The 144,179-nt window shown below is 30.6% G+C and overlaps 2 protein-coding genes and 3 long non-coding RNA genes across 6 annotated transcripts; 2 read left to right on the plus strand and 3 right to left on the minus strand.

Annotated features, from left to right (window-relative positions):
• Positions 1 to 10,051: 10,051 nt before the first annotated feature.
• LOC139427239 (uncharacterized) lies at positions 10,052 to 42,294 on the minus strand. The gene is made up of 3 exons (XR_011638379.2): positions 42,163 to 42,294; positions 26,139 to 26,245; positions 10,052 to 10,303 (listed from the first exon to the last, which is right to left on the minus strand). It is a non-coding gene; the product is annotated as an uncharacterized LOC139427239 (long non-coding RNA).
• On the minus strand, positions 12,980 to 13,770 carry LOC147800868 (uncharacterized). The gene has a single exon (XM_087155899.1). The coding sequence runs from the start codon at positions 13,753 to 13,755 to the stop codon at positions 13,189 to 13,191; it is 567 nt and encodes a 188-aa protein (XP_087012025.1). The 5' UTR covers positions 13,756 to 13,770; the 3' UTR covers positions 12,980 to 13,188.
• Positions 42,295 to 48,298: 6,004 nt separating the features above from the next.
• On the minus strand, positions 48,299 to 48,952 carry LOC107451907 (general transcription factor II-I repeat domain-containing protein 2A). Its single transcript, XM_016068140.3, has one exon. It carries the CDS (start codon positions 48,950 to 48,952, stop codon positions 48,299 to 48,301), a length of 654 nt encoding a protein of 217 aa, XP_015923626.3.
• Positions 48,953 to 78,053: 29,101 nt separating this feature from the next.
• LOC147800869 (uncharacterized) lies at positions 78,054 to 83,634 on the plus strand. Of its 2 annotated transcripts, XR_015430707.1 has the most exons (4): positions 78,054 to 78,321; positions 80,144 to 80,195; positions 81,108 to 81,172; positions 83,503 to 83,634. It is a non-coding gene; the product is annotated as an uncharacterized LOC147800869 (long non-coding RNA). The 2 variants fall into 2 exon arrangements; XR_015430706.1 differs by lacking the exon at positions 83,503 to 83,634 and having other exon boundaries at positions 81,108 to 81,710.
• A 5,785-nt stretch (positions 83,635 to 89,419) lies between these two features.
• Positions 89,420 to 95,066, plus strand: LOC147800870 (uncharacterized). Its single transcript, XR_015430752.1, has 3 exons — positions 89,420 to 91,876; positions 92,533 to 92,605; positions 94,955 to 95,066. It is a non-coding gene; the product is annotated as an uncharacterized LOC147800870 (long non-coding RNA).
• The last annotated feature ends 49,113 nt before the right edge of the window (positions 95,067 to 144,179 follow it).

The following is a 144,179-nucleotide window of genomic DNA, read 5'->3' on the forward strand; positions in this document are numbered from 1 at the left end:
TTTTCAACCTTAGCGACGTATTTAAATGACAACCTCCTTTATACCTTTAAAATGTACCTCATTTATACCTCGATTTTTTCATAAGGGAGTGAACTGTGGTTTAAAGGACCAGGCCTTTCGAAATTAAACTTACCTGATCTTCAGAGTGTGCAAATCACTAGTGGCTCAACCGACAAACTTTATATTAATGAGTTGAAGCCAGTTTCCAAAATAACTTTGACTTTAAATAATGACTCTAAATGTTTAGATGATTTTTTAGTTATCAATGACTTTCACAAATTAATCAGAATTCTAGCATTTATTTTTAGGTTTGGCCAAAATTGCGAGTTTCCTGAAAGGGTAAAAGGATTCCTCAAACAGGAACATGAACGCAGAAAAGGAGCTCTTAAAAGTTGTACAGGTGAAGTATTTTTCTTCTGAGATCTCCGCTTTAGAAAAACGATCGGCTCCATCTACTAGTAAGCTAAAATTTCTCAATCCCTTCATAGATCCATCCGATGGGCTAATCAGGGTAGGTGGCAGACTTGCTCATTCTAATTTAAATTTCAATCAGAAATAGTTATTCTTCCGGTTCGAAATAAATTAGTTAAGCTCATATTTCAGTACTATCATAAACGAGATTTCCATGTAGGCCCTCAAGCCCTTCTAAATACTGCACGTTTAAAATATTGGCCCATTGGTGGCAGGAATGCAGCACGCAAAGTCGTTCACGAGTGTGTAGAATGCTTCAGAAACAAGTCAGTTGCTGCAAATCAAATTATGGGAGACCATCCTGCAGAAAGAGTTACACATAGTTCAACATTTTTTAATGCAGGAATTGATTTATGCGGACCGTTCGAAATAAAATATAAGGGTCAGAGAAAGGGTACTTTTCAGAAAATATGTGTTGCTTTATTTATATGCATGGCAACCAAAGCTGCACACTTAGAGTTTGTCTCGGATTTAACGTCCGAAGCTCTAATCGCAACCTTAAAAAGATTTTTTGCCCTTCGTGGCAAAAACTCCATGAATTTTAGCGACAATGCGACTAATTTTACAGGAGCTTCCGCAGAACTTAAACGCTTATACAAGCTAATGTTAAGCAGCGAAGACGTTTCGAATATGCTTTCCTCCGAAAGTATCAGATAGAAACTTTTGCCTCCTAGGGCTCCCAACTTTGGCGGTCTTTGGGAGGCAGGCGTGAAATCTTTTAAATATCATTTTAAGAGAGTGGTAGGCTCCGCAAGAGTAACGCTTGAAGAGTTTTTACCAGTAATCACTCAGATAGAGGGCATCCTCAATTCTCGACCTCTCACTTCCCTACCCACTGATACTGACGAATTTCAAATTTTAACTCTGGGCCATTTCTTTGAAGGAAAACCTATAAATTCGATACCAGAAACTAACTTCATCGACAAAAGAGACTATCTTCTTAATAGATGGCAAAGGGTTCAAAAATTAGTGCAAACTATTTGGAGACATTGGCAAAGCAGTTATTTGAGCCATTTACAACAGCGCTCAAAGTGGCTGCTCAAAAAATAAAATTTATGTCCTGGCATGCTAGTTCTTGTGAAGGACATCCAACTTCCAACTTATCAGTGGTCTTTAGGTCGGGTCATTAGAGTAATTTCAGGTTCAGATGGCAACGTGAGAGTAGCAGATATTCGCACAGCGAAAGGAAATTTTCGAACACCTATTTAAAAAAATTGCATTTTGCTTATTGTAGATAATTTTGAGTTGAATTGAAATGTTAATTTGTATTTGTTTAATTATTACACTGATTGTATTCACTTACTGATTGTATTATTATTTAGTCCGGTTTTAGTTTTATTTCTTTTACTTTCATATGTAAAAATAGTGATGTAACTTTATATAAATTTTTCCTTATTGAAACATATGCATATTTCCAAGCCAGGCGGGATGTTCCTTTTTGTAAATTACGCTCTTGGCGTTGTAGCATCTCCCTTGGCGCACTGCAAATACGCCAACTAAGCAAGCAGTCTATGTTTTTGTACGCCATTACAGTCCTTTCATCTGCACCCGAAAGAGAAAGCGCAACAAACTTATTTTAATTCAAAACGCTACCTCCGCACAATGAGCTTTCATGGATATAATCCATTCTTCACTCTGGATTCCTATGAGTTGACTGATTTAGCATTGTAACCTTTGGTGTAAAATAAACTCCAAAGAAGATACTGTTTCCAAAGAAGATACTAACGCTTTTGAGCACCTGCCTTCTTCATGGACTGCGACCGGACATATTCCATTCTTAAAGCTTTCGGTCTTTTTATTTTTTTTATTTCCAATGAGCTGTACAATTGGTCTTGCCGATGAGCAGACCTAGTGCGTTCTCCAGAGGTGGTATCCACTCTTTCAGTGACCACCACAATGGGTGAGATACCGTTGGTCATGTTAATTTGGACGTCTAGTTTCTGCCACACTAGATGGCAGCACCGAGACTCTATTTGGATGCTAAAGTGCACTAGGAATTTAATTTTTGCCGGAAATGCCAAGAGCCAATAAGGCACTCCAGGGATCTTTTACATGCCGCATAATCATACGACATGGCCGCTGAGGATTTTTTGCATCCCGAAAATCCGGTGTCTGGGCCGGGGATCGAACCCGCACACTTGGGCTCAGAAGGCCGACGACAAACCAACTGTGCCACCAAGCCACAGCTTTCGGTCTAGTTTGCGGGTAATGGAATCTCCCGTTATGACTTTTTTTTCACTATGGGTGGTTGACCGTGTAAAGCTAAACAAAGTTGGCACTAGGGGTTAAAATTCGTCGCAAGATTTACGGGTTAATAGTTCCGATTGATTTTTACGCCTAAGCTTGAAAAAGTGCATTATCTATTGTTACTATGCTCGTAGTGTTTACCGTTTAGTACGTTCTTTCAATTTAACTTTAAACGAAACAAATGAATTCGGAAGACTCAACAAATATTTAAGCTTGGCGGGCCCTAAGCTACTGAAAATGATGGGGGGCTTATAGGTTAAATTCCATTTTCTATACACCTAAAGTAAACTGTCATTGTTAAGCATTATTATTAAGTATTAACATTAATTAATAAAATTTGATAATATTTCTTGATTGTTAAATATATTGATTTTTATGAAACTATAATGTAGAACCTTTCTTTTATTACATCTGTTTTTTGTAGGAGGAAATACATTTTCAGAACATTTATTTCACGTGTGTGAGAACACTGAATAATCACACAAACATGCAAAAATGAATAAAAGAATAACTTTTTTTTATATTTTGTAATACATAAATAGATAACATTTATTAATCTTTTACGCTCATACACAAACAAAGACATACATTTATAAAAACAATTCAAAATTATTTCAATTAAAGATTTATAACACCTTAATAAGAGAATTCGTACTTTTTAAAAGGAGTACAGAAAAAAGAATTTAAAGGAAAATTTTAATGAATTTTAATTAAAGAAAAACTGAAAATAAAGTAATTATGTTGTAACAGTTTACCTTTAAAATAAAACCAAATAATTCTATATATATATATATATATATATATATACAAAAAACACGAAGAAAATTAAGATAAACAATAAGTTTCATTTATTGCGCATAAGCTGCAAATAAACAGACCTCATTAGATAAGTTCAAAATAAAGATAAAAAAAAAAGGGAAATTACAGACATGTGAAAAAAGGGGGGAAACGAAAAATAATAATAAAAAAATAAAAAACAACTGAAAAGAGAAAAAGAAAAAAGGGATAAATTTTTTTAAAAAACCCGGAAAAGCGAGTAGCGAATTCAAAGTACATTTGAATTCGCTACTCGCTTTATAGTTTATGTTTTATTATGTTTTTTACTTTTTATTTTTATTTTTATCTTATTTTATTTTCTGTTTTTACGTGTTACATTTTTACTTATTGTGTTCTATTTTACTTGTTGTATTTTTTGCAAAAATTTTTTTTTGAGTGCTCCTCACACTATTGTATTAATATATTCTGCTTTGGCTGTATTGATACAATATCAGAAAGCACTCTTTTTTGCGCATATAATCGTGTGGGCAGATAAAATGATTATATCTCTCATTTTTCGGATTTTTCAAAAAAATTATCCTTTTTTTTTCAGTTGTTTGTTATTTTTTTATTATTATTTTTCTTTCCCCCCCTTTTTTCATATGTCCGTAATTTTCGGCTGTTTTATCTTCATTTTGAACAATATATATATGCATATGTATATATATGCATATGTATATATATGCATATGTATATATATATATATATATATATATATATATATATATATATATATATATATATGTGTGTGTGTGTGTGTGTGTGTGTGTGTGTGTGTGTGTGTGTGTGTGTGTGTGTGCATAATTAAAAGGTTAGGAGAAGCAGGTATTATAGACATATGAAAAAAAAGGGGGGGAAATAATATTGAAAAAAAATAACAAACAACTAATTAAAAAAAAAGGATGAAATTTAAAAAAAAAAAAAAAACGGAAAATAAAAGATATAATCTTTTCATCAGCCCACTCGATTATATCCGCAAAAAAGAGTGCTTTCTGTTATTGTATCAATATAGCCAAAGCAAAATATATTAATACAATAGTGTGAAGAGCACTCAAAATATTTTTTTACAAAAATTATAACAAATAGAATAGAACACAAGTAAAAATAACACGTAAAAACAAAAAATAAAATAAAATAAGAGAAAAAACAAATAAAACAAAATCTATAAAGCGAGTAGCGAAATCAAATGTATTTACATGAACGGGAAAGTTTTCAAGAATGATTTAAAAATATTTTCGCAACGAGATTGCCAGATTACAAAATATGAAAACAAAAGCACAGATTGAGTTTAACTAGAGGAATTTAAAGTGCCGTTCTTACTGCATTGCTGAAGTGATTTGTTATGCTGTGCATTGATTTGTTAATTACCAAAATTGGGCCCGTAATGGATGTGCGCAAGGTAATATTATACTGGATAATTTAGAAGGTTGACCATAAATAATTTTAGAAAATATATAAATATTTATTTAAGAAAAAATATAAAATAGAAAAGAGAAACAAAAATTGCCTGTTTTGCAAATAATTTTGACCACGAATTTGCCCGAAATGTATTTGCACATGGAAAAATTATATATATTATCAAAGGAAAAAATTTTAGTAGATAATTTTAACACCGATTTGCCCGAAATGGATTTGCACATGGAAAAATTAATGAAGAAATTTTTAGTAAATAATTTTACCCACGGACTTGACCGAAATGGAGTTGCACATAGAAAAATTATACAAATTAACAAAGAAATTATTTAGCAAATAATTTTGGCAACGGATTTACCCGAAATGGATTTGCATATGGGAAAATTATATAAATTAACAAAGAAAATGTTTAGTAAATATATCCACAAAAATATAAGATTAATTCAATGATTTTATATAAAATTTTATTACTTTTGTTGGGTATCCATTGTTTTTTATCAAGTTCTGAAAGAGTTTATCGATTTGTTTTTTGGATTAATAAATATTACTACATATTCTTGACTATTACTACATATATTTGAACCCAATCCAGAAGACAAGGGAACTCCTGGATCAAGTATTGGGAGAAATTTGCCATCGTGGAGGACTTTTTGATGGAACTAGCCCGCATCTGCGTCACGTGGGGAGGAAACCAAACCACGAAAACCTCCCACGGTTAGCCTGACGGCTTGGGGACTCTAGCCCGTGATCCGTCTACTACTTCCTCACTAACTATTTAGACATAAATGCTAAAAAGTGGACCTTAGCAGTGAATGTCAAATCCAATGTTGGAAATAAGGCTATTTTCTTACACTTTACCTCTACACCTATTTTAAATATTAATATTGCAGATAAATTATTTTTAAAAATAATGCAATTAAACTAAGTACATCAAATTCATTTAATTTTCTACTGTATATCAAAATAAATATTTCGGTACTATGAATTTAGAATTAGTAAACAATTAGAAACTAATACCTTACATTTTATTTGCATAAAAAGTGTGTATTTTTTGAAAAAAAGTTTCTTATATATTCATGATTTTGGTACAATTTCTCTTTCTCTCTTTTTCTAATGCATTCGTTAATTAATATCCCCTGTTAATTAATATTCTATCGTTAATTAATATCCCCACGTTTATAATCGAAGCAAATTTTTCAATCTTATGAAATGTACAAATGTTTTTTTATTATTCTTCTAGGCTCTACACCCTGGAGCAGGTGAGGGCCGTTAGATTAGATTGCAAAAAAAAAATAAAATAAAAAATAATAATAACTTTTCGTTAGCTTATATTATTAAATTGATGTTTATATTAAAAATATTTCTTCACTACTTTTCTTTCTTTTCAATTGTTTTAAGTACATTTGTTACATTTTTGAGAAAGAATAAAATTATCTTTATTTATGTAAATTATTGGCTTATATTTTTAAGATTTATTAAAGGGTCTATTAAATGTCAGAGAGAATAAATGTGAAACGGGTTTGAAGTATCAGCTCTGTTCTTGATGGTGTACACTGGCTAGGATGTGAAAGAGCAACAGCTCCGGACATTCAGCCAAAACGAGCATTCAATACATCAATGGAACATACCAAAGCTTTATATCAATTAACAATTGCAATAATAGAATTATACAGAAATATAATTACAATTATAGAATAATTATTTTTATTGTAGAATGAGATGTTTTAAAAGACAAATATTTGTTAATGTTTAATATTTAATCAATGAAAAAACATTACCCATATTGAAATCTAACGAATTGCTCCTGATAAATTTTTTTTATCTTAATCCTCTTGCTGTGCATTGCGCAGTTTCCAAGGGCAATGTAAAAGTAGCAAAGTTTGTGCAAGCCACGATTTCAGCAAGGATGCATTTTTAACGTCTATTTTACTGTGCAACCCGATTTTTTTTCCGTTTGTGGTTTCATTTCGGCTTTTCGGTGACGTTTAATTATTTATTCAAATTTGAGTAAATGAATAACATTAATTATCCACGTTTACGTTTCTGCAAAATATACCGGCGTGTTTTGCAGCATTTTGCGCTCTCTTTTCGAAGTTTTATAGAACGGATGAAACGTTTCGAGAAACCTTCTAGCAGGAATCGTTTATAGAGAGGGATATAACCTACAATTCTGACAATATTTCCGACACTGATATCAGTTCTAATTCTCATTTCAAATATATTGAAGATAGTTATATCGAAACTGATGAGAATTTCTCGTTGAAAATTAAACATACTAAACTTCATTTCTAATAAATGTTATTTAAGTATTTTGCATGTTTTCATTAGCATATCTGTTTTACCTTTGTATTTCATAAAAGGAACCATAACTTTATCGAGATAGGTTTTCGAAATTTTGCTTTTATATGAGCTTTCTTCAACTTCAAATTTCGGACAACCTTTTTTAATGACTAATTCTATACTGAAAAAAACTTTTTTACAGAATATTTCCGTACATTCCAATTTTAAGAAATATACAGATTTGAAATACATAATGAAAAAATGCGCAGTTTTTGAACCTATTTTGGAAAAAAAGAAAGAAACTTTTTTATGTTAACCTACGGAGAATATGTCAGGAATTTCCTTATTTATTCAGCTATTATATTGTAATTAAAATTTTTGAATAATTTTTGTTTCATTTTAATTATTGAATTGTGTTTTGTTGAACTTAGTTACCGAATTTTAAATTTCAAGGTTATAAGGATTTTTAAACTTTAAACTTTGAAAATCTTAAAACTTTGTAAGTTTTAAAAACGCTAACAAATTTTAAGTTTAATAATTAAGTTCAATAAAACATTATTAATTGTTAAAAATGAAAGAAAAATTATTCAAATATCCTAATTAGTTACTACATATATAATGAAACACCGGATATATGATTTTCCGTAGGTTAACATAAAGGAAATTCTTTTTCCGTGTGAATGGAAATTTCGAACCAAAAACAAGTTTTTTTTGCAAAATTTTAGATTTTTCCAGTTTTTTTTCCTCTTTCTCTAAAAAAAATATTTCCTGGAAAAACTTTTTGTCGCAAAACGCGAATTCGTGTTCAGCACCCCAGAAAAACATAAATATACAAAAATAAAATTGCCGTCAATTTTTTCATGTAAAATGTTGCTTAAACTAAATCGTGGATGAAAATGTTTACTGTGTAAAACCCTGTTACATTTTTCATGAATTACTGAATCGTGACTCAGCACTTTAAGAGGTTCATTTCCTCTCAATCTTTTCAAAAGGGAATAGACGGAAGGGAAAATTCTAAATATACTTTTAATACATATTTAGTTATCAGAAATAAAATGATGTTGTATATTTACTCTTCGGCAATATCTTTCGAAACATGCAAAATACTAAATCGTCAATCCCAATGAAAGTGGGAAAATTATAACAGGCTATATTTTAGGGTTTTAATTGATTTATCAGACTAAATTATATCAATACACTACTGCAGTAGGTAATTTTTGAAAGGTAGTTTAGTATTAGGCATTAACCTATTTTTTTTTTCATTTTTAATAAATATCTTTGTTTTTTGCGCAATTTAGGTTAAATTAATTTTTCAGTATCAATCAAATCAATTCTCGTTAATTTAAATAACAATAAAAGTAAATTTTAAAAATAACTTAAACGCAAAGAATGTATAACATTGAATTTTTTAAAATTACTAATAATGTTATTGCTTTACGCTTTGAGACATTCCATTTGAAGCTCTGAAAATTATCGAACGAAAACGATTATTTATAAGTATTGTGATATCAAATAATATTCCTTCATCAAAGGTTTCTAAAGAACAAAAACATACTTAGAAATCAAAATCAAAAATCCATAAAGGTGAGATAAAAAGGCCTCATCACTTTAGTTTTTGCAGCATGCGTTGTGCTAAGGGAAAATATAATTTTCCGAATTAATTCTTCGTTATGAATTATCAATTAATTTTAATCTGTGATTATCTTTCTGACAATTTATTACAATCTGATTCGGACAATTCTATTACAATCTATTCTATTATATAATCTAATGACTGATCTGTCGAATTAAATATATTTTTAATGAAATATCTTGAAAGAAATTGTAAGTAATTAATATAACCCTGGTGTTGCTTCTACCTTCTATTATGTATTACTGGCTTAGCTATGCATTCACAAAACTCATCCATTTTGGAAAAATTTGTATAAAATTAGAAAACTTAAAAATATCAATAATAATAATTTAAAAAAAAGAAATTAAGGAAGTTAATTTATGATTTATTGTAGTTGGTAGTTTCCTATACCACCTTTAAAAATTCATGTCTGCACGCTTAACTTTAAACTTACACAAAAGTAAAGTCACAATTGAAGAATTTAGTGGATGCACGGGCTAAGTGAAATTTTTAAGAAAATAGAAACTTCTCGGAGAACGTTCTTATTTTAGTCTTATTTAAACATATAACATTCATCTATATTTCTAAATCTATTAATTCCGAAGATACTCAATAGAAGAACCAGCTAAGTTACATTATTTGCGCATTTTTTGGATGGAAGAACCGGCTAAGTGACAAATAGTCTTTAGGTTAAGTGACCCTAGAAAATCACTTGTTTGGCATCGAATCCTAAGGTGCGGGTAGAAAAAAATTGGTGAAGAAGAAAAACGAGAAACAGCAGCCTCCATACATAAAGGAAAAATTTGTGAAAAAGACAAGAAAAAATAACCCTTAAATAGATTCAATATGAAACTTGTTTTGTTTCTAGTTCACATTAGCTACAGACGCACTGCCCTTGTAACAAATTACAAAAGTTTTCTCAGAAAAGTCGCGTTAAAATTATTTTAGATTTATGCCATTTTTTTCAGTTTATTATTATTGTTACTAGCTGAATATTCGTTCTTCTTGTAGGTTGAAATAAAACTAAATAATCTATAAATCGGTAATGATCTACATAATGAAATTACCGGGGAGGTTCAAATTATACTTTGGTAGAGACATATCAGAGCTCCATTGGCATAGGGCTAACTGCGAGAGGATTTCGAGGTTCATACCACCATTTTGAGCAAATGCTGATTAGTTTCGCTTAAAAGAATTCTTCCTGAAGGTGAATGTGATCTTGTTCTTTAAATAGGTGTCTATTGTCTTCTAGATTTAAGGCTAAGGAGTTGAAAATGGAATGAGTTGCATATCCACTGATAAGTTTCGCTTAAAAGAATTCTTCCTGAAGGTGAAGATGATCTTATTCTTTAAATAGTTGTTTTTTGTCTTCTAGATTCAAGGCTAAGAAGTTGAAAATGAAATGAGTTGCATATCCACTGAGTAAATTGGTGTTCAAACGGTGGAAATTCCTGACGTGGTAACCTAAATTATAAAGAAAAATGTGAGTCGTATAACTGATCATGATAGCGTAGTTTACAGCAATAGAAAAAATACCCAAAACTGTTTTATAAACATTTTTATAAATTAAAATGTACCCTTCTTGCATGAGATTGCAAATTTTTAATAAAAAATTTAATATAGTATATGTGTTTCAACTTCTGTACCTAGATATTTTTTGTATTAAAGCTAATAACATTTTTATTTAATTTTAGATCTACTTTAGATGTAACAAGATTAAATTAGATTTTGACCACGATTAGCGTTCTTTAAAATAATACTTTTTTAAAATCAAACATTACCGAATTTTTGCCAATTAAAGTGATACATTCCGGTAAAACAAAAACTCCGCGAAAGTTAAGTTCATTGTTGCTTCTGAATCGTTTTTGATTGGTTTTCGGACTAACAAGGCTAGATAAAATTTGATGCCAGTCAATTCCAAACTAAGGTTGCTAAAATTGTATATCATGAATATAAGCCTAAATAAATGTATATTTATTCTATCTTTTCAAACAAAATTATATTCGATGAAATAGATTAAAAATGGTCAGTGAAGGCAAGCAAATTCTATGCACAAAAATCATTCAAATCTTTCTTTATAAAAGAGTAAGAATCAAATATATAGACTTCCAAAAAGTTTGTGAGTTATGTCTTCATAAACATGCTAAAGACATAGAGATTGAGCGAAAGAGCAAAAAGATGGAATGTATAAAGTTTAACGCTCATTTACTCAAATTCACTAAAATGCCACTTAGCCAGTTTTTCCACTGAGCTCTTCAATTGTAAGAGGTGATATAACTTACAAAAACAAACAACTTCCGTTATAAAATATATGATCTGAAAGCAAAGGGCGAGCCTTGAATGCTGATAATAAAGAATACAATATAGACGAATAATGAAAATAAAAAAAAATCTTTCTTATTGAAAACTTTACAATAAATGCCCATCCATCAGCTGCAATAATTTCTTCATATCTGTGTCAAAATATCTCATAAGCGTTGCAAAGTTCCTTGTTTTTTCCCAATGACTGCAACTGCAAAGGTAATTTTATTTTGCAGCAGAACTATTTGGAAATTGTTCTAAAATGTTTACCGAGCAGTGGTGATTCAGGGGATAGATCGTTCGCCTTCCAGTGAGGTGAACCGGGTTTGAATCCCAACTTTGACTGGTCGATACGTCTTCCGCTTCCGGCTTGCACCGACCACAGGGCTGACGTAAAATATTCTCAGTGGTAGACGGATCATGGGTTAGAGTCCCCTTGCCGTCAGGCTAACCATGGGATGTTTTCATGGTTTTCCTCTCCATGTAACGCAAATGCGAGTTAGTTCCATCAAAAAGTCCTCCACAAGGGCAAATTTCTCCCAATACTTGAACCATGTTTACCACTTCTGAGAGATAACAGTTTGCAGTCCTGAAAAGAATGCATACCCACCTTTAAATATTACTGGCAACGAATTTGCAACTGAATAATGGGCACCCCTTACATGCACACATCACCCCTGAGCATCCTAATGCAAAAGCACAGGAATTCGCCACCTGTATGCCGTTTCATTACCGCTTGCTTCCTTAGACATTGTGATCCCACTGTTCTTGTTTTGGTATATATATCACGTCTGACATATGTGACCATTAGTTTTGTCAATCAATGATCAATAATCTTATACAGGAAAATTCATGGTTAGCTTCTTTGCTAAAGGGAACTGATGAAATATTAGGAAACCTTTATTCATTTTTTTTATTATAAAAACATTGAAAATCTATCTTGCCTAATTCTTATATTATTTTATCAAATTCAGTAAAATGACACTCTTAGCTAAACCTTTTGATTGTTTTAACCATCTTTCTGTTTTGGCCAACTTTCTTATTGAGGCATAAAGATTAAATGACAAAATACAGTTCCTTTGATTTATTGTTTAAGGTATGCTCACTTAATTTTTTAGTTCTCTTTACTCTCTTATCTATCAGTGTTTAGGAAGAAAAAATTAAAATAATTTGGTTAACTCATTTTTTATACAACTATAAATGATTTTAAGAGCTAAACAAATGGTATACATGCTCTTTTTAATTCTTAAAAGGTATGAAAAACATTTAATAAAGTGTTTTGGTTTCCCGTAATACTAACGTTAATACTATTTGAGGTTCACAACTCATGCGCTAAAATTTCCCTGCAAATCACAGTGTTGATAAGGCGTGAGAAAATAAGTTAACATTACGGTTAACATAAAATAAATTCTATGCAAAATATTTTGATTACTTAAGAATATAATGTAACGGAATCACGGGCACAATTTCACACCGGTGAATAAATTTCATTTATTAAATTTTATAAAGACGTGTAAAGGAGTTCAAATTTGATTATTTCATGAAACATAAATCTAGTTTTTTACAGATATTGCCAATAATACTGGAATTTAATAAATTTTACGGTATATATTCTCTCCTTATATTACAACTTTTTAACACTGATGGGACTGATGGTATCTCAACCTTTCAGTCACGTATTTCTAATATTGCTTTCCTCATAGTATGTCGCAGATTCGATATTTAAAATTTTTTTTAATTTAAGAAATAGATCAATGAGAGATAATCCTAACACGTAATTTTGCTTTTTTCAGGTTTAAAAGAGCATTCTCAACCTTGCAAACTGCGATGCTTGGCCTGGATATAAAATCGGTGTACATATAACTTTGCTACGTTACAAGATTTTAAAAAAAATCACTCATTGTGTTGTGATAACTAGTAATTAAACATAAACCTTTGTAAAGGATCAAATACAACTTTATTGTTATTTAATAAGATAACAGCTTGCGTACATGCATGACTGCATGCTTAGAGGAACAAGAACAACCACAACAACAACCCGAACACGGTTACAGTCGTCCAGTCGTAGTGGAAGTAGAAGTTGCCGGATATGACACCTCCTTCCCCACTTTAAGGCAATAGTCCTTAAACTTAGATGGCATTTTTCTCAGTCTGGGAGGACGGGATTGAACAGAGTCCTGACTAGGAGAACATACTATTTCAGAGTCCTCTTCAGAACTTGTTACCGTTGGTGATGGAAAAATATTTTCCACCTCAGTCAGGGGTTGCACTTCATCTGGCACAACAGTCGTACCTTGCTGACTTTGATCAGCAATCGGCACAGCACGAGCCTTCAGCTGGTCTAAATGCCTCTTAGCGTAAATGCCTTTCGAGTCCACTACTCGATACATTTTATTTCCTACTGGTCTCTCTATTGTACCAGGAACCCATTTCTCTCCTAGCCCATAATTACGAAAATATACACCATCACCCCCCTTAAAACTTCTACCGGCTAAAATATTTGATTTAGGAAAATATGAATGCACTAAATCTAGACGGCAGCGAATCTGACTACCCAACAAAATCTCTGCTGAGGAAACACCATGTAACGCCAGTGGTGTTCGTATAAAATTCATCAAAATTCTTGACAACCTGACGCGACTTTACACATTGTCGACTCCCGGGCACCTCCACTCGCCGCGGTTTTATTTGTCAACTGTTTCACCGCCTTATCTAGTAACCCTCACTCAGAGGCAACCCTACGCTCGCCTCAATACAGCACTCGCAAAAGTCATAAATGAATCTTCGCGCTCATGGATATTTTTAAAAGTTGCTTGTTGAATTAAGTTAAAATTTTATCCTCGTTTAAGACCAGAAAAATTCAAATAACGAGAACAAAATACTTCGTCCTTCTTTAAAGAAAGAGGAAGAAAAATTTACATACACACAATTATTTCAGTTAATTACATACATATTTCGATTAAAAAAATTTTCAAATAGAAACAATTCTTGTAAATTAAATAAAAATCTGGAGTAATAAAATAGTCAATTATTCAGAATAATCAATTTCTTCTATATAAATCATCACATTATTAAGTGTACATATTTTTAAAGATAAAAGTATTAAAAAAATTTTTACTCAGTTTGAAAAATAATTATTTTCATTTCCTTCATTTTTACCAGGTTTTATCAATTATTTCTATTTTGGAAAAAATATGTATTCTTAAAAATGCTTACAATATCTTAAAAAAATTGCATATATTTTATACTGAACAACTTTTGATTGACAGTATTTTCTTCATAAGAGAGTCTTTAAAAAAATTTGAAAATATTTTCATTAAATTTGTTCAAATATTTTCTGTAAAATGCGTGCTATTAGGAAAACAAGGAGAAAAAATATTTTTAGTGAAGCCATGACATAAAGAAACAAATCTATGACATATTCACTACTATTTTCGTATAGTTAATTTATTTTTTATAACATCAAATCATATTTATTGAAACTTAAAGCTGTGGCTGCTTAACTTTTTTTAATGTTTCTTAAATTCGTCAGGGAAAATTCCGATATTTTCCATTTTTCTTGCTTATCACTATTATTTGTATATATCTGAAATTACTCACCATCGTTTTAATTGTTTCCTAATTAATTTTATCATATATTTTGCTATATATATTTATCCTTTCATTCTATGCTTCATTAATTTCATAACATATCCATCTTGTAACTTTTTATTCATAATTTTATAACAACTTCAGCTTATTAGATTCTATAACTCAACAATTGGTCTATATATTTTATAATTTTTTTTATTCAATTTTCGGGCTTCTAAATAAGATATGGAAAAATACTATGAAAATTATTACATTTATTATCAATCTAAAATTCGGCCTTTTTTTCCTCCTAAGTGCGAAAACACATTTACTAACTTAAGGTAACGTAATTTAACACGATTCATCTATTTTAATAAGAAAGATTCAGAGAAAAGCAGGATCAGAAAAGTGAGATATGTATTTTAATTTAAATTCTGCTTCAAAAATGAGACAAAAGAGACACGGAAAACTTTTCTGTTATTATTTAATAGTCTTCATTAGTCTTTAAAATTCCAAAAGAATTTTTCAGTTGCTGGAATCATATAATAGTCTCATTTGTAACAACTTGTTTTTTAATTTTTTTTTACACAATAGCTTTTATTGTATGCAATTTGCTTTAAAAGTTCAAATATTTATTCTTGGATTGTCATGCAGTCTGTGTGTCTGAAAACTGAATGACCTATTTTATTTTATTTGTTCCTTGCAGAATGGTAATAATTGTTTCTTATTTGATAATAAAAATCTTACTTTTGCTGAGATAACTGATCGCAGGAGTTTTGTTTTATTATCATAACATCGATTAATTTTTTTGAGAAAAGTGTAAGTCCTCAGCCTTTCAACCCAATTGCTTTAAAACTACTTTCTTTATTTAAAGAAAATTATTAAATTTAAAAATTGTTAAGATTCTCTTATTTGACTCAATATCTTGTCTTTAATGAATCAGAAATAAATAAACAGATTGTCCTTATATTGTTATACAGTTATGATATGAGAATGTTATGATATGTAAAAAGAAAATGCTTAAAACTCATAAATTGTGTAGTTACTTAAATTAAAGGTTCTAAAAACTAAAGAATAAGGTACAAAACCCTGCTGCATTATAGAATATTGTGTCCACATACTTGGTAAAGACACCATAAATTATTTGCAATAATTTTATAAAAATAATTAAAAAGCTATACCCTACTCATATATCCTACACCCACAACAAAACTTTATCCTAAAAAGGAAATAAAAAAGTAAGAAATAAATATGTGTTTCAGGAAGTCCGAATAAAAAGAGAATGATAATACACAAAATTTTTTAAAGCAGCTAAATTTATTCACACCTCATGTTCACTCATGCGTTTTTTAAATCGTATGTCGCAAGTGAAACATGCGCGAACATTCGAAGATTTTCGCGAGAAAATTTGAAACCCGACTTGGCGAATGCAAGATTGGCGAATTTCAAAATACGGTGCCAAAGAAGTGCCCGGGAGTTGACAATGTGTAAAGTCGCCAACCTGACACTCATAGAATCCCCTACTACCTTACGTAATCGGTGTTTAATAAACTAAACTGCTCTTTCTGCCTGACCGTTTGAGGAAGGGTGATAAGGAGCAGAAAACAAATGTCTTATACCATTATGTTTAGAGAAAGCTTCAAACTCATCTGATCGAAACACTGACCCATTGTCACTAACATTCAGGGAATCCAAACCTAGAAAATATCTCATGTAATTTCTCTAATGTTAATTTAGAGGTAGCACTTTTCACCGCTATTGCCTCAATCCATTTAGAATTCCTTGCATCTTGAACAATTAATATCATATGATTTTCAAAAGCGCCTACTAAATAGTCTATGTGTATTCTGGACCAAACATGATTAGCTGAGGGCCAAGGTTGTAAACTTTTAGCAGGAGAATTAGAATTCTGAATGCAGATATTGCAATTTTTGACTATATTCTCAATGTCTACATCTAAATTGGGCCACCAGAGCATTGAACGAACAATGCTCTTCATGCCTGAGATTCCCTGATGTGTACTATGCAGTTCTTGCAAGATACTACTACGTAAAATGTCAGAAACAACCACCCTATTACCCCATAGCAGAACATTGCCCTCGACAGAGAGTTCCAACCGTTTCCTAAAATAAGGCAACGTCTGTTTATAATCTGAACTACTAGAGTCTAAGTTCTCTGGCAATCCCTCTAACACTAATTTTGAAACTTTCCTCAGAGCTTCATTGCTTCTAGTAGCTTTACTAATATCTGTAATTGTCACAAGGCCCAGATCTACTCTCTCAATGCTCAATACCAGTTCCTGCGCACCGGGGGATCTAAAAAAGAACCTGGTAATGGTAATCTACTGCAGGCATCAGCATTTCCATTCTGAACCCCTGAACGATAACGAACAGTACACGTATAAGCTGAAAGAGTAATGGCCCATCTCTGTATCTTCGAATTTGCCATGGCTGGTACATCTTTCTTTTCAGACATTAAGGTGACTAACGGTTTGTGATCGGTGTATAAAACAAAAGCACGACCCAGCAAATAATCGCTGAAACGAACTACACCAAACACTAGTGTTAATGCCTCTTTTTCTAAGTGAGAATAATTTTTTTCTGCAGGAGAAAGGGTCCTCGAGGCAAAAACAATCGGTCTATCTTCACCATCTATGGTATGGGATAACACCTCTCCAACACCATAAGGTGATGCATCACAGGCTAATGTTAATTTCTTCTCGGGATCAAAATGGACCAATAGTCCTGAATTACAAATAGCCTGTTTAGCCTCATTGAATGCGATGTCTTCCTTATTTGTTCATTGCCATGAGGCTGATTGATATAGTAAATTGTACAATGGGGCCAGCTTGGTGCTTATCTGTGGCAAAAACTTGGAATAAAAGGAATAAAAAGTAATTAAATCTAAAAACGACCTAAGTTCCCCTACATTCTTAGGAATAGGGGCCTCCTTGATAGCTTTAACTTTATCCCCCACAGGACGGATCCCCTCTTTGTCAATTACATGGACTAAAAATTTCAAGGAATCGCACAAAAATTTACCTTCTTCTTTCTTTAATTTCAAACCTGCTGCTTCTAGCTTCCTAAACACTTCCCTTACATTAAGAGGATGTTCTGATTTAGTATGCCCAGTAACCAGGATATGATTGAGAAACACTCCTGTACCTGGAATACCTGCAATGTTGTTTCCATTACTTTTTGAAAAATCGCGGGTGCTGGCGCAACACCAAAAGGCAATCTATTGTATTTAAAAAGTCCTAAATGGGCGTTAATTACTGTTAGTAATTTAGAATTCTCATCTACCTCCAACTGGTTGCATGCCTCACGAAGATCCAATTTACTAAATTGTTCCCCACCAGCTAAGCTGACAAAAATATCCTCAGCCTTCGTCAGTGGGTATTTGTCAGGGTCGATAGCTATATTAGCAGTTAACTTAAAATCTCCAGAAATGAGAATAGAAGATTTATCCTCTTTTAACACTGATACAATAGAAGCGGCCCAATCTGAATATCGAACAGGGGTTGATATTTGCAGATTCCAGCCGCTCTAACTCTTCCTTAACCTTAACCCGCATAGTGAAAGATACAGTTCTGGCGTTATAGAAAGCAGGTTTACCATTATTTTTTAACATAAAACTCACTTTGGCCTCTTCGAAAAGGCCAAGCTCGTTAGAAAACACATCTGCATATTCACTTAATATTTGATTCATTACTAAATCCATCATATTTAAGCAATTATGTACAGGTAACATTTTAAATATTTCAATCCAGTTCCTGCCACATAGATTCGGGCCCCCCTCCCCCACAACTTGGAGTGGAATTTTAACTACTTTACCATTATACTCAACATTACATTCTATACTACCCAATACTGAAATTGATTGCCCTGTAAAAGTGGACAATATGGTATCTGCAGGCTGTAGGGCAGGAGCACCTAATTTGCTATATGTTTTAGCATTAATTAAAGACACAGCACAGCTTGTGTCTAACTCCATAATAATATTATAGCCATTTACCTTGAATATAACATTAAGGCTTAGGAACTGGATCGGAATTGTTAATTTTCAAAGCATTATTATTAAAAATATCATATTCATTTAAATCATGAAAAGTTGAATTATTTCCAATGTTATTTAAACACATATCATTTACTACACCAACATCAGAGTTCATAATATTTAAACCAGCAACATTGGTTCTAGGAACATTGTTTACAGCATCACTTTTACCACCTTTACCAAGTGAAGGAATAACCTTCACTTCATTCACTGAAGCAGCGACCATATTACATGGCCTTTTTTCCACACCATTTTTTTAGACTTAAGGCACTTTTTAGACAAATGGCCTATTGTTCCGCACAAAAAAGCACTTTCTGTCCTTTGACGGACACACATTCGGTAAATGATCGGAAGCAAGTAAACTCTGTGCAAGCTTGTAAACAACAGGGCCCACTAGAGTCAGAAAGATTGACTTCTTTTTCTCCTCTTTGATGTTAGTTGCATCGAAAAATATTTCTATCCGCTCAACATATTGCTCCCATGGTTCTGAAGCAGGAGCGAAAGCATTTATGCGCCCGTACGTGGCCATACTGGATTTTTCCTCGCCGCCAATGCTGTGATTACTTGTAATTAAACATAAACCTTTGTAAAGGATCAAATACAACTTTATTGTTACTCAATAAGATAACAGCGTGCGTACATGCATGGCTGCATGCTTATAGGAACAACAACAACCACAACAACAACCCGAACACTGTTACAGTCGTCCAGTCGTAGTGGAAGTAGAAGTTGCCGGATATGACACATTGTCTTACTAGAAACCATGGCACTTAACAGCAAATTAAATCCCAACTCGTAGTAATTGAAACAAACACTTAAACTTATGTGTAAAATATCACTAACGATCAGTTTTTTGAGTAGACAAATTAAAAACGGAACACTTGAACAAGTTTTGATCCAAAATAATCGCATTTTCATGCAAGGATAATTATTTAGTGCTAGCGATATATTAACTTACAAAATCGGATACAAAAACGCACTTCCTCAGAAAAAAACATGCTGTGTTTTCAAGTGGATTTGGATTTTTGACTCTCAAAATACTGGTAGGGAATAACCTACTCATATTTTGCATACATAGAAATGTTATTTTCAATAGTAAAGTAAAAAGTAAAGCATAAAATATAATAAAAAGTAAAACGTACTGTATAGAGTAAAGCGCAAAGTATAAAATAAAGGGAAGCGCAATGTAAGGAAAAGCATAAAACTGTAAAGTAAAAGTAAAGCTTAAAGTAAAGTGAAAAGTAACGTAAAGTAGAATAAGAGGAAAAGCGTAAAGTATAAACCAAAGTAAAGCATAAAGTAAAGTTCAAAGTAAAGCGTAAAGTAAGCAATAAAGTTAAATAAAAGTAAAGTAAACTAAAATGTAAAGTATTGTAAAAAGGCAAGCATAAAGTATTGTAAAGCGCAAAATATAACTTAAAACACAGAGAAAAGAAAAGTAAAGTGTAAAATATAGTAAAAAGTAAAATAGTCAATTATTGTAAAAAGTTAATGATAAAATTAAGGGTAAAGTAAAGTAAAACGTAAAAAATAATGTAAATTAGAAAAAAAGAAAAGTAAATGTCAAGTAAATAGTAAAGTATAGTAAAAAGTAAATTATGATAAAATGTTAAACGCAAAGTAAAGCGTCAAGTATAAAGTAAAGCATAAAGTATAAGGTAATGTAAAGTGTATAATAGAAAATAAAGTTCCAAAGTAAATTGTAAAGTATTGTAAAAATAAAGCATAAAATAAACACAAGCATAAAATGTATAGTCAAAATACGTAAAATGTGTAGCTAAAAAAGTATCAAGTAAAGTTTAACGTATAAAAAAAGCGTCAAATATAAAGTAAATCGTAGAGTATAAAATGAAGTCTCGAGTATAAAGTAAAGTAAAGCGTAAAATAAAAAATAGAAAGTAAATTGAAATGTGAGATATAAAGTAAAGAGGTAAAGTATAAAGTAAAATTTAGTGTAATAAATATAATATAGTATATATAATATAATATAGTATATATAATATAGTATATATAATATAATATAGTATTAGCAATATAAAGTAATTTAAAGTGAAGCAAAGTGCAAAATAAAGTTAATATATTGCAACTGCCCCCAGGCCCTATACACACCGATCTACGATCATAAACTGAAACTTCGACTACGAACTTTACACGAGGCAAGACAGCAGGCGCATGACGTAACAAGAGGATTGAAAACTTAGTTTTTCTCGAGTCAGGGCGGAATTCAGACGCGTAATGATTGGCTTTTTTTTACATGGTTATTTTTGGCCTACTCTTGCAAGTTGGGGCTCGTAACACTAGGAAATATATTTAATAAATACACAGCAAAAACGGGGAATCCTTTTAACTGTACCGGTTTGAATGTTTATGTTTGCCTCATAAGTAAGGTAATCAAGAAAAGAGGTTCAACCAGTTTCAAGTTCGGTAAAAATTAATTTAGCTACGTCACAAAATGAAAATTTGACTAGTTGTCCATTGATCAGAATTTAGGTAATTTACTACTAGCCGCGTGTGCTTTTCATGGGCGATTATTATTTTCTCCTGTTACGTCGTTCGTGCCAGGTTTTAAGTTAACTGGTACAATGAAAGTAATTAGTGGTAAATTTCAAAAGATTCCTATTAATGCTAAATCAACAAAACGCTAAAAAAATTTCCACTTACTTTTATTTATCGATGCATCCAGATCAGATTATCAGAAGTGCAGCACTTGCCACGTTTCGTGCCACATAAGGTTACGTACAGTCCGCAAAAAAAAAAAAAAGATATCACCCTGAATAACTTTCATTCTAATGATTGGATTTTCACGAACTAAATGTCAATCTTAATGGTTCCCGGGGGTGACTTCAAATATGCTAATTAATTAGTGCTAACTATTAAGTTACGAAATCAGACACAAAAACGTACTTTCTCTGAATAAATATATATATATTTTACATTTTTGGATTCTCGACCCTCAAAATAGGATTGTTTCATTTTATTTAATAACCGTCGCTGAGCAGCCGACCCAATTAAATAGGATTGCTGACAAAATTTCGAAAAGATTGGATCATAAATTGGGGAGGGGGCTAATAAGTTACATGTATTAGGCGATAGTCCCAAAAAACAGCCAAGCAAAATCGCCGCTGCAAATGAATATTTTAAGATAACCCATACACTAATTCAAGAGAGGAATACTTAATTTTACTCCGTTGCTAAGCAACCTAGTTCAGACTGTTAGAAAAAAAATTAAAATAATGTTCTGTGATTAACTCAGAGATGTTTATTTGGTAATAAAGGTTGCGTAGCCAAATCTTTTAACGAAAAATAAGCACTTTTTAAGTACTTTTTTAGCACTACATGCGTTAACAAAATGCAAATTACAGGGATAAGAGTAGTCAGAGAGTAAAAAAGAGAAAATCCAAGAATGAATATATATATATATATATATATATATATATGCGAAAATACAAATCATGATGCGTAATCTTTAGATCATGCAAATACGAATAAGGATGCATAATTTTTAAATTGAGTGAATACGAATCCCAATGTCTAATTTTTAAATCATGTATAAATACGAAAATCGATATTTGATATTACAACCGCATAAACGAATCTGAACATTGGATTTTCGAGTGAATACGAATCACTAAATAGGGCTTTGAAAACGCATAAATACTAATTGCGCTATTGAATTCTTGAATCTCGCAAATAAGAATCGCAATGTAATGTACGATATTTAAATCACGTGAATAAGAATAGCAACGGGCAACTTTTCAATCAAGTAAATACGAAAATCGATGTTTGATAATAAAAAATTGCGATATTGGATTTTTAAATTTTGTAAATAAGAATCGCAATGTATGATACTTAAATCGCGTGAATAAGAAGCGCAATGCGCAACTTTCAAATCAGGTAAATACGAAAATCGATATTTGATATTAAAATCGCGTGAATAAGAGTAGAGATATTACCAGATTCTGGGTTTGAGATTTCTAAACGGCCTGTTTGTATTGTTTTTGCTTAGCCATAATAAAAAAAAATTTAGAAGATAAATAGAATGAGCAAATAAATATTTTCACCCCAAATCCACAGCTATTTTTTTAAAATTATTATTTCGTTTGCTTTCGCACCAGCAAACGGGAAGCAGTTACGTCTGAATTACGAAAATACGAGCTATCTGGCGGGCTGGTAAAAATACGGAAAATTTTATTTTCTGCGCGTAAAAGCGGAGAAAATAGCTAAAATAAGTAAATATGCGAAAGGGTTAGCATCTACGTCGTAGTTTGAATTTTTATCTGTGAAAATCGGAAATAAATATAATTATTTTATTTCAACGACTGAATTTTCAGAAAAAGCGGAATATTTATTAAAAAAATATTTAATAAAAAAAGAAACTTTTAGAGAATCGCAGTTTTCGATTAAAGGACTAAAATTCGAGAGACAAAGGAAAAGAAAGCGGAAATCCGTTAAAAAGCGAGAAAATCTCATCCCTGAAAATTAATTTTCAAAGACTTTACGTGATTATGATAAAATAACTACAGGGTGGCCATTCAAATCAGGTTTCAAATTTCCCTGATTTTTCCGGGTAAAATTCTTAAAATTTACAGGTCAGCATGTTTTTTTTTCCTGCTGAAGTGTAGTATAGGTACAAGAAAAGCGTCAATATTAGTGTATTAGTCAATATAATAGTGTAGTATTTCATATAAAATGTTATCTTTTTAATATATCATCTTGAATAGATGTGGAAGAAACAATATGTTTAGCTTGCAGAAAATAACGCTTTTACTGAATAACAGTTTTTTTAAGTGTTAAATAGTTTTTGCACAAAATGTACCAAATAGCAATGACTCAAAACAACCTTGAATAAGTACTGTTTAATATATTTTTATTAAGCAAAAGAAAATAATTCCAGGTGATTAGATACCAACAAGTTTTTATATTTATTTGCATTTCAATATAGAGCCATTTTATACTGTATTTTATCCAAACAGTGCTCTTTATAAAATTCATTGAAATAATTTTATTTAAACCAATATCAAGTCAAATGTTTAAATAATATTGTTTGTTTCAAATAAGCACTATTACTTTAAGACATATCCAGTATTTGTAAAGGAAAAATTGTCAATTTCTTGTTGCATATTCTATAGAAAAAAAAACTAGATAAAATTCTTTAAATTTTATTCTTTTTTTCTTCTTTCTTAATGGAAATTCGAATATATTAAGAATTCCAATCTAACATGGTTTCTTAGTTTAGATGAGTTAATTGGTTTTGTTTTTAGAACTGGGGAATTCCATGGTGTCGAAAAAAAAATTAACATTAATTTCTCAGAAAAACTATATTATAAAACAAAAATTTATAAGCATCAAATTTTTACATTAAATATATGGTATATCATAACCTAACGAAAAACAATCTGTTTCATGAAAACTGATTAGTATAAATTCAAATTAAATGGATTAAATTGTTGCTGTCGGATGTGAATCGCGCGAAAGCAAAAAAATACTGATTTACAAATTGTCTAAACTCTGTGAATTTGTTTGTAATTTAAATGTAAACTTGACTGAATTTGGAAGCTAACATTTCAATAAAAAAATTCTATGCAGTTGTTTGTGAAATATGATACATAATTAATTTGAAATTTTTTACTTCAGTGTCAGACGTAAATTTCTCAAATTGGATAGAAATTAGAAATTTAAGTTAATGATAACCATTATAATGACGGAAATTTTCTTTAATTTTAATCTTAATGATATAAATAATATTTTTTAATTATATAGCTTCTTTAGATTTTAAATTGTCTTCTATTTCCTGTTGGAATGGTCAGATTAATATGTTTTATAACATTTCCCATCTTATAAAAGTTAGTTGAAAAATCACTCATTTTAACTATGCAACGTAAGTTAACAACAATGTATTATATTAACATCAATGTAATATATTAACAACAATATAAGAAAAACTCATATTTAAGCAATATTTTCTTAAATTTAATCATTTTAAAAATCATGGAATAAAAAACTTTTATTTTTTATTTTTTTAAATATGGGAACTGTGAAAAAATTCACGATTTTGATATACAATAAAAAAAATTCTGTTGAAAAAAAAATTCACTGTACATTGAAAGGAAAAAAACAATGTTTTACTGTATTATTAGCCTATAACAAATTTTTCTGGGTAAAATTGATTTTTCTAGGCACAGGAAAAATGATAATAATAGCTTTATTGCGTGCATAAAATTAAATAATCTTTCTGTAGCAGACAATATTTATCGATATGCCTTCTATTTCTATTTAGCGGCATAGCAGTGAGCAAGAAAGAGCATATGTCTGGTTGTAGCATAAAAGATGGGCCAAACTTTTGGAAAAAAATTTAATATGAATTCTAGAATAAATTTTTAAATAAAATTCTCCTTTTAATACCCCCTCTCTAGTTTCATTGACCAATTACAGGCCCAATAAATAACTAATAATTTTTATCACATTTACCTAAAAATTTAACAGGATGTGAGTTATTGTAGTTTGCTATGCAAGTAGGTTTAATATTTCTTTCACAAAATTATTTTTTTTCCTTACTCAAAAAATAAATAACTACAGAATGCTCAGAAGTTATTTTTTCTCTAAAAACATACATTTTTCAAGCTCTAAGCAGAATGATTGATTTGAAATGTTCTAAATGAAATTAAATTGTTACTAAAAAAATTAAAACTGAGATGCTCACCTCAAAAAAAAAAATTAAATAAAATAAGCATATTAAAATTTCATCAATCAATTTTAAGCTACAATATAAATAACTTGAAGCACAGCATAGCTTCAAAAACTTTATTAGGTTACTGAGGTGAAATAGATTATTGCAAATTAACCTTAAGAAATATTTATTTTGCTTCTCTTTATATTTTACTTCATTTCATAAGGAAAAGGTGAAATAAGAGATGAAAATAAATAAAAACAAATGCAATGAAAAGAAAAGCAGTGGTGTTTGACTGAGTGGTGTGTAAAAACAATTAATTATTAATTTAAAATAAAAATATTTATTATCTAATTCTTTCTTTAAACAGAAAAAATAATTTGATTATATTAAATCCTAGTGCTACAGAACAATTAATTATGTATTTTGGTGTTGCACGTAAAACATCAAAAGTGTATCTCGAGTATTTTTTAAAAAAAATGTGTGTTAGTCCCCCTCCCATTTGTTTGCCTTTAAAAATGAACAGAAAACTTAGATGAACTTATTTTACATCTGTGCCCTGTTCTTGCACAAATCTAAATAGATAGTCTAGAGTCAAATATGCAATAAAAAGAAAAAATAGACACACCATATTATTTCGCCAAGCCTCTAAATGATTAACTAAAGAAATAAGCTTAAGAATTAGTAAAAATAATTTAGTCATACCATTCGTAAGAGCTCTGAAATAAAATGACCCAAAAAATCAACTCCTTGAGCACCAATTTTTCTAGAAATATCATATCCTTGATTCCACAGAGAGTCAATATAAGAATCTAGAATTTTCAAATAGCAAAGTTAAATTTAAAAAAATATATATATGTTTTAGTATTTTTATGAAAATGCAGCATTTCAGAAATTTTACAATAAGCAACTGTAAATGCTGCAAAAATTAAAATATATACATTTCTAATATTAACTAAGTAATAAAAATAAATAAAAAAACAAGAAATAACTTTTAAAAACCCAGAGTAAAAAACACTCACGGTTAGTTAGTTTAAAAAAAAATTAGTAGCAACCATAAAAAAATATGAATTCCACAAACAATTTAATTTTAAAGGATGTATAAAATTATTAAACATTAACACTTTTGAAGATATCACAGAATTATTTGCGAAATTGGAAACAGACTAGACATACATAGAATCTATAAAAAAGAACTAGACATACATAGAATCTATAAAAAAGAACTAGACAGAGAGAACTAATAATAATTATTTTATTAGGCAGAACTTTGATCAATCATTTTTTAAGGGACAAACAATAGAAAACTACAAATGCGGGCCAACTTAAAAAATCAAATGATAGAAAATGCACGAAAATTAATAAATTTACAATAAGTAAAAAAAAAATTAATTGAAAAAGTTAAGTACTACCTGCAATATATTTAGAATGCAAAAGGATAAACAAATATATTAATTTATTTAAAATATTTGAAAATCTTGTGCTTCTTTTGTTTTAGCACACACAATAAATTTTCGGCATTATTGCTACAGATTGATGCTCATTTTCTGAAAATTTTGGTGTTCATTTTTTGAAAGTTTGCGCCGAGGCCTTCTGCAAATGTTTGTTCTAATTGATTGAGTTAAGTTTGGTCTTCATCATTTTCACTTTACATCGTTTCTACAAGTTACAGCATTTTTATCAAACATCAAACTTGTTGTTTGAGGCATTTCACCCAAACTGCAACAAATCTATATTTTCTTCATTATTAGTATCAGAAGTTACTGTTTTTAATATCAAAACAAGTAACCTTCAATTTTTTTTTTCACATGTCGGTAGAATTTCTGAACAAAAGAAATGGGAATCTGCTGGTTTCAATAATGATCTAAATGGGTATTAATAATATTATAAGAATCGAATTTGTGACTGACCGTTAAAATAAGGCGATACATACGGAAAATGAAAGATGCGGGAACAATGGATTGGGTTTTGACTGTATTAATTTATGAAATGTCCAAGCAATTTTTAGTACATTGAAGATCCTCTTTCTTTTCCTTCCTCTCAATTTAGACCGGCCTATTTATGTTTCCGACAAGACAAAAATAAAATTATTTTCTCCCTTAATGCTCCAAAAAAACAAACTTTAAATATTTTTATTTTAGTTTTGTGTCTGAAAATTTAAGTAGGAAAGTAGTTGGAATTTTGATTGGCAACAAAAAGTAGATAAAATTTGGTTCTAATCTTTAAAAAACAATTGTAATATGCATTGTCACAGGAGGGTTTTCATCATAATTTACCTTGAAAATAGATGCTTTAGTAGTTTTAGAATATAAAAAATAGTAGCCTAAATAATCTCCTCAAATAAATCATTAAGATGCTTCTTTCTTTTCATAATGAAATATTTAGGAAATATTTACCCCGACCTGCCCCAATTTAGGGCATACGGGTAAATGTTTATTAAAATCAAGAAAAACAGAAAAGTACATAAAATACAAAAAGTGCAAAAATACGAAAACATTACAGAGTCTGATGGCAACGGCAGTAAAACAATTAAAATGCTCCGAGAGTCCCGCCTTATAGTGCCTAAGCCGACGGGAAATCCCTTATAGTGAGCCAAAGACACAAATGAGTAATTTTACAATACATCGCAGGAAAGTGCAGTATGACATATTTACAATGCTGCATCATGTGCAGGCAGTACATAGGATTAAAACGAGTAATAATTCAGAGTAAGTTGGGTCGCTAAACCAAAGCGATCATTAACATTGTAACAGGTTAATAAATGACACAAAGTATAAACTGCTGATGTATTCAAGAACAGTAAAACATAAAGTGAACCATTAAAAAACGTATACCTGAAGTGAACATAAGAAAACATTAAAAGGTCACAGGTAAACGGAGGTCCCAAGTTAATACAGGTCAAAGAACCAATACAGTCGATGACAAATTGACAACAGGTAAGACAGAGCAAGGCGGTAAGAAAATCTCAAATGTAAAACAAAAGGAGGTAAAGATGTAAAGTGGTAAAACAAACAATTATCAAATACAATTAAAAGGCGACGCTAAAATTTGCAAAGCAAGGAAAGGCAATGTAAATAAGTCAATTAAGAGCACAATGTAGTGAATAAATAGATTAAAACAGATTTAAAAAGCGAATAAGATAGATAAAACAACAAAACATTGTTAAAATAACGGGAAGCGTACAGGCGGGCAGCCCAACAACCGGGAATGAGTTTAGTTCGTGTAGAGCGGATCCAAAATGCCGTCAGGGGCGAGTGCGTCCTCCAGGGTGCGTTTAATGATGTCTTTAATAATTTGCCTCTGCTTATTAGTCCTGCACCAAGATCTTATGTCGCCTCTTCTGTCAAAACTATTTCCCCTATTGGTTGCAAATTTTTGACAGTCAAGCATCAGATGTTTAATAGTCTGATAGTAACCGCAATATTTACACGCGGAGGCTTTCTTTTCATAATAAAAATAAATCATTATTAGGATATGCCCATTTGTAAAAAAAATTTCTTCACACACACATATATACAAATATATATGAACACATAAAATAAACGAAATGCAGAAACATTTTCGAAGACTTTACATGATTATGATAAAATAACTAGTTTCTGAAGAAAGAACTCTTTTCTTGATTATCACAGCCACCATAACAATTTCTGCTCAATTTTAAGTGTATTAAGAGTATTGAGTTGATAATTCCATTTTTAAAATTAATAATTACTTGATTTAATTACACAAAAAATATTTTGGTCGTATTTTTTAAATTTAAATAAATGTATATTAAACAAAAACATTAACAAGATTAATATTATTGATCATGCTGCATTTATAAAGATATGCAAAAGCAAACTAGGTAATTCTTAATAAAATTCATTATTAGTAACCATATATGGCAACGTTACTTTTAAAAAATAACGAGTAAAAGTACAAGTATTTTTAAAAAAAGTAATGAGTAAAAAGTAAAAAGTTCTTATTTTAAAAAGTAACGAGTAAAAAGTACAAGTAAAAGTACAAGTACTAAACAAAAAAAGTAACGATTTAAAAGTACATTTCTAGGAAATCGAAAATTCAAAGTAACCTAAAATTTTATTGAATAATATTCTTATGTTCTTCAATGTTTTTGCAAAATTGGTTTTATTTATTTAATTATTTTTAATTTCGAAAGTTATGGACATTAATTTATTTTAAATTCGGAGGTATATTATAATATAATGTTATGTTATAATCGTGTAATATAATTTTAAAATCAAGTATAATTTTAATATGAAACTTTTTATGGATTTGCACGAAAAAGAAATTTTATCTATTGATTTTTATTTTTAGTTTATTATCTTTATTTATTTAAATTACCATTGATTTAAAATTGTTTTACTCTATAGAAACGCGTTTTAAAAGCACAAACATAAACAAAGCAAACACGGGGTTTCAGATAGCTTTGTGATCTTTGAGCTAATAAAAAATAATTGAATGTGCATCAGTATAAGTTGAAACAGAATAGTCTACAGTTTTATTTGTAACAATGGCTAATGCTGAAGTCATGCGAGAAAATCATTTTCCGAACATTTCTGCCAAACGGAATAATTAAAATTTGTAAACGAATTTTAGTATCTGCGGCTAAATTAATACCTTCGAGTGTTCAAGAGTTAAAATAGTAATTATAATAGTTTTCAGTAGCACAAATAGTTCCGAAGTTCTTAGAGATTTGACTGGGCGTTGTTTGACAAGGTCGGGCATAAACATAGTTTTAGTAAAACATGTACTAGGTAAAAATGCATTTAGTAAAAAATGTACTAAGACAAAAATGTATTATTAGTGAGTCCAAAAAGAAAATTGAAAAACGTAATAACAAAATCCAACATTTTTTTTTATTTAAAATGTATTGAACAAATGCATAAAACTCGAAAATGAATAAAAATAACTTCTAAATTAATATTTTTATTCATTTTGCAAAATAATCGCATTTTGACAGCATTTTTTTTCTTCTTTTTTTTTCTTTTAGAAAGCTTACCGAGTTTTAGAAAAAAGTAACGATTTCATTCAACATTTCCGTTACAAATACTTGTACTTTTTCCCAAAAAAAGTAACGAAAGTACAAGTAAAAATACTAAATTTAAAAAGTAACGAAGTACAAGTAAAAGTACGTACTTTTTACTTGTACCGGCGGTACAAGTAACGAAAGTAAAAGTACTGCCATATATGTTAGTAACTGACCATTTTAAAAAACGAAAATTGAAAATAAGAAATAGTTAAAAATGCTGTGCATTTTGTATTATAACAAACCATATATATATACACTCGCATATATAGATACTAAAACTCAGTAAGTGGCTTAACAACTCAAGGAGAGCAAAAGCCTACGGTGCCTATCCCAGTTTCTCATTTTTCTTTTTCTTCTTCTTTTTTTTTTCTTTTCTTTTCTTTTTTTTTGACAAAGCACCGTTTTTTCTATCTTTTATTTGACTGGGGGTCCGAGAGCAGATGTTCCAGTTAGGTGATCATTCGAAGGTGGAACCCCTAGTGCTTAGTTCCCAAACATGCTAGGTACTTATTTTGTCGACCCACCGAAGGGATGAAAGGCTGAGTAAACCTTGTTCCTTGTCCCTGTGGCACAGTACCACAAAGCACTGCCACCAAAGCCTCGTACACAAATCTTATGGTGCAACTTAAAAACAGGATTAGAAAAAAAAATTAGTTAAAAAAATAGAAAACCATGTTTTTCGTTCAAACTAAGTTTACTGAAAACAAAGATTTAAATGATACTTAAAGATCGAAATTAAAATTAATTAAGCTACTATTGAGCACAATCAAAGGAATTTTTCAGCCGTTACTTAATATTATCAATTAATAATTAAAGAATATCAATTTTCCTTCCATGAACATAAAAAAAAAAATTTGACATTTTTGAATATGCTTATTCCTTACTTTATATTTTAATTTAACATGCAAAGAAAAATTAGAAGTCAAATTTTTAAATTAATAATATATGTAAAAGAATGAGTTCCCCTTAGTTTGTGAGCACATATGAAAATATAATACTTAGCCATTTTTTAATATCATTAATTTACAGTATTCAATTTACAACATTTGTTCATTCAAACTTTCAAATTACATTAAAAAAAAGCAGGATATATTTTTTCAAAAAAAAAATTTGAAATTAGTGGAAATGATGAAAAGGACTAAAAATATCAAATGGGCTGTTTACATTGATAAAAAGTGACGAAAAGATGTTTTATTATGAATGATTTAATTAAAAAGAATAAGCAAAGATTTTTTTTAAGATTTATTTTAACACAATGGAGCTTTAAGCAGAACAGTGCTTATAATGCAGCATTAAATAAAATAATTTACATTGATAATATTTTACATGAATTTAAAATATTTTCAAACATTTCTAAATAATGCTCTTTTATGTAAACATTGTATTTTGGAAATATTAGAATCATTAATAAAAATAAACTACATACATACAATAAAAAATTTGGTTACAATAATAACTGAAAAAAAATTCTAAAAATAAACTGAAATTGTGAAAAGCACTTCTCATTTACGCAAATGATTGTAGCAAGTACAATATATTGTTTAACAAGGTTTCTCTCTCTCTCAAAAAAATCAAAAAAAAAAAAAAAAAAAAAAAAAAAAAAAAACAACTTTTGATCTTAACTCATTTAACATTTACATTTTTTAAAATAATTTTAAAAACTATCGGGACATAGAGTTGCAGATAGACCGATTTATTTTAAGAATTTTTAGAGATATTATGACTTAATTTTAAATTTACTCACATAAATTGGCATTAAATAAACTCTTACAGAACAGTAATATTAAGAAAGCATTTAAAAATTGTCACATATGTTTATTTAAGGTAACGCAGACTCATATTGGTAAATTACATTCAAGATTAGAAAGATTTTTATTGGAAAGTTTACTATTTTTTTCATTCAGATATATTTAAAGTAAAAATCTATATATAAACAGAAAATTATTTGATTTAAATGATTTCTCTTTTTTTAAAAAAAGGTTATTATTATTTTTTTTAAATCAAAAAACTTGTTATGAAAGTCATTAAATTGTCTTCTTATCCCTGTTCCAATGACTGCTCCACCCAGTATGAAAAAGCGTAGGAATGACTTTGCAATTCTGGTCAAATTACGCAGTAGCAAAATGATCACCTTTATCACTGAAATGAGTCCTTTACATGCTAAGTTTAGAAAATTAAAAGCACTAGGGTAAATAAAACAAGAATAGAATATATGCCATACGCTATATATGATGGCCAACATTGGATTTGTTGGAAAAAGGTCCAACAAAAAAACACTGTGATGCTTGGCATATTTCTTTGCCCTCTAGCAATACCTCACCATGGATTGCTTTACCAGATGTAGTAATGAAAATTAGCGTGAGTTTTATCTTAAAGGTTACCAACTCCACTGGTAGTATAACATTGTGATCATTATGGATATTTAAAACAATTTCATCGCCTGCAGCTCTTGCAATTAATTTACCATCTTCTGGAACTGTCAATATGGGGTCATTGAAGAGTAAAGTCATGCTATTTTGCGTGAATGACGCGGCTTCATACTCTAATAACTGACGTCGGTGATGGCGCACTGGTACGCTATGTAGACATATATGAACGGATATCAGGGTTGGGTTTGTAAGGAATAGTAAATCCGAGGAATGTTGCAAATCATATTGTAAGTGCTGAACGTTGCATTCACAAGCTGAATTTAAATCACATGTTTTCAACTGGCAGAATTCTTGGCATCCCGTGCAGTTTTGGGCACAATCACATGGTATTGATGTGTCGAAAACGCTTGTTGGAACTGTCATGGCATTGGAAGTTTGAAGCATTCCCAGCACGTGAAGATGGCTTTTCGTGGAATATTGTCAGGACGAAAAGTTGATCCTCTGACCAGATAAAAGTTTTTAGCCCTAGGGCTCATCCATTGCAATTTACAAGGTGGCATGCGTTTTCTGGGAAATCCATTTGGTCTGTAAGATTTTGCGATGCTTCTGTGCATGAATATCCAGCTGAAGTATCTCTCTGGCATATTTTAACAGCTGAAATCTGTTCTCCAAAGTAGGAAAAGAAGGATTATTCCTATAATAAGGGATAGAAAGTGTGGTGTCCTTATTTAATTAAATTATGTTATGTTATGTATTCTTTTTTTTCTTCTTTCATTTACTTATTTATTAAAGGTATGATTCTATAATGGAAAAGTGCGTTGTGTTAAAAAAAAATTTTTTTTTTAAATTTACATTTTATTTTAGAATAAAGAGTATTGATATGTAGTAAAAAGTTAGGGTTTCTTTTAAGTTGTTTCCGTCCGAATGCTGGATAAGGAGAAACTACTGTCTCAATATTTTGGGTGATTTTATATGTGTAACATAACAAGGAAACTATAAAATTTATGAAAATAAAAATTTAGTTCTAATAATCAAGAAAAACAGAGAAGAAATAAAAATTTAAAATTAAAAAAAACTGAGGTATAAAATTATTAAAAAAAATATCTGCTCAATTGATTTCCTTCGTTTTTTTTTTTTTTTTTTGAAAAAAAAATATTAATAATTTGCTTTAAATACCTATGATAATTTCGGGAAATGCTCAAGAAGTTGTTTTACGCCAGCGTAACACATCTCCTTGAACAGTAAAATATCATCATTTTCTTACACGGAGAAAAGTTCTTTCAAGTTACATAGAAAAAAAATTATTATTATTGTTATCCACTATAACTTTAAATTTAATTTTGTGCATTTTATTTAAATATTTTTTTTTTGAGAAATATTTTGAGAGGAAAAAAAAATTTTTTTTTTCATTAAATCAATATGAACGATAATATATTCGTGTTTTCTGAGGTTTGTGAAATAGCGTATTTGTAGTAGTATCATGTTTTGTTTGTAGGTCCATTAGTTTTACAGCGAGTGCATTCCACATCTTGTCAACAATATTCTTGTCCGCTTGATACTTATCTCCGGCGATTGCCCAATTCAGAAATCTATCCGTAATCGAAGTTTTTTGACAAACTGACTTGGTTTCATCAGTCTTAATTGCTCGCTGCCGTAAATCATATCGGCTATGAGTTGGATTATTTGCAGGAGCGGTGTTGTTTCTGATGTCTGCGGCTGCGCAGTTAGGTGTATTATTGTTTGTTATCTACGTTGGTAAAGTCCTTTGTACCTCTGTGGAGGAGGCATTGTTTGCAGGACATTTTTGTGGATGGTGATAAGGGGGAATGTAATCATCAGTTTCACTCTCCTCATAAAACAAATACGAATTAGTATTTAGTAGCTATTTGACTACTTGAATTCTCTATATTTGATGTAGGCTGAGCTTGATGATTAAGAGAAGGTAAAATCAAATCAGCTCGTCTTTCAACAAAGGGAAATAATCTATGAGCATGACATCTTAAAGGTTTTGCACGGGGTTTATTAGTATCGACTATTGAGTAATTTAAATCTGAATGTTTTTCTACTATTCGATAAGGGCCTGAAAACTTCTTTGCAAATGCCCTTCCAGTAGATTGATTAGTACGTGGTGTAAAAAGGTACACTTTTTGTCCTAAATGAAATGATTTTTCTTGCGCAATATTTTCACGAAGTCGAGTCTGTTTTTTGGCAGACATTTCGAGATTCTTATAAACATTACGATAAACAAACTGCATTTCAGATAATTTATCCTCTATGTAATTTTCACATGGAAAATTGTGAATTTGGGGGTTTTTCTTCTAATATATGAAAAGGTAAGTTAAGATCTCGATTAAACATAAGAAATGAAGGTTTTTCGTGAGTAGTATCATGATAAGAATTATTGTAAATGAAGTTATAATAATCTAAATATGTGTCCCAATCAGTTGTCTTTTCCGACAGGCAAGTTAAACTTTATTCAATACTTAAATTCAATCTTTCCGATTGAGAGTTAGTTTGAGGTCTGTAAGGTGTAGTTTTTAATTTATGAATTTGTAATTGGCGTGAAAGTTCATTGAAAAGATTACTTTGAAAATTTATCCCTAGACCTGTTAGTATGGCATTAGGAATGCCAAGAATTATGATAAATTTCTTAAGTTTGTTAGCGATTGTTTGAGCTGTAATATCTTTTAAAGCGTAAAGAATGCTATATTTAGTAAAGTGGTTGATAATTGTCAATACATGTTTATTTCCTGACATGGACATTGGCAATGGTTCTAAAATATCTAAGCTCACGAGTTCCATTGGCTGAGAGGGTGTCACAAAATTTTGAAGAGGTGATTTAGTTATTGGAAAACCTTTTCGTTCAATGCATAATTTATATGAGTTGGAAAATTTTTTAATATCATTGTACAAACCTGCCCAGTAATATTTTTCTTTTAAAGTACGGTAATTTTTTGAAAATGCAAAATGTACTGTTTCGGTCTGCACTTCTAATACATGAGGTACTAAGCTTTTTGGTGTCACAATTTGTTCAAAATATTCATTTCGTGGTGCACGTTTGTTCCTATTGGTAATTCTTTTAAGTAATCTATTGCTCAAAAAATAATTATCGCATTGCGATTTACAATTAACACTTTTACCTTCCAAATAGTCAATGATAGGACTTGAAATTGAGTTTGCTCTTTGTTCATATTTGATTTTGTCTATGTCAGGTACATCAACTTTTACAACATTTATTGTTTCTTCTAAACTCCTGTTTGTGAAAATTGCAACACCATGAAGGAATCGTCATAATTGAATGAAATTTACTACACGGTTGAGTGGTAGTGGTACAAATAAATGATTAAACTTTCAAAGCAAACAAATAATAACAAGAGACGAAAATCAGTATTTTGTGTAGCCACCACGCACCGCAATAAGCGCTGTTACACGACGTGGTTTGGAGTCAAGTAAATTTTGAATGTCTGTCTGAGGAAGAACATTCCATATAGTTTGTATGCGTACCCAAAGTTCGTCTGTAGAAGCAACAGGACGAGGATCACGAGCGAGGCACCGACAAACGAAATGGTACACATGTTCAATCGGTGACGTATCTGGGGAATACGCAGGCCAAGGAAGAAGCTGTACCTGCCGCAATGCAAGGAAGAATTGAACAGTCCTAGCAATATGAGGGCGGGCATTGTCTTGTTGAAATACATCGCCTGGCAAGGCTTGAAGGAAGGGAACAGCTTGGGGCTTCACTGATGTACCGGTTGTTGTTCAGATTACCCACAATTCGTAGCAATTGAGATCGTCCATGATATGCTATGGCACCCCAGACCATAACTCCGGGTGTTTGTCCACTGTGGCGTTCGATAATGCACTCCGGAAGGTGGCGTTCACAGGCATAGCGTCTGACACGAATGCGGCCATTATGGTACCACAAATTAAAGCGGGTATTCGTCAGAAAACACGATATGCAGCCAATCAGCACACCAGTCCTTATGCTGATTGGCCCATTGTAGCCGCAGGCGGCTATGGTTTAGCGTGAGGGTGATCCTGTATAAAGGAGTCCTTGCGCACAGTCCACGCTGCAGTTGACGTCTACGAATTGCTGAAGCACACAATGAAACACCTGTAGCTATGGACCACTGTGCTGCCAGTTGTCTAGAGGGAGCCGTACGGTCTGTCAGCACCATGCGGACCAGGTGTCTATCATCGCGAGCTGACGTGACATTTCGGGGTCCACTCCCGAATTTCCGAGTTGTCTGACACTCGTCCGTCCACTGCTTCCAAACACGCATCACTGTGCTGCTACTACGCTGCACACGAGCAGCTACTGCACGATGAGACAATCCAGCTTTACGAAGGCCGATGATTCTCCCCCCTTTCAAACTCCGTAAGTTGTTGAAATCTCGCTCTCTTTCGTCGAAGAGGCATAAGTAACGCCTGAGCTAACGTTTGCCACTAGCAGATAACCACCGATAACCATACACGCCTCGCTACAGCCGTCTATTTATTCGGATCCGTCCACCGTTCAGAGGGCGCTGCTCAGCATACGCATGAGATACGGGTCTGAAATTCTAATCATTCGCATATTATGCTCTACTTTGCATTTCCTGAAAATTTCAGCTTACTCGCGTAAGTCCTTCATGGTGTTGCAATTTTCACAAACATGAGTTTATATCTCTTGATAGTCCCGCAGTGGACTGATCGTTAAGACACGGTTCCCAGCAGATCACCGAAGTCAAGCATCACTGGCTACGGTCAGTGTGCGGGTGGGTGACCACTTGGATCAGTCTGCGTAGGGACCAAAGGTTTGCGGTATTGGTCCTCGTTAAACTGTGCTACCGTAAAGTGCCCGACTTCGCGCGCAGGTCGTCGGGCTACCGAAGCGGGGGTGCCATCCCCTCCGCAGAGGATCAAAATTGTGATGGCATGCCTTTGGATCATCCTCCGGGATGTTTCCCAGACCGTCGCCAATAGCCCATTGTGAAGCTCCAGTGCGACGTAAATTAACAACAACAACAAAATATCTCTTGATAAGAGATCTGATAAAAAAAATTTGCGAACCTTTTATGCGCTTGAAATCAAAGTCATAATTGGAAAGTTCTAATAACCAACGCGAAAGTTTACTAGCTGGGGAATTTAATTTTAACAAATAGTTTAAAGATTCGCAATCAGATAATATTCTAAATTTTCTACTGTAGAGAAAAATCTTAAAATCTCTAATAGCCAGCAAAGTAGCATAAGCTTCAAGATGCATAGATGGCCATTTTCTCTCATGAAGTTTTAATTTATAGGAAAAATAACTAATTGGACGTAGAATTCCATTTTTATCTTTTTGTAGGATGGCTGCACCTACCGCAATAGATGACGCATCCGTATTTAGGTAAAACATATCATCGAAGTTAGGATGTTTAAGCATGACGTCTGACATCAATTTTGTTTTAATTAGATCAAATGCTTTTTGTGCGAAAGAGTTCCATTGAAACTCATGTCTATTTTTAGTTAACTCCGTTAAAGGTGTTAGAATTTCAGAAAAATTTGAAATAAAATCTCGATAATAATTAGCTAATCCAAGAAAACGCCTCAGTTTGCGTAACGTATTGGGGATTGGAAAAATTTTTATGTTATGAAGGTTATCAGGAGGGGATTTTAAACCTTCCTTATCTACTATATGTCCTAGATATCGGATACTTGTTTGAAGGAATTTACACATTTTTGGATTTAAAGTTAAAACTGGCGAAAATGCTCAAAAACAAGTTGTAGTTTACGGATGGAGTCGGAGATTGAATGTGAGGGTACAATTACGTCATCTATGTAAGCTGATATGTTTTCGGACTGTAGTCCATTAAGGACTTTGTCAGCTGTTTCTTGAAAAATTTGAGCTGAATTTTTCGTTCCAAAACTTAAATATTTATATTGGAAGTTGCCATATGGGCTTGAAAAAGAATCTACTTAATAATACTAATGGCCTTCAAATCTCTTGGATTAAAGCACATAATAACAACGATGGAAACGAACAAGCTGATAATTTAGCTAAAGAGGCAATTAATACGGGTCAATTTTTCAACGTCAAAGTTCCACACTCATTCATTAAGCTTAAAGCTGAAACACAAATTAAAAAGGACTGGCAACACTACTGGCATCATCACAAATCAAAATCAGGAACATTAATCAGAGAAATTTTACCAAATGTCTCATTTAAACCTTTGGAATGGAATGGACAGCTAATCCTCTTCTTTACAGAGCATGGCCCCTTTAAAGCATATCTAAAGCGATTCTGCCTGGCAACTGACAATACGCCTGTGGAGGAGTAGGAACAGTGTGGCATTATGCAATAGAATGTCCGCTTACCACATCCTACAGTTTTAAACAACCAAAGCTAGAATTCCTCATAGCTTGGAAGAGATCCTTGAGACAGAAGGCAACAAACCTCATTAATTTTCTAGAAGAATACGAGGAAATCCTGAAATAATTTTCATGAAAAAATGACAAATTATGCAAAGTTGAGCAGCAACCACAACTAAACTTGGCCAATTAGCTCTGGATACTTTTTAATCAAATGCCCTAACAAATAGAACAATCGTTTTTTTTTCATATTTCTTTTTATTTTCTTCTCTTTTTTGTTTCGATTTGCTATTTTTCCTCTCTTTTTTTTCTATCTGTCTCGTCTTCCAACCTTAACCATTAACCGATAAATGCCCTTTTAGGGGCATAGGCGCGGGGTTAAATGTGTGTGTGTCTGTGGGGGGGGGGGCTTGAAAAAGCAGTTAAATATTTGTCTTACTCGCGCAGTTTAATTTGATGCAAACTAGAATTGGCATCTAAGGTACTAAAATAATTTGCGCCTCGCAAGGAGTTTAAAATATCGGAGATTAAAGGTAACTTATAAGTTGAAGAAATTGTAATTTGATTCAGTTTACGATAATCTATTACTAAACGCCACTGGTTCTCTTCTTTCTTTCGAACTAAAATTAAAGGAAAACTATATCTGCTGTTTGTTTTTTCAATTATGCCTGAATTTTCTAAGTCTGAAATTTGACATTTAAGTGTGTCACACAAGGATACTGTAACCGGGAAAGGTCAACTATTCTATTGGAGGAGCTTCTAATGTGCATTTCCTATTGTTTTTAAGGAAGTGCTAAATATGTCAGCATTTTCGAAAATCAAATTTGATAATTTCTGTTTTGCTTCGTTTGGAGCTCCAGTCATATCAAAATCTTCTAACTTTGATTCTTTTCTCCTAATATCAGCCATAAATTCATTTTTGTTAACTTTAATTTCAGTATTTATGTGAGCAATTTTCATATTTTTATTTAAATGCAAATTTGTTTTTGAGAGGTTATTTATTGCTAACGGGATTTGTCCATTTTTATCAACCATGCACAGAGATTTATGCACTTCAACGTTGCAATTTAGATTAGATGTCAATAACACAGAGCTTCCTGGTTGAATATTATGATTAGATTTAATTTTAATTACGGCTGATTCGTTTGGTTTAAGTTTAATCTTTTTCACAAGTTTACCAGTAGTTTTCATTAATAATACATTCATTTTATGCACTCCAAATTTATGTATTTAAGAGGATGAATCACTAAAAGTTACCATTTTATCGTCAACGTTTATTTTACACTGAAATGATGAAAGAAATTCGAAACCTAAAATTATATCGTAGTCCTGAGCAAAAGATCTGACTTAGTGACTGTAAAATTATGCTGCAAAAACTTTGTCTGTAATTAAGAGTGATTAGGTAACATTACCATTGGACTTTATTTCATTTCCAGTTAAAGTAGTAATTTTGATATTAGAATTAAAGCTATTAAATGTGATTAATTCGGAAGGTATTTTTCAAAATGCTTTATTGCTTATAAGAGATACACTTGCTCCGGAGTCCAAAATAGCATAAAATTTTAAATTTCCTACTTTTAATTGGATTATTGGTAATGCGCAATGTTTTCCTAATTGATAAGTTTGTATCATTGTAACCCCTTAAATTTTGAGAGAACTGTGGGGATTTTATCGTTCCCTCTGAAAGTTTAAATAACGTTGCTTTGGAAAAGTCTGTCTGTTATCTGCAGACGGTGTGGGATGGGTCATTGACCTCGATTGAATGCCGCGAGTGGTGTTAGGTGCATTATTGTATTCGTGTCGCCTGTAATTATTATTATCCCTATGAAAAGAGGTACGTTGATTATCTGAAAATCTGCGCCTAACACCTCGAATGTTTTGATTACGTTGAAACCAACATTGATCGGATGCATGATTTTGACGACCGCAGTGGATACACTTTTGATTTCTTTGTGGCATTTGTTGGTGGAAATCTGGATTTTGTCCTCTTATATTTATTTTCTCAATTTGTTTCTCGAGATTGCTTATCATCGCATTTGAAATTTCGGTCTGCTTATTAAGAAACTCGGTCATTTTTCTTTCGAGTCCCGTTTCTGATTCCGTCGCAACATTATTACAGCTTTCTGAATCACAAGTGAATTTCAAATTCATTTATTTCATCCAATAGCGCACTTTCAACAGCTTCATCGAGCGTATTTGGGTTTCTGCTTAGGGCTAACCGCTTAAGGGGTGTTTGCAAATCCTCCAAAAATTTTGCCAGTTTTGCTTGGTCGACTATAGGACCCGCATCTTCCTTCGATGAATTTTCTATCTCGAAATAATTTATAGTTAAGTTTGATACCCTTGTCGAGAAACTGCGAACGGATTCACCCGGATTTTGTTTACAGTTTGAAAATTGCTGCTGACGATGGGGAAGTGCTGTTTCGCTTTCAAAAAATTTTGTGAATTTTATTTTTATGTTGCCAATTTCTTTTTCATGAATGAGTTCAGGGTCTTCTATGAAAAAGTGTAACGCAGGACCTTTTAATTTACTTTTCATTACGGCAATATGTTCCGCATCCTTCCATTCCACGATTTCACCAACCTCTTAAAAAAATATTTAACATTTGAAAATAACTCTCCATCGAATATATTTTCTAAATTCTGATATCCAGCGATCTTGGGCTTGGGGGATCGGATATTTTTTTAAAAATTCTTATATATGTATATTATTTATTTAAAAAATGAAAGAATCTTAACAGTAAATACCATTTTACATAAAAAACGGAGAACATAAAAGAATTAAATAACACTATTATAACACAAGGATTTGAAAACGAAATAAAAGAATTCACTCAAAAATATTAAAATAGTAAACTCCCTATCCATTAGCAAAGAAAATTTTTTTTCTAAAGGCACCATAATGTGACGGGTAATTATAATTATAATTTATAATTATATTTATTACTTAATCATTATACTATTATATAAGGAGGAGGAGGAGGAGGACCACACTTACCCATAGCTGCTCGTATAGAGAGTTTCGCTTGGAGTCGGACTGAATTCTTTGCATTCTGCCTCTTTCCTCTTTTTATGGAGTTTATTTATACATTTTATTTCAAGGGGTTAAACGTGATCTCATGGTCTTATCATGCACCCGAAGGTCGACGAATCAAACATAATCTTGTGACAAATTTCTAGAAAGTTAAAAGTTCAACTGACCATTATAATTCGATTGCGAGATGAGACGACGGGATCTTAATCAACTGTTTAATTAACAAAAGATTAACAAGTTTGACCGCGAGAATTGTCACGAGGCAACGTCGTGTGCAACTTTTATACATGAACTTTTTATCTGACATTATTTAGATTACATTTCGTGGACAAGTCATTTCGTCGACAGGGTCATTTCATCGACAAGTCATTTCGTCGTCAGGGTTATTTTGTCGACAGGGTCATTCCATCGACAGGATCATGGTGGTGATTACAAAGAATTTAATCCGAAGAACGCTAATCTTTTAGATAGTTACATAGTAAAATTATTTCTTGTTTTATCAAACATTTATATATTCCCTGCGTTTATATATTTATTTTTTCAAGCTCAGTTGATTTTTTTTCATATGCAAGTAATCGTTAATTTTGTTATTATTGACATATTAGCGAAATTTTCTTACACAAAATTTCAATATTTATATATTTTCTCTTTAAAAAAAATCGATATAGGAAAAAACAAACTAAGTTGTATGAGTGGCTATTACGAAGGAATATATTTTCAAGACGAGCACTAAGGAAAGTCCTTTAAAAAGTGTAATCGGAAATGTTTTTTAACATCATGTTTGATAAGTGTACTGAAAAAGAAATGTTAATTTTTTTCACCAAAACGAAAAAAGTGGAATTTTGAATGTTGATAGAAGTTTATTGTGAAATTTTACCGTTGCGGTTTTTGCTATGCGTGAAAATTTTTATAAATTTTTTTCTCATTTTTAGGCTACTTAACAAACTTGATATTTTAAATATGTATAAATTTTTTATTTTCATTTTTTTCTACATTTTAGTTTTGAGTCTCCTGGCTTGTTCAAGCCGAAAATAATCAAAATTTTGATTGGCGATAAGTTCTGCTAATACTGGTCTGAAAGCGTTTGAAAATTGTGTTTTCATCTTGTACAGAAAATCAGTTAAAAATTTCAGCAATTAAACTAATCAAAAATTGGACAAATTTTATTTGTCGATGAAATGACCCTGTCGATGAAATGACCCTGTCGACGAAATGACACTGTCGACGAAATGACTTCTCGAAGAAATGACCCCGTAGACGAAATGACTTGTCGACGAAATGACCCTGTCGACGAAATGGCCTGTCGACGAAACGACCTGTCGAGGAAACGGCCTGTCGACGAAATGATCTAATCGATGAAATGGCCTGTCGATGATATGAACCAGACCCTTCTAATGCACATTCTCAAGGTTTTCTATAATTTACGATATTTCTCTTTTCTATAACTCAAGGAACTGCTGAATGTTCAGTGGCATTTTAAAAACATTGAAATAAACTTATGTTTGTGAAAATTGCAACACCATGAAGCTTAAATAAATAATAAAAGTTAATTTTTTCTCGTTTTGAATTTCAATCAATGATATGTTTCGATGAAACAAATTTCATTCTGGAAATAGCGAAATTATTGAGTAGGTTCCTTGGAGCAATATCATTCTTATCCTCTTTTGACGAAATATAGGAAAAATTGGTTTTCACAGTTTCTGTAAAAAGTATGTTAGCCTTCTTCCCGCGTTTTTGTTTTCTTTATCAAAATAAGTTCGGAAATTGTGTATTTTTTATTCCATTTTTTTAAAATCAGATTATTCTAAAATTGGCACGGCTTCGGAATTTTCTTACAAATTTCAATTTTTAATATTTCTTGCTTTACAAAATAAGGCATTTTCCTGATAACAAATTATACTACAATAATATCTTGGGAATCATGCTAAAGTTAAAAATTAAACAAAATAGTTTAGTATATTATCCGGAAAAAAATCTACATGGTATCATAAAGAAAGAGTAAAAGATATAATGAAATAATTAGTTGGATAGTTCTATGAATCACACGTGGTCAGGTAATTAAAAACTTAATTTCACAACTAAGATGTTAGGACGACATTTAAGATGCTGAGATATTTCGAGACGCTTAAAAATTTTGGCTACGCATACGACGTTAGCTTTTTATGTTCGGTGTCTTTATACACTTTGTAGTGACTTTTAGAACATCAACACTATTTTAGATAATCCGTGTTGAAGTCACAAAGAACAAACGAAAAAGAACAGAAAAAAAGACAATCAATAATTTATATTCTTTTTTCGAAAAAAATAGTATGCTTAGTAAATAATCAGCTGTTTTGCATCAAATAATTTTAAACAGCGGAATGTTTTTAATTTCTTAACAAGGTTTCACACTTAGCTAGCAGACAATAATTATTTTTAAAAAAAAACTTGACAATAATTTAAAAAGGAACTTTACTTTAAAGAAAACCTAAATTAAAGTACTGAAAAATTTGATTAGTATATTAATGAAGAAATAATATACGTAGTAGGGTAAAGAATAAGATTTTTAAAAATGTTAAATTTTAATTAAATTGTTTTTAAAATAGCTCTGCGAAACACACCTGGACAGATGATTGAAAAATTTCTTTTAAGATTAAGACGATATATAAGATGTTGAGAAATTTGCGATGATGTGAGAGATGCTCAAAAATGTTGAATACGTATTTTTATTAATATTTATAAAATATAGATTCAAGAAATTGATAAATATATTATTCCAAATCTATGCATACGTATGCATATTATTGAAATTGTATCAGTTATTGAGAAAAAAAACTAAAAAATAAAAAATAATCACGTTAAATAAGCACAATCTGGTGTATAATCATATTCTATCAGAAGCATGCTTTAATAAAACTAGACATTCGTTTAGAATGTTTTTTATTCAAAATGTTTTATTCAAATTTCTTCACTAAATTGCAAATAAATTATTAAACGACTAAAAAGGAAACATTGTATTTTATAGTTTAAAAGAAATAAAAATAAAAAAATTAGCAATCGGTTATTAGCGAAAAAAATATGAATGAAATTTTACACTACGCGCTTGACGTCAAATTCCTCGTAAGTTTATCACATTTTAATATTAATCGCCCCATTTAATTATTTCTTCATTGTCGCCAAATTATTTTTTTAAAAATAATTCATTTTAATTTTTCTCTGCTTCTAATAAATGAAAACAGTTGAAACTTTAGATTTTTCAATTGAAAAATATGTAGATTAATATGGTATAAAAAATTCATTCCTTATGATTCAAAATTTTTTCATCCTCAATTTAATTAAATAATAAAAAATAATTATTAAAAATTATTTTCTTCAAGAAATCATCTTTGGGTAAATGAGTTTTATGCGTGGATGCAATTTTTTTTGAATTGCTTCATAAATTTTTTAAATATCTCTCCTGACCAAACTATGGGGACCACATTTTCCTGATTGCGGCTACCCCTATATTTTTAAGATTAAGAATCCAAATATGTTAAAAAAAAATTTTATTCAGAGAAAATACGTTTCTGCATCCGATTTCGCAACTTAGTTAATAATTAGTATTAAATAATTAGCATATTTGAGGTCATCCCCAGGAACCATTAAGATTAGCACTTAGTTCGTGAAAATCCGATCATTAGAACGAAAGTTATTCTGGGTGATATCTTTCTTTTTTGGGGACTGTACAATTATCCAATGGTTATCAGTCAAAAAATTTAACATCTTTGAAGAGATAAAAGGAACATAATAGAGAACAATTTAATACAGATAACATATTCCGTAATTAGCAATAGTATGCCTTTTTAGAATATGGCAATCGAATTAATATGTGCAAACCGAGCTTCCTATTCCAGGATATCCAGTAAATAAAGATGGGATTAAGCCATTTCAGACTTTGGAGCACCAAGTACAGAAAATGAACTTAGATCAGAGGTGTCAAACTCAATTTTGCAGAGGGCCATATATTAATTAGAATGTTTGGACGGGCCAGATTCAAATAAAAAAATGTACTGAATTATTATAACATTTTATTTATTTAATTGTATAGTATATAACAGAGGTTTCCAACTGGCGGCCCGGGGGCCGCATCCGGCCCGCGAAGCCTTTTTTTGTGGCCCGCGAACTGAAATATATTAGTTGTCATTATTTTGCGGACAATTTTCGTAAAAAATCTATATGGGTTTAAAATACTTTTCTCGTTAATAAAAACCTAATTTCTTCGTTTCTGTGAAATTTAACATACCAACGGTGCAAAGAAATTTATTTTTCAGGTCTTGCATCCAAGAAAATATTTATTCAAATATAAAAATAATCGTGTGTGTTGCTCTTTTTTATTTCATTTTTTTCGTATTTTGTGAATATAATTTAGCATGTGCGTATTAGAAATTTTCTCGAAGAAATTCTCCGATTTAACTTTTAGAAACCATTCATTTTGTACGAAAATATTTAAACACACATTTGTAAATTTAAAATGTAAATATCTATTCTCTGGTGGTTGCAGTAGATAAACCTCAATTTTCTCGTTGAATATTTTGTGTGCTACTATGTAAGTTTTAATACAATTAGCACATTAATTGTTTAATACATAGGTGCTCACTTGAAAGTTATTGTAGCCCGAATTTTTATTATTTATTTAATATTTTTAAAAGTAGCACACATTTGTAAATACACATAGTAACACACATTTGTAAATTTAAAATGTAAATATCTATTCTCTGGTGGTTGCAGTAGACAAACCTCAATTTTTTCATTGAATATTTTGTGTGCTACTATGTAAGTTTTAATACAATTAGCACATTAATTGTTTAATACATAGGTGCTCACTTGAAAGTTATTGTAGCCCGAATTTTTATTATTTATTTAATATTTTTAAGAATATCATTAATAACAATTAAATATTTTTAAAAATTTACTTATTTTTATTTGTAATTCAATACTTTTGTTTTGTACAACTTGATAAAACTCTGACAGTAATATTTAATGTTCCTTCAAACATAAAAGAGTCCTACAAAGAATTTTGATAAAGTTGTTGCCCGCCATTTGATTTGTGTTCTTAATTGTGGCCCCCGGTCTCATGTAAGTTGGAAACCCCTGGCATATAATATAGGGTTGTTAAAATCATATCAAAGTTATAAAAGAGGGTAATTATTTTGAGCTCGAGGAACCAGATACCTGACTTCTCTTGTTTTTGACAAACTCATTGATGTCCGGTTTCATATTTGTTGTAATTATTCTAAGAATTGATTGGAGATGTTTATTCGTAAGTCTTGTGCGATGTTAGTTCTTATTTATTTTCATGACGGAAAACATCTGCTCACATAAATAGGTGTTACCAAACATGCACAGAATGCGTGCGTGCTGCATGCTTTTTTAATTCCGGGTAGTTATCCAAACTCTTGTATAAAATGTAAGAGCGTTAATCTCTTTAAATTTTTCTTTCAAAATACTGTCCGATTGAAATGCTGTCCGATCAACTCCATTTGCAAATGAACTGGTGCCTGTGAAGCTTCAAAATTGAATGGATTGTTGAAAATTGGGAATTCCATTTCATTCATTTTGTGGAAGTTTTCAAAACGATTGCTGAATTCCGTGATCAGATTTTGCAAAAGTTGAGAATATTGATCAAATTTTTTTGGTTCACTGTGACAAATGATTTTAAATGAGGGAAATGATCCAAAGTTTGATTTTTTACCTGATTTTCCCACAGCCTCAGCTTTGTTTCAAAGGCTTGAATAAATGAATACATTTGAGTGACAATCAGATTTTTACCCTGTAACTTTACATTCAGATTAGTCAAGTGTTTATTCATGTCTACCAAAAAGGCACAATCAATCCACCAGTCATTGTCATAATCAATTGGGTTGCCTTTTTCTAACATGAAAGCTTGAATAGGGTCGCGTAAAGCAAAAAATCTTTCTAAAACTACTCCTCGACTGAGCCAACGAACTTCGGTGAAATAAGGGACATCTAAAAAATTTTCGTTCAAATATTGTAAAAACTGCCTGAACTGTCGGTGATTTAGTCCTGTGCTCTTTATAAAATTTACTATTTTAATTATAGGCTGCATGACATGGTCCATTTTTTAATGTTTGGATGTCAATGATTCCTGATGAATTATACAGCGAAATCCCTCAAAATTCCCTGATTTTTTCTGTTTCAATTTAGTTACAACGCCCGAATGTTTGCCAGCCATTGCAGGAGCACCATCCGTAGTTGTGCTGCTAAGTGTATTCCAGTCGAGTTCATATTCTGCTATCAAATGCTCAATTGCAGAATAAATATCATTTGCTGTTGTAGTACCTGTCAATGGAACGCACTTTAATAGTTCTTCAGTTATTTCAAAGTTACTGTTAATACCTCGTATAAAAACAGCAAGTTGAGCTGTATCAACAGTAGTACTCTCGTCAACAGCCAGTGAAAAGTTTGTAAATTCCTTAATTTTCTCCTTCAGTTGAAGAACCAAATTTTGAGATAAATCATTTATTCTTGAAGCAACAGTGTTTCTTGACAGCGAAGTATTTTGAATTATTGACTTTTGAAATGGAAATGAAACATCGGCAACTTTCAACATACAGTCTTTAATAAAATCACCATCAGTGAAAGGTTTTGATCTCTTCGCGATTTCTAATGCAATAATAAAACTTGACTTCAGGGCATCTTCGCTCTCAGTATTAGCTTTAGTAAACATCGATTGTTGACCTTGAAGTTTAGATTTTAAAGATGACAATGTGTCCATTCTTATTTTTTCAGTGTAACAATCGAATCTTGATTTATGATTCGTATCATAGTATCTCTTCAAGTTAAACTCCTTACAAACGGCAACTGTTTGATTGCAAATCAAACACAGTGGCTTACCTTTCTATTCTATGAAAAAATATGCGATTTCCCATTTAGACTGAAAAACTCTGCACTCACTATCAACTTTACGCTTTTGTGCCATTATGCCAAAATCGTAACAATTATGGAACTCGACACAACAATTATGGATATTGCACGCTCGCGACACTAACAAATGCACAATACCTTCACAATCACTAGTTCGCAGTACAACTAAAATCCTTCTCCGACCGTATCGTTTCGATTACTCAACTCAACTGACTCACGTCGCCCCGACCGCATACCGATAAGGAAGGTTCTAGTCTACACTCGAAGCGCGTGGAAGATTCCGCTTGTTGCTAAGAAATGGCGTTACTGTCTAGCTCTCTCGCTTGTCTAGGCACGCGCTGCCCGTGAAATTACTCATAAATGTAGTGCGCGCATTTTAAAACTTCCGTAGAGGAATCTAGTGAAGTCTAAAAGCTCTAAAAAACATGATTCTTCTTTCTGTGACACATTGCGATCGCGGGCCGTATCTTTGACATGACTGTCTTAGATGATATTTAGGGCTACTAAATTATCATCGACCAAGCGAAGCTCACACACAAGCGTTATTGTGGGAATATCTATTGGTTATAAGAGATCGGACAAAATCGTTATTCAGTGAATGGATGAATTATTTAAAGCTGTCGAATATTCGAAAAATCAGTTGGTAAACACCAACTTTTGTTTCATTCTTCCCTTGAAGCACAATTAGCTTTCCATGTAGACATATCCAACTATTCAATAGGCGCTGTCCTGCATCAAATTCCACCATCTGGTTTACAACCTCTAAGTTTCTTTTTTAAGGGAATTAAATGAAACTGAGAAAAAAAATTCTACACATGACCGAAAACTTTTGGCTGTTATTCTTCAATTAAACATTTTCATTTTATGGTCGAGGGCAGCGTATTTACTTTTTACACAGACCATAAACCTCTAGAATTCCTTTATACAGAAAAGTGAAAAATGTACGCTTGCTGATGCACTCTGCCCGGTGGATTCTCCATCGTAATTAATTTTATGATAACCACGAAATTATTATTTAATTAAATTGCCTCGTATCATGCTAATTTTATCTCTTCAATGAAGTTAAATCTTTTCAAAATAAATATTTGTTCAGTTCAAAGAAACATCTGCTTAATTCAAAGATGGAAAGCCGTCCAATCTAAAGAGAGAGAAAAATATTTGTTCTATCCAATCCAAGAATTTAACTTTTTTAAATCTCATCCCAGAAATTGTATATTTCTTATTCACCTCTTGATTCATAGTGAGAACATAAAAAAACCCATCTGAAATTCATTTCTTATAATGAATAAAAATGAACCATAATTTCTTCTAACAGTGTAAGTATGTCAAAATTTCATAAAAACCTATAAACCGGTTCTTTTTTTTAATTCAAGCGATTCGGTAATTTTGAAATAATTTTTCAATGCACAATCACGCCCATTCTCACCAACACTACACATCCTAACTTTAGGATGAGTGAGCGAATTTTTGGGTTCTTCTACTACTGTTTAGGTTGTTGTGCATCATATATTCTATAATATATTCTATAATATATAGAGATCAGAGAGTATGGCGGATGGTCAAGGAACTTCCTACCAAGAGTCTTGCTTTGCCTTGCTGTCTCCCGGTGTGGTCTCGCCTTGCCATTCAATGACAGTACACCAGATGTGAGCTATTAGGACTGTTTTTTTCCAAATAGCCTCCTTCAATTTTGACAATATTGTGTTGCAGTGATGGTTCTAAACTCCAAAAAGTCCAGTAACAAAATTCTTGCTTTAGACTGAGATGCCTGCTTTCGTTTTGCCCTGGCATTGAGACAGATTAATCTACTTGATTATTGTTGAACGATGCTCAATGGTGTAAAAATGTCTGACACTCAACCGCTACCTTGATTACTCCATTGCAATTCGATTCCCAATTGAACACTAGAGAAGAAGTTTATTTTTGAACCCCCTCGTATTTATAAATAGCAATTTTTCACACTGAATGCATTTTTAATAATTTAAATTTTAAATAATTTAAAACAGCGTGAAGATTGTAGGTAAAAACTGGAGAATAAATAAAATATTAGTATAGTTCATTTTAAATTCTTTGAGAATTCTTGGGCATCTCATTTTTACGCAACATAAAGTAAATACATATGATAAAATTTTCTTTTTATTTTCAACTTAGTAGCATCTTTTTTTTTCTTTTTTGTATAAAATAGTTTAAATCATATTTCAACGCATTGTTGGCATATACCAGGAGTACAAGATTTTGCCATAAGCAGTGTCTTCTTTGATCGATATGTGGTGTCTCATTTTGCTATAAGTCGTGTCTCATTTGAACCCCATCGCCTTATGCATTGATAACAGACTTAGCAGCAAAATAACTTTGTCCCTCATTGGATCAATTTTAAAAACTCTTTTGCTCGATAAGGGTTTAAAGAACCTTTATTGTACCAATATTGGCCCTTTATAGAATTCTCAGACTAATCCGATATTTTATAGACATTATTCAACTAATATAAGCTCTTTATAGAATTGTCCGTTTAATTCAATATTTTATAATCATTATTCAGGCAATATCAGCTCCATATAGAATTGTCCGACTCACGTGATATTTTATAGTCACTATTCTGCCAATATCGACCCTATTTATTATTATCAAACTTACTGAATATTTCAAAGCCACTACACAGCCAATATCGGACCTATATAAATTTGTTCGATTTACCTGATATTATATAGCTATTATTCAGCCAATATAGACCTTTTATAGAACTGTCAAATTCACTCAAAATTTTATAACTATTACTCAGACAACATTATCTCCATATAGAATTGTCCGATTCACCCGATATTTTTCAGCCAATGTCAGCCTTATATATAATTGTCAGACTCACTGAATATTTTATAGCCACTATTCAGCCAATATCGGCCCTATATAGACTTGCCCGATTTACCCGATATTAAATAGCAATTCAGCCAATATCGGCCCTATATAGAATTGTCAAATTCACCCGATACCTTATACCGATTATTTAGTCAATAATGCCCTATATAGAAATATCCGATTACCCCAATAACTTTTATTAACAAATTTATACGTTACGTTATTTAACAAATATAGACCCATAATGGAATTTTCATATTTAAACAACATTTCCCCCCTATTCAGTCCATATAGGCTCTATATCAAATTTTCAGGTTCACCTGGTACTTTACACTTGATTGTTTTTCTGATATTTGGAACAAAAGAGGTATTTAAAAGGTATAAAGAAAATTTACCTCATTTCACCTAAAGAGAATGAGGTACTTATTGAGGTGCATGAAGTCATTTTATTTATACCTAAGCTTATTTTCAGGTTGTTTTAAATTCACTTCTTATCAACCAGACTGATGAGGTGATTTCTAAGGCATACAAGGTTGGTTTTCTGACACTTGTAACAAAAGAGGTACTCATGAGGCATAAAAAAATTACTTTATTTTAACTGAAGAAAGTCAGGTATTTATTGAGGTGTATGAAATTATTTTATTTATACCAAAGCTTAGTTTGAGGATGTTTAAAGTACACTTCATATTAACTAGCTCACTTCCCAGAGTTCCGTGAGAGTCGGAAAATGGCATGTATGTTGATAATCAAAAGTCTATGCGATATTCGGTAAGTGTGATTGACATTTTTTAATTTAGTTTTATCACTTTTAATCAAATATGCTTTAATTGTCAAGCTTACATTTTATTATTTTCGTTGTAAAGACGGATCCTGATCTAACTTAATTAAAGTTGGAGGATATTCTTAGAAGCTACTGCTGTAGGCTTAGCAATCAGAGAGAAAAATTTGAATATTTCTTTTCGCTGCAGGGTAAAGCTACAGGTGAATCGTTAAAGCTGGTTATGCACAGTATATTTTATTGTTTATTATTTGTTCAAATATAACTATTTTTTTTAAATTTTGCTTGAATGTATATGCTTTAACGTAGCAGTATCCAATTAACGAATTTGCTGATTAATTGAATAACATGTTTATAATTCCTCTTATTAATAAATCATTGATAATTGAAAGATTTTAAAACAGAAATTTTGCTTTGAAATTCTTCTACAACTGTATGCAGATCGCTTTCTTGGATATTGTATGTATATGCAAAGTTTATATTGTTGTTTATGAGTGAAAATATGTATAATAACACTGCATTTTAAACCTGATTAACATGCGATTTCCTTTTTGATGATTATATATATATATTTAGTGTTTGGAAGGATGTGGAAGATACCAGACATTTTATAACTATAACTTAGTTTATTTCCTTCATAAACAACTAAAATACTAAAAAAGAGTTGTACAAAATAAAGTCTATCATCAGAGTAAGTGGAAAGACATCAGTAATGCGGGACTAGGTGGCTTAGGTCCAGCACACATCTCCGGGTGAGAGCTGAAGTCGAAGTGGCATACTGATCGTCGGTGAGCTGGTTTTTATCCTTCTTGAGTGCAGGCGCGCGCAGTCCGGGAAAAGCTGATTTGCATCTTGAGAGATCGGTTTCTTCCAACCGCGTTGCATTTTAATGAAGATGACGTTCTGTGTGACGTTCGATGTGATGAGTCTTTGATGACGCCACAGGACTCCCCCACCAGTCCAGAACGCTGAGGTACGGGAATCCGGAAACGGACGTGTCGACCGGACCGAGTTGTTGTGGACGTCTTAAGAGCAGACTTCACGGGATGTATCGGCGGCGGGATGACTGGAGCCTCTTGAATCTGTGAAAAAGAATGGGCAGGCTTAAGTCTATCAGTGGAGATCCATCTCTTCTTAGTTCCGATCTGGACTTGAAAAAACTTCGGCTTGCGTTCGATCACAGGATAAGGACCAAGGTAAGGAGACTGGAATGGACGACGGACAGCATCGTCACGGATGAAAACATGCGAAGTTTCTTTCAGGGAAGCATGGACAAACATCTCCGTTGATCCATGACGTGAGGTAGGTGTTGGTCGAATCTGCCGGAAGTGCTCCTTCAAGGATAGTAGCAGTTGCTGTGGAGATTTCGTACCTGAAATAGAAGAAAAAAATTCGCCAGGCAGGCGAAGATTACAGCCGTATACCAGTTCTGCTGTCGAGGTGTTAAGATCTTCCTTTAAGGCAGTTCGTATTCCCAGGAGGACGATCGGCAATTTTTCCATCCATCTTTCAGTGCCGGCGAGACTACACCTGAGGGCTCCCTTTAACTGCCGGTGAAAGCGTTCGATCAAGCCATTTGCAGAAAGGTGGTAAGCTGTGGTTCTATTACGTTTGGTACCCAGAGACTTCGAAAGAGCTAAAAATAAATTACTTTCAAAGTTACGACCCTGGTCAGTCGTAATAATCTCTGGCACACCGAACCGAGCAACCCATCCTGAAAAGAAAGCGTTAGCAACACTTTCAGCAGACTGATCTTTCAGGGGAATAGCTTCAGGCCATCGAGTGAAGCGATCGATACACGTGAGGATGTAAGTGTATCCTTGCGATGGAGGAAGTGGTCCCACTATGTCCAAGTGGACGTGTCGAAATCTGTCGACCGCAGTTGGAAATTGCCCAAGAGGAGTTTTGGTGTGTCGTGAAATTTTTGATCGCTGACAATCTAAACATTTCTTGCACCATTCCGCACAGTCTTTCTTCAGAGATCGCCAAATGTATCGCTGTTTAACAGCGTGAGTCGTCGGTCTGGGGCCTGAATGAGACAAGCTGTGTATTGACTGGAACACAAGGTGTCTGAAGCTCTCTGGAACATACGGGCGTATGTTACCCGTAGAGGTATCGCAAAATAGTGGTAGATCACTCGAGCTAAAAACGATCGGCTTGATCGTCAAGGAAGGGTTAGATTGCAATTCCTTCAGCTCAGCGTCTTTTGATTGCTCCTCCGCCATTGCTGCGTAATCTATCGTACTAGGTAAATCTATCACCTCTATACGAGAGAATGCATCTGCGACAACGTTATCGCTGCCTGAAATAAATCTAATGTCAGTAGTATATTGACTAATAAAATCTAAGTGTCTGAGTTGACGGGGAGAGATTTTTTCGTGTTTCTGGCTAAAAGCAAAAATTAACGGCTTATGGTCTGTAAAAACTGTGAAGGATCTACCTTCCAGTGTATAATGGAAATTTTTAATAGCACTATAAATCGCAAGCAATTCTCGGTCGTAAGTACTGTATTTACTTTCAGCAGGTGTTAAACGACGAGAAAAAAACGCAAGTGGTTCGGTCCCATCAGCTATATGCTGTTGTAATACAGCTCCTATGCCAAGGTCTGAAGCATCAACTGAAAGAGAGATTTTAGCGTTAGGGTAAGGATGTGCTAAAAGTGCAGCGTTTGCGATTGATTCCTTGCATATATTGAAAGCTTTATTAGATTCATCAGTCCATTGTAAAGGGGTGGAGTCATTCTTCTTCCTTCCCTTAGTTAGATCGTAAAGTGCCATTTGTTGAATTGCAGCTTTGGGAATAAATCTGCGATAGAAATTGACCATTGCTAGAAACCGTCGTAAGGCACGAACTTTGTTTGGTTTTGGATAGTTGCTAAGTACCGCAACTTTGTCGGGATCTGGTTTGATTCCATCTTTTGAAACTAGACAACCCAAAAAAGTAAGTTCTTTTACACCAAATATACATTTATCCAAATTTAAAACCAGTCCTTTAGCATTTAAACGCGTGAAAATAGCCTCCAAGTCCGATAAATGTGTTTCAAAATCCGTTGACGCGATAAGTAAGTCGTCAAGGTATGCGAAACATTTTAAACCTCTTAATGTTTCGTCAATAAACCGTTGAAAGGTTTGGGCTGCATTCCTTAATCCGAAAGTCATGTACTTAAATTCAAACAACCCTATTGGGGTGATTAAAGCAGTTTTTGGAATGTCACTAGGTTCAACAGGTATCTGGTGATACGCGCGTTTTAGATCCAGTTTTGTAAAAATTGTTTTTCCATGTAATTCAGAGGCAAAATCCTGAATGTGTGGTATTGGATATCTGTCCGGCTCCGTGGCGCTGTTGAGCCGGCTGTAATCCCCACAAATACGCCAATTATTCTTCCCCTTTGGTACGAGATGTATGGGGCTGCTCCAAGGACTGCTGGAAGTACGGCAAATTCCCTGGTCGACCATCTCCTGAAATTGCTCTTTAACGGCAGCCAATTTATGAGGCGGCAACCTACGAGCTCGAGAACAGAGAGGAGGACCTCTCGTTATAATACAGTGCGTAGTTCCGTGATCCTTTACTACGACATTAACTGAAGGATTTGTCAAATTCGGAAATTTAAATAAAAGTTCATGATATACCGAATTTTTACCTATTGCGGTAATGCTATTACTCGGCTGAGAGGCGTAAAAACCACGAATGTACTTTGCAGATGTGTTATCGATAAGTTGACGATTTTTAATATCCAGAATGAGTTCGAATCGTTCAAGGAAATCTGCTCCTAAAATCGGCCGTGACACATCAGCCAGAATGAAAGTCCACCGAAAAGTTCGCGGAAATCCTAAGTCTAATGTAAGCACCTTTTTCCCATAAGTGGAAATTTTCGAGCCGTTAGCTGCAAGTAATTGGATATTTTTATCAAGATGCTTCGCTGGACGCTGAACGGGATAAACCGAAACTGTTGATCCGCTATCTACCAGAAATTTCGTACCGGAATTTTGGTCTTTAATAAATAAGCGACTATGATCATAACTCGCAGAAGCCGTCGCCGAAACTTGCGAGCAAGCTAGTTTTCCTGAAAACTGCATGGTTGCTTGCATTTCAGCGCTTTATTTCCGAATTTAAAATGGTACCAGCACGTAGAATACTGTTTTCTTGCTGGAGACTTGCTTCGCAGTCTATTTCTGGGAGATTTTGACCTAAATGATGAAAGTCTCTTTATGGTTTTATTCAGTTCGGCAACAGTTGCTTCTAGTCTACTAATTCTATCAGAGTCATCTTGTATTGCAGAAACGTTAGGGGTTATATTAGTAATTTCAGAGATTTTGTCGGCTATTGTAGCCAAACTTTCTAACTTATCCGAACTGACTGATGAAATTTGTTGAATGTTTAATGGTAAACGTTGAAGCCAGAGCATTTTAAGTACCTCATCTGAAACTTTAGTAGCGGACAATTGAGTCATTTTGTGTAAAAGTTGAGACGGTCTCAGATCACCCAACGACATATCAGTTTATAAAGTCCTAATACGAGCACTTTCAGAATCGGAAAACTGATCGATTAGACGTTTTTTGAGAGCTGCGTAGGAATCTTCAGCCGGAGGATTTTTTATTATGTCAGAGACAAAAGACGAAAGTTCACTGTCCAATGCAGAAACAACGTAGTGAAATTTGGTACCGTCCGCAGTAATGTTCGCAATTTCGAATTGGGACTCAATGTTACTAAACCACAACTCTATATTATCCCTCCAAACGGGAGGTGTTTTAACAGCCACACGCATGACTTCACTATCTGTTGGCATTGTAGAAAATAATGCAAAAAAGGCACAGAATATTCCTTGTACGGCAGAGGGCAATCAAAAAGACCTTTTATGAGCAAAAATAAGGAACTTACGTGCGGGAATTTCTTGATTCTTGCAGGACTCCATTGAATATCGTTCTAGTCCTAGGGTCACCATCTTTAGTGTTTGGAAGGATGTGGAAGATACCTGACATTTTATAACTATAACTTAGTTTATTTCCTTCATAAACAACTAAAATACTAAAAAAGAGTTGTACAAAATAAAGTCTATCATCAGAGTAAGTGGAAAGACATCAGTAATGCGGGACTAGGTGGCTTAGGTCCAGCACACATCTCCGGGTGAGAGCTGAAGTCGAAGTGGCATACTGATCGTCGGTGAGCTGGTTTTTATCCTTCTTGAGTGCAGGCGCGCGCAGTCCGGGAAAAGCTGATTTGCATCTTGAGAGATCGGTTTCTTCCAACCGCGTTGCATTTTAATGAAGATGACGTTCTGTGTGACGTTCGATGTGATGAGTCTTTGATGACGCCACATATATATATATACATGATTATATATATATATATACATATATACATGATTATATATATATATATATATATATATATATATATATATATATATATATATATATATATATATATATATATATATATATATATATATATATATACATGATTATATATATATATATACATATATACATGATTATATATATATATATATATATATATATATATATATTAACTAAACTCAGCGGCGCGACAGCCCTTGAGGGCCAAGGCCTACTGTGCCCATCTCAGTTTTCTTGACCTTGGGCTCTGGGGTGCTGGAGCAGATGTTCCGGTCAGGTGATCAGCCGAACGCGGAACCCCCAGTGTTTAGTTCCCAAGCATACTTGGTACTCATTTATCGACCCACTGAAGGGATGAAAGGCTGAGTCAACCTTGCCCGGCCCGAGGATCGAACCAGGGACCTGTGGCACGACAGCGCGAAGCGCTACCGCTCAGCCACCGGGCGTCTATATATATATATATATATATATATATATATATATATATACATATATATATACATATACATATACATATATATATATATATATATATATATATATATATATATATATATATATATATATATATATATATATATATATATATATATATATATATATATACATATATATACATATATATACATATATATACATATATATATACATATACATATACATATATATATATATATATATATATATATATATATATATATATATATATATATATATATATATATATATAGACATATATATATATACATATACATATATATATATATATATATATATATATATATATATATATATATACCCCAGTAAACACACACCTCACGGCAAACGTAAGGCCGTAAGCTGGCATTCTAGGTAGGGTAACGGCAAAAGGCAAGTACAATAGGGTCCTTTATCGTTTGTTTTGAGGCATTTCAGGAAGAGGCGGAATAACTCTTCACCTATACAGGCCCGAAAAATAAAACCGTTGTTTGGCCTCTTACACTTATTTAGTTACAGGACCTTTATTGCATACCGTTGTTTGGCCTCTTACACTTAATTAGTTACAGGACCTTTATTGTATACCGTTAATTAATTGTAATGTTACAATAGATTAATAATGAATAGATGCAGAGTTGGTAAAAAATGTGCTTTTAACTCAAAAATTTGAAAAAAATCAGGAGAGAAAGGAAAAAATCCTTAAAACGTTAACCGTATTTTTTGAGAAGAAAAAAACAATTTTTATTATTCTTTGAAAACTGCTAATTTTTTACATAGAATATTAAAAACTTGAATTTTATTATTTTACTATAATCTAAATATGCTTTATGTGGCATTACCAATTATATTTTTAAAAAAAATAATTTTATTAAAAAATAATCATTTTAAATTTTATTACAATTTTTAAATAAATATATATAATTATTTATTTTTTCTTTTTGAAATCATTTTCTGAAGTATAATTTTTAACTCGAAATATAATATATTCTTTCTTTCTAGAAAAATTTAGTACATATTCCCTTAAAAATAAGAATAAATATTAATACTTATAACTAGAACAATTCCTTTGTTCATTGAGAAAAAGTCTTTATTTTTTCGATTGTTTATTATAAAATTTTGTTAAATTTATTGTATTAAACATGTACTTAAGAAAGACTTATTGAATTGAATATTTATTGAAGACTTTTTCTTATTGAAGACTTATTATTATTTTTTTATTGAATAAGCGATACATTTATTTTTAACGTTAAAGGATTTAATAAAAAATTTATAATTTTTGTAATTCATGGTAAGAAAAAAAAAATCTATTAGTAATTTTATATGATAGCAGTGAAAGGCTAAAGGTCCGTTATTGTATATTTTTTGGCATTTTAGGAAGAAGCGATATGAAAACTTTTCCCATTGTTTATGTTTTGGTCGCTTGAAAATTATTACTGTAAGCCCCAAATGAAATTAACATAAATTTTTTCCAGACTATGATTCCTCTTTTAAACCTTCTTTAAAACAAAAATGAATAGGTAAGTTTAAAATTCATGTAAATAAAAAAATCTATTTACAGAAAAAAAATATTAAAAAAATATTGTAAATTGCTTAAATCCTCCTTGAAATTATAAATATCTTGAATTTAGAGAAAGGATTTTTAATGAAATGGGCTTTTTTATTACATTAATTTACTAACTTTTATTACAATTTAAGTGTTCTGTAATAATGAATGTATACCATTTATAATAGTAAACGTTTTATTTATATAAACTGTTTTTTATTTTATTTTTATTTTAATGTTCATTTTAAATTTAATATCTTAGTTTAATCACTTACGTCTTAAAAACTGGATTCAAAATAGTTTAAATAGTCTTAAGAATTTTGAATTTTAAAAAAATCGTGTTTAAATTTTCTGACTAGTTTATAGCAAATGTCTAGTCTAATAAAGTAAATAACTTTTTTTTCCCCTAAACTTTTAAGCAATACTTGGAAGTAAGTAATAATTGTTTAGGAAATTTTATTCTTAAATATACGTTTTTAAGTAATAAAAATACATTTGGATATTTTTATTAATTAAACTTCAAAATATTAAGCAAATAATTTTTTTAAAAAAACTTATAATACAGAATATAAATAGAAATAAAAATTATACTTTCAAAATGTTAATTATATTTATTTTTTATTTGCATTACAAAAATATTTTTTCATGCAGCATTATATTTATTTTTAAAATAGTTTATATACATTAAGGAAAAAAAAACTGTTTTGAATGCAATACATAGATGGCGCTGTTTTTTTATTTTTTACTTTAGACGTGTTTTCGAGTCCTGCGGATAGATGGCAGAAAATATAAAGTGTAGAGTCTTGTAGGGTTGCCTTTCTTTTAACTTTGATAGAATTTCGCCAATTTACACAGAAAGACAGTCGATACGGCTTTTGTCCAGGCATAACCAATTGAGGACACTGCGGCGACAATATCCTCCCCCCTCTCCCTTCAGCTTACTATAGTCAAGCAAATCTATCATTCATGTGTGGCAAGGGTCTGCACTATTTATTCTAGCATAAAATGTGACAAAAATAAAAAAAATTTCTACTGCATATTGCTTTAACCAATTAAATAGCGGAGTAGTTATTTAAAACCATAATTGCGTTATTGAGTTTTATTTCAAAACTAAATTCTTTAAATAGCAAATTAGACAAAATTAAACATTAAATTTCTCTGTTTCAATCTTTCTTTACACTACATTCGTCACATACTTCAATTCAAGTGTTAATAAAAATAGCATCGTATTTAAAGCTGGAAAAAATACAAAAGTTACAGCAGGATTAAAAAAAAGTCACCGATTTTTTCTTCTACGAAGTCGATATAAGATTTAACTAAAAATGCATTGTGTGAAAAATTACTCATTTTCCAGTAATGTTCCCTAGTTGCAGAAAAATGAAAGAAACATAACAATACAAAATAATAAGCACACATTTAATCATTTTCAAATGTCATTTGCAAAATGTTTCTTATACATGAATTAAAAACATTGTTTTTTTCTCACAAGGGGTTTTGGGTTAACAAATTTTAAAATTGTGCTATGTTTTAAATCTTAGGAACTAATAACAGAAATATGGCTGAATTATGAAAATAACGGTAAGAGAACCGAAATTTTATCTGTTTGTCCCATAAACTGTTGGTATAGTTTTAAATTTACGGTCAATTTGCAAATCAATATTTTAGAAAAGGCATAACTATTTAGACGAAATTGAATGATTATGTAATTAGAACTAAGTGGAGCTCCTTTAACCATAAACTGGCGAAAAATGAAATAGTATTTCATTCTGCCGAATCGACTTGGCAATTTTCATAGTACAAAACGAATCCAATTTTCATACCTCCTTTTTAAAGAGTGCAGTTCTTTCAGAATTAATTTATTGAAATCTGGTTAAAGTTTGACGTTAATTTAAAAAAAAATCAAAAACAGATCATAGTTCGTAAACATGCAAATATTTAAATATATTAAATGTTTTTCAGATAGTCACGATAATTTATACCTTGACTGCAGCAGATAAATTTTTATCAATTGATCAGCTTCTACAGTCCCTTTTTAGAGACGATTTTAAATATTAATCATACGCTTACTGATAATAGTTGTTCGACACAATTTATTTTTATGTATTCTTGTTTTCTACATGGAGGCACCGTCACCTGTTCGCTACGCTCGATAATCCCTGTAGTTGATTCTCGGTCATCAAGTTTGAATAATTAAAGATCAAGTACAAATCGTTTTCTTCCACTTTTTTAAATAAAAATTACGATTGGATTGCCAGCAGTTGTATTTTAAGGTTTTCTAAGTCTTGACAAATGAAAAACAAGGAAAAACGGTCTCGTCGAGAGTTATTACGCATTGAAGATGTTCTGTGGAAAAAGCAGTTTATGCCCACGCGCAAAATCGTTTTTTTTTCTCTCAGAACTAGAGGCATTGGGTACAAACCTTTCTCAACAATGTTCTTAAAAGTTTTTTTTTTTCCTGAAAAGTCTATTAAAAATTATTTGTTTAATATAAAATTATTATACTTTTATTTAAATTCATTATATTAACTTGTTAATTGCAACAAAATAAAAAGAATAGCTGGATTTGAATAATAAATAACAGTGCTTAAAAATATTACTTTTAGAAAGGCAGAATGCGCGACACAATAAGAAGAATTAATAAATTAGAAGTAATTTTTTCTTGTTAACAGATCATATAGGAAACAATTCTTATTTCTCTTTATTCTACCTATATTTTCAAATGTCGGTATGAAATGTCGAAGTTTTATATTTGGCAACGCCTAATCTTTTTCTATATAATATTTTTTTCTTTATTTTTATTATTTTTAGTATTAAGTCAAGAGGGATATTATGAAAATCACGTAAATGAAAAATTTTCTACTGAAAAATTCACTAATCTTTTTCTATATAATATTTTTTTCTTTATTTTTGTTATTTTTAATATTAAGTCAAGAGGGATATTATGAAAATCGCGTAAATGAAAAATTTTTCCACAACAATCGATAAATATTTATTAGTTAAAGAAAAAATTAAAAAGAACCTTTTAAATTGTAATAACTTTCAAACAAATAAGAGTTTCTAAAAGGAAATAAAGACTATGTTACGGTTATAAACTAAATTTGGCTCTATCAGCATACCAAATTTAACTTCTGCAGCTGAATTCTTGCGGCCATAGAGCGGCCCACGTGTTATTTTTCTAACAAGTTTAAGAGTAAAAATAATCTTGACTTAAATTTAGAATTATTTTTTAATTCCATTGTAATCTCCGTTCAATCTCCTACATATCTTCGTAATGTGAAGTTTCTAAATCTAACAGTGTTTGATAAAATGTAACGTTAAGATGTAAACCCCGAAACAGTGGCGGTGTCAGGGACATTTTCAGTCTTCTGACAAGAGAAGGAAATTTGTTAATTGTATCTGCTCGTTTCACGTTAATTTAGCAATGCAGTTTATTTTTCCAACTTCATTTAAAAAGAAATTTTTAGGAATGGTCAATGTTAATGTCATTATTCTAGGTTCTCATGCGTTCGCACTTTTCGATTAGACCAATTTAATCGAAAACTTCAACACTATTATCTTAAGTAAAGAATTCTTAGAGTCATGAAAAAAATCATGATAGCATCTCGAAAATCAAAAAGATCTCGAAATGATATAATAAAAAATAAAGAAGATAATTTTTGAAATTCTTAGAATTCATTATTAGATCATTCAGAGCGTATTTTTAATAGTGTTACATTAAATTACTTTAAAGCATTTTATAATCTTTTTATAGTTAACTTATACACAACTATTGTTCTCCTTTTTGGCAGCAATTATTATATAAATATTAATACTGAAGAAAGAAAAGAATTTTGTATTGTTCTACGAAACGTATATTGGCTGGAATTAATTATCAATTTGGCCCATTGACTGACAAAAGGATAAAAATTAATTTAGACACCTTTTGTAATTTATGACGACCTTATAAGAATCTATCCAAGAAAAAAAATGATCAATGGGTATCGAGTGATTGGAATAGTGCATTTACAATTCTCTCATGTTATTAAACTAATAGTATTCTTTGACTTTTATTAATCATTTTATTAACAAAATTGTAATTGTATAGTATATTTTTTCTCTCTTAATAACACATACTATTTTTAATTTTTTATTTTAATAATCTTTTTTATTTGGATTAATTCTGTTTTTAGAAAACAGTTTAAACCAATCTTTCAATAAAATTTTATATCAATAATATCTGATATCTAGTAACTTATTCTTAGTTTATTTACAGTTAAATATAATAAATTTCGCAATTATAGTAGGAATAACGAAGTTTAACTAATACGACATAGTTAAATTAAATTTTTACTCTTTATTTTGTAAAAAAAAAAAACATGTTTTGATATTCATATTTTTTGTAGAATATTTATTTTAAACAACTTGTAATTCAACGTTGAGTAATTTACGCTGAGTAATTTTTTTGCCGTATTGACTTATTCATTCTTTATTTGACTTAGCTCAAATAAATTTCCCCATATAATCAATTTCGAACAGTCCGGTAAACATATCTTAATAGAAAATTAAAGGATTTAAGTTTGCTATTCAGAATTTTAGCACTTTAATCTTTACACTACTATAACAAACCTTAAATGAAAATATTGTTTCGAATTATTTTCGTAAAAACAAAAACAAAGTTTACTCACTGTCCCTTCCTTACACAGAGGGGTTGCTCTCCCAGGAGCGACCCATCATAATAATTAATTATCGAATTAGTGCTGTTTTAAATAGTTTCCTATAAAATTATAATAATTTGAATTATTATTAGTAATGATTGCACTAAAATTAGTAGTTTGTAATGCAAGCACTTTTGTACGTTTTTTTTATTTTTACTGCATATATTAAATGTAAATTCAATATCAAAAAGAGAATCATAAGAATTTTAATGATCAATTTTATGCAATAGAATTTCAGGAATAAAAAGGAGTTTGTAAGTGTATTTGTGTGCCCTTCATGATATTAAAATATTTGTTAGTAAAAGAAGTAAAGACCTTTATTTTAGAATTAAGAAGTTAAAGTTTACTTTGAGGGGGACGAGTGGTGGAATGTAGCTGTGGAATGGAATGTAGCTGTTCAAAAAAGGATGGAATGTAGCTGTTTCAAAAAAGGATCCTTTTCCTCTCTTTGTTAGTGCATGGTAACTTGAGAAGTTAACGATGTCCGGTTAGCGACTTTACACATTGTCGACTCCCGGGCACTTCTTTGGCACCGTATTTTGAAATTCGCCAATCTTACATTCGCCAAGTCGGGTTTCAAATTTTCTCGCGAAAATCTTCGAATTCGCGCATGTTTCACTTGCGACATACGATTTAAAAAACGCATGAGTGAACATGAGGTGTGAATAAATTTAGCTGCTTTAAAAAATTTTTGTGTATTATCATTCTCTTTTTATCCGGACTTCCTGAAACACATATTTATTTCTTACTTTTTTATTTCCTTTTTAGGATACAGTTTTGTTGTGGGTGTAGGATATATGAGTAGGGTATAGCTTTTTAATTATTTTTATAAAATTATTGCAAATAATTTATGGTGTCTTTACCAAGTATGTGGACACAATATTCTATAATGCAGCAGGGTTTTGTACCTTATTGTTTAGTTTTTAGAACCTTTAATTTAAGTAACTACACAATTTATGAGTTTTAAGCATTTTCTTTTTATATACGTGTAATGATGAGGAGATTGTTGCTGTCAGCTTTATACATGAATTTATTTTTTTTTTACTTTTCTGACATTGATATCTATGATTAAATTTGATGTAATGATTCCCATTTGCAGTGCCAACAATATTTGCGTCCAAACAATTGTACTTAGATTTGACACTTTTTTGTAAATGTTATGTCCCAAACAATAAATTCCTTCATACGTATTAGCCAACTCCACAGCTTTGGTAGCAAAGACTGAAAAATTTGTAGCTGTTAAAGTATATTTATGAGGTGAACACAATTTTGATTAAAGAAAACTTTTTATGATTTGTAAAATAAAAATATAATGTAAACAGTAAGCATCAACTTTGACATTCTCATATCATAACTGTATAACAATATAAGGACAATCTGTTTATTTATTTCTGATTCATTAAAGACAAGATATTGAGTCAAATAAGAGAATCTTAAAAATTTTTAAACATAATAATTTTCTTTAAATAAAGAAAGTAGTTTTAAAGCAATTGGGTTGAAAGGCTGAGGACTTACACTTTTCTCAAAAAAATTAATCGATGTAATGATAATAAAACAAAACTCCTGCGATCAGTTATCTCAGCAAAAGTAAGATTTTTATTATCAAATAAGAAACAATTATTACCATTTTGCAAGGAACAAATAAAATAAAATAGGTCATACAGTTTTCAGACACACAGACTGCATGGCAATCCAAGAATAAATATTTGAACTTTTAAAGCAAATTGCATACAATAAAAGCTATTGTGTAAAAAAAAATTAAAAAACAAGTTGTTACAAATGAGACTATTATATGATTCCAGCAACTGAAAAATTCTTTTGGAATTTTAAAGACTAATGAACCCAGTAAGCACACACCTCACGGCAAACGTAAGGCCGTAAGCTGGCATTCTAGGTAGGGTAACGGCAAAAGGCAAGTACAATAGGGTCCTTTATCGTTTGTTTTGAGGCATTTCAGGAAGAGGCGGAATAACTCTTCACCTATACAGGCCCGAAAAATAAAACCGTTGTTTGGCCTCTTACACTTAATTAGTTACTGGACCTTTATTGTATACCGTTGTTTGGCCTCTTACACTTAATTAGTTACAGGACCTTTATTGTATACCGTTAATTAAGTGTAATGTTACAATAGATTAATAATGAATAGATGCAGAGTTGGTAAAAAATGTGCTTTTAACTCAAAAATTTGAAAAAAATCAGGAGAGAATGGAAAAAATCCATAAAACGTTAACCGTATTTTTGAGAGGAAAAAAACAACTTTTATTATTCTTTGAAAACTGCTAATTTTTTACATAGAATATTAAAAACTTGAATTTTATTATTTTACTATAATCTAAATATACTTTATGTGGTATTACCTATTATATTTTTAAAAAAAATTATTTTATTAAAAAATAATCATTTTAAATTTTATTAAAATTTTTAAATAAATATATATAATTATTTATTTTTTCTTTTTGAAATCATTTTCTGAAGTATAATTTTTAACTCGAAATATAATATATTCTTTCTTTCTAGAAAAATTTAATACATACTCCCTTAAAAATAAGAATAAATATTAATACTTTTAACTAGAACAATTCCTTTGTTCATTGAGAAAAAGTTTTTATTTTTTCGATTGTTTATTATAAAATTTTGTTAAATTTATTGTATTAAACATGTACTTAAGAAAGACTTATTGAATTGAATACTTATTGAAGACTTTTTCTTATTGAAGACTTATTATTATTTTTTTATTGAATAAGCGATACATTTATTTTTAACGTTAAAGGATTCAATAAAAAATCCATCATTTTTGTAATTCATGGTAAAAAAAAAAAATCTAGTATAATTTATATGATAGCAGTAAAAGGCTAAAGGTCCGTCATTGTCTATTTTTTGTCATTTTAGGAAGAAGTGATATGAAAACTTTTCCCATTGTTTATGTTTTGGTCGCTTGAAAATTATTACTGTAAGCCCCAAATGAAATTAACATAAATTTTTTCCAGACTATGACTCCTTTTTTAAACCTTCTCTAAAACAAAAATGAATAGGTAAGTTTAAAATTCATGTAAATAAAAAAATCTATTTATAGAAAATAAATGAATAAAAAAATATTGTAAATTGCTTAAATCCTCCTAGAAATTATAAATATCTTGAATTTAGAGCAAGGATTTTTAATGAGATGGGCTTTTTTATTACATTAATTTACTGACTTTTATTACAATTTAAGTGTTTTGTAATAATGAATGTATACCATTTATAATAGTAAACGTTTTATTTATATAAATTGTTTTTTATTTTATTTTTATTTTAATGTTCATTTCAAATTTAATATCTTAGTTTAATCACTTACTTCTTAAAAACTGGATTCAAAATAGTTTAAATGGTCTTAAGAATTTTGAATTTTAAAAAAATCGTGTTTAAATTTTCTGACTGTTTATAGCAAATGTCTAGTCTAATAAAGTAAATAACTTTTTTTCCCCTAAACTTTTAAGCAATACTTGAAAATAATAATTGTTTAGGAAATTTTATTCTTAAATATACGTTTTTAAGTAATAAAAATACATTTGGATATTTTTATTAATTAAACTTCAAAATATTAAGCAAATAATTTTTTTTAAAAACTTATAATACAGAATATAAATAAAAATTAAAATTATACTTTCAAAACGTTAATTATATTTATTTTTTATTTGCATTACAAAAATATTTTTTCATGCAGCATTAATTTATTTTTAAAATAGTTTATATACATTAAGGAAAAAAAACTGTTTTGAATGCAATACATAGATGGCGCTGTTTTTTATTTTTTACTTTAGACGTGTTTTCGAGTCCTGCGGATAGATGGCAGAAAATATAAAGTGTAGGGTCTTGTAGGGTTGCCTTTCTTTTAACTTTGATAGAATTTCGCCAATTTACACAGAATCACAGTCGGTACGGCTTTTGTCCAGGCAGAACCAATTGAGGACACTGCGGCGACAATATCCCCCCCCCCTCTCCCTTCTGCTTACTATAGTCAAGCAAATTTATCATTCATGTGTGGCAAGGGTCTGCACTATTTATTCTAGCATAAAATGTGACATAAATAAAAAAATGTTCTACTGCATATTGCCTTAACCAATTAAATAGCGGAGTAGTTATTTAAAACCATAATTGCGTTATTGAGTTTTATTTTGAAACTAAATTCTTTAAATAGCAAATTAGACAAAATTAAACATTAAATTTCTCTGTTTCAATCTTTCTTTACACTACATTCGTCACATACTTCAATTCAAGTGTTAATAAAAATAGCATTGTATTTAAAGCTGGAAAAAATACAAAAGTTACAGCAGGATTGAAAAAAAGTCACCGATTTTTTCTTCTACGAAGTCGATATAAGATTTAAATAAAAATGCATTGTGTGAAAAATTACTCATTTTCCAGTAATGTTCCCTAGTTGTAGAAAAATGAAAGAAACATAACAATACAAAATAATAAACATACATTTAATCATTTTCAAATGTCATTTGCAAAATGTTTCCTATACATGAATTAAAAACATTGTTTTTTTCTCACAAGGGGTTTTGGGTTAACAAATTTTAAAATTGTGCTATGTTTTAAATCTTAGGAACTAATAACAGAAATATGACTGAAATATTAAAATAACGGTAAGAGAACCGAAATTTTATCTGTTTGTCCCATTAAACTGTAGGTATAGTTTTAAATTTATGGTAAATTTGCAAATCAATATTTCAGAAAAGGCATAACTATTTAGACGAAATTGAATGATTATGAAATTAGAACTAAGTGGAGCTCTTTTAACCATAAACTGGTGAAAAATGAAATAGTATTTCATGCTGCCGAATGGACTTGGCAATTTTCATAGTACAAAACGAATCCAATGAATCATTTTCATACCTCCTTTTTAAAGAATGCAGTTCTTTTTGAACTAATTTATTGAAATCCGGTTAAAGTTTGACGTTAATTTAAAAAAAATTCAAAAACAGGTCATAATTCGTAAACATGCTAATATTTAAATATATTAAATGTTTTTCAGATAGTGACGATAATTTATACCTTGACTGCAGCAGATAAATTTTTATCAATTGATCAGCTTCTACAGTCCTTTTTTAGAGACAATTTTAAATATTAATCATACGCTTACTGATAATAGTTGTTCGACACAATTTATTTTTATGTATCCTTGTTTTCTACATGGAGGCACCGTCACCTGTTCGCTACGCTCGATAATCCCTGTAGTTGAATCTCATTCATCAAGTTTGAAATAATTGAAGATCAAGTACAAATTGTTTTCTTCCACTTTTTTAAGTAAAAATTACGATTGGATTGCCAGCAGTTGCATTTTAAGGATTCCTAAGTTTTGACAAATGAAGAAGAAGGAAAAACGGTCTCGCCGAGAGTTATTACGCATTGAAGATGTTCTATGGAAAAAGCAGTTTATGCCCGCGCGCAAATTCGTTTTTTTATTCTCTCAGAACTAGAGGCATTTGGCACAAACTGTTCTTAACAATGTTCTTAAAAGTTTTTTTTTCCTGAAAAGTCGATTAAAAATTATTTGCTTAATGTAAAATTATTATACTTTTATTTAAGTTCATTATATTAACTTGTTAATTTTGACAAAATAAAAAGGATAGCTGGATTTGAATGATAAATAACTGCGCTTAAAAAAATTACATTTTAGAAAGGCAGAGTGTGCGACACAATGAAAAGAATTTATAAATTAGAAGTAATTTTTTCTTGTTAACCGATCATATAAGAAACAATTCTTATTTCTCTTTATTCTACACATATTTTCAAATGTCGGTATAAAATGTCGAAGTTTTATATTTGGCAACACCTAGCCTTTTTCTATATAATATTTTTTTCTTTATTTTCATTATTTTTAATATTAAGTCAAGAGGGATATTATGAAAATCGCGTAAATGAAAACTTTTTCCACAACAATCAATAAATAATTATTAGTTAAAGAAAAAATGAAAAAAAAACTTTTAAATTGTAATAACTTTCAAACAAATAAGAGTTTCTAAAAGGAAATAAAGACTCTATGTTACGGTTAAAAACAAATTTGGCTCTTTCAGCATACCAAATTTAACTTCCGCAGCTGAATTCTTGCGGTCACAGAGCGGCCCGCATGTTATTTTTCTAACAAGTATAAGAGTAAAAATAATCTTGACTTAATTTTAGAATTATTTTTTAATTCCATTGTAATCTCCGTTCAATTTCCTACATATTAACGTAATTTGAAGTTTCTAAATCAAACAGTGTTTGATAAAATGTAACGTTAAGTTGAAAACCCCAAAACAGTGGCGGTATCAGTGACCTTTTCAGTTTTCTGACAGAGAAGGAAATTTATTAATATCTGCTCGTTTCACGTTAATTTAACAATGCAGTTTATTTTTCCAACTTCATATAAAAAGAATTTTCAGGAATGGTCAGTGTTAATGCTATTATTCTAGGTTCTCATGCGTTCGCACTTTTCGATTAGACCAATTTAATCGATTAGATTAACTTCAACACTATTATCTTAAGTAAAGAATTCTAAGAGTCATGAAAAAAATCATGATAGCATCTCGAAAATCAAAAAGCATCTCGAAATGATATAATTAAAAATAAAGAAGATAATTTTTGAAATTCTTGGAATTCATTGTTTTACAGACTGACCTTTTTCTTTTTACTTTCACCAGAGGGTAATTTTAATAGTGTTACATTAAATTACCTTAAAGCAATTTTATATTCGTTTTATAATTAACTTATACACAACTATTGTTCTTCTTTTTGGCAGCAATTATTATATAAATATTAATACTGAAGAAAGAAAAGAATTTTCTGCGAAACGTATATTGGCTGGAATTAAAAATCAATTTAGCCCATTGACTGACAAAAGGACAAAAATTAATTTAGACACCTTCTGTAATTAATGACGACCTTAAAAAAAATCTATCCAAGAAAAAAAAATGATTAATGGGTATCCAGTGATTAGAATAGTGCAATTACAATTCTCTCATGTTATTAAACAAATAGTATTCTGTAACTTCCATTAATCATTTTATTAACGAATAAAATTGTAATTGTATAGTATATTTCTTTCTCTTAATAACACATAATTTTTTTTAATTTTTTATTTTAATAATCTTTTTTTGAATTGATTCTGTTTTTAGAAAACAGTTCAAACCAATCTTTCAATAAAATTTTATATAAATAATATCTGATATCCAGTAACTTATTCTTAGTTTATTTACAGTTAAATATAATAAATTTCGCAATTATAGTAAGAATAAAGAAGTTTAACAAATACGACATAGTTAAGTTAAATTTTTACTCTTTATTTTGTAAAAAAAAAAAAAAAAATTTATTTGATATGCATATTTTTTGTAGAATATTTATTTTGAAGAACTTGTAATTCAACATAACGTTGAGTAATTTACGCTGCGTAATTCTTTTGCCGCGTTAATTTATTTATTCTTTATTTGACTTAGCTCAAATAAATATCCCCATAAAATCAATTTAGAGCAGTTCAGTATACATATCTTAATAGAAAATTAAAGGAGTTTAGTTTCCTACTCAGAATTTTAACACTTTAATCTTTACGCTACTATGACAGATATTAAATGAAAATATTATTTTGAATTATTTTCGTAAAAACAAAGTTTACTCACTGTCCCTTCTTTACACGACCCATCATGATAATTAATTCCTCGAATTAGTGCTGTTTTAAATAGTTTTCGATAAAATTATAATAATTTGTATTATTGGTAATGATTGCACTAAAATTAGTAGTTTGTAATGCAAGCACTTTTGTACATGGTAAGAACTAGCGATTTTTTACTGTATATATTAAATGTAAAGTCTATATCAAAAAGAGAATCATAAGAATTTTAATGGTCAATTAATTTTATGCAATAGAATTTCAGGAATACAAAGGAGTTTGTAAGTGTATTTGTGTGCCCTTCATGATATTAAAATATTTGTTGCAAAAAGAAGTAAAGACCTTTATTTTAGAATTAGTTACAGTTTGCTTTGAGATCGACGAGTAGGTGATGGAATGTAGCTGTTTCAAAATAAGATCCTTTTCCTCTCTTTGTTAGTGTATGGTAAATTGAGAAGTTAACGACGTCCGGTTATGCGCTTCTCGCATACCACCCTGTTGGGGGTCAGAGTTCTTGAGGAACTTTACACTTTTCCAATTTTTTTTTTTTTTTTCTTCACTAAAATTTCAGTTTTTATTTATTTCCTTATATTGCTGATGATTATTATTATTTAACATTTTCATAAAACCAATTTTGTTTTCAATTGTTTGCAATAAGCTTTTAATTGAACTATTTATTTTTTTCTAAAAAAATAAATAAGCAAATGTATAACAGAAAAACGCAAAATTCTCATATTTCATAGATTCCGAAAAGCAATACACAGTAAAAATCTTTTACAGATCAAAATTCTATTTCTTATGCATCTAACAAAAATCTTTCAACCGGATATGGGAAATTGTAAAAGTAAGTAAAAAATAAATACATAAATAAACTCTAACTTTTTAAAAATATTTTTGATTCAATATTAAAGTCTTATTTGATTAGTAATATAACTTGTTAAAAATGGAGAGAGTCTCGCTTTTTATGATTTATGGGTACAACTAAGCATCATAATTTTTTGCACTTTTTTGGATTTTTAAACCCCTTGTATCTGAACAGTCAAGAGTTTGTAAATGATTCAAATAAATCAAATTCATTCTCATTCATGTGTTTTAAAATTATAAGCAGATATATTTGTTTGTAGGAAAAAAAACATTATAAAGCGAGAAATCAGTTTCAACCTTCCTTAATTTTAACAATTGATATAATAAATAGGTAGCTTACTTAATTAGCTATATCTCGTGGTTCGTGCACTAATAAAGAAAGCTAAAATATAAAAAGAAAACTATAAACGAAAAATTAACGGTAACGAAATTGTTAAATCTTCTTATTTCATAAATTAGTAAAATCAAATTTTTCTCTCATCTTGACACAAATGCAATAAAAGTTAGATCTTTTGTAATTCATACATTTTAATTTTTTAATGTCCTAATTTTTATGAGTTAAGGTGGAAACTTCTAACCGTATTTCATTTATTAAATTGGCTAAAATGTTCAGACTACACAACATCATTTTTCGTTCTTTTCTTTATCTTTCATCTCTTTATCTAAGCAGTCGAAAGTTTGTAAATTATTTAAATCATGGTGAACGACTATTTGAGTCTTTCACAACTATTGAGATAATATAGTACGTTTATAGTACGCCATGATACAAATTAATCAAGTTTCTTTAAATGCTTCAAATATAAACACATATATATTTTTGTGCAGGTAAAAAAAGAACATTAAAAAACAAGAAATTAGATTCTTTGAACCCTCAAAAATTTGAGTAATTTATCTGATAAATTTGTAATAAGCTTCGTGTTCATGCATCACTGCGATATTTCTTGAATATCTTGATTTTTTTACAACGTAAGCACATTATATTTCTTAAACAAATGCGCAAACAGAAGTTTAACTGTTATGAAACTCTGAAGAAGCATCATAGTATTTTTTTCCCCATTATAGTAATAACTTTTAAGTAGGATTATTTTAAAATTTCTTGTTAGAATTTGTTTTACTAATTAAAGAAATGTTTAATATTTTTTTTCAAGCACAAGTTAGACACTGTTAATAAATTATTAAAAAAAGGAAGAAAATTAATGGTAATAAAATTGTTAAGTCTTCTTATTTCGCAACTTCAAAAATTAGTACTATTCAACTAGACACAAATGCGTAAAATGTTGGATCTTTTATAATTCATGCACTTAAATGTCTATTTTTTAGTATATTTACTTTGAGGAGTTAACTCAGATACTTCTAAACTGGATTTCATCTTTTTAATTAGAAAAATATTCTGCAAAAAATTATCAATATATTGTATTTTTATTTAATTTTTATATGAAAAAATTCATAAACAGTGGCAGGAAAACTACTAAATTATTGAGCCGAATCCTGAAAGAAATATTTACTATAATACGTTTCCCTCTTAATAAAAAAGTCCTAAGGAGCGAAGTCCCCTCCCTCCGCTATTTTTGGGTGTTTATTTTAACTTTACATTTTGCTTTGCTGTACAAAAAGTATAAGATTTAGAAGTTTCAAATTACGAAGGATAAGCGGTGGAGGCTCAGGGGAAGGAACGCTAGCCAACTAATGAGTTTTGAGGATTTGAATCTTAAGAATTGCTGGTTGATACGAATTTCGTACCCGGCTGACATAAAATATTCCAAGTGATAGACGCATCGTGGATTATTAGAGTCCCATCTTCGTCTTGCTAATCACGGGAGGTTTTCGTGGTTTATCTCACCATGAAAAAGTTCTCCACGAAGGCAATTCGTTCCCGATACTTTTGTACAGGAGTTCTCTTATTTCTTGGTTTAGATTCAAAATTACAAGGATATAAAGTTGAACACTGGTAACCATGAGATCAAATTCGGGTTGGCTGTTCAACAACAGTTATAAAATAAAATTACAAAGGATTACAGAAAAATGAACAGAGAGTGCGATGAAAATGAAAATGACTATTCTATAATTAGTTTAGAAATTGTTATCTGCAAAATCTGGTGTAAAAAAATACTGTACTGGCTGCTTTGTAGAACACAGAAATGCAAATACTAATTAGAAATTTTGCGCGCTGTAAAGGCTAATTTTGATCTTGAAATTAATACCGGTATTCAAATATGTTCGAAAATTAATTGCAATTTTATTATTGCCTTTTACGCACCTTTTTTCTTCTTTTTCTTTTCTCGTGATTGTTCTTATGATGAGTTGTAGAGAAAATTTCGATTTCGATTGTTAGCTTAAAAATCACTAATTGTTAATAAAAAAATACTGCGATTGGTTGATATGTTTGCTAGAAAAGAAAATTTAATCAAAACTACCAAAATATTGTAAAACTTACTTTATTTCCGGCTATAGGGAAAAACCAAAAAGCTCAGTATTTTTTAACGAAGTGGTTTAGTAATGTTTTCGGTAAAGTAATAAAAAATTTAGATTTTATAATATGAGTTGAAATGCGAAAAACGTGGTAAAATTTTATAATTTTACCATGATAGTTTAGAGCACTGTATAAAAACCATTTGTTCAGAAAAATTTACTATTCAGTTTTATATTTTTTACTAAATGTGAGGTTAAAAGAGCTATAATTTTGAAAGCTAGAGTATCCGGTTAACTGCTATCATTTTAACAAAAAAATTACCAAATAAATGGTTTAAATACTTGGTTTTATTAACAGAGCTATGGTTTTGTTTTGAAAAAATGTTATTATCATAGAATGCGGTAATTTAAGAAAAACTTTTTCTTCGCGTAGTTGGCTGAAAGGTAACTTGGTTAAAATTTAATTTGCTGAAAGGGCGGATTTATGTGTAAACTTAACAAGAATTTTGTTTCGAAATTCCAATATGTTTGAAAGCAATTGAAAATTTAAATACTCATTCGTTATATCTTTCTTTAAGTTTTTTTGCTTTAAATATTGACCATTGACTATTTATCCATTGTCATAAAAAATTTATTTTATAAACATGCGCTCAAGTTATTGTCAATAAAAAGTAGCGAAAGACAGCCAGAGAGAGAGAGATTTGTTTGTTGCCTAATATCACTCTTAATAATTATATTGACATTTTTAAAAACAATAAACTTAATAAATAACGCTAAAACCGTTCCCTGTTTAAACTTCAATAAGTCTTGTTAACGAGTAATATTACTTCTCATTTTTTTTTCCAGTTGAGTTACACAATCTAAATTCCTTAAGTTTTTTTTTTCTTTCAAGTACAGATAATTATTTTTCAAATTTATTAAATCCTCTATTTCATTATGCTTAGCAAAATGTTCTTACATAAAGCTGCAATACTTGTATATTTTGAAAATAAAATGTTATGTGTTTTGCGAAAAGTGAAAAATATTGCAGCTTAAGGAAGTATATATAAAGAAAAAAAATCAATGATGAATGAACGATAAGCAATTACGGGAGTGAGCGGAGTAAGAAAAGGGTAAAGCCTGCTATTTTTTATTTTTGTATAAATGGAATGATTTTTAAACAAAAAATAGACAGGTAATTTTTAACTATGCATTTAATGAAATATTTAAAGTTTCAAATGATAAAATAAAAAATAACGTTTTTCATGTGTTATAGCTATGCAAATAATAGCAAAATAAAAACTGATGTTACTTCAAAAAATTTCGATGCATGTTTTGAAATATAAACTGCGTGTATATAAGTGTGTTTCAAAGTATAAATTTAAAATATAAACTAAATAAAACTGTTTGAAAACTAATAATGGATTTCTAAAATCAATGTTGTTGCTTAAACGTAAATAAAATAAAGTTTTAAAGTTAAAGTTACGATTTTTATGTTAAAGAATTTAAAAATCCTGAATTTTAATGCCATAGAAAGTATAAATATGCATAGCTAAATAGAATTTCATCGTATGAATATCATCTGTAAGAAAGTTAAAAGAACATCATTATCCTTATAAAGATAGTTAAAAGAAGTAAGTATTTAGTAGAAAAATAAAGTAACCTCAAATTTTTGCTTTAAGTATCCAAGGTAATGAATTTGTTGCAGTTGGTTATTTAGGATTTTAAATCTTTCTGATCATTAGCTTTCAACCAAAAATAGAATTATTTTTTAGTAATGTAATTGAATGATATAAAAAAAACCAGTCGTCATGCATTCATTCATAAACAAAAACAAAAAAATTCTTAACTCGGGGAGTGATTTATAAAGACTTTTAGACGAAAATATATATATATTTTTTTAAAAATTTATAAATTTGTAGTGCTAATATTATATTTTACACAGCCAGTTTGCTAATGTAAATAAATTTGCCCAATTAAAGTTATTTAATTATTTATAAAAAATATTTCATAAAAGTAGAACGTGTTTTTATGTACTAAAATTGTTAAAAAGCTGATGAAACCTAAAAAATGGTTTATTTACTTAAACGTCCTTAATTATGGAATCTTTACTGTTCATTATAAAGAAACGATATTCTAATTTACTACTCCGCAAATCAAAATATATATGTAAGCATTATTTCCCAGTTTATATGTATTAAAAATTTTTCTTACGAAAAGTACTCAAATGAATTTTGACTTCAATAATTTTTTAATTTGGTAAGCTTGCTTATCGCTAATAGTTAATAAAATATTTTAGTGCAGATTAATTTTTTATTATGAGGACCAGAAATTGTCTTTAAGAATTCAAAATAGATAATCATTACGGTTTGAAATCACCAGATAAGTATGTTTGAAGTCCTTTAACTAAAAAGAATGTGGGGAAGCACATTTTGTCCCCTACCCCCAATTCTAAGAAACATTCCTTTCAAGTACGGAAAAGCTGCTCAGTAGGTGGTCGTTGATTACTTGTATGTAACAAGCTAAAAGATTCATTTGGCGAAAAGGGTGTAAAAAGAAGGAGATAAACGTAGCCCCTAAAGGTAGCCCCTAGTTTTCTTCTTTCTTCGAAAAATAGAAATGGCGCCACTTGAGAGCAAGTAAGTAACAAGTTTTTTCTCTTTAGTTCATGTAATTTAAAATTTTTTTTAACTTATTTATTAAATAGCTTTTTAAAATTAGTTTAATTCGCTTTGATTTTATTTGCTAAGTTTTTAGAAATTATGTTTTATAACTATAATACTTCAGTTGGCTATTTTATCTTATGCTTTCCTGTTGTTTAGTTTAAGCTGCTAGTTTAGTTTTAAAATGAATTAGACGATTTTTTTAATAAATAAAAGTTCAATTAACTCTATCTAATAAAAGAAAAATTTATGATTTCTTATGCATTAATTAAAAATGCTTCTTTCATTTTTCGGAAGCATTGATTAATTTAATAATTTACTTCATTTCGGTAGCCATATTTTTTCTCTGAAGGATTGTTAAAAAACATTATTTGAATTATCTAAACCGCGGGTGTCACTTATTGTTTCAAATAATAATTTTGATTAGATATAAGAAGAAATATTTTTTGAACCACCATAAAATAAATAAATAAATAGTAAGAGTTTAAATTTTCTCATCTCTAATTAGTTACTTTATATTTAAATTATACTTTAATTTTGATATTTTTCTGCTTTGACTTTTTTAAATTAAAAAAAAATAATAATAACGTTGGTAAACATGTAAAAATTGTTCCACTAAACACTTCCACTTTTAAAGTTTTTTTGAGTATTTTCAGAATATATTTTTAAACAATTTAAATATTTGTTTTGATACTCAATATAATATATTCTTTGTTCTAAATAAATAAATAACAAAATGACATATTAAATAGAAGGACAGTATTTCTAATTTTTATTTTGTTGTTTTTATACTTCTTTTGCATTTAATGAATTGCTGTAGAGGTATAAGAACATTTCAAATCTTTATATTAAGTTTAATTTTACGATTAAATTTGTTTTAAGATGAATTAATTCGTTATAAAATTATTATGTTGTAAAACTGAATTTGTTATAAAGCAAATTTAATTTAAAATTACGTTCAATTTTTTTGAATAGAAATTAGAATATTATTTCATGGTTATTATTTTTAAAATTTATTCATAAGTATAATAATATTTTCTGTATAATAATTTTTTTCATGAAATAAAGCTTTTTGTATTAAATATTGTTGGTCCTCAATGCTATAAAGACGATTACTAATTCTTTTTTTCCAGTTATTGTGCAAAATCTATAATTTATCTCATGTAATTTATCTTCTTCTTAATTTACTATTTTGAGTTTTTAAATGGTTGTTAATTCTAAAATATACCTGTTCAGCCTTCACCTTTGACAATTTTGTGTTTAAGAAAGTGTATACATTTTCTACAAAAAAGAATTTTTATTAATTGTTTAATTAAAATTTATGATGATAACTGTGTAGTGGAAATATATAATCTAAAAATTGTTGGAAACTATTCCTCAAAAATTCAGGAAATTTTATTTTTAAAATTGAGAGGGAGCCCTAACTAACAAAAGCTTTATTTAGAATTTGTCTATTTATTTTAATTCTAATTTATCTATTTATTTTAATTCTAATTGGCTAAAAGACTAGTTCTTTTTCTAAATTAGAATCAAAAAAATTTTAAGAGAAAATTTGGTAAGGTAAAATTTGGTAAACATTCAACTTATCGTCAGTTACCAAAAATATAAATATTCGCCGTAATTTTAATATATGATCCTTCTCTTTCCCTTAAATCAAAATTAATTTCATTTAAATCAAAAAATTGTTTTTAACAAAAATTATAAAATATAATTAGTTAGAAACAGTTTTGATTTTGTTGATTTTTAACTGTTTTTATGACGATCATACTCTAATTTATTCCTTTTCTTTTATGGAAAGACAGGGCGAAAGATCCAAGAAATGCTAATCCAGCGATCAACAGCTAAATAAGGTAAGAACATAGTGAAACATTAAATATTAATATTTTTTTCAATTAAATCACATATTTTTGATTTGCAAAAGAATTTTGATTTTTTTAATTAATAATTATTGTGCTTATCAAAATTAAGTTCACTTTATGTATTTCTCTAACACAGTCTTTATTAATAACAAGTGTTTTTATTACTCATATAAGCTTTTATATTTATATTTTTGCAATATTCTTATTTAATAATTTCTTAATAAGGTTTCGTAATAAATGAAAAATGCACTTTATGAATGTATAAATTAGGTGGAAAGATGTGCTGACAATTTTATATCATTACGATATTTTAGTATTTGTTTTCTCTGTTTTCATGCCTGTTATAACATTTTTTTATCATTCTATTTTTTTAATTAGTTAGAAAACAAAATTTTAAAAGAAATTATTTTTACTGTTAAAATAACTACGTAAAGTTATGAATGAATAACGAAATATTTTTCGTTATTTTATTTGAAATGATAATATTATATAGCATTTCATTTTTCCATAAGTTTCACCAGCATATAATATTCGTATTAAAGCAATTATTTTAGCAAATATTTTTTACTTAAAAAAATACATGAAAAAAATTAAAAACTTTGTCCACATTAAATTTGGGCTGAAAGGCTAAAAGTATTCCCCTACAAGCTCGTGCTAAGTTTTATTGAATTTACCAATTCATATTTAGTTCCTCTAACACACCACATGCTTAGAGTATAAACAAGATAAATGATAAACAATGAACTTATTGTCATATTCCATAACTGAAATAAAAATATTTACATTAATCTTCATACATGATTTTAGAAAGTTTTTTTTTTTAATGTTTCGATTTCGTTGTTTTTGTTTTAACTAATTTTACAACTATCATATTCTAATTATAGTTTTTTTTTTCTTTCATAGGGAGTCAGGATGGAAGATCAACAATGAAGATAAAACTCAAAATTTAAAAATCAACAAAAAGGATGGTAAGAAATAAATTTATATTTTACCTTAGGTTACCATATGGTTGAAAAGAAACCAGTTTTTTTTGTTTAAACTGGGGGTTTTGTGTTTTTTTAAAACAATTTGTGGAACATTATTTTAAGCCAATTGAAATTAACCGAGCCAATTCAAGGTCTTTCATAGCATTTAACTATTCCTTTAACTATTAATTAATATTTTCAATAAACAACTAAAAATATCCACTCTTTTCTTTAAATATATTAACAAAATATCTAATAAAAAAGGAAAGAACTAAATATTTAAGTATGCAGCTTTATTTAGCAAGCAAAATAAACATTCAGCATTTAAATTTGATTTTAGTGATACCATAAAGAATGATTTTCTACCTTGCTTGCCCGTAATATAGAAATGCTATATTTCAATATTGTTTAATTAATGTTATTATTTAGATGTGTATAATTTATGATATTAGTATGTAATTAAATTTCATGGAACATAATTATTTTTTAATCCATTAACATAATATAAATTTTTATATATTTAAGGCAATATATCATATATATTTTATATGAATTATAATTAAAAAGTGTTTTCTTATATGGTGCATTATAATTATTTGATAAAAAAGATACAAAATTGATAAGGAAAGATTTGATAAAAGTAAGTTTTTATACTAATAGTTTAATAATAAAGTATAAATTTTCTCTCCATTTATTTTAGCATAATAGTTTATTTAATAAGTTAAATAATATCCGAGTTCATAGTCCTGAAATTTCTGAATTCCTGATAAAGAAAAAAAAACAACTTTATTCTCATGTTTTTTTAGCTTTTTGCTCTGATTTCTGACAATGTCTGTGTTCGATTTTGTTGTTTTTGTTATCACATATTCTACAAATACTAATGCAGTTCCTAAAACTATCAGTTTGAATAATCAAAAGATTTGTATTTCTGATGTAATATATATATACATATACATATATATATATATATATAAATGCCAAGACACATATATTTACTTTGCCTTCCTTTCAAAATAATTGAAACTCCACTAAAAAGTAATTTATTAAGGATGTCACGAATTTAATTGCAGATTTTAAATAAATATTGGTATGAAATAATATTAAATAATTGATACTGGTTACAGAAGTACTATTAACATTTCCTAATTATCAATCTCAAACTGTTACGAATCGCTCATTAATAGAATTAAAAAAATTATTCAAGCTTTGTTTCTGGAATTAAAAAATTTATATTTAGAGCAGATTATACTTTTTTGTTAATTTTTTTTTTTACAGTTAACTGATAAATGTATAATGTACCAGCAATTTGGTTATTAATATAATGTCGCATTAAATAAAATTAAATATAACATGAATATTGTTAATAAATTGTTGGGTTTAAGAAAATCATTTAAAAAAAAATTTTTTTTTTCTACGTTTACCATTCAAAACATTGAATGAATTGTTTTCATAACACTTAACATTACTTTAAAATATTATTATAGCTACAATAGTTAACATTTCTAACTAAGATGGTTAAAATTATTTAATTATTACAAAACTAATTGAATAAATAGAATTATAATTATGTTTTTCATTCTCAATTTGCTAATGAATGTTAAAGTTTGTGATACTATTTTTCAATTAGATATCTAAAGCAGATTAAATTAGTTTAGATCAGATTGCATTGCTGAAAAAACTTTTTTAAATTACTTTGGGTAGAATAAGTCTTGATATCTATGAGCTACATATATATGAACTGCATTTAAATAATTAAAAAATGAAATGTGAATAATTTTAATATGTTTGGCAGTTGATCTATTTTAAAAAATAATAATTTGCTTGCATATCCCTTGCACCATTTCTTAGTAAATAACCTTATTAATGGAAAAAAAAGACTTGAATTAAACATACTATAAATAATGTTTTTATTAGTTACATAGTATAAAAAGTATTTATAATTATAATAGTTAAATGATAAGTTTATTTAAGTAATTGATTTTTTTCAAATCTATTTCTTTAAATCAATACTTTTCTTAAGTATAATCATTAAAGGGATGTATGACTATAATAATTTACATACATATCTCTTTTATTATTTCTTAGTGAAATACTATCATTATCTCTGAAATCAGATCTTAGTTGTTTTTTTTAAATGCAACCTTAAGAATGCATATTTATTAACTAAATTCAATATCATATTTTTATAATTAAATTAATAATTTTTTGTAAAAATAATCAGCTTGTCTTAATCCATGGCTTTTAAAAAATCAGTTGATTTAAATCAATGATATTTTTTTTTCTGTGAACATTTAATATATCTATAGTAAAATAAATTGCTTTATTTTTTGCAGGAAAAAGGCTCATTGAAATAAAGCTTCTGGAATGGGATAAAGAAAATATATTTGTCCATATATAAATAGTGTATACAGATGTATTGATTTGTTACAAGGAAATAAAACTCCTTCATGGTTTATTTTAAGCTTTATTGTTGTTAAAATTCCTGCTTTTATATATTTAAAATTACTAAAATGGTGTATTATTTACTAGTACAAAATATTTTTTTTTTGAAAAAACTATTTATGATATATACTGTTTATCTAATATTTAATAAAATTAATGACTTGATGAATATACACAAAATTATAGGATAAATAAACTTTTGTGTGTAAGTTTCTATCAATAAAAGCTAGATGTAGGTTTTAAATATATAAGCATTATTTTAAAAACTTAAATAACTTATTTATTGAGTTGCATTGTGTTTTATTTTAGAATAAAAATTTGTACTTAATTTCCTCTATCTCAAAATGCTTAAAAAATTTAAACACTCAATTCAAAAAGATTTTTTTTTTATATACTTCTACTTTAAATGATAGCCCTTATAATTGTTTAAAATGAAATAAAAAAAAGTCTATTTTATTGTACGAAGATTCATTGGACATTTGGTTATAAATTAAATAATTGTTTTACACCATTTTGTTTTTTATATTGTCATAAAACAGTATGCATGTAATGACAGTTGTTGTTATATTACAATATAAAAAGCTAAGAATCAATAAATTACTATCACTGATATCAGCCGAGTAGAACAAACACTCGTGACAATTTATGTTCCCTAAATAAGAATTGTAACAAAATGCAGCAAGAAGCCTTTGAAATTAAAAGCTAAGTTCTAATAATAAAAAATTAAAAAAATGCCGAGACACCTAAAATAAAGGTGTGATACCGGCAAGGACGCCATTAAAACTTTCTATTGAACCGAGTTTGAGGTGAGTTAAGGGTGGTGCATTGGTAAATAAGGCAAAGAAGTTCGCCTAAACACCTGAAATAAAGGTGCGATATAGGCGAAAACGGCATAGACGTTTTCTAATCAGCCTACAGTTAAGGTGCCTTAACGGCAAGCGAGGCAACGACGTATGCCAGTGAACGTATTCAGCTTTTGATAAAAAGGCAAAAAAGACATCATAAAGGTTCAATAAAAGCCTTTACGGCAATTTTCTCTTTATTCTGTGAAAAAAAAATTTTTCCCCGGTATTTAACAGGCAAAAATGGCAAAGCAATCCAGAGGCAACAAAATAGTCCCGGTCCTTCAACGATTGCCAGAAGTTTGCCTGAAATGCCATGCACTGGCCCTCATTCTGGCCCAGATTTCACTTTATTAACGGAACCGATACGGCAATGAAAAGCCCGCCGTAATGGCACTTTAGGTGAGCCGGCATTGTCCCTTCACTAGCCCAAAAGTTGTGTGCTTGTTGGGAAGACTATTAAATAATAACAGAAAAGTTTTCTGTGTCTCTTTTGTCTCATTTTTGAAGCAGAATTTAAATTAAAATACACATCTCACTTTTTCTGATCCTGCTTTTCTCTGAATCTTTCTTATTAAAATAGATGAATCACGTTAAATTACGTTACCTTAAGTTAGTAAATGTGTTTTCGCACTTAGGAGGAAAAAAAGGCCGAATTTTAGATTGATAATAAATGTAATAATTTTCATAGTATTTTTTCCATATCTTATTTAGAAACCCAAAAATTGAATAAAAAAAATTATAAAATATATAGACCAATTGTTGAGTTATAGAATCTAATAAGCTGAAGTTGTTATAAAATTATGAATAAAAAGTTACAAGATGGATATGTTATGAAATTAATGAAGCATAGAATGAAAGGATAAATATATATACCAAAATATATGATAAAATTAATTAGGAAACAATTAAAACGAAGGTGAGTAATTTCAGATATATACAAATAATAGTGATAGAAGCAGGAAAAATGGAAAATATCGGAATTTTTCCTGACGAATTTAAGAAACATTAAAAAAAGTTACGCAGCCACAACTTTAAGTTTCAATAAATATGATTTGATGTTATAAAAAATAAATTAACTATACGAAAATAGTAGTGAATATGTCATAGATTTGTTTCTTTATGTCATGGCCTCACTAAAAATATTTTTTCTCCTTGTTTTCCTAATAGCACGCATTTTACAGAAAATATTTGAACAAATTTAATGAAAATATTTTCAAATTTTTTTAAAGACTCTCTTATGACGAAAATACTGTCAATCAAAAGTTGTTCAGCATAAAATATATGCAATTTTTTTAAGATATTGTAAGCATTTTGAAGAATACATATTTTTTCAAAAAAAGAAATAATTGATAAAACCTGGTAAAAATGAAGGAAATGAAAATAATTATTTTTCAAACTGAGTAAATTTTTTTTAATACTTTTATCTTTAAAAATATGTACACTTAATAATTTGATGATTTATATAGGGAATTATTTTTTTAAACTTTGTTTATTAATTAAGATATTCAAAAGAAATTGATTATTCTGAATAATTGACTATTTTATTACTCCAGACTTTTATTTAATTTACAGAATAGTTTCTATTTGTAATTTTTTTAAATCGAAATGTGTATGTAATTAACTGAAATAATTGTGTGTATGTAAATTTTTCTTCCTCTTTCTTTAAAGAAGTCGAAGTATTTTGTTCTCGTTATTTGAATTTTTCTAGTCTTAAACGAGGATAAAATTTTAACTTAATTCAACAAGCAACTTTTAAAAATATCCATGAGCGCGAAGATTCATTTATGACTTTTGCGAGTGCTGTATTGAGGCGAGCGTAGGGTTGCCTCTGAGTGAGGGTTACTAGATAAGGCGGTGAAACAGTTGACAAATAAAACCGCGGCGAGTGGAGGTGCCCGAGAGTCGACAATGTGTAAAGTCGCGTCCGGTTATGCGTTTCTCCCATCCCACCCTGTTGGGGGTCAGAGTTCTTGAGGACTTTTCCAATATTTTGTTATTTTTTTATGTTTTGAATCGATCTCCCCTATCATCAATTTCAGTGTTAATTTCTTTCCTTATATTGCTGACGATTATTATTATTTAACATTTTCATAAAACCACTATTATGTTCAATTGTTCGTAATAAGTTTTTCATTGAACTGTTTATTTTTTTTTTCTAAAAAAATAAATAAGCAAAAATATAACAGAAAAACGCAAAATTCTCATATTTCGCAGATTGCGAAAAGCAATACACCGTAAAAGTCATTTACAGATCAAAATTCTGTTTCTAAAATGTATCTAACAAAAATCTTTCAACAGGATGTGAGAAATTAGAAAAGTAAATGAAAAATAAATATTTTAATAAACTCTAATTATTAAACAAAATATTTTTTGATTTAATATCAAGGTCTTATTTGATTAGTAATATAACTTGTTAAAAATGGAGAGAGAAAATTAACGGTAATTAAATTGCTAAATCTTCTTATTTCATATCTTCATAAATTATAAAAATTCAATTCTTCTCTCATCTGGACACAAATGCATTTAAAGTTAGATCTTTTGTAATTCATGCATTTAAATTTTTTAGTGTCTTAATATTTATGAGTTAACTCAGAAACTTCTAACTGTATTTCATTTCTTAAATTAGCAAAAAAGTTCAGAAGGAAAAAATAATTAATGTACTCTGTTTTTATTTAATTTTGAACCAATACAGAAAAATTTATAAGCGGGCAATGTTTAGGGAGGAAAACTCCTTAATTCTTTGAGTAGAGAAATAATAATACGTTACAATACCATGCGTTTCTTTCTAAATTAAAAAATCGTTAGGGCATAGCCAACGGAGTTAAATTAATGCCGTATGCGCCATTGCCAACTTCAATCTACGTTTTATTATCTGTATTTTGTTTTGTAGAGCAAAAACTGCAAGATTTAGAACAATCAAATTACAATGCACTGTAGAGAAGTGTTCAGGGATTACGATGGAATGAAGAAAATGTATGATCGATAATTTGTTTGAGAATTATTAACTCCTACACTTAGTGATAAAAAATATCGTATGAGCCGTTCTGCTGGACACAAAAATTCCTCTACAGAATTGAAATTTTGTTTTTCTGAGCAAAAACAACAAGATTTTAAAATTTGAAATTACTATGGTTTATAGAAAGAAATACAGAGAAAATTTAACATTCGATAATAAGTATTATTAACTCTTATACTTGTAAAAAAAATACTATATATGGATGATCTGTAAGATGAGAAAATGTATGATCAAAACTATCAAAATATTGCTAAGTTTACCATAATTCTAGCTCTATGGAAACACCAAAAAACTCGATAATTTTTACCAAAGTGTTTGGGTAATGTTTTAGGTTGACAATAAGATAAAATTTTATAATGTTTGTTAAATTTTGGTAAAATATGGTAAATAATCATGAGCATTTTCTTCTTATAAGCCTTTATTCAATAAAATTAACTGTTCTGTTTTGTATTTTCTACTAAATGTGTGGTAATAAGAACTATATTTGTGAAAACCAGAATTTCTGTTAAACCCTTACAATTTGAATAGAAAATTTATCAAATAAATGGTTTAAATGCAGGATATATTTTAATTTTATTACCCAAGTTAATTTTTTTTTCTTTTTTTTTTAAAAAAAACCAGAAATGCCAATACAGTTCCGCAATTTTACCAAATTTTTTTCTTCGTATTTTCCACTTAAATGTAATTATGCAGTTAAAATTCGATGAGCTAAAAAATAATTTTTATATGTAAACCTAAAACGAATTTTCTTTCGAATTCCAATTTATTTGCAAGTCATTGCTAATTTAAGTGTTCATTCGTGATTTTTTTCAGGTATATTTTAAATATTGACTGTTTATTCATTTTTGCAGAAAATTTATTTTTTCGTCAGGAGATCTTTGTCTTTTTTTTAATTTTGTAAGCTCGCACTGAATTGTGAATTAAGAGTAGCGAAAGAGAGAGAGAGGGATTTGCATGTTGCAAGATATAAATCTTAACAGTTAAATTGACTTTTTTAAAAATAAATAAATAAATAAACCTAACAATAAAAAGTATTCCCAGTTTAAACTGTTAAAATTCTCGTCAATAAATAAAATAATTTCTCAGCAATTTTTCTTGTTTTATTATTGTAATACACAATCTGTATTCCTTAGGTCAAATCTTCTTTAAAGTGCAGATGATAATTTTCAAGTTGAGGTAGTCCTCGAAGTCGTTACGATTAGCATTTTAACAAAACATTCTTACATAACGCTACTTCACTTGTACATTTTAAAAGCAAAATGTTCAGCGTTTCAGTTTAAAATATTGGTTTTTAAGGGAAGACAATAAAACAAGGATTTAAGTGAAACAATTACGCGGATAGGTGATCGGAAACGGGGGGAGTCAGAGACTCCCTCTTTTTCTTTTTTTAATTTTCGCATGGAACAATTCCTTAACAGAAAGAGTTAATAATATTTATTAATAATACATATTAATCTTATAGAGAAACAGGATTTTATTTTTCTGCACAGGAAGTCAAAACATTTATGTAAGCATTATTTCCAAGTGTAGAAGTATAAAAGTTTTTCTGAAAAAAAAGCATACAAAATAAGTTTTGACATAATGCAATTATTTAATTTCGAGAGTTCATTTATCGTTGGTAATTAACTAAATGTTTTTGTTATTTAATTTATTTTTCCTTCATAACACCAGAAATTGTTTTTAATAATTTAAAAATAAATATTGATCTTAATTTGAGGACATCTTACTGTTTGAAATCACAGGACACGTATTTTTAAAAAGAATCATTTAAGTGACCTTGCTTCCAATCCTTCAAGTTAAGGGAAAAAGAGAGGGGAAAGCGAACGCTAAGCACTTTAAACCCCCTTCCCCGTTTCTAAGAAATAGTCTCTTCAACCAGGTGGTCCACTTACCCCAGACGCCAAAAGATTCAATGGTCGCCAAAAAATTTGAAAAAAAAGGAGATAAATAATGGAAATGGTCAACTTCAAAAGAGGTCTCCTTTCTGTTTTATTGCAGGAATGCGACCTAAGGACAGGAATGGCCTAAGGACAAGTAAGTAAACTTTTATTCTTTAGCTCATGTTATATTTTCAGTACACTATTATTTATTAATTTTTCACAAATAGTTTGTTTTTATTTTCTTTATTTAGTTTTTAGTAATTATATTTTTTAATCGTTATGATTAGCATGTAAGTTACCATTTTAGTTTTAAAATGAATTATAAGTTCCATTAATCCTAACAATAGAAAAATGATTTTCTATAGCTATTTAAATCAAATGCTTCTTTATTTTTTTAAAAAGTTTTTAATTTAATAATTATTTAAATTAATTTACTTACTTAGTTTAATTACCTTATTTATTTTATTAAAAAAATCGGTAGTCATTTTTTACCAGGACTATGTATTGACGGCGCGTTTCACCTTTTGTTTCAAATAAAACTTCTGATCAGACCTAAAGGGTTTTCTTCAAATATGTTTCCGACCACTAAGAAAAAAAAAAAAAGAAATGGTATTAACATTTTCTAATTTTTTATTAGTTTATCGTATAATTTAAATTTAATAATTTTTTGATAAGAGTTTTAAATTAGAAACGTTTAACAATCTAAAACTCGTCTCACACTTGCTTTCAGCTCTTAATATTTTTCAGAATAAATTAACTGGAAAAACTCTTTCTAAGTTTGCATATGTTGCTTTGTAATTGCTTTTTATTAATGTTATTTATTTTTTTTTTTTTTTGCACGGATGGAAATACTGTAAGAAAAATCTTTTGGAAGAAAAAATCTTTTGGAAGAAAGGTCAAGATAAAAGGTAAGAACATCTCAAATCTTTATATTAAGGGTAAAATTTAGGATTAAATTTTTAATAATATTAGGAAACTACTTTACTGTTATTGAAGTATGTTTTTTAAAACATGTTTAAATTTTTTAAATAAATAACGCATAATTTAATCTGCAAAAGCATTTTCTTAAAATGTCTTTTAAAATTTTTTTCATATTTTTGAAAAACTTTATATTTATAACGAAAGTTACATTTATAATGAATGGTAAAAAAAATTGTTTTGGCCCATATCTTTGTGTACAAAAGGGACAGGAAATTTGATTTTAAGTAAACAGAAATGCTGGAACTGTCAGGAACGATGTAATTTTCGGTCAAAACATGAAAAAAATCTTGCAATAAACGTGAAATATAATTCACTCTAAAATTCACGTTAACACTATGTAGCCAATGAGGTTAAAAGTAATTAAGATAAACATATACTTTATTATCCCATAAAAGAAATCTACTGCAACATATTTGCATTTTTTAAAATTATTTAAAATAAGAATATTTTTTTGTGGAAATGAATTCAAAGTTCTTTTTAAGTATAGAAATATTTGCAGCATAATATTTTTTCTTTCTTTATAGAATTAAGTTTTCTGTTTCTAGCTCTTTTTCCAGTTCTTGTGCAAATTTTACTATTTATCTAATCTTATTTATCTTTTTCTTAATTCATTCTCTATCTTAAGATTTATAGGGTTGTTTATTTTAAATCTCTTCCTGTTGAACTTTCACCTATTGAAATTTTATTTTTAAAAAAGCATTATGCTTGACATATTTTCCGTAAAAAAAAAGTGATTTTAATTGACTGTTGAATATATATATATTTCTGATGATTACTATATACTGCAAAAAATTAATCTAAATATTTTTTGAAATTATAATGGAAAACGCAAGGAATTTTATTTTTAAAATTAAGGGTAATCCGGACAAAAGTAATATATTAGATTATTTTAGTATCAATAATGCGAATAACTTCAATGTCTGTTATGCCTGATTTTTTTTCATTCATATCCTAATCTTTTTCTAAATTTGAATTAGAAAACAAAATTTAAAAAAGAAAATTTTTCACTTTAATATTACGTCATGCTATAAAAGAATTATAACTTATTATTTTCTTAATGATTGTCATTTATAATATTTGATTGATTTGATAAAGTAATTTTATTATAAATATTAGGCAGCATTTACCAAAACACACATTTTACCCCATTTTGGAAAAAGATGCATATATTAAGACTTTAAATTCTATTCTTTACTTTAGATATACACTTCTCCCCTAAATTTACTCTTTCAATTCTGAACTACATTTTATAGCATTCGCCTAGTGTAATTATTTTAGAAGCAAGATCATCAGTAGTAAATACTAATTTACGATTAGCATTGAGCATATACAAGATAGATGGTAAACATCAAACTTATTGACAGATATTATGTATAGAAAATAGTTAGAAACAGTTTTTCTTTTTCTTTTCTATTCATTGTTTTTACTTTGTTGATTTTTGACTGTTTTTTGTATGGTCATATTCTAATTATTTTTTTTCTTTCATAAAATGTCTGGAGATTTTGACTGGAGAGACTGAAAAAAACCATCAACAGAAAAGAAGGTAAGATCATGTTAAAACTACATTTTAACTTAGTGGCATCCATTTTATATTCTATAATTTGTGGTATTCTTTGAAATATTTTATGATTATTAGCAAATAATTGTTTATAATTTTAAAGAAAATAATTTTTAAAATCATAAAATTTTTTTCAATCAAAATACTTATTTCTGATTAGCAAAAGTACTTTCCTAAAAAATTTTTTACTTTATAAAAATTGACCACATACTAGACTAACAAACATATACTATACACATACTATACTAAAATCGAAAATTTTAAACATACTGGAATTATTTATATTTGTTAGGGGGAAAACATTTTTTTAGTCAAATGATTTCATTTTATCTTAACTTATCTAATTTTACCTAATTCTAAATTAAGTAATCTAAATTTCCTATTTCAATTCTGAACTATATTTTATAGTATTTGCCTATGGTAATTAATTTAGAAGTAAGATCCTCAGAAGTTAAAAATAATTTAAGATAAGCATTGCGCATGTACAAGATAGCTGCTAAACATTTAACTTATTGTCAGGTCGATTGTATGGAATGAGCTCGAAGCAGTTTTTTTTTTCAATTTAATGTTTTTATTTTGTTGATTTTTAAAAGTTTTTTCCATGTTCATATTTCAATTATTTTTCTTTCTTTCATGAAAAGTCCAGAAATTCTGACTGGAGAGTATGAATGAAAACTGTTGGATAAACTGGAATGGCCATCAACAGAAACGAAGGTAAGAACATTATAAAACTACATTTTAACTTGCTAGCATCCATTTTATATTCTATAATTTGTAGAATCCATTTTATATATTAAAAAGAAAATTAGAAAATCTACTTTATATTCTATATGTAGAACTGCATTTTTAATAATTTCTTCTACAGTAATTTGTATACATATACAATAAATAATTGTATATGATTTTAAAGGAAAATTTTTATAAGGAAATTTATATTTTTTAAAATCTAAAATTATTTAATCAAAACACCTGTTTCTGATTTTCAAAAATACTTTCCTAAAATTCTTGCTTTTTAGCCGTCTAAATTTTTGACTTTTTAAAAAAAATTTTAGCTTGTTTTTTAAAAATTATGCCCATACTAGAATTACTTGGTATTTGTTAGAGGGAAATTTTTTTTAGTCAAATGATTTGATTTTATCATAGCTTCCATGTTATTTTAAAGTAAATTTCTTTTCATAATTTTTAAATATTAAAAATTTAAAAGTAAAAATTTATTATAAAATAAATTTAAAAATTATTGCATAGCTGTTATTAAGTGCTATGTACTGTTATAATGTTTAATATATATATATATATATATATATATATATATATATATATATATATATATATATATATATATATATATATATATATATAAGCTTTTTATGCTTTTGATTGCAACAAGCTTCATGCGTTTTTAACAAGATGTTTCTGTCGCTTTTTATTTTATTCTGTTCAATAATCACATTGTTTAACTAATTTTATCTTTAGTGATCAGAAAATTAATTTGGTGATGCTGTTTGTTATATTAAGCATTTATAGAACATTTCATCACAAAAATTTATTTTCATCGACATTTGCAGAGAAGCTACTATATTTAAACATTTCAAAATCATTTATTTATATTTATTTTTAAAAAATTGATTCCCATTAACCTTTCCCGTTCACAGAAAATTTTATGAGAATATTTAAATTTTTCTCAACTGGTTCTCTTCAAATAAAAATTTCTTATGCATAAAAAAATTTTAAATATTTTAAAAAACCGTTTAGTTTAAACCAACCTATCTTGATGGCATAAAATTTATATTCTTTAGTTAGTTTGTAAATTCATTACAAATTTAGAAAATCATTCCTCTTTATCGCATATTTTAATAATTTCCTTTATAATAATTGGTTTATCATTTTTAGGTAATTAATACTCAATGGAGTATAATTTTGAAGGATCATATATTCTTTTAATTGATAGAAATTTTAATCAAATAACATATTTTCAGATTTTAAAAGTACTATTTTAAAAAATTTTACTTTATTTTTTACATTTTTAAAAATCTTTTGTTTGTTTATTTCCTTGAGGTTAAAATTGCTTTTAATTAAATAATTTAATTTTATATAAACTTAAAATATTTTCACATATTAATCTAAAGTAAAAAATTCGTTCATAGTTCTTAATCGTAAAAAAGTTAAAATTTGCTTAAATATTAAAAATATTAACATTACATTACATATTAATAGCTACAAACTATTTTAGTGAGAATGTATTCTTTCTAATTTAAAAAATATTAAAGCTTTGCTATCAAATTCCTTATTTAAAATGCATTTTTATGTTCAATTATTAAATAGATTGATCTGTAGTTACAAAATGCAACATATAAGCAATGTTAAGCGATATGTACCGCTTCAATTAGTTTTCTAACTTATGGAAGCATTTTAAAAGTTAACAGTTTATAACAGATGAGTTTAAAGTAATGAAGTTTGGTCACCACTTTTAACTTTTTTAAAGTCAATCATAGTTCTCTTTTAAACTAATTAATTGTTTCATAATACTGTAAAGAGAAGTTTTATCCAGGTTGTTTTGTTAATTCATAGGATATTATTCATAGTTGTTTTAATATTTGATGCTGCAATTTTTTCCATCCAAATGAATCCGCTATTTTACACATTTGCAATAGATGTTACGAAGTACAATGGAATTTTATAAATGTAATACTTAGTTTTATTACAAGCTGGAATATTCATTTTGTGCTATTATTACCTTTTGTTACAATCAGCTTAAATTTATTTTTGTGACAATCAATGCTCGCTAGTAAATAATTAAAAAAAAAACAGGTGGTTTAAGCAACTTTATTAAATTCTATAACGTACTATGTTTATAAGAGAAAAACAAAATTGTTGAAAATTATTGAATAGAATTTTTCTTCAAATATTTCCCTGGGATCAATAGAAGTATTTTGAATAGTTAGAATTAATTGATATTATAACTTAACCCAGAATTAAAATGCGTCAAAAATTAATTAGATATTTTGTTTCTGTACGTATTATTTAATAAATCTGTTGTAAAATAAATTGGTTACTTTTTTGCAGGAAAACTAGATTCATTGTGAAAGAGGATGCTTATAAAGAAGTTATTGTACAGTTATGTACTTGTTTGTATTTTGATTTGTTATATTGAAATAAAATAATATTCTTTTCTTAAGGTCATGTTTTATTTTAAATTTTATGCATTTTATTCTTATTAAAATTCCAGCTTTATTTATTTAAAATCACAGAAATTGATGTGTTATTTACAGGTAGCCAGTATGTACATATTTTTTAAAATATTTATGACATGTCTTGTTTATCTATTATTGAATATGAATAATATTGAATAGAAAGTTAGCCAATATTAAATATGAATAATATTGAAAATAAAAATAATGACTGGGCTGTGGCTTTGTTTCTATCAAGAAAAGCTAATTGTAGGTTTAATATATATAATTATTTTGATTTTTTTTTTCATAACCTAAATAACTTATACATTAATATATATAATTATTTTCATTTTTTTTCATCATAACTTAAGTAACTTATACATTAAGTCGCAATATGTTTTATCTTAGAATAAAATTTTTATTTAATTTTACCTCATAATGTGTAAAAAAAATGTAAACACTCAATTAAACACACAATGTTTTTATATGATTCTACTTTTAACTTATTGCATTTATAATTGATTAAAATGAAATAAAAAAGAAATCTATTTTATTATGTAAGAAGATTCATTGGATGATAATTTATTATAAATTAAGCAATATTTTGCATGTAATGGCAGTTATTGCTTTGTTACAATATAAAAAGTTAAAATGCAATAAATTACTATAACTGATATCAGCAGAGTAAGAGAAAACAATTTATGTTCCTTAAATAAAAATTGTTATCAACAACATGCAGCAAAAAGTCTTTGAAATTTAAGGAGAGCTCTAATAAATAAGTAAGTGACAAAAAAAAAAAAAAAAAAAATGGCCGATACACCTAACATAAAGGTGTGATACCGGCAAGGATGGCATTAAAATTTTCTATTGACCCAAGTGTGAGGTGAGTTAAGGGTGGTATATCAGCAAATAAGGCAAAGAAGTTCGCCTAAACATCTGATATAAAGGTGTGATACCGGCAAGGACGGCATTAAAACTTTCTATTGAACCGAGTTTGAGTTGAGTTAAGGGTGATACACCGGCAAATAAGGCAAAGAAGTTCGCCTAAGCACCTGAAATAAAGGTGCGGTACAGGCGAAAACGGCATAGACGTTTTCTAATCAGCCAACAGTTAAGGTGCCTTAACGGCAAGCGAGGCAACGACGTGTGCCAGTGAACATATTCAGCTGTTGATAAAAAGGCAAAAAAGACATCATAAAGGTTAAATAAAAGCCTTTACGGCAATTTTCTCTTTATTCTGTGAAAAAAATTTTTTTTCCCGGTATTTAACAGGCAAAAATGGCAAAGTAATCCAGAGGCATCAAACTAGTTCCGGTCCTTTAACGATTGCCGTCGCTTTGCCTGAAATGCCATGCACTGGCCCTCATTCTGGCCCAGATTTCACTTTATTAACGGAACCGATACGGCAATGAAAAGCCCGCCGTAATGGCACTTTAGGTGAGCCGACATTGTCCCTTCACTAGCCCAGAAGTCGTGTGCTTGTTGGGACATGTATATATACATATATATTCTATTAATCTTTTTATGTTATCCTAATTAATTGTTCCATTCGAAAAACTTTCTCATATTTTTAAAAAGCCGCATCCTGTTCTTAAATCTATTTTTGGCTCAAGAATGCATAAATTTACCTAAAGACATTTTCCCCTTTAATCTTCGTGGGAATTACTCGACCTAGTTTATGAACCAATGGTAATTTCTAAGATTTCTCTCTTTTCCCTAATTAGAGACATTTTCGGATTTTTTGCAAGATTTTCCCAACCAGAAAGACTGATCGTCGATGGAGTAAACTTCACTTTTCGCTCACCACTCAACAAAGAATGATCTAAATAAATAATTTTGCTTTCATTAAAATCCTGTGTCTGCTTTTCTGCTCGGTCTGACTGCATCATATTACAAGCCGAGCAGGATTATAAGAATTGAGAAAACGGGCGCAGGATAATGCTAAATGCTAAAATGCTTCTTCAAAACATATAAAAAATTAACTGAAAGAACACACCTCTACTATGTTGGAAGATTGAGCCTATTAACGAACGGATCGAAATTGGACTTAATAGCGTAGTGTCAAAAATCATTTGCTGATTCTTTTCTTCACGGCTACTTCAAACTAGAAGAAAATGCTGAGTAGTTTATTTCCAATATTGGATTTGGATGAACCTTGACCCTGGCTGGCGACATTTCCCCTTCTACTCAGAAATCGAAAGTATAATCTGCCACAATTTCTCCATCACTTTCGGCGTTAGTTTGTGACTCATCTTAACGAAGAAAATTGGTTTATTCCCCTTGTGGAGGTTGGTATATTTGGTAGAATCCTACTTGAACTCTGGGAAGAAATCTGACTCCAACTCTAGTATAACTTTCCACGTGAAAATGTTCATGAAAAAGAATTATAGGTTAATGTCGTGTTACTTCATAAATAGCATCTTAAGCTTAAATAAACAACTATCTTTATTAACACTTAAGAACTTGGCAAATTTAACTAAACATTTTAACATAAATGAAATATAAAAATTTTAACATTCAAGCAGCATAGAAAAAGCTGCAAATGAGTAACCGGCAAGAACACGCCTAACTGCTAGCACGTTACTCACGAACCGACGGAGAGAGAGAGCTAGCTGTGGAGAGGCGGCTAAGATATATCAAAATGCATCCAGTGCGCGTTTCGCCGATTTCGTACTTCACGCATATACATACTCCGAGGAAATCTCCATTCAGGTGTGAGGTCTACGTCATACAACAATTATCGGCTGCAAGCGATGTAATCCAATGTCAGAGATTCATAGATTCGGACTTTGCAAATCAGACCGCAACGTCCAGTCTGAAAGACGAAAAAAACTATTACAAACAATGTAACAGTAACAATGTATGCAGTTATAAACATAATACGGTATACCAGCATTAAGGTAATAAAAATTGGACAGTGCGTTTTGAACGGAGTTCTCTTGCATTGTCAACTCCACTCAAAATGTAAGCAGGTTTTAGGCGGTTAATACCTATGTTGACCTCTTTATCTTTAATTTTGAGCTTATAAAATTTTTCATTACTTTGTAATACCTCATAAGGTCCATCATACGGCTGCTGTAAGGGCTTGCGCACGCAGCCTTGTCTAACAAAAACATGACTTGTCGATAATAAATCCTTATGCACAAAAATGTCTTTGTGGCGAGATGTTGGAGCAGGACGCAATCTGCTCATATTTTCCCGTAAAACTTTTAGGAAATCATGATATTGTGGTAAATCAGTTGTATGGCATCTAAAAAATTCTCCAGGCAGTCTTAAAGAACAGCCGTAAACTAACTCTGCTACTGAAACGCCGATATCAGGCTTCAAACTGGAACGAGTGCCCAAAAGAATTACTGGTAGAACTTCACTCCAGCCGTCAGTAGCGTGACATTTGATAGCGTTCTTGAGTTGCCGGTGAATTCGTTCTACGATTCTGTTTGATGAGGGATTGTATGCTGTGGTCCGTCTCTTTTCACATCCAAGAAATCGAGCCAAATCTTGGAACAGATTGCCTTCGAACTGTGTGCCTTGATCGGACACTATTACATCTGGTACTCCGAAGCGAGCTATCCACCCAGAAAAGAAAATCTCAGACACGGTATTTGCTGTCCGGTCTGCCATTGGAAATGCTTCTGGCCATCGACTATATCTGTCAACACATGTCAGACAATATCTGTATCCTTTATTAGATGGAGATAGGGGACCTACTATATCTATGTGGACATGGCTGAAACGACATCGTGGAAGAAGATAAATGCCAGGTTCAGACTTTGTGTGTCGTTGAACCTTAGACTTCTGACACTGCAAGCAGGATTTTGTCCACTCCGAGACGTCTTTTTTTTAAGGAATGCCAGACAAATCTTTGTCGGATCAAGTCAACAGTTGCCTGCACTCCTGGATGAGATAAGTTATGAAGATTTTCGAAAACTACTTTTCGAAATGCTTGAGGTACGTAAGGGCGTACCTTGCCAGTGGACGTGTCACACCATAGTTCTAAACCATCTGGCGTGAATACGAAAGGTTTGAGCTTCTAAACCTCTGATCTCCTAGCCTCATGCAACTCATCCCCAGAAGACTGTGCACGTGCCATTTCCTCATAATTAATATTATCAGACATATGAATTTCAGAAACTCTGGAAAGTGTGTCTGCCACTAAATTTTCGTTCCCCGAAATGAAACGTATATCTGTAGTAAATTGAGAAATGTATTCGAGATGTCTTACTTGTCGAGGTGAGTTATTACCATTATTTTTACGAAACGCGTACGTCAATGGCTTGTGATCCTTCGTCCTTCTAACATATGTTTAAAATGCCTTACAGAGCTATAAATTGCAAGTAGCTCACGATCATAAGTACTATAGTTACGTTCGATAGTTGTAAGTTTGCGTGAAAAAAACGCTAATGGTTGTACAAGATCGTTATCAATCTGTTGCAAAACTGCTCCAATGCCAATATCTGAAGCGTCTACCATTAATGTAATTTCCGCATTGACTATCGGATGCGCTAATGTTACCGCATTCGCAACGGATTCTTTACAAGCGTTGAAAGCTTTAATGTTTGCCTCTGACCAAGTGATCGGAGTTTTATCTCTTTTTTTCTTAGTTTTACAAAGATCGTGTAGGGGGACCTGAATAGTAGCAGCGTTTTTTAAAAATTTATGATAGAAATTTAATATAGCTAAGAAACGGCGCAATTCCTCAACAGTCTTTGGCAAGGGAAAATTTTGAATAACAGTTACTTTTTCAGGTAGAGGTGAAATACCTTGAGTATTAACAAGAAATCCCAAGAATTGTAACTCCTTTTGGCCGAACACGCATTTTTCGACGTTTAAAATAATACCGAACGAGTTCAACAGCTCGAAAATTTGTTCCAATTGCATCATATGCTCACTTTCAGTTGCGGAAGCGACTTACACGTCATCTAAATATGCGTAACAAAAATCTAATCCGCGTAGAATTTGATCAATAAACCTTTGAAAAGTTTGCGCTGCGTTTGATAATCCAAAACACATGCAATTGTATTCGTAAAGACCAAAAGGTGTTATTACCGCACTTTTAGATTTTGAATCCTCGTCTAATGGGATCTGGTGGTAAGCTTTAACTAGGTCAATTTTTGAGAATACAGTTTTACCAGCTAAGCCAGATGAAAAATCCTGAATATGCGGTATGGGATAACGATCCTCTAAAGTGACCGAATTTAACTTTCGATAGTCGCCGCATGCACGCCATTCATCATTCTTTTTTTTAACTAAATGAATGGGACTAGATCATGGGCTATTTGAAGGAGAAACTATACCCTGTTCTATAAGAATGTCAAACTCTTTTTTAGCTGCTTTAAGTTTGTCTGGGGCTAAACGTCGAGCCTTTGCACAAACCGGTGGACCTCTTGTAAGGATAGAATGAGTAACATTGTGCTTTTTAGGACTCTTTAGAAGAGATTGATTTGTAATACCGGTAAATTTTGACAAAAGTCTATGATAATCAGTATTTCCACAAATCGTAGTTAAACCTAACGATTTTCCGCGAACCCGTGCACCCTTAGCTGAAAATATCGAAGTACTATCAATCAATTTGCGATTTTTTTTTTTTTATGTCAGCCAATAAACCAAAAAATTCTAAAAAATCTGCACCCAAGGTAGGTCGCACTACGTCAGCAATAACAAAATTCCATTTGAATTGCCTTTTTAAACCAAAATCTAACGTTAATCTACGAAAACCGTATGTGTTTATTTTTGTTCCGTTCGCAGCGTAGATTGATCTCCGTAGTCGGTTGCTTATGAATGTGTGGTTCGCGTGGAAAAACTGAAATTGACGCGCCAGTATCAACTAGAAAATTAAAACCTAATTTTCGGTCAAATATGTGGAGGCGACTGAACTTTAACCCACTATCTGTCGTCATCGAAACAGCAGCGGAATTCAGTTTTCAGTATGAACATTTACCGACACATTTTTTAGTATTTTTACCAAATTTAAAATGGTACCAACAATATTGCTTTTCCGAAGTGTTATTGGCATTATTCGAATTCAAACGAGGCCTTGAACCAGACCGTTGACGAAATTTACTTCTATTGTAACTTTTTTGTCGAAAAGTCAATTTTTCAACTTTCTCGGAAAGTTCAGAAATTTGAGATTGTAACCCTTTTAAATCAACGGAAGAAATATTATGTTCTGTACTTGAAGTACCGAAACAAGAAACTTCGTTTATTTTATCCGCGATTTGAGCCAAATCATCAAGTTTGTCTTTACTAATTGACAATATTTGCTGAATATTAATAGGGAGTCGCTGAATAAACAATGTTTTTAAAACATAGTCAGATATTTGACTACCAGCTAACGATCTCATTTCATGTAATAGTTGTGTTGGTTTTTTTCTCACCTAAATACAATTCCTGTAACAAAGTCCTTAATCGCGAACTTTCGGACTGTGTAAAACGTTTTGCAATACGTTCCTTAAGAACCGTGTATGGATTATCTGTAGGTGGAACCTCAACGATATCTTTTACATAAGAAAGAACTTCCATATCTAACGCTGCAACGACGCAGTGGAATTTTGTTAATTCTTTTTCAATTCCCGACATCACAAAATTTGATTCTACTTGAAGAAACCATAAACTTATTTCGGTTTTCCAAACGGGTGGAGCTCGAAATGCAACTCTGGCTATTTCGTTCTCGGCCATTATACTATCAAGTTAACAATTTAAATGCCTTTGAAAATGTATTAAAAACTAGTACATTATTCAAGAAAAAATATGAATAGTTTACGTAAGCATTAATTCAATTTTACATTGTACTTTATGAATTCAAACTCAAATTGTATTGCTTAACTCAATTGTTTACAAGTCCATGAGAATTTAATTAAATTCAATACGTTTAAATTTAAATTGAAGTGCATAGAAACATTAAAATCTATAAAAATGGCACAATGCACAGCTCTGAAAAAGAGAAACAGTAACCAGGAAGTAACTACTCACTGCGTACCAGCTAGGCCAGCCACGTTCAATAAAAATAGTAATCCATAATTCCACATATTCTTTGATTCAGAAGGATGTCACTTCTTCTACGTCCGGGTCACCACTTAAACTCTAAAAGAAAATCTAACTCTAGAAAAGCCTTCCACATGAAAATGTTTCCGAGAACGGATGATGGGTTTCTTCATAAATAACACTAAGTTTAAATAAATAACTATCTTTATTAACATTTAGGAAACTTGTAAATTTAACTAAAACATTCTAACATGTATAAAACTTAACCACCTTAACATTGAAGCATCATAGAAAAAAACTGCGAAAAGGTAACCGGCGAGAACATGCCGGACTGCTAGCTAGAACCGATGGGGAGAGAGAGCAAGCTGTGGGGAGGCGGCCAAGTTATATCCAAAACATACTGTGCGCGTTTTGTTGATTTCGCCCTTCACGCATATCTCCATTCAGGTATGAGGTTTACGTCAATTATCGGCTACAAGCGACATAGTCCAAAGTCAGAGATTCGTAGTTCGGACTTTGCATTTAAGACCGCAACGCCACACACTTTTGGTTTTAAAAGAACACAAAATCCCAATTGAATGGCTCACAAATGTTTCGATAATAATACATGATATACCTACGGTCATACCCCAAACTGAAATTAAACAAAAATCACCAGAAGCCAAATTTATTTTGTATAGACCACAATATCATGGCTGGACACCAAGGCGGCCATTCGTTAGTAACCCAGTTAGTCCAAATTATAATCCTCGACAAAAGTTTTCCCGACCAAGTCAAAGTTATTACCAACAATCCCAATTTAGACCTAGAATTCCAAAAGAAAGAGAAAAATTTCATAAAAATAAACAACAAACGAGTCATTTCGCCCAGGCTTCCCAGGAGTTGCCTCCTAAGCCATGTAAATACTGTGATAAGCTTGGTATAACCAATGCTTATCATTGAGGCCAAAATTGTGTAAACAAACCTAATTCTTTTGTGGCTGAGAATCAAACTCAGCCTAAACAAGAAAGTGACCAACAACAAAATTGTCAATTAATAGTAACTGGATATGTACAAAATAAAAATGAAAACAATAAAAGTGAAAAAACCCAATTTTGACAAATAAAACTATCCTGTTAAACATTGATACAGGAAGTACTTTAAATATCATTCCGGCTAAGCGTTTTGAAAAACTTAATGTTCAAAAAGAAAGAAAAAGCTTTGTAAATGTAAAACAAACAAACGGTGTTTTGCAACTTAACCAAACTTGTACTTCAAATTTAAAAATTGGAGAAGTCAGTGGAATTTTATATTTTAAATACTGATCTACCTTACGCCATATTGGGTTTAAAGGAATGTAATGGATTTAAATTTGTGATTGATTGTGCTGAACGAATTGTAATGCAAAATCGGAGAAAACTGATCACTTTTCGGATTATAAAAGCAACTCGTCTTTACACATATCTCCTGAAATTCAGGTTAATGATTTGCATTAAAAATACCAATAATGAGAATAAAGTTAAAAATAAGAAATGTAAAAATAAAAGAAAGAATGTTAAATCAAATAATAATGAGCAAAATGAAATTGTTAAGGAAAATAAAATTTTGGACGTGAAAATAAACAAAAATAAAAATGTAAACAAAGAGAATTTAAAGAAAAATAACAAAAAGTAGACTTGAAAGTAAGGACTTAAATAGCAAAACTGAAAATAATCTGGAATTTTCAAACGTTCTTGAGACTAAATGTGATAATGGTGTGCAACATTCTCAAAATCATGTTGACGGACTTACGCAAATTCAAGATAATGAAAAAAATTCCCTATTTCAGGAAATTTTAGACAATTTTTCAGATATTTTTGTTAAAAATAAATATGATATGTAGACAATAAGAATTGAACCCCAAAAGGGAAGAGTAACATCAGACTTACCCCTGTAATTTTTTCCCTTCATGGAAATAAAAATACTGAAGTCATAAACTTCAGAATAACGACCATTGTGTCATTTTTTTTTTACATTTTATTTTCAAAGTAAACAATCCTAAATACAAATTGCAGATTGAAATTTTTTTAAGAAAAAATGCCAATTTGTATTTTTATATCTCATATCACTTGTATTTTCATATTTTTTATCTTTCATGTTTTCGAATATTTACATTTTTAAGAAAATTTTTATAGATTTTCTCATCTAAGTGAAAAGCTTTCTTAAATTGTGTTTATATAAGAAATAAGTTATTTATTGTGATTTTCAAGGGACTGAAAAGACTTAAATCACAAAATCTGTTAAAAATGAAGATCTAAGACTTTAAATTGTTGGGAGCATTTTTTTTTTCTTCCTCGAATAATTTATGAAAAAAAAAATTTTTTTTACATTGTATACAAATGTGTATTTTTTATAATTCATGTTACTTTATATATTGTTGATATCACACATATTATTATTATTATTTTCATTTTAATTGTGTCATCATAGGGAAAGTTTTGCAAATGGGTAATTTTTAAAATTTTTAGATATTAGTTAAAATTTTTCGGCGAGGGGGGATGTAACATAAAAAGCTTCTATTAATCTCTTTATGTAATCCTAATTAATTATTCCATTCAAAAACTTTCTCATACTTTTTAAAAGCCACATCCTGTTCTTAAATCTATTTTTGGCTCTGCATAAATTTACGTAAAGACATTTTCCGCTTTAATCTTCGTGAGAATCACTCGACCTAGTTTATGAACCAATGGTAATTTCTAAGATTTCCCTCTTTTCCCTAAATAGAGACATTTTCGGATTTTTTGCAAGATTTTCCCAACCAGAAAAACTGATCTTTAATGGATTTTCGCTCGCCATTCAATAAAAAATGTTCTAAATTATAATTTTGCTCTCATTAAAATCCTGCGTCTGTTTTCCTGCTCGGTCCGACTGCATCATATTACACACGCATATATATATATATATATATATATATATATATATATATATATATATATATATATATATATATATATATTATAGCGCACAATAAAAACAAAGAGAAAAACGAAAATAATTAATAAGTTTCAGTTTTCAGTTTTTTGCTTGATATATTTGTTTGTTTTTCCGTACATATTTTTTACTTAATGTGTTCCAATTTCGTTTAAATTTTTTTGAGTGCTCCTCACACTGTTGTATTGATATATTTTTCTTTGGCTATATTAATACAATATTAGAAAGCACTCCTTTTGCGGATATAATCGTGTGAGCTGATGAAAAGATTATATCTTTTCTTAGTTTTGTTTTCCAAATTTGAATTAAATATTTTTTTTAAGGTATTAAAAATTATGTTTTTTAGATACTTTTAAAAAATTATTGTTAATAATTTTCTTCTCTTGTCATTATTTTTTATCTTTTTCCATTTTTTCTCAATTTTTTAACTTATATATATATATATATATATATATATATATATATATATATATTATATATATATATATATATATATATATATATATATATATATATATATATATATATATATATATATATATATATAGCGCAATAAAAACAAAGCGAAAAACAAGGAAAAGTGCTTTATTAGCTGCGCATAAGTTGCAAGTATATAGAACTCATAAAATAAGATAAAATATGGAAAATAATAAAAAATATAATGACAAGAGAAGAAAATTATTGAAAATATATTTCAAAAGTCTTTAAAAAAATATAATTTTTGATATCTAAAAAAAAAAAAATTTCGAAGTCTGGAAAACAAAACAAAGAAAATATATAATCTCTTCATCAGCCCACACGATTATATCCGCAGAAAGGAGTGCTTTCTAATATTGTATTAATATAGCCAAAGCAAAATATATCACTACAATAGAGTGAGGAGTACATTAGAACACATTAAGTAAAAAATATGTTCCGAAAAAACAAACAAATATATCAAGCAAAAAACAGAAAATAAAATGTAAAGAGATGTCTCTTTACATTACATGTAATGTAATTACATGTAATGTCTCTTTACATTTTATTTTCTGTATTTTGCTTGATATATCTGTTTTTTTTTTTTTTTTTTTTTTTTTTTTTTTTTTTTCGGAGCATATTTTTTACTTAATGTGTTCTAATTTCGTTTCAATTTTTCTGAGTGCTCCTCACACTATTGTACTGATATATTTTGCTTTGGCTATATTAATACAATATTAGAAATCACTCCTTTTTACGGATATAATCGTGTGGGCTGATGAAGAGATATCTTTTTTTTGTTTTGTTTTCCAGATTTTTTTTTTTTTTTTTTTTTTTTTTTTTAGGTGTTAAAAATTATATATTTTTTAAATACTTTTGAAAGGAATGCGAAGCAGCTGCAACAGCAACAGAACTAGATAATTACACCAAACAACTAATAAATAATGTTACCAAAATCTCAAAGCAGATCTACAAGCTAAAGACTTCCAAGGCTCCAACCAAGCCAGCATGGTTTAATAGCAAGCTAAAAATCGATAGGAACCGACTAAGAGCTTTATGTAAGAGATACAACAACTGTCTGGACCCCACACTAAAAGTACAAATAAAACTGGAACTAAGCAAAAGCAAAGCAAATTACAAAAAACAAATCAACAAAGCAAAAGAGCACTCATGGAAGACATTCTGCAATACTCAAACAAATAACTACGGGGCTGCGTTTAAAATGGCCCATAATAAACTCTTCAAGCCAACCGACCTTAAATTACATATTCCTAATATTAGTCAACCAACCAAACAAGAGGCAATGACCTTCCTCACAAAACATCACTTCCCTGACAAAGACGCAAACATATCAGACCAGCCTCCTCGAATACAAAACAACACTAACACAGAACCCAGGGTCGAGCAAAACGAGGTAAAGGATGCTTTATTCGCATTCAAAACAACAAAAGCCCCAGGTCCGGACGGGCTGGACTTCATGATCTGGAGAAGGGTCTTTGATGCCGACCCAACAATCTTAACTAACTGGGTCAATAAATGTCTGGTGCTTAACCATTTTCCGAACAACATCAAATCAGCAACAGTAGTTTATTTCGCAAAACCAAGCAAAGATCTAACACAACCAGATGCCTACAGGCCCATATGTCTTGTACCAACAATAGGGAAACTCTTGGAAAAAATTATTTATCAGAGACTGATCCATCACCTGGAAACAAACAACAAACTCAGCGACTGCCAATTTGGCTTCAGAGAAGGCAGATCGAATGAGTCGGCTCTAAAAACTGTAACTAGCGAGGCCAAAACAGCCAAAAAAAATAAAAATTGTAAACGGCAATACTATAAATCTCTAATATCGGTCGACATCAAGGGCGCCTTTGACTCCATACAGTGGACACACATAATACACAGATTAAATTCTATAAACTGTCCGACTCAGCTCACAAACATAATCAACAGCTACCTCTCACACAGGTCAGTTGAGTTCAACGGTGGTACCGATATAACTAAAATCGATATCTACAAGGGTTGTCTGCAGGGCTCCTGCCTAGGACCCCTACTATGGCTTATCATTGCGGATATCTTTTTACAACAGTTCAAACACGACCATGTTAAAACACAAGCTTTTGTAGATGACTACAGCTTCATTGTCTCAGGCAAAACAAGGAAACACCTAGAATCAAATGCTAATGAGGCTATGACACAATTCAGCAACTTTTGTAAGGCACAAAGCCTAAAGCTGTCAATTAACAAGTGCAACTACATCACTTTTAATAATCCTTTCAAGCAGAGACAACCAATAATCAAAATAGATGGTAACGCAATAAAACCGGTAAATCACATCAAATACCTAGGTATAGTATTGGATCATCATCTAAACTACCTAGAACACATTAAATCACTAAGAACAAGAGCCACAACACTACACAACAATCTCTTAAAACTAGCCCCAAGGACCTGGGGCATTAATACTAAAATGCTCAAGCATTGGTACAAGACTGTAGCAGAAAAGGCCTTTACGTACGCTGCAGCAGCTTGGGGTACGGAACTAAATAAAACCGCGATCAAAGAACTGCACAAGGTGCAGCGGCCCCTACTAGTCAGAATAACAAGATCATTCAAAACAGCACCCACACCAGGTCTGAATGTTCTGGCAGGTTTACCGCCATTGCACCTGCAAATCCAAAAAGAAGCACTACTAGCTAACACACTAAGATTCAATCAAGAAAACACACAATACAATATAAAAGCGGGTGATTATCAACAAATGATAAAAACACATATGGTCCACCCGGCCCATAAGACTAGCCATAAATACACTAACCTACCAACAAGTACTAGTACTAGCAAAACAACGACGGTACAAATCTACACCGATGGCTCCAAAACAGACAATGGCGTGGGAGCTGCATTCTGTGTTTACCACAACAACCAACATACAGATACATACAAATTTACGTTAAAACAAGAAAACACAGTGTTTCAAGCAGAGGTTTTAGCCATCAAAGAAGCCATCAATTGGTTAGAGACACACAGCTGCAAAGATGCAACAATTTTCACAGACAGTCTGGCTAGTATACACGCTATTAGAAAAACGAAACAAAAAGACCCACACATGGCAACAACACAAAGACAACTAGAACACCTAGTCAGAAAATGCAACGCACAAATACACTGGGTGGCAGCGCACACAGGTAACATAGGCAATGAAGCAGCGGATTTAGCGGCTAAAGACGCAGCAGCAGGTCACGGGATTCCCAGCGTTGTTCTGCTTCCACCATCGAGCCTGAGAAATAAACTTAAAAACATCACACAAAAACTTTGGCAAGCATACTGGGACGAAAATGAAAAAGGCTATACAACAAAATCATATTATCCTAAAGTAGACACAGACCGACTCATAGGCCATCCAGCAGCAATACAATTCCTTACAGGACATGGCTTCTTCCCCTCATTCTTACACAGGATGCAGCGAATAAACACAGACACATGCCCATGCGATGACACAGGTACCCCAAGTCACTACCTACATGACTGCTCACTAACTGAATCATACCACCTCAAAAAACCCAATGAACAAGGCAGAACGATATTTGCAGACAGTTTCAAAAACAAGCATATTATGCAAAAACTAATAAATATTCTAGCCATAACCAGAAACATCACAGACAATATGTCATAAACCTTATAATAACTTTGTAAAAATACTGGCAGCAAATACAATGTTGAGGTGTCAGGGCTCCAGGCAAACCATTGCTGCAGCATAAAAACACACTCTGGCCCCACCCCTGACCAGCAAGTATTTGGCAGGCAGTCAGTCAACACAAGCTGTTGTCCGTGAGGCAAATAAAATTTAAAAAAAAAAAAAAAACTTAAGCTCGATCCACACAAACAAGAGATGGCTTAACTGTCTATAAACGCACACACAATAAAAAACAGTAATCTATATCATGATCCGCTAAAACACTGCCTCAACTACTACTCATAAGAAAAATAGGTAAAACACGCAACACAACATAAACAAAACATACATACCACACAAGCCTCACCACTGACCCTGCTCCCAGTCCCTGGGGACAGACAGTGAGTCCGGAGCTTTTCAGCTACCCGTGATGGCCATTTATGTTAAATGTTTAAAAAAAAAAAAAAAAAAAAAAAAAAAAAAAAAAAAAAAAAAAATTAAAAATTATAAAAAAAAAAAATAGAATAAAAAAAAAAAAAAAAAAAATAAGAAAAAAAAAATACCTGTGACGTGGCTAGCTATTTTATATTGTACTGTTATTGTCGATGTCCATTCTTTGTGGCTGTAATGTAACGCTGCTAGTTATCTATGTAAAATTAAATTGTCTCTACTAGGCCGGGATAGCCTGGTCAGTGGGGTGCCGGGCCCATGTCCAAGAGTTCGTGGGTACGGTCCCTGCTGGTCGAAGACTCCCCGTGTAGTAAATGGTGACTGATGCTCGTTAAATCTGTCGAGTCTCAAAGTCCTCCATGTTCCCATAACAAATCAATACCTCTGGGGGTACCGATACAGAAGTTCCCTTGTCTTCTGGATTGGGTCAAAATTACAAGGCTACGGCGTTGAACATTTGTAGTCGTAAACCCAAAAATTGGGTCGACTGTTCAACGGCGGTCATAAAATAAAATAAAATACTTTTGAAATATATTTTTAATAATTTTCTTCCCTTGTCATTATTTTTTATTATTTTCCATATTTTCTCAATATTTTAGCTTATATATATATATATATATATATATATATATATATATATATATATATATATATATATATATATATATATATATATATATATATATATATATATATATATATATATATATATATATATATATATATATTTATTTACAGAGCTTATCCACAAGTAGTTCCCAGATATTGCTGAGATGGGCTAGGCTGTAAATACAGTAAATAGTACGTGTACAGCAAAGAGGAAGAAGTGGCTAGCAAGCTATTGCTCAGCCGTCCCCAGGAAAATAGTTCTGAATTAATGCTAAAAAAAAAAGTAATCTCACATAATAAACTACTGAATTTATATAATTGTTGACAACAACAGTTTGCCTAATATTTGATAATTGAAAACTAGTATCTGTACTAGCTGACTTTTTCATGTTTGATCACAGAACTGTTATTTTTCACAACGTATTAGTTTCTCGCAATTTACCTATGTTAATTATCAACTAAGCAAATTGTCATTACCTATTAGAATATTAAGCAAAATTAAATAAAACCGGATTTCAAGTTTATATGACAAGTTGTTTCAAGGATATGAGCATTTTTATGCAGCTGCTTATAGTTACTACGTAAAAAATTAGCGAACTTCGGAAATCTTAAATTTCTTAGAAATAAGTCAGTATTGTTTCTTATGTATTTTAAATGCTGAATTAAATAAAAATCATTTGCAAGTAAAAGCACTTATTGTTTGAAAGTTATATACATTTTTTTGAATTTCATCTTATGAGATACGTTTTTCTATTTTAACAAATGATTGCAGCAACTAACAATTAGTTTTATTCTGCTCGGTATTATAAGTTACATGAGAAATATTTTATTTAACTTCTTTTAAAAGCATTATTTCAAATCGTCCTCTCTTAGACATTTTCTTCTCACAAAATTGTTAACCACTTTAAAACAAATGCTCCTATCAGCTTGGGGTTAGTTTTATTCGATTGAATGTAAAAATTGCATAAAAATTGGTACATACATTTAAAATTTTATGTCATTAAACAATTGTTTATTCTTGATTACATTGATTAAAATAACTATTTTTTAAGAAACTCTGATGTGATTGACAATAAGTTCTTGTCAGAATCAGCGTCAAAAATTTCTTGAAAAACTATTAGTTTCATAAAGTCGAACAAAAAGTTTGAAATATAGACTAGTCTTATTGAGTTTAAAGATTTGCAAGAAAAAATGTAAGAAAATCTAATCATCAAAGCTACAAGGGAAAATAAAAAGGTAGCATGGGAAAATAAAAAGTGTTAAAATTTCCAAATAAGATTGGAATTATAAAGTGAAGGTTGTTAATTGTAGTTCTTTCTTCAGTGCATTTTATTTTGTTGCTGGTACCTGTCACACTTTTAAACGCTTTTAGCAACGAGGATTGAATACAAATGAAGGAAGTGGAATACCATTTATCTGAAAAAGAAAATTAATTCCATCCAATTAATTTAAATCAGGAAAAAATTTTTTTTTTAATATTTTAAAACCTGTCACTATTATTGTATATATGTCTTTCTTACTAATCTTACTAAGTTTCAACTTACTTTCTTTCTTACTAACTTTCTTACTTACTTTCTGTCTTACTTACTTTCTTACTAAGTTTCAACAGGGAGAAAGAATCGGTATTTAAAATAATTTTGTTGGTTTGTAAAAAAAATGAAATTTTAGTTTTAAATAAAAGTATTTTGAACTCCAGCTGACTAATTTTTTAAATTTGCAGTTTTATAGCTTTAAAAATTCAAACACCTTAGACATTTATCTTATAAAAACTAAGCTCCCACAAATAATTTTTTTTTAACTATAGAATTCGGATAAGCGTCGTTCAAGATGATTTTATTGAATCTATTAAAATTAAGGAGAATTAAGCATTTGAAACTTTTTTTTTTATAGTTTAACAAAAGAAGCAATTACTGCCGAAGGTGTAATTTTAAAAACTTCAGGTAATAAAGATCTTTACTGGTGAAAAAATGTAAAGATATGCATTATTCTTTATATAATATATATAATATTTTTACATAACAGAGAGTTTAAAAATTAAAAAACTAGGTGGGCCATATAACACTTCACGTTTGCGGTGATTTATTATCTTTGTAAATATTAAAATAACAGCTTTAAGTTGAGCTATATAAGCCGGAAGAGTAAAATGTCGCATCTTAGGTTGATAAATTAATACTTCTGAAAATACGAAAATATATACTTGAGGTTACAAATTAATAACCTAAGATAGAACATGGAACATCTCACGTTAATAAAAAATAACCTTTCCAAGTTTCAAAAAATACACTTGAGGTTGATTTATTATAACCTGAAGTGTAAAACTGCTCACCATAGGTTGATAAATAAATACCTCTACAAGCTTAAAAATCTGTAATTGAGGTTGAAATATAATTATCTGAGGAGGAACATAATGCACCTCACGTTAGTAAAAAATTATTGTTAATTACAACTGTTAAAAAAATACACCTGAGGAACATTTATAAAAACCTGAAGTATAAAAGGAATCACCATAGGTTGATAAATAAATACCTCTACAAGCATAGAATTAGATACTTGAGGTTGAAAAATAATTACCTGAGGTAGAACATAATACACCTAACGTTAATAAAAAATTATGTTTCCAACTGTCAAAAAATACACCCGAGGTAGATTTATGATAACCTGAAGTGCTAAATGAAACACCTTAGGTTGTTGATTAAATGCTTCCACAAGTGTAAAAAAATACACTTCTGGTTGATAAGTAATCAACTAAGGTTGAAAACGAAACACCTTAAAGTAATAAATATCTACCTCTCATCAGATGTAAAATGAAACACCTCAGCTTGATACATATATACCTCTGGAGGTATATTTAAGGTATATTTGAAGTTAATTTTGAGGTATTCATTTGCACCTTTTTCAACCTAACGATGTACTTAAATAACAACGTCCTTTTTACCTTTAAATATATCTCATTTTTGCCAAAAAAATATCTCGATTTATCCGTAAGGGAATTTTTATAAAAATATTTTTAATTACACAAAAATGTAGGTATTACCACCTTTAAAATTATATCAATATGGATCTGAAAAAAAAGTCATGATTTAAAAATTAACGTGTTTTTGAATTTTAAGTGTGCCCACTTATTAGTTTACAACGGGAAAATCGGGTGATTATGATTATATTAATGTTATATTAATTTACAATGAAGCGAAAAATCATGTACTTTGAATAGGGTTATATTGGCCGGTACAATCTGAAAAAATTTACGGATTACGACTGAGAAAGCCATTAAATTATCATTAATGAATTAGCAAATTTATAATTTTCGATTACATTAATTTCGAGAGATAGCACAATCCTCTGTTTAAAATGCTATTTAGAGCTTCAATCGTCTTAAGCAGAAATATATTTAGAGCTATGATTAAAAAATAACTTCACAGTTTATTCTTAAATTAATTACACCCTTGGTGATGTCAAGTCTTACAACAATGTGGATAGGCATAAAAGTTCCGAATTAATTAGCCATACCTTTAATTTTTAAGAAAATGTACTGATTTAAGATGGTTAATTAATTCTAGTAATCTAAATGAAAGCATTAAACTTGTTAATAGTTTGTAAATAATTAAGCTTGTACATTATTTACGATTATTTTTTATTTTTTAATGCATACACACACCAACATTTAACCCTGCGCCTATGCCCCTAAAAGGGCATTTATCGGTTAATGGTTAAGGTTGGAAGACGAGACAGATAGAAAAAAAAGAGAGGAAAAATAGCAAATAGAAACAAAAAAGAGAAGAAAATAAAAAGAAATATGAAGAAAAAAAGAAACGACTGTTCTATTTGTTAGGGCATTTGATTAAAAAGTATCCAGAGCTAATTGGCCAAGTTTAGTTGTGGTTGTTGCTCAACTTTGCATAATTTGTCATTTTTTCATGAAAATTATTTCAGGATTTCCTCGTATTCTTCTAGAAAATTAATGAGGTTTGTTGCCTTCTGTTTCAAAAACACCATTCATTCAATATGAATAGTGTTTATCCTTAAACTGATATGAAATTTGAATTTGATTTACAGTGACTTTTAAAGCTCTGTTTTCTTACTGATAAACATATTAAGCAAGTTTAGAAATAGAATTATACATTATATACTTTTTTCATATTGATAAATATACTAAGCAAGTTTAGTAATAGAATTATACATTACTACACTACAATTCGAATCAACAATTTATATTGTTTTTTGTCATCCACATGGCTTAAAATTAAAAAAATACGTTTTTCAGCAGACTAAAACTGCATAAGATAGCAAAGCTGATAGAATATAAGCTTAGAAACTTATTGTTATGAATGGAACTTGGTGTTCTTGTAATATTTGCTTCATTTTCAAGGTCATTTGAGATTCCTCGGTAATAATCTTCATTATTAGCATGGCTGAAAAAAAAAGGAGCTAAAATATAATTTTTAACCATTTAACGCGGAATTTTTTCCATACTCTTTTCATTATTTTGCATTAATTTAATTAAAAATAAGTTAAAAATATTATAATTAGCAATTAAATAATTTTCAATTGTGAAATACAGCATAGGACAACGGTGTCTCTTTTTTAGTTAAAGATAAACTCTTTCAAACATAGTTAACTTTCAAACAAAAATTTTTTAAATTTGCACTTATTTACAGTTATTTAGATCTAAGAGAAACAGTAAATCATCATTGAAATTTCTTTAATTTACGAAATCAGTTATTGATAAGCTTTTGAATATGAATGAAAAAAAATTCATACAACTATTTTTATATTTCATAACAAATAAGAATCCGAGATTCCGACATATTTTATTGGTAACTATTTCACCAAAATATATTTTTACTTGTAGTTAGAGTATGAGGAAAAAATATTAATGAAAAGCACACCGCTTACTCAAAGGGCTAATGACATGTAGAGGTAAAATTTATAATACCAAGTCATGGAGTGTAGAGAACTCAAAATACTCTGTTTTGTCATTCCTTTTTTCATAATTTATGGACCAAAAGAATTTAGAAGAAAGATTTCGTCATTAGTATTATAAATATATCCAGGCATGAAGACAATTTTCAGAAATTTTGCCTTGAAACTAACATGTTCTGCAATGTGCCTTTTTTGCCATTTATACACATGATAAAATAAAAACCTCTGCTTATTTTATATTATCATTAACTAACCTTTGAGTAATTCGGTGATTTTTCTTCCAATTTTTTTAACTTAATTTTTATTTTAAAATATTATATGCTTCAAATATTCCCAAATTTGTAAACTCTCACCTAGAGACAAGTGATTCCATTAAATCAAAACAAAATCGCTGTAATAATATATATATATATATATATATATATATATATATATATATATATATATATATATATATATATATATATATATATATATATATATATATATATATATATATATATATATATATATATGTATTTTCCGGTTTTTTTTAAAAAATGTCATCCATTTTTTTCTTTAATCAGTTGTTTGTTATTTTTTTTCATTATTATTATTCCCCCCCCCCTTTTTTTTTTTCATATGTCTATAATTTTCCTTTGTTTTATCTAAATTTAATCCGTTAATCTAAGTTAATCCTTACTTAATTATCAGTCCTAAATTTCATAAAATTCCTGTAAAATTTAGAACTATCACATGTGGATCTAATACTTATCTAACTAAACCTGGTACCATTTTCTCTAACTACTTAAATAAAATTATTAACAATATTTCTGAAGAAGATTTCTCTTGGATTATCACTAATAATCAACCGATTTTAGAATTCATTAAACATAATAAAATTAATTCCATTGCGACTTTTGATTTCCAGGATCTTTTCAATAACATTCCCCTTTCTAAACAAAAAGATGTTCTTTTGAATTATTACTATGATTTTAAAAATATCCCTTGTTGCGATTTTGACTATTGGGAAATTCTGATTAATTTTTGTGTTTTTAATAAATATCTTTACAATGGAAGGGATATTTTTCTTCAAATTGATGGAATCTAATTATTCATCTCCCTTAGCTAACTTATATTTGCATTATTATGAAAAAAATTATACTCTTAGTTTGAATTTGTTTTTAGATATATTGATGATTTAATTAACTTTAATTTTCAGGATTACACTATTTTATAAAATGATATTTACCCCGAGGAATTAATCTTACTTCGCAATTATGATGATAATATTAATTTCAATTTTTCGGATTTGGGTATTATAAAAGAAGAAAATATCTGCTTTGAGATTTATACGATAAAAGAAATGATTTTAATTTTAATATAAATAAACTTATTACTTGGAATTCTAATGTATCTAGGAGCATCTATTTAAATACCACTTTTAATGAGATGAATAGAATTAAAAAAATATGTTGTAATATTTATTTATCCAAAAAACAAATCGATGAACTCTTTCAAAATTTGATAAATAACAATGGATACCCAACTACAGTAATAAAATTCAATATAAAATCATTGAGTTAATCTTATATTATTGTAGATATATTTACAAATTTTTTTTTTGTTAATTTATATAGTTTTCCCATGTACAAATCCTTTTCGGGTAAATTCGTGGCCAAAATTATTTACTAAAAATTTCTTTGTTAATTTCTATAATTTTTCCATGTGCAAATCCATTTCGGGCAAATCCGTGGTCAAAATTACTTACTAAAAAATTCCTTTACTAAAAATTTCTTTGTTAATTTCCATAATTTTTCCATGTGCAAATCCATTTCGGGCAAATCCGTGGTCAAAATTACTTACTAAAAAATTCCTTTACTAAAAAATTCCTTTGTTAATTTATATAATTTTTCCATGTGCAAATCCATTTCGGGCAAATCCGTGGCTAAAATTATGCGCAAAACAGGCAATTCATGTTTCTTTCTCTTTTCCATTTTATATTTTTTTTCTTAAATAAATATTTATTTTCTATAATTATTTATAGTCAACTTCTTTAAATTATCCAGTATAATATTACCTTACACACATCCATTTTCGGGCCCATCCTTGGTAACTAACAAATCAAACGCACTTCAGTAATGCAGTAAGATCGCACTTTAAAACAAAACTCTTCTAGTTACGCCTCTATCTCAATTTGCGCTTTTGTTTTCATATTTTGCAACCTGGCAATCATGTTACGAAAATATTTTAAATCATTCTCAAAAAATTTCCCGTTCATGTAAGTTCATTTGATTTCGCTACTCGCTTTATAGATTATGTTTTATGTTTTATTCTGTTTTTTCTTTATATTTTATTTTCTGTTTTTACGTGCTATTTTTACTTATTGTGTTCTATTTTATTTGTTGTAATTTTTGTAAAAATTTTTTGAGTGCTCCTCACACTATTGTATTGATATATTTTGCTTTGGCTATATTGATACAATATTAGAAAGCACTCTTTCTTGCGGATATAGTCGTGTGGGCTGATGAAATGATTATATCTTTTATTTTCCGTATTATTTAAAAGAATTCTATCCTTTTTTTCGGATTCCCCCCCCCCCCAGTTTTTGTTATTTTTATTATTAATTTTCTTTCCCCCCCTTTTTTCATTAGAATGTAATTTTCCTTTGCTTTATCTTCATTTTGAACAATATATATATATATATATATATATATATATATATATATATATATATATATATATATATATATATATATATATATATATATATATATATATATATATATAAATCTGTGTGTGTGTGTGTGTGTGTGCGTGTGCGTAATTAAAAGGTTAGGTGAAGCAGGTATTAAAGGTAGTCGCTGCATAACTTCAATCAATTTCCAATAATAATATGCATACCATAAATTCATCAAATCCCAGCGAATGCTGGTCTTTCCGAATTATGCTTCCTGCTAGTGACGACCACAGATCTGAGCATATTTTGATTGAGCATATATTGATGATTTAATTATCTTTAATTTTCAGGATTACACTATTATATAAAATGATATTTACCCCGAGGAATTAATCTTACTTCGCAATTATGATGATAATATTAATTTCAATTTTTCGGATTTGGGTATTATAAAAGAAGAAAATATCTGCTTTGAGATTTATACGATAAAAGAAATGATTTTAATTTTAATATAAATAAACTTATTACTTGGAATTCTAATGTATCTAGGAGCATCTATTTAAATACCACTTTTAATGAGATGAATAGAATTAAAAAAATATGTAGTAATATTTATTTATCCAAAAAACAAATCGATGAACTCTTTCAAAATTTGATAAATAACAATGGATACCCAACCACAGTAATAAAATTCAATATAAAATCATTGAGTTAATCTTATATTATTGTAGATATATTTACAAATTTTTTTTTTGTTAATTTATATAGTTTTCCCATGTACAAATCCTTTTCGGGTAAATTCGTGGCCAAAATTATTTACTAAAAATTTCTTTGTTAATTTCTATAATTTTTCCATGTGCAAATCCATTTCGGGCAAATCCGTGGTCAAAATTACTTACTAAAAGATTCCTTTACTAAAAAATTCCTTTGTTAATTTATATAATTTTTCCATGTGCAAATCCATTTCGGGCAAATCCGTGGCTAAAATTATGCGCAAAACAGGCAATTCATGTTTCTTTCTCTTTTCCATTTTATATTTTTTTTCTTAAATAAATATTTATTTTCTATAATTATTTATAGTCAACTTCTTTAAATTATCCAGTATAATATTACCTTACACACATCCATTTTCGGGCCCATCCTTGGTAACTAACAAATCAAACGCACTTCAGTAATGCAGTAAGATCGCACTTTAGAACAAAACTCTTCTAGTTACGCCTCTATTTCAATTTGCGCTTTTGTTTTCATATTTTGCAATCTGGCAATCATGTTACGAAAATATTTTAAATCATTCTCAAAAAATTTCCCGTTCATGTAAGTTCATTTGATTTCGCTACTCGCTTTATAGATTATGTTTTATGTTTTATTCTGTTTTTTCTTTATATTTTATTTTCTGTTTTTACGTGTTATTTTTACTTATTGTGTTCTATTTTATTTGTTGTAATTTTTGTAAAAATTTTTTGAGTGCTCCTCACGCTATTGTATTGATATATTTTGCTTTGGCTATATTGATACAATATTAGAAAGCACTCTTTCTTGCGGATATAGTCGTGTGGGCTGATGAAAAGATTATATCTTTTAGATTCTATGCTTTTTTCAATTCTATCCTTTTTTCGGATTCCCCCCCCCCAGTTTTTGTTATTTTTATTATTAATTTTCTTTTCCCCCCTTTTTTCATTAATCTGTAATTTTCCTTTGTTTTATCTTCATTTTGTACAATATATATATATATATATATCTGTGTGTGTGTGTGTGTGTGCGTGTGCGTAATTAAAAGGTTAGGTGAAGCAGGTATTAAAGGTAGTCGCTGCATAACTTCAATCAATTTCCAATAATAATATGCATATCATAAATTCATCAAATCCCAGCGAATGCTGGTCTTTCCGAATTATGCTTCCTGCTAGTGACGACCACAGATCTGAGCACAGAAAATATCCACAGTGGTTGCCGAATCATGGTGTTATAAGCTGGCCTGAATGTGGGGCTAACCATCTCGCATGGTTTTGGTTTTCCTCATCATGTAGCGTAACTCAATTAAGGTCATCAAATAGTTCCACATGGAGGCTAGTTTATCCCTTAGTATGATTCATGATTTCCTCTGTCTTCTGGGTTGGTTTCAAAATTACAGGGCAATGGAGTACATTGATAGTCGTAAACCCAAAAATGGGTCTGTGGTTCAATGCTGGTGATAAAATATTAAAATATAAAAATTGAAGTTAATTTATAAAGTTAAAACATTTTTATGTTCTCAGGGCTTTTAAATAATTTATAATGAAGAATTTCAATATTTTTTTATCAATTGCAATATATATATATATATATATATATATATATATATATATATATATATATATATATATATATATATATATATATATACATATATATATATATACATGACCCTCCCTTTGGATACGCCTCTGGATATTAGTTAATAAAAGTTCTAATGAAAAAGGATGTGAAAGGAGAAGATTCATAAAATGAAAGACTGTCATAACACAGAAAATGTGATGCCATAACTATAAAAGTGATTATTTTGGATCGCCTAATAAAGCATAAAATGAAACTACCATTCTAATTAATGTATAAACGTTTTCATAAACTCCGATGTCAAAACTAAATGTCAAGGATGTACAGTCTGTCCAATATTTTCACCATCGACTGGTTTGCTGACGTCATCCAATGACGTTTCTTCTGACGTCATCACTCTGTCTAAAGGAATTTACTTAAAGAAATGATGGTGAGGTATTTTTTATTGATGTTGCAAAAAGATTTTAATTTTTTCTTCTTTTTTTGAAAACAATCAGTCACTATTGCGCATTTATATTTCAAAAGGCCTATCACAGTTTGCATTATTTACTGATTGCAAAATTTGTGCATGCTATTATTCGCGAAATCTTTCTTTTTTTTTGCATCAAGAAATAAAGTAAAATTGGTCGTTTTCGTAGAATCTTCTCTTTGTTATCAAGCAAATATGAATTTAACATTGCACTTGAGCTTGCATACGAAAAATAAATTTAAGTAACTTATTTTTCCAAAAATTAATATTTTTACAACTGATGATTATCAAAAAGATTAAATTCTGGCTAGCAATAAATTCTTTCCGAAAATTATAGCCTTTATAAAAAAATTCGGTTTCCAAAAAAAATAAATAATAATATTAATAATAAACTGTATCCAAAAATTATAGCTTGAAGGAATTTTTGTATTAAAATTAACAATTTTATTTATGAAAGCTATATAAAAATACACAACGTATAAAAATATATTATAACCTGAGTAAAAATAAGCAATCAATAAAAAAAAATTTGTTTCAAAAAATTTTTGTCTGCATAAAAAAATATATATATTAAATGCATAAACTGCATAAAAATAAATTGTTTCCGAAAATTATAGCCCGTAAAATGTTTTACATTTATACAAACATTACAATTTGAGAAATTAAAGAATACAGAAAATATTTAGTCTGCGTAAAAACGAGCATCAAATAATATATTAAACAGCACAAAAATTATAACATATGCATGTTACATAAACAATATACCATTTCCGAATTTTTGCATATATAGAAACAAAACAATTTGAGAAACTAAAAAGGGCAGAAAATATATAGTCTGCATAAAAACAAGTAGTGAATAAGAAAATAAACTGCACAAAAATTATAACATGTGTAAATATAAACAATATACTGCTTCCCAAAAAATTAAACTGCTTTAGAAAAATTAAACTGCTTCGAAAAATAATGCTTGTATAAATTTAACAATTAATTAAAAAATAATTAGCTGCATTAAAATGAATTGTTTCCAAAAATTACAGCTGGCATAAATTTCTTGCAAAAGAAAACAATACAATTTGCTTAATCGCTGTCTTTTACCAAGTATTAAAGATAATAAATTTGACAAGGAGTAAAACTGCTTTTAAATACTATTAAAACGCTTGTTGTGACTATTAACTGTAGCCTGTTTGAAGGAAGTGATAGGTATAAAAAGGTTCATTTCTACAATGAATTTCAAATAACGGCATTTTTTACACAAAAAATATAATTTTTAGCGGTAAGAGTGGGAAATGATTTATTATTAAATTTTTATTATACTGATCTCACGTTCGTCAACAGTTCGTCTCGTTCGAGTTCGAATTCAGCTGGTCGGACACTCCCCGTGTAGTAAATGGTGACTAGTGCACGTTAAATCTGTCGGGTCACAAAGTCCTTCATGTTCCCATAACAAAACCGTATTTCTGGGGGTGCTGAATTGGAGATTGGTCGCTCTTTGGTTCAGATTGAAATTACGATCTGTGGATGAATGAATGAACGTATGAATGGATCGGCCCTATGAACGGGTGCGGCAGTAGTCTAATTCTTGGCAATAGATGGCACCACTAGAACAATCGCACCCCTTGCCCTAATGGCTTACGACAGCAACAACATATAGAGGATCTATATTCCTCAGCAATATTGGAACGTATTTAGTAAAAATGATTTTAAAACATGCATAAATGTGTTGTTACGTTACTTTGTCATAATCTTATTTATCTTTAGTTAACGCGTTGTCTTCATTTAATGGCGCATTTATTTATGACTGCTATATGACATACGTATGTTTAAAAGTGAAAATTATCACCTTTTGTCCACTCGACTGCTGTAACAGCCCTAACGATAAATTTTTCTCTTCCTTAACAAACACGTTAACTGGAAATAATTTTGATTTTGAACTAATACTGACTAATTACCAAATAAATGTGTTAGTGCACTTCGTATTAACGATGTTCCTTTTTTATCAATTAAAATGTGCATAAACAGCTATAGCCATCATTTGCCTGTTGCAAAAATCGGACTGATTTAGCTGTCTTTGCGTCAACGTAGTAATCGGAGTTGTTTAAAATTATGTTCCGGAACTGTTATTAAACTTATTTCGGTAACTGAAAAAGGTTACAGATGGATGACTAATCAAGACAGAAACTAAATGTAGTAAGAGCTATAATAGGTAAATGATTATGTCAAATGAAGGAGTACACTTTTGAATGATGAAATTAAATTTGAATATAATTATAGAATATTGAATATAATTACATAAAATTATACTGAAATTAAATTTGGAATTGAAGCCTTACATAAATCTATCTCAGATGACCAAATCACAAGATAAATTATATCAAAGGATGCCTAATACCGCATGTAAGTTCTCTGACCCTACGTTTAAAAATGCTGCTAAATTGATTTGAATTTTCTAATCAATGAGTTTATTTATACAGTAATATCAGTCACATTAACTTTTATTGTTATAATTATTTATTTATATAAATAAATGTATTTTTATTATTGTTGAAATAGTATGATTTACTTATATTTATACAGGTTAATTGTACTTGTGGTATATTTATGCGAAAAACATTTTGAAATAATAATAAGTTGAAGTAATAATAAGAAATATTTAAATATTTTCCAAACCTCTTCTAAAATTGCATTCTTTGAAATAAATTCAATTCTAAATTAAAATGCATTCTTTTAAATAAAAATATGTATACTTTACAATTTAAATTTTCTTTGGTCAGTATTAAATAAAATAATAAAAAATAATAAATGCTTACATGAAGTTATATTTCACATGGAATTATCTTTGGATAAACGAATTTTATAATTGTGTGCAAAATTTGTTCATTTAGATAGGGCAAATTCAGACATTAACATTAAGTAAAATTAACATTAAAGGATCCATACTTTGGACTGCTCTTCTGACCATATTAATGGGACCATTGCGGCAACCACTATAATTTGGGGGTCAGAAATCTGAATCCGTCGAAGAAGAGGTGTGTTTAATTCAGAGAAAGTACGTTTTTGTGTCTGATTTCGTAACTTAAAGTATCATCTGCACTAAGTAATTAACATATTTGAGGTCATTCTCTGGAACCATTAAAATTGAGTCCTAGAATGTGAAGATCCGATCATTAGATCAAAAGTTATTCTGGGTGATCCGTTTTTATTTTGTGCACTGTACACCTTTTACATTGTTACCTGGAGTGATATGTATTTCCGATGTAATTTTTCATGCAATGTAATTGAATCATATAAATTTAAATTTGAAAGATTAAAATAAATATCTTTGGAATTATAAAAAATTTCTATATGGAATATAGAAATTTCTATTTATGAATAGTACTCTTTATGTATAAACAAAAAGAAGGCAACTTTGAAGTATTAGTATTCGATTAAACGAGAAAAAAATTAATAGGAAACAATACCTCATTTGACTTTATAGCGATTCGAGCGGTGTATGTAAGTGCAAGTACAAGATTGTACTTTTTGTACAAAAAAACTCTTATAACTATTTATCTATTTATTTTACCAATTGCTGTTTTATATCAATCAATTCAACGTAAAACAATACATCGAATACCTTATATGTTCAGACAGCTCCTACATAGGTATATCAGCATAGTATACTTTTTACATAGGCATGTAAAAAGTATACATAAGTACATGTCAAAAAAAGTACTTTTTATACATAAAAACCAATTTTGAATTATTAAATTGTGTATTCTCTTACTCGATATAAAGTGAAAAAATGGATTGGAAAGAATACCTTACTTGCTTGGATAACAATGTTAGTTGCGTAATTTGTACTTTTTCTAAAGAAAATCTTTATAACTTCTAAACTATTCGTCAGATAGTCTCAAGATTGATTTTATTCAATTTAGTATAGGAAATACATCGGAAACAATGCCTCAAGTAAATACAAAAAGTGAAATTATCATTATGAAGTCGTGTACTTCCCTAGTTATATAATTTGATCACATTTTTGTGAATTTATAATTTGAAGAATTGAAAAAGTTAAGAATTCGCCACGAAGAATTTGAAGAAGTTAAGAATTTCGCCATAAAAAGAAAAAAAAATGTGTTTCGCGGCAGAATGTACAGTTAAAAACAGTTTAAACGAATCTCTTTTTCTTTTATAATGGAAAAATATTTTGATCTTAAATATTTATTTAGAGTAGACTTTTCTTTTCTACGGACCGAATAACGTAGCTTTGTGCTTTATAAAAAACAAAAATTTCTAGAACAGAAAAGTATGAAAAATAAGTTTCCAAATCGTAACAAGATTTGGTAAGAAAAAATTAATTAATATAAAGCGCTAGACCTTTTGCCGTCATTCATAACAATGAATGTTAATTTTAAAAGTTAGTTGTAATTTAGAGAAATCATGACAGAATCAACAAAAGGTGCATTCTTTTTAAATGCAAAGTAGGAATTTTTAAAAATAGCAATGGAATTTTCTTTTGTAGGAAAGAAGGTAACTTTTCCGGTCGTCGGACACGCATTGCTTTATTAAAATAATAGGTTAAAATTGTGAGAGGAAAACGATGTTCGTTTTTCGCTTTTCCGTATTCATAATAGAAATAAATAAAATGTCTTCCGTAGCTTCATCTAGATTTGAACTCTGGAACTATCCTGTGTTCAGGAAATAAGACTTTAGACTCTAATAAACAACTAAAGAAAGCATTTATTTAAGTTAAACAAAACATTTCACACCCCCAGCGTGCTCTCGTTCAATACAGCTAGCTGTTGTAAAAGGATACATAGAAAAGCAATTATCGAATTCGTGTCGAAACATTTATACTCTGAAGATCTGCACCACTTCAGTTCGCTTCACAAATAGTGATCGCTACCGCAGCGACACCACAAGGCTTCCCAACGCAGTCTGGAAGACAGTCACACGGAAAATCTCACGTGGTTTATCTTTATTTCAGAGAGCTGAAAGGCCGGCTTCAATCTGTCTATGCTAACAGTCTGCTTACGATCTCCAACTTGTTGGTGAAGTGCTTCGAAGACTTAGCTAGAACTGGATGTGGTCCGCTATAAGGTGGAACAAGAAATCTCTTTAATCTATCCTGTCGAAGAAAAACACGAGTACAGTTATTAAGTTCCTTATGAACAAAAACATTTCTTCTACAATGTTGTGGAGCAGGAGTAGGTCACAAAGACCTAACTTTATTTTGTAAAAATTCAAGAAACTCATTGTTTGTTAAATTTCTAGAGTTAGACAAAAATTCTCCAGGCAAAGTTATAGGTGTACCATACTCCATCTCAGCAGCAGAACACTGTAAAGGCTCCTTTATTGATGCTCGAATGCCAAGTAATATTGAAGGTAAAACTAAAATACACCTATCTGTTGAATGAGCACGAATCGCACTCTTTAAATGCCTGCGCAATCTCTCTACCATCCCATTTGACTGAGGATGATAAGGTGTGGTATATACAAGTTTAATACCAAGAAGGCTAGCAAATTCTCGGAATAAATTACTCTCACATTGCTTTCCCTGATCCGTTGTAAGCCTTTCAGGAACTCCAAATCTTGCGATCCAGTTGGAAAAAAATTCAAAAGCAACTGTCCCTGTTTTAATGTCCAGTAGAGGTATAACTTTAGGCCATCGAGAAAACCGATCCACGCATGTTACGCAATAAGTATAACCTCGAAAAGGAGGGGGTGGTCCCGCCAAATCAATATGAATATGATTGAATCGCTGACGAGGTAAGGGATAAGTACCAGGAGGACTTACCACATGTCGTTGCATCCCACATTTTTGACATGCTACACAGCATCGAGACCATTCAGCAAATTCCCTCTTGTAGTTAGGCCACACAAAATGTTCTCCAGTCAACTTGACGGTAGCCTTTACACCAGGGTGGGATAATTCATGAGTCTTAAAGATTTTATGGCGAAAGTCTGGAGGAACTATGGACGACATCTTCCCTCACAAGCATCGCAGAAGAGTTCCGTTTCCATACCTGGAACCTTGACAAAATTCAATTTTAATGATTTATTACAAGAGTTTAAACCAAGAAGTTCTTTATCAATGAACTGAGCTTCAGCAAACTCTTTATAATCGATAGGAGATGGCATTTCTATCTCCGATACTCTGGATAAGCTATCTGCCACAACGTTAAGTGAACCCGCTATATAACGGGAAAACTGACCGATCCAATCAAGATGCTGAATTTGACACGGGGAGCATTTCTCATGCCTTTGAGCAAATGCGCAAATTAAAGGTTTATGATCGGTATAAATTGAAAACTCGCGAATTTCCAACAAGTAAGAAAAATACCGAACAGAAGCGTAAATAGCGAATAATTTCCGATCATACACACTATAATGCTGATCACTTGGGGTAAGCTTACGCGAAAAAAAATGCTAAGAGTTTGAATTCATCACCCTAACATGGCATGTACTAGTTCTGGGGGGAGTTCTACAATTAATAATCAATTGGCACCGCTAATCAGGGCAAATAAGCCTACGTCCTTCTCAATTAAGGACACTTATGACCCATTTGCAAGAGTCGATGTGCAGGGTGCTCAAGAGCCATCGCCAGTCTCTAAAAGGACAAGGTCACAGAACTGTAATGATAGGGGCACAAAGACAGTAGCCGAATTAGCCCAGGAAGCAGATTGCGCTCATCAAGAGCAAAACGATATACAGGATATTCTAACAAGCTTAAACAGCATTGTAAAAGCAAAAGATAGCAAGGGCAATTACTACTTGCCTAAAAGAGCAAGGGATGCCTTTTTTGTTACTTACTGTGACCTAAGTCAAACCCTTACCAGGCTAAGGACGGATCTTCAAGAGGCCCGTAATACTATTGAGGTACAAACTACGAATGAGTGGGTAGCAAACGAACAGACACGACCAAATAGCAGACCAGCGGCAAAACTAAATAAAAGATGCCAAACAAATCAGGTCGAATTGGACATTAATGACCTTAAGCAAATACTGAGTAATACAGAGCAGCTGAAAAAAGGGCTAGATAGAAATAACGAGCTAATTGCAGCTCTAAGCAAAAGCGCAGAGGCCGACTGCACCCCGCAAACCTATGCAGACGCTGCAAAAAATAACAGGAAAGCACTGCTCCCAACTCCAAAAACCCCAACAAAAATTAACCTCCCAATACCACCTCAAAAAAATAAAAGAGACGTCATAAACAGCCTGAGCGCTCTGCACACCACTGCTGCTATCAATAACATCCAAGTTAGACAAAACTCTATATCAATTAACTGTAACTCAGGCTCAGACAAACAACAGCTTATACAAGACTTAAACGACAACGAATTCCAGGTTGTTATCCCCAAGCAGAGGAGACAGAACATAATTGTAACGAATGTGCCTGTCTACATAAATCAAGAGCAACTTACAGATAAAATACATCAAATACTCAACACTAATCAAACGCACTTCCCAGTTAAATTATATAAGACTAACAAACACAGGACGAACCCAAACTTGCAACATTGGGTAGTCTCAGTAACCAAGGTATCAGCCAGCATTCTGTGCAAGCAAGGGTTTCTCTTTTTCGGCCTAAGCAAAGCAAGGGTTTCCAAATTCGTTAACATCACAAGATGCCATAACTGTCAAAATTTAACTCACAGAGAGGCTGACTGTAACTACAAGCCCATTTGCATGCATTGTGCTCGTGGGCACCATACCCAAGGTTGCAAGAACACCCAGTCCTGTCTCTGCTATAACTGCTACTACGTCAATAAGTGGAACGAGAAGAATAGAGATTGGATACCCCTTGACATAAACCACAAGGCAAACGATTACCGCTGCCCAACGTACATACAATCAAAATATGGCTACTGGCCATAATCAAGACATAATGGTCATTCCTCATTAAACTCGTTATCAATCAACTCACACTAATTCTTATCAATCTAAATCATTACTCCTTTATTACTGTTCTCTAATTTATTAAATCCTTTATCAATTAACTTTGTTTTCCAAGATCAGGGCCTACTATTACCAATTAAACATCATCAGTCCGATAACTAAAATAACACACTATAATGCCAATCTCTATGATGAACGCCTCCACATGTTGACCCACTCTTATTTTTAATAACAGCAATATATTTTTCCCCTTCATGTGGTCTTCAATGATCTTGTTTACTTAAATGGGTAAGTAACTACTTCAATCATTTAAATTGTTAACCTAAATAGTCCTCTCAATAACAATAATTTAATTAACTAGTTTCATTAATAAGTTAATTAGTATTAAACAAGTTTAATACTACTGTTTACTATTGCTGGCAATTTAATCCTGATCAATTGCAATCCCTTATTATTACATCATTTTACCTTAATTGCCCCATTAGCTAGATAATCATTTTCAACTCTTAATTGACTAAGATCAGTCACTCATACCAGCTTCTCCATAATAATTAATGTCCCATCAATAATCCTCCAAAGCACTAAATGGCACACAAGTTCATCCAGTCCCAAAATCTGCATTAAGCTACTTGCAAACCCATATAAACCAAACACTACAAATTCACTCTAGTTCTACATCATGGCAAACAACACGCAAAAAATGCACAATAAGTCCATCACATGCATGCAAATAAACCTGAACAACTGCAGAGCAGCAACTGCTCTCTCAGCCAGGTTCATACAGGACAACAACATAGAAATAGCTTTTCTACAGGACCCATATAAACAAAACAACCGTCTACATGGCTATCCTAATCAATGGCAAACGTACCACTCTAAAAATAAGGAGGCATGGCTGGTAATCACAAAATGCATACCACTCAATTTTCTTCCGAACACCCAAACAGCTGTCTTTGCTAATATAACAACACAATCAGGCAATCTTGTCATTGGCTCGCAGTATGTTAGACCCCACGCAGACCTTTCCGCAGCACTGGATGAGTGGAAAGATCAAATAATCGGCTATCCCCTGGTTCTATGTGCAGATCTCAACGCCAGGTCCACACAGTGGGGCTACAAACATACAGACAGTAGAGGCGACATCCTAATCGATCATATGATCCAACACGACCTGATCAGGCTAAACACACACAGTAACCTTTCTACCTTTTATACAAGCAATGCACAAGGCAACCCGGACTTTACTATTGGTAACCGCGAGGGTGCAACTTTAGTCAATGACTGGTTCATAAGTGACGAACATACTGCGAGTGACCATAGATATATCATTTTCAACGTAAACCGAGAAACTATTCAACCAACAACCAACAGACTTAAAACAAACTTCGGTAACCATAAGAAATTCACACGACTAATTAAAAACAATGCATACAGTCTCAACAAGGAATGCGAAGCAGCTGCAACAGCAACAGAACTAGATAATTACACCAAACAACTAATAAATAATGTTACCAAAATTTCAAAGCAGATCTACAAGCTAAAAACTTCCAAGGCTCCAACCAAGCCAGCATGGTTTAATAGCAAGCTAAAAATCGATAGGAACCGACTAAGAGCTTTATGTAAGAGATACAACAACTGTCAGGACCCCACACTAAAAGTACAAATAAAACTGGAACTAAGCAAAAGCAAAGCAAATTACAAAAAACAAATCAACAAAGCAAAAGAGCACTCATGGAAGACATTCTGCAATACTCAAACAAATAACTACGGGGCTGCGTTTAAAATGGCCCATAATAAACTCTTCAAGCCAACCGACCTTAAATTACATATTCCTAATATTAGTCAACCAACCAAACAAGAGGCAATGACATTCCTCACAAAACATCACTTCCCTGACAAAGACGCAAACATATCAGACCTGCCTCCTCGAATACAAAACAACACTAACACAGAACCCAGGGTCGAGCAAAACGAGGTAAAGGATGCTTTATTCGCATTCAAAACAACAAAAGCCCCAGGTCCGGACGGGCTGGACTTCATGATATGGAGAAGGGTCTTTGATGCCGACCCAACAATCTTAACTAACTGGGTCAATAAATGTCTGGTGCTTAACCATTTTCCGAACAACATCAAATCAGCAACAGTAGTTTATTTCGCAAAACCAAGCAAAGATCTAACACAACCAGATGCCTACAGGCCCATATGTCTTCTACCAACAATAGGGAAACTCTTGGAAAAAATTATTTATCAAAGACTGATCCATCACCTGGAAAAAAACAACAAACTCAGCGACTGCCAATTTGGCTTCAGAGAAGGCAGATCGACTGAGTCGGCTCTAAAAACTGTAATTAGAGAGGCCAAAACAGCCAAAAAGAATAAAAATTGTAAACGGCAATACTATAAATCTCTAATATCGGTCGACATCAAGGGCGCCTTTGACTCCATACAATGGACACACATAATACACAGATTAAATTCTATAAACTGTCCGACTCAGCTCACAAACATAATCAACAGCTACCTCTCACACAGGTCAGTTGAGTTCAACGGTGGTACCGATATAACTAAAATCGATATCTACAAGGGTTGTCCACAGGGCTCCTGCCTAGGACCCCTACTATGGCTTATCATTGCGGATATCTTTTTACAACAGTTCAAACACGACCATGTTAAAACACAAGCTTTTGTAGATGACTACAGCTTCATTGTCTCAGGCAAAACAAGAAAACACCTAGAATCAAATGCTAATGAGGCAATGACACAATTCAGCAACTTTTGTAAGGCACAAAGCCTAAAACTGTCAATTAACAAGTGCAACTACATCACTTTTAATAATCCTTTCAAGCAGAGACAACCAATAATCAAAATAGACGGTAACGCAATAAAACCGGTAAATCACATCAAATACCTAGGTATAGTATTGGATCATCATCTAAACTACCTAGAACACATTAAATCACTAAGAACAAGAGCCACAACACTACACAACAATCTCATAAAACTAGCCCCAAGGACCTGGGGCATTAATACTAAAATGCTCAAGCATTGGTACAAGACTGTAGCAGAAAAGGCCTTTACGTACGCTGCAGCAGCTTGGGGTACGGAACTAAATAAAACCGCGATCAAAGAACTGCACAAGGTGCAGCGGCCCCTACTAGTCAGAATAACAAGATCATTCAAAACAGCACCCACACCAGGTCTGAATGTTCTGGCAGGTTTACCGTCATTGCACCTGCAAATCCAAAAAGAAGCACTACTAGCTAATACACTAAGATTCAATCAAGAAAACACACAATACAATATAAAAGCGGGTGATTATCAACAAAAGATAAAAACACATATGGTCCACCCGGCCCATAAGACTAGCCATAAATACACTAACCTACCAACAAGTACTAGTACTAGCAAAACAACGACGGTACAAATCTACACCGATGGCTCCAAAACAGACAATGGCGTGGGAGCTGCATTCTGTGTTTACCACAACAACCAACATACAGATACATACAAATTTACGTCAAAACAAGAAAACACAGTGTTTCAAGCAGAGGTTTTAGCCATCAAAGAAGCCATCAATTGGTTAGAGACACACAGCTGCAAAGATGCAACAATTTTCACAGACAGTCTGGCTAGTATACACGCTATTAGAAAAACGAAACAAAAAGACCCACACGTGGCAACAACACAAAGACAACTAGAACACCTAGTCAGAAAATGCAACACACAAATACACTGGGTGGCAGCGCACACAGGTAACATAGGCAATGAAGCAGCGGATTTAGCGGCTAAAGACGCAGCAGCAGGTCACGGGATTCCCAGCGGTGTTCTGCTTCCACCATCGAGCCTGAGAAATAAACTTAAAAACATCACGCAAAAACTTTGGCAAGCATACTGGGACGAAAATGAAAAAGGCTATACAACAAAATCATATTATCCTAAAGTAGACACAGACCGACTCATAGGCCATCCAGCAGCAATACAATTCCTTACAGGACATGGCTTCTTCCCCTCATTCTTACACAGGATGCAGCGAATATACACAGACACATGCCCATGCGAAGACACAGGTACCCCAAGTCACTACCTACATGACTGCCCACTAACTGAATCATACCACCTCAAAAAACCCAATGAACAAGGCAGAACGATATTTGCAGACAGTTTTAAAAACAAGCATATTATGCAAAAACTAATAAATATTCTAGCCATAACCAGAAACATCACAGACAATATGTCATAAACCTTATAATAACTTTGTAAAAATACTGGCAGCAAATACAATGTTGAGGTGTCAGGGCTCCAGGCAAACCATTGCTGCAGCATAAAAACACACTCTGGCCCCACCCCTGACCAGCAAGCATTTGGCAGGCAGTCAGTCAACACAAGCTGTTGTCCGTGAGGCAAATAAAATTAAAAAAAAAAAAAAAAAAAAAAAAAACTCAAGCTCGATCCACACAAACAAGAGATGGCTTAACTGTCTATAAACGCACACACAGTAAAAAACAGTAATCTATATCGCCAAAACACTGCCTCAACTACTACTCATAAGAAAAATAGGTAAAACACGCAACACAACATAAACAAAACATACATACCACACAAGCCTCACCACTGACCCTGCTCCCAGTCCCTGGGGACAGACAGTGAGTTCGGAGCTTTTCAGCTACCCGTGATGGCCATTTATGTTAAATGTTAAAAAAAAAAAAAAAAAAAAAAAAAAAAAAAAAAAAAAAAAAATTAAAAATTTTAAAAAAAAATACCTGTGACGTGGCTAGCTATTTTATATTGTACTGTTATTGTCGATGTCCATTCTTTGTGGCTGTAATGTAACGCTGCTAGTTATCTATGTAAAATTAAATTGTCGCTACTAGGCCGGGATAGCCTGGTCAGTGGGGTGCCGGGCCCATGTCCAAGAGTTCGTGGGTTCGGTCCCTGCTGGTCGAAGACTCCCTGTGTAGTAAATGGTGACTGATGCACGTTAAATCTGTCGAGTCTCAAAGTCCTCCATGTTCCCATAACAAATCAATACCTCTGGGGGTACCGATCCTGAAGTTTCCTTGTCTTCTGGATTGGTTCAAAATTACAAGGCTACGGCGTTGAACATTTGTAGTCGTAAACCCAAAAATTGGGTCGACTGTTCAACGGCGGTCATAAAATAAAAAATAAAATAAAATTCATCACCCTCTTTCTGGCTTAGAACCGCTCCAATAGTCCGATCTGAAGAATCGCACGTTGAAGATAATTCCGCATTTTGAGATGGATGCACTAACATAGTTAGTTGTTTCCCTTAAACTGACTTTGCATTTCTCAAAAGCAATATTTGCTTCCTCTGTCCAAATTATAGGCCGGTTATCATTTTTTTAGCCCCTTTAAGATAATCAGACAACATTGATTGCTCATGTGCAGAGTTTCTCAAAAACCTTCTATAAAAATTAATTAGAGCTAAAAATCGCCTTTACTCTTTAATAGTTTTAGATTGTTGATATTCTTTTATTACCTTAACTCTGTCTGGTAGCGGTTGAATTCCCTTTTCAGAAATCAAATACCCTAAAAAATTAACAGAGGATTGTCCCAAAACGCATTTTTCTGCATTCAGAGCAAGTCCTTATTTTTGAAATCTATGAAAAGTTTCTTCCAAATGTCTTAAATGCTCATTTTCATTTTCAGATGCTACAAGTACATCGTCGAGATAAGGAAAACAAAAATCCAAATCTCCGAAAATCTCGCACATAAATCTCTGAAATGTTTGCGCGGTATTACACAACCCAAAAAGGCATAAAAAGGAATTCAAACAATTCAAACGGAATTATTACAGCTGTTTTTGAAACATCCTCAGCAGCAACTGGAATCTGATGATAAGCTCTAACAAGATCTATAGTCGAGAATATCTTTTTATTAAAAAGATTATGAGTGAAATCATGCACATGAGGAATTGAAAATCTATCAGGAATAATTTGAGAATTTAACTGCCTATAATCTCTGCATGGTCTCCAATCATTATTTTTTGGGGTACCATGTGAAGTGGGCTAGCCCATGCACTTTTCGATGGTCTACACCAGGGGTTTCCAAGTTACATAAGACTGGGGGCCACAATTAAAAACACAAATTAAATGGCGGGCCGCAACTTTATCAAAATTTTATGTAGGACTCTTTTATATTTGAAGGAACATTAAATATTACTGTCAGATTTTTACCAAGTTGTACAAAACAAAAGTATTGAATTACAAATTAAAATAAGTAGATTTTTAAAAATATTTAATTGTTGCTAATAATATTTTTAAATATATTCAATAAATCATAAAAATTTGGGCTACAATAACTTTAATGTGCACCTATGAATTAAACAATTAAGGTGCAACAGATATCTAATTGTTGGGATATAAAACTTTAAAAAGGTTGGTATTAAAACTTACATAACAGTACACAAAATATTCAATGAGAAAATTGAGGTTTTCTGCTGCAACCACCAGATACAAATATGTGTGTAAATATTTTCGTCTAATTTAGTGGTTTCAAAAAGTTAAATGGGAGAATTTCTTCGAGAAAATTTCTGATAAGCACATGCCAAATTATATTCGCAAAATACAAAAAAATGAAAATAAAAAAGAGCAGCATACACGATTATTTTTGTATTTAAATAAATATTTTCTTGGGTGTAAAACCTGAGAAATAAATTTTTTTGCACCGTTGGTATGTTAAATTTCACAGAAATGAAGAAATTAGGTTTTATTAACGAGAAAAGTATTTTAAACCCATATAGATTTTTTACGAAAATTTTCCGCAAAAAAGTGACAAATAATATATTTTAGTTCGCGGGCCACAAAAAAAGCTTCGCGGGCCGGATGCGCGCCCCGGGCAGCCAGTTGGAAACTCCTGGTCTACACCTACCCTGAGATACCATATACTGAAATTCTCGCTTTGCAACCTGTAGCTTTTGAGGAGTTAATCTTCGAGCTTTAGAATAAACAGGTGCACCACGAGTTTCAGTATGATGCTCGGTGCTGTGTTTTACCTTAATAGGTGATTTTGGTTGACTTGGTTTGGTAATATCACCAAATTTTTTTTAGCAATTTTACATAGGGAGAGTTACCCTGAATAGTCGAAATACTTAAAGACTCGAACTCAGCAACAGTTTTTCCGAGCCACACAGTACCGGTGCCATTAAGCAATTTTTTTCGCTTTACATCCACCAACAAACCGTAATTCCCAAGAAAATCTACCCCTATTATAGGTTTCGAAATTGCTGCTAAGATAAATGGCCACTAGAATTTTTAAAATCTTAAATCCAAAGTAACTAATTTAGTACCAAAAGTTTTAATTTTGGTTCCATTTGCGGCATACAGTAAAAAATTAGAATGTTGAACTTTTTTCCTTTTTTTCATAGGTAAGATACTAACCGCAGAACCTGTGTCAACCAAATATTTATGACCTGTAATTTTATCAAAAACAAATAAGCGCTTTACCAAACCTTTTTCTACCATCACCGCCAAAACGGAAGGTCTATTTAGTTTTCCGACCCAAAAGTGCATGGTTGTTGACATTTGTTAGCTTTATTCCCAAATTTAAAATGCCACCAGCAATACTTCCGATTTATAGAGTTTCGAGCTTCTCCTTTTCCACGAGAGGGAGATCTATGTCTAATTTCTATTTTTGAGAGTCTCTGCTCAAGCACTTTTGCTGTTTCAAGCTGTTAAGCACTTTTCAATATTTTGAAAACCGTGCGATTCGACATTAAATGAAACCGAAGCGACAGCATCCTAATTAGAAATCTGAAAAACACTATCAGCCATTTTAGCTAAAGATTGCACATTATCTTTACTGATTGATAAAATTTGCTGAATTTGCAAAGGCAAGCGTTGCAACCACAAGTTTTTCAAAACCGCAGAGGAAATTTTATCTGCAGCTGAACTTTGCATCTCATAAAGAAGTTTTGAGGGTTTTTTATCGCCTAACTTAATACCCGAAAGCAATTTTTTTAGACGTAATGATTCAGAATCAGCATTTTGAGTAATTAGCCTACTTTTTATTTGAGTATAAGCTTCACTATCAGGTTTATTAAGAACGATATCTGAAACGCAAGTTAAATCATCATTACCTAAGGATGAAACAACATAATAAAATTTAATGGAATCAACTGTAATGTTAGCTAATTTAAATTGTGATTCAAGATGAGCAAACCATAATTCAGGTTTGTCGTTCCAAAAATCCGGAGTCGTAATTGCCACAGCAGAATTTTCACTAAATGAAATACCCTTAACACTGAATTTTCATTATTCGAAAGTAAAGTTTCCCTTTCCATTATAGCAGCACTTAACAATTTAGGGAAAAAAACCTACATAAGCATAAAATATATTACAAATTTTATACTATAAACCAGTAATAAATATAGCGTAAATATTTTGAAATGCAACAATTCTAAATATAGTAGGGAAATTTTTTTAAAGCACTTATAACAATGAAAACATCAGTCTAACATTTAAACAACTCATTTCATTTTAAAAAATTTAACCAAAATCTGACATTCAGCATCTTGACCGACCCGAAAAGTTACGACAAGAAATGCTAACTCACCGGGTCACCACTTGTAGCTTCATCTAGATTTGAACTCTGGAACCATCCTGTGTTCAGGAAATAAGACTTGAGACTCTAATGAACAACTAAAGAAAACATTTATTTTAGTTAAACAAAACATTTCACACGTCCAGTGTGCTCTCGTTCAATACAGCTAGGTGTTAAAGATGAATACATAGAAAAGCAATTATCGAATTCATGTCGTAACATTTATACTCTGAAGATCTGCACCACTTCAGTTCGCCTCACAAATAGTGATTGCTACCACAGCGGCGCCACATCTTCCATTTAAATCGTTTTCGCAAAGCATTGCTCACTTAAACAACAGGAAAATGTATTTTCCTACTCACAATTCACTTGTTTAATGTAATAGTACTAGTAATTTTTAACTCGATATAAACATAATTTGCATAATTATTGATAGGATTTTGACGGTGAATATGAAATTTGTTGTAATGGCGAATTTATCGCAATATGCTGTACTCGTTATATCGAGCCTTTCTTTATGTTTTCATGTGATTTCATAATTTATCTCTCACTCAATTTAAAGCTTGCCTCTTGAATCCTAATCTTGAACCCTAATATCTGAATCTTGAACACTAAGGACAAGCCACCACAACTATTTTTAATTTAGTGTTTTACGCAGGCATATACTTCCTTCATAAGTAACAATAAACGAATCATGAAACCCTTCCCTCTTAAGAGCGTTCGTAATTTTTCGAATGATATAAACTAAATATTCAGTTAGCTTCAATAGACAATGCACGAATTTTGTTTTCGTAAATATATGTATTTCATCGAAACCTGCAAGAAAATGTGCTCGTGACGAATTATCGCTGCAGCGAATTGTCTCTGCAATGAATTGTGCTTGTGACGAATTGTGTTTGCCATGAATTGTGCCTACAACAAATTGCTGCCGTGACGAATTATGCTCAAAATGAATAGTCGTTGCGATGAATTGTACCCACTATGAATTGTTTCCGTGACGAATTATTTTTCGCGAAGAATTGTGCTGACGATGAACTGTCTCTTCGCTGAATTGTGCATGATGGAAAATATTAAAGAATATTGTTAAACATGGATTAAACATGGAAAATATTAAAGATTATTGGAAAAAAAAATTTATAAAAATTATTAAAATGAAATATTTTTAAAAATTTTTTAATTTTTTTCATTTATTTAAAATAAATAATTATAAAGCTGGAAAACAAAATAATGAAAAGATATAATCTTTTCATCAGCTCACATGATTATATCTGCAAAAAGGAGTGCTTTCTAGTAATGTATCAATATGGCCAAAGCAAAATATATCAATACATTAGTGTGAGGAGCACTCAAAAAAATTGAAACGAAAATAGAACACACTAACAAGGGAAACTAGGGAAGTGTGACTCGCCAATTTTGAAATAAACTAGTGGGATGTATGCCTTATGAGGAATAATTTTAGGGGGCAACATTCGTTTCGGCCCATAGAAGGTCCTGTGAGAGATAAAAAATTATTCAATATATAGAAAAATCGGTATTTTATTACTTCAATGCAGACTATTAATTATTATAATTGTCTCATACTCCAATTAATTTATAATTAATTGGATAATTAATTAATTTGCTAATTAATAAATTAATTAACATTCGTTTCGGCCCATAGAAGGTCCTGTGAGAGATAAAAAATAATTCAAAATGTAGAAAAATCGGTGTTTTATTATTTCAATGCAGACTATTAGTTATTGTAATTGTCTCATAATCCAATTAATTTGGAATTAATTTGCTAATAAATAAACTAATCAAAAATTAATTAATTATTAATTAATTGTTGGTTAATTGTTGATTAATTATTCATTGATTGTTAATTAATTATTAATTAATTAATTGATTTGCAATTACATACTCCAATTAATTTGGAAAGTTTTTCGAAAAAAAAATTTAAAAAATTTGATGTCAATTATATTTTTAAATTAACCTAACAGGTTTTTATGAAAAACTACAGATATATAAAACTTTCGAAATCAATTTTGACAATAAATATGCATTATATAGTACAGTACCACAAAATTAATTGGAGTATGAGACAATTATAATAATTAATAGTCTGCATTGAAGTAATAAAATACCGATTTTTCTATATATTGAATAATTTTTTATCTCTCACAGGACCTTCTATGGGCCGAAACGAATGTTGCCCCCTAAAATTATTCCTCATAAGGCATACATCCCACTAGTTTATTTCAAAATTGGCGAGTCACACTTCCCTAGTTTCCCTTGTAAGTGAAAAATATATACGAAATAAAACATATCAAGCAAAAAACAAAAAATAAAATTTAAAGAAAATACAGAACAAAACACAAAGCAAAATCTATAAGGCGAATAGCAAATTCAAATGAACTTACACTCACCGGAATCTTTCAAGTATGATTTGAAATATTTACGTAATATGATTGCCGGAATACAAAATATGAAAACTGAAGCGTAAATACAGGGGTCTTTTTAAGGGCGAGCTCTTACTGCAGTACTGAAGCGCGTTTGATTTGTTAGTTACCTTGGATTGGCCCGATGTGTGCAATGTAATAATATTATACTGGATAATTTAAAGTTTATAATTAATAAAGTTGATATTTAATTATAAAATTTTAATAATTTTAGAAAATTAACAATTATTTTTTTTAAAAAAAAGACATGATTTGCTAGTTCTGCACAGATTTTTTACCAGGCGCTAAAAATTATTTCTGTTCAAAACCATAAAAATAAGCTCAAAAAGCAACCTCCCAAACACATGAAATTAGAAAAACGAATTAAAAACGGAAACAAAATGAAAACGAAAGTAAGTTGATAAATTAATAATAAATAATATTAAGCGCTAAAGCTGCAAGAATATAGATTTCAAAAAATTATATATACAGGGTGTTTATAAAGTCCCGGACCCATTTTGATGTTTGATAACTCATAAAATAATAAAGATAGATACAAATTTATAACATAAATGGTTAGATAGACTCAAAAAGTTTCAGACCCTTGTCAATGAACTTCCACGTGTGACCCCTTCGTCGCACGGAGAATATCAAGTCGATAGTGCAACTTTAGTCAATGACTGGTTCATAAGTGACGAACATACTGCGAGTGACCATAGATATATCATTTTCAACGTAAACCGAGAAACTATTCAACCAACAACCAACAGACTTAAAACAAACTTCGGTAACCATAAGAAATTCACACGACTAATTAAAAACAATGCATACAGTCTCAACAAGGAATGCGAAGCAGCTGCAACAGCAACAGAACTAGATAATTACACCAAACAACTAATAAATAATGTTACCAAAATTTCAAAGCAGATCTACAAGCTAAAAACTTCCAAGGCTCCAACCAAGCCAGCATGGTTTAATAGCAAGCTAAAAATCGATAGGAACCGACTAAGAGCTTTATGTAAGAGATACAACAACTGTCAGGACCCCACACTAAAAGTACAAATAAAACTGGAACTAAGCAAAAGCAAAGCAAATTACAAAAAACAAATCAACAAAGCAAAAGAGCACTCATGGAAGACATTCTGCAATACTCAAACAAATAACTACGGGGCTGCGTTTAAAATGGCCCATAATAAACTCTTCAAGCCAACCGACCTTAAATTACATATTCCTAATATTAGTCAACCAACCAAACAAGAGGCAATGACATTCCTCACAAAACATCACTTCCCTGACAAAGACGCAAACATATCAGACCTGCCTCCTCGAATACAAAACAACACTAACACAGAACCCAGGGTCGAGCAAAACGAGGTAAAGGATGCTTTATTCGCATTCAAAACAACAAAAGCCCCAGGTCCGGACGGGCTGGACTTCATGATATGGAGAAGGGTCTTTGATGCCGACCCAACAATCTTAACTAACTGGGTCAATAAATGTCTGGTGCTTAACCATTTTCCGAACAACATCAAATCAGCAACAGTAGTTTATTTCGCAAAACCAAGCAAAGATCTAACACAACCAGATGCCTACAGGCCCATATGTCTTCTACCAACAATAGGGAAACTCTTGGAAAAAATTATTTATCAAAGACTGATCCATCACCTGGAAAAAAACAACAAACTCAGCGACTGCCAATTTGGCTTCAGAGAAGGCAGATCGACTGAGTCGGCTCTAAAAACTGTAATTAGAGAGGCCAAAACAGCCAAAAAGAATAAAAATTGTAAACGGCAATACTATAAATCTCTAATATCGGTCGACATCAAGGGCGCCTTTGACTCCATACAATGGACACACATAATACACAGATTAAATTCTATAAACTGTCCGACTCAGCTCACAAACATAATCAACAGCTACCTCTCACACAGGTCAGTTGAGTTCAACGGTGGTACCGATATAACTAAAATCGATATCTACAAGGGTTGTCCACAGGGCTCCTGCCTAGGACCCCTACTATGGCTTATCATTGCGGATATCTTTTTACAACAGTTCAAACACGACCATGTTAAAACACAAGCTTTTGTAGATGACTACAGCTTCATTGTCTCAGGCAAAACAAGAAAACACCTAGAATCAAATGCTAATGAGGCAATGACACAATTCAGCAACTTTTGTAAGGCACAAAGCCTAAAACTGTCAATTAACAAGTGCAACTACATCACTTTTAATAATCCTTTCAAGCAGAGACAACCAATAATCAAAATAGACGGTAACGCAATAAAACCGGTAAATCACATCAAATACCTAGGTATAGTATTGGATCATCATCTAAACTACCTAGAACACATTAAATCACTAAGAACAAGAGCCACAACACTACACAACAATCTCATAAAACTAGCCCCAAGGACCTGGGGCATTAATACTAAAATGCTCAAGCATTGGTACAAGACTGTAGCAGAAAAGGCCTTTACGTACGCTGCAGCAGCTTGGGGTACGGAACTAAATAAAACCGCGATCAAAGAACTGCACAAGGTGCAGCGGCCCCTACTAGTCAGAATAACAAGATCATTCAAAACAGCACCCACACCAGGTCTGAATGTTCTGGCAGGTTTACCGTCATTGCACCTGCAAATCCAAAAAGAAGCACTACTAGCTAATACACTAAGATTCAATCAAGAAAACACACAATACAATATAAAAGCGGGTGATTATCAACAAAAGATAAAAACACATATGGTCCACCCGGCCCATAAGACTAGCCATAAATACACTAACCTACCAACAAGTACTAGTACTAGCAAAACAACGACGGTACAAATCTACACCGATGGCTCCAAAACAGACAATGGCGTGGGAGCTGCATTCTGTGTTTACCACAACAACCAACATACAGATACATACAAATTTACGTCAAAACAAGAAAACACAGTGTTTCAAGCAGAGGTTTTAGCCATCAAAGAAGCCATCAATTGGTTAGAGACACACAGCTGCAAAGATGCAACAATTTTCACAGACAGTCTGGCTAGTATACACGCTATTAGAAAAACGAAACAAAAAGACCCACACGTGGCAACAACACAAAGACAACTAGAACACCTAGTCAGAAAATGCAACACACAAATACACTGGGTGGCAGCGCACACAGGTAACATAGGCAATGAAGCAGCGGATTTAGCGGCTAAAGACGCAGCAGCAGGTCACGGGATTCCCAGCGGTGTTCTGCTTCCACCATCGAGCCTGAGAAATAAACTTAAAAACATCACGCAAAAACTTTGGCAAGCATACTGGGACGAAAATGAAAAAGGCTATACAACAAAATCATATTATCCTAAAGTAGACACAGACCGACTCATAGGCCATCCAGCAGCAATACAATTCCTTACAGGACATGGCTTCTTCCCCTCATTCTTACACAGGATGCAGCGAATATACACAGACACATGCCCATGCGAAGACACAGGTACCCCAAGTCACTACCTACATGACTGCCCACTAACTGAATCATACCACCTCAAAAAACCCAATGAACAAGGCAGAACGATATTTGCAGACAGTTTTAAAAACAAGCATATTATGCAAAAACTAATAAATATTCTAGCCATAACCAGAAACATCACAGACAATATGTCATAAACCTTATAATAACTTTGTAAAAATACTGGCAGCAAATACAATGTTGAGGTGTCAGGGCTCCAGGCAAACCATTGCTGCAGCATAAAAACACACTCTGGCCCCACCCCTGACCAGCAAGCATTTGGCAGGCAGTCAGTCAACACAAGCTGTTGTCCGTGAGGCAAATAAAATTAAAAAAAAAAAAAAAAAAAAAAAAAACTCAAGCTCGATCCACACAAGAGATGGCTTAACTGTCTATAAACGCACACACAGTAAAAAACAGTAATCTATATCGCCAAAACACTGCCTCAACTACTACTCATAAGAAAAATAGGTAAAACACGCAACACAACATAAACATACATACCACACAAGCCTCACCACTGACCCTGCTCCCAGTCCCTGGGGACAGACAGTGAGTTCGGAGCTTTTCAGCTACCCGTGATGGCCATTTATGTTAAATGTTAAAAAAAAAAAAAAAAAAAAAAAAAAAAAAAAAAAAAAAAAAATTAAAAATTTTAAAAAAAAATACCTGTGACGTGGCTAGCTATTTTATATTGTACTGTTATTGTCGATGTCCATTCTTTGTGGCTGTAATGTAACGCTGCTAGTTATCTATGTAAAATTAAATTGTCGCTACTAGGCCGGGATAGCCTGGTCAGTGGGGTGCCGGGCCCATGTCCAAGAGTTCGTGGGTTCGGTCCCTGCTGGTCGAAGACTCCCTGTGTAGTAAATGGTGACTGATGCACGTTAAATCTGTCGAGTCTCAAAGTCCTCCATGTTCCCATAACAAATCAATACCTCTGGGGGTACCGATCCTGAAGTTTCCTTGTCTTCTGGATTGGTTCAAAATTACAAGGCTACGGCGTTGAACATTTGTAGTCGTAAACCCAAAAATTGGGTCGACTGTTCAACGGCGGTCATAAAATAAAAAATAAAATAAAATTCATCACCCTCTTTCTGGCTTAGAACCGCTCCAATAGTCCGATCTGAAGAATCGCACGTTGAAGATAATTCCGCATTTTGAGATGGATGCACTAACATAGTTAGTTGTTTCCCTTAAACTGACTTTGCATTTCTCAAAAGCAATATTTGCTTCCTCTGTCCAAATTATAGGCCGGTTATCATTTTTTTAGCCCCTTTAAGATAATCAGACAACATTGATTG

Source organism: Parasteatoda tepidariorum, chromosome 12 (genome assembly GCF_982258835.1).
Source record: "Parasteatoda tepidariorum strain Cologne lab strain chromosome 12, Ptep-v5.0, whole genome shotgun sequence".
Classification (NCBI taxonomy): domain Eukaryota; kingdom Metazoa; phylum Arthropoda; class Arachnida; order Araneae; family Theridiidae; genus Parasteatoda; species Parasteatoda tepidariorum.

Bases quoted from the DNA above. Each gene is read 5' to 3' on its own strand.
- LOC147800868 (XM_087155899.1), bottom strand. From the start codon at position 13,755: ATGAATTTTATACGAACACCACTGGCGTTACATGGTGTTTCCTCAGCA.
- LOC107451907 (XM_016068140.3), bottom strand. From the start codon at position 48,952: ATGGACACATTGTCATCTTTAAAATCTAAACTTCAAGGTCAACAATCG.